The sequence below is a fragment of the Malaya genurostris genome, chromosome 1, assembly GCF_030247185.1.
Source record: "Malaya genurostris strain Urasoe2022 chromosome 1, Malgen_1.1, whole genome shotgun sequence".
NCBI classification, from domain to species: domain Eukaryota; kingdom Metazoa; phylum Arthropoda; class Insecta; order Diptera; family Culicidae; genus Malaya; species Malaya genurostris.
Genome location: NC_080570.1, coordinates 19,378,272 through 19,522,450, shown reverse-complemented (window position 1 = coordinate 19,522,450; position 144,179 = coordinate 19,378,272). Strand labels below are relative to the sequence as shown.

Below are 144,179 nucleotides of genomic sequence, written 5' to 3'. Positions count from 1 at the left end.
AAATTTCCAACTAAAATAATAAAAAAATATATGTCATAAAATTTCAAAGTTTTGATTTGATTTTTTTTTGCAAAATTTTCCCAATAATAGAAATTCTCTGTATTTGTACCAAATTTCTTGAGATTCTTTGAACGGATATATAATTTTGATCATCAATACATTGTTTCTGGTAATGATTCCAATACTCTGAATCAAAAAAATGTACATGTCATCGCTTTAATTTTTGAGTTATATACAAACATGTGAAAAAAAAAATGAAAAATTCATATATATTTATAAATCCATCGATTGTTTAATGTTTTCTTTTGATTGTGCAGGAATGGTAGTTGAGCGAAAATTGTAGCTGGTATCACTAGCAATCGAATGATGTATAAAAATATATAGGTCATCGCTTTGAATTTAGAGATATTTACGATCATTGTAAAAAGTCTCATCTTTTCTTAGGTCATCTATCTACAGTTTTCATTATAACTTTGGGTAGACAACCCTATTTTTAGTTTTTTTCAGTGCGTTTTATTTGTGGAAGTAGTACCTTTCCAATGGTGAACAAATTTTGAAGATCGGTTGACTAACAACAAAGTTATGACTCGGTAAAGTTGAAGTATTCAATATTTTCTATGCGACGTTTATGCCAAAGGAAAGAAAATTGGAAAGCAGATAGGGCATATTAGGCGCGTGAAAAAAACTTGGAACGGGAAAAATTAAATTTTCATTGGTTTTCCTTTGTCAATCGTCTGCTACAAAGTTTTGGAATCAATCTACGAACTTCACAAAATTCGAGGGTGAAAAATTTATTCAGATTCGTTGAAAAACAGCTGAGCTATGACAGCTCAAAGTTACCGTTCCAACTTTTTTTGAGGCTTGGTATTTGGAGTGTTAAACAGCTTTTAATAGTTTTTGGACATTTTCTGAAATAGTTCTTCCGAGCAGTTTTGTCGTGTTTAATTTTTAAGCAGTTTTTTCGAGTACTCCCATGTGATTTTTCAAGTAGTTTCTCGAACAGCTTTTTTTTCGAGCAGCTTTTCTTGTATTTTTTCACGAGTAACTCTTTTTATCTGTTTTTCAGTGGTCTCGCATTCTTTTCGATTGGTTCTGCAAGTTGAATTTTCAACTAGTTTTTAAAGTGATTTTTCGAGCAAATTTCTTTGAAAAGTTTTTTCGAGCAGTTTCTCACAGTTATTTCGAGCCGTTTTGTCATACTTGTTTCGAATAATTTTTCAAACAGTTTTTTTCGAACAGCCTATTACTTATTTTTTTAGCAGCCTTTTCTGGCATTTTTTTTTTCAAAAAGATTTTTGAGCAGTTTTGCTCGCACTTCTTACGAGCGGCGGTTCAAGCAGTTCGAGCAATTTTCCAAGCAATTTTTTCGAGCAGTTTTTTGAGTAATTATTTCAAACAGCTTTTACGAGCAAAATTTTAAAGCAGTTCAAGTTTTTTCGAGCAAGCTTCTTCGAAGTTTTTTCGAGCAGTTCCTCAAACAGTACTTTCGAGCAATTTTTCTCGTTTTTCTTTCGAATAATTTTTCAAGCAGTCTAGCGCAGTGTGTTTTTAGCAGTCAATTCGAGCAATTTTTCATTCAGTTTTTGAGTATTTTATTCAAGCTGTTTTTTTGGGTAGTTTTTCTCTTATATATTGAGAGCAGCTTTCGCGTATATTTTAGCAGTATATTAAATATTTTTCATGCATTTTTCGAAAAGTTTCTTGCATAGATTTTCACCTTTTTCTATCGAGATATTATTCAAGCAGTTTCTTCGAGTATTCTCGCACATTTTAGAGCAACTTTTCGAGTAGTAGCAGCTTGTTCAAGTAGCTTTTACGAGCAAAGTTTTCAAACAGTTTTTCAAGTAAGCTTCTTCGAATAGTTTTTTTCGAGCAGTTCTTCAAACAGTACTTTCGAGCAGTTTTTCTCGTTTTTCTTTCAAGTAAATTTTTCAAGCAGTCTAGCGTATTTTTTTAACAGTCAATTCGAGCAATTTTTCATTCAGTTTTCGAGTATGTTTTTCAAGTTATTTTTCGGGTAGTTTTTCTATTGTTTCTTTCAAGCAATTAAGCAATCAAGCAGTTCTCGCGTATATTTGAGCAGTCTATTCGAGTAATTTTGAATGCATTTTTTAGTATTTTCTGAGACAGATTTCATTCTATTTCTATCGAACGATTATTCAAGTAGGTTTTTCTAACAGTCTTGAATATTTTTCGAGTAGTTATTTTCAGTAGCCTATTCGAGTAAAAATTTTTTCTCGAGTATTTTCCTAAACAGTAGTTTCGAGTAATTTTTCTCATTTTTTCTTCTACTAAGTTCTTTTTTTCGAGTAGCTTTATTTCAAGCAGCTTTTTCGAGCAGTTTTCACGAACAAAATTTTCAGGTTTAAAATTCAATTTCTTTCGAGCAAGCTTCTTTGAATAGTTTTTTTAGCAGTTTCTCAAACATTACTTTCGAGCATATTTTTTATTAGTTATTTTTCGAGCAGTCTCGCGTATTTTTGAGCAGTCAAGTCGAGCAACTGTTTCTTCAGTTTTTGAGTAGTTTTTTCAAGCTTTTGCCGGGTAGTTTTTCTCTTTTTTCTTTAAAGTAGTTTTTGCGAATAATATTTCTATATTCGAAAATTTTTGATACAATTCTCGAGTAGTTTTTTTAAATAGATTTTTGCTTATTTCTATCGATGCATTTTTCAAGTAGTTTTTTCAAGCAGTCTCGCCCATTTTAGAGCAATTTTTCGAGTAGTTATTCCAAGTAGCTTATTAGAGTAGCTTTTACGAGCAAAATTGTCAAGCAGTTTTTATCGTTTTTCTTCCTAGCTATTTTTCAAGCAGTGTCGTGAATTTTTAGCAATCAAACAGTCGAGCAATTTTTCAAACAGTTTTTAAGAAACTTTATCAAACAGTTTTTCGCAAGGGTAGTTTTTCTCTTATTTCTTTAGAGCAGTTTTCGCATATATTTAGCAGTCTATTAGAGCAATTTTGAATGCATTTTTCGAGTAGTTTCTTGCATAGATTTTCACTTGTTTCTATCGAAAAGTTATTCAAGCAGTTTTTTTTTCGAGCAGTCTCGCACATTTTTAGAGCAATTTTTTGAGTAGTTATTTGAAGTAAGCTGCTTATTTGAGTAGCTTTTACGAGCAAAATTTTAAAGCAATTTTGATCGTTCATCTTCCTAGCTAATTTTCAAGCAGTGTCGTGAATCTTTTAGCAATCAAGCAGTCCAGCAATTTTTCATTCAGTTTTTAGGTAGCTTTATCTTATTTTTCTCGTTCTATTATACAAGCAGTTTTTACGTATGTTTGAGCAGTCTATTCGAGTAATTTTGATTGCATTTTTCGAATAATTTCTGTTTAAGTTTTCTCGAACAATCTTGAAAATTTTTTCAGTTGTAGATGTTTTAAGGAGCCTATTCGAGTAAAAATTTCAAGTATTTTTTTCGAGCAGTTTCTCAAACAGTACTTTCGAGCAGTTTTTGTCATTTTTCCTTCTACTAATTCTTCAAGTAGATTTTCGAACAGTTTTCGTGTTTTTTAGCTGGTTATTCGAACAATGTTTCGCTTATTTCTAATAAGAAATTATTTAAGCAATTTTTCGAACATTCTTGCACATTTGTAGAGACATTTTTGGAGTAGTTATTTCAAGCAGTTTTTTCGAGCTACTTCGATTAGTTTTTTCGAGTAGTTACTCAAATGGTACTTTCGATCAGTTTTTCTCGTTTTCCTTTCGAGCTATTTTTCAAGCAGGCTCGCATCATTTCGATCTAGTTTTCATGCTGCTTTTTAGCTTTTTAATGCTGGTTTTTCGATTAGTTTTCCTCTTATTTCTTCAGAGTAGTTTTCGCCCATATTTTAGTCTATTCGAGCAATTTTTAGCTGCTTTTTTAAGCAGTTTCTCAAACCGTTTCTCAAATCCGAGCAGTCTTCAATATTTTCCGAGTAATTATTTTAAGCAGCTTAGGCATTTTTTCGAGTAATATCTCAATCCGTACTTTTGAGTAGTTTTATTCATTTGTCCTTCTAGAAATTCTTCAAGCAGTTTTCTGAGCAGTTTCGCGCATTTTTAGCAGTAAATAATTCGAGCAATTGTCGCAAATTTTTCAGCAAATTAGTGCATTTTTCGAGTAGTTTCTCAAAACAAAATTTTTTTTTTTTTATTTCAAGAATTTATTGAAGCAGTTATTTTGAGTAGTTAATTTTTAGGCCGTAAAAATTTCAATCAGTTTTCTCGAACATTTTCTCAAACAATACTTTCGAGCAGTCTTGAATATTTTTCGAGTTGTAATTTCAAGCAGCTTATTCGAGTAAAAAATTTTAAGCAGTTTTTTCGAGTAATTTCTCAAACCGTACTTTTGAATAGTTTCACTCATTTATCCTGCTAGAATTTCTCCAAGCAGCTTTCCGAGCAGTTTCGCACATTCTTGGCGTAAATTATTCGAGCAATTTTTGCGTATTTTACATTTAATTTCGCAATTTAATGCATTTTTCGAGTAGTTTCTCAAACAGTTTTTCTCTTATTTATTTCGAGAAATTATTCAAGCAATTTTTTAGAGCAGTCTTGAATATTTTTTGAGTAGATATTTTTAGGCAGTAAAAATTTCAATCAGTTTTCTCGAGCAGTTTCTCGAACAATACTTGCGAGCAGTTTGACTAATTTTTTTCTTCTAGACATTGTTCAAGCAGTTTTTCGAGCACTTTCGCGCATTTCTGGCAGTCTGTTCGAGCAATTTTTCTTACAGTTTTTCGAGTAATTTTTTCAAGCCGTTTTTCGGGTAGTTTGATTGAGCCGATTTGCTTAAAGTAAGCGTTTTGCTTGAAGTCATTTCACCGAATGTCATTTTGTCGAAACTCTCGTGAGGGACCTTCCTCGTTTGATTTATGATTCTCGGAATGAAATTTCCAGAAGTTCAATGGTACTTCTCTTTTAACAAAGCGCAAGCAAATAGGAAACTGATCACTTTTACTTGTGTGCTGTCCGATCGCGCTTCTGCATGTTTGCACCGAACTAAGGTATGGAATTAGGAGGCGGTTTGACGATGTCAGACAGAAGAAAAATTTTACAGAACAATGCGATGAATAATAAAACGTTCAACCCACAAAACAAACAGTAAGTAAATGAACTGTTAGGGAACGGTGATACAACCAACAATTTTCTTCGATTCGTGCCGGTCCACTTTAGTGGCAAAATATAGACTTACGATAATGAGATTGCTGGTGGTTAAACTCCTTTCATACGTTCCGGATATAATTTTCTAATTAAAGATACAACTGCTATTTATGTAGATCGCAAATAATCACCAGCGCTTGGGTATTATATGCCACTTCCAGCTGCTTATAAATCTACTCGAAGCTCATCAGCCGTTCGATGGGGTTGGGGCGGGGGTCCTTGGTCGATAATCACCGACAGGTGCTGACATCTAACGGTTCACCGGACGCACCTCGATCGACGCAGAACTTCGCGATCCGAAATTCTAGTTCGATTGGTTGTACCACCCCGACAGCTTCATCAGCATAGAAAAGACCTATAATTTTCATTCGTCACACCTGTAAACATGCGGTTCACCTCGTCCCGGAGACGCACCGAGCGAGCGAATTCCTTTCCTTCGACGACCCACGATCATCAGAATGAACGACAACGACGGTAATAAAGACCACCGAGTCTGAGTCTGACTTAGAGTGGCGAGAGTGTATCGTGTTCGGTATGCGTTTGTTTACACTAATCAACGACTAAATCCCCCCCCCCCCCCCCTCCCCTCATCATCCGAGCGGCGGAACGACTCGATATCGATTAAGAAACCGGCCAGGGAAGAGGCCGAAGGCTCTCACCGCCAACGAGCTCCGGATCGCTACAAAGTTAAACAATAAATAATAATGGATCGATTAAAATAAATGGGATTAAGCGGCTTCGGACTGGGTGGTGTTGGCTTTTACAAATGGCGGCCGTTCTATCGGTGGGTCGATGGTGCGCGAAGAAGTGAAGACTTACTCTTTTTACGATCCACTTTGGTCGGCGCGGCTTCGAATGGCAGCTCAAGGCGGAAATGGAAATTATTTTTTTCGTAGGAAGAAACCGTGAGCAGAACTTCCCCGAACCTGAGACTATCCTGGGGGAAGAATCGTGGAAACGAACGCGTCCATGGGGTCTAATTACGATCGGCAAGCGTCGAACGGAAGCATCGAATGAATTGAATTTTCGCACTCATCTCTGGCCGCCACCGCCACCGCGGCAGCACTTCAATCCATTAGAGAAACTTAACGCAATTAGCAACCAATGAGCTTATTTTTCTCCAATTTCGGAAAACTCCTCGGAGCGGAGCGGTGGGCTGCCGGAACTAGAGGAAGCAAAAGAAGAGCCATTATTTCATTAATACACCCATAAGTGGGTGATCATCATCGTTCGGGCTTTACCGGATTTGTGTTTTTTCGGCTGCTGCTGCTGCCCGGCACCAATTTTTGCATATGGCGGACGGTCGACCCGGTCGGGTTGGCGGCGGCACGCGATGAGCCGACAAACGAAGAAGAGCGCGGCGGCACTTTCAAAATATATCGGACTAATTAATTTGAATTTTCGGCCTTTTTCTGCCGCAGGTTCGGTGCGGTGAAACTACAAAGTAGCAAATTCCCGCGCACTTTTACTGTGCAATAATTGATCCGGTACCTGCCGAACGGAGGGCCGTTTCGTGGTTCCTCCTCCCAGGGTGCGGTTTTCATGGGGAAATGTTTTGCAAATGTAATTCAATAAAGAGTGCTGCCGGCAAGCACCAAAATATGCAAAAGTATACTATTATGGAACAGTACTAATTCGCTACAAATTATGCTAATTATCGAATGCTCCCTTAGATTCCCTCTTCGCATTGATTTTTTTTCATACATGGAATCAATTTAAACAGATTGAAAGCATAAAATGTTCCCTCTAAGATGGAGGCTCGGAATGAGGAGAGAAAACTTCAACTTGGTAGCAAATCACTCAATCATTCATGGATGTTTGATTTTGTTTTTCGGTGGCAATCGCGTTGAGTGAGGATCAACTGTCAAACCGACCTCGATTAGTTGATGGGAAAAGCCGTTTAAATTCAGTTCTGTAGTTGTTTCAATTTGCTACCAAACCGGAAAAAAGGCCTGTTTAAGATAATTATGAGCATCAATCGCTCAAGGTTGTCATCTAAGTCCTTTTATTTTTAGTCAGTTGATGAAAAACCGCGTCGGTTCAGAACAAAAGGAACATATCTAACAAGCCAGGTGCCATTTGTTCGAGTTTCGATTTGGAAGGATTCCTAGTGACCGTAAAATCTAATATTGCAGACAACAATAGGACGCTTTCAAAATGAACAAAACCAATTCACTAAAGCCGACACTTTTTCCTCCTACACCAAATGTAATCTGCATTGATTCCAAGTGCTGTAAAATATAAAACGACACTAAGTCAGTGGAAACCACGAACCAAGAAAAGACAAAAAAAAAAAACAAACAAAAGTACTGTAACGAAGATTAACTATTTAATTATAAAATCACTTAAAATGTACGGTCACAAACCCTCGGCCGGCGCATCAGACGGTATATTGCACAGTTTAGTTTACAGTGTAATTTGATTTCTTTAGGCACTAGCTCTCGGTCAGATTTAGACGTCAAAATTTTACATCCTCGCTACCAGCTCCAGGTTGTTTTTCAGCCGTAACAAAAATGATTCGACAGTTCTGGTAAAAAAAGTGATTGCTAAAGAAAGAGGGCAGCAAACTTCGGAGTTTATTGAAAAGTCTTTTGTTTTAGCTAAAAATTAAACTTCTTCCTACTCTATAATGAAGACTGCTTAAAGGGTAAGAAATTGTATTATCAGGATGAATTATCGCGCTAGGATTGCTACCCTAAACCTTTAACTAATTGTTGCAGTTTGTGACCTAGAGTTTTGACTACTGAGCGAATTGCTGAATTGTTTGGAAGGACTGGCAACGATTAAAAGTAACAGAGGACATAGAATAGAAGAAATTTTTTTCGCTGGTACCTGCATGTAATGGTGAGTGTGTGTTGCGTATGGCTAGCCTTATTACACAAGGCTATTCCTTCTTACGTGACTACGTGGTCAAAACACGAGATGTGCTGGTTACTTACGAGAATCAGCTGGTTACGTGTCAATGCATGGCAAATAAACTGTTCACCATGGTTCCCATACACAGCTGAAACTAAGAAAAAGTCATTGAACCAAACACATGGAAAACATGGTCAGAACCGGCATATAGTGCAGAAGCAGTGCATCTACTCAAGCATCATCTGCAACCATTGTAAAATATGACAAACTCGCTATAATCAATAAAGTAGTACTAACGAGACAATATGCGCCGAAAAAATATATTCGACATAACCAAAAACAATAACAACTTCAACAACGACGACGGAAAAAGGACAAAAAAGTGATTTGGGAACCCTTCAATCCCCACTGCACAGTAATGAGAATGCTTCCTATGCAAGAAAAAGGGTAACAACGAAATCCAAAGAAAATTTTTGTTATCGATATACAATGTACGAGGTCTGTTCAAAAAGTTCCCGGAATTTTTTAATTGCGCGCGTCTGGAGAGTCCGGTGGTCAAAATTTTTTTTTATTGTGTTGGTACATATGTCCCTAATGTATGGTGAAATTTTCAGCTGTATTCATTGTTTACATTCTGTCTTGTTGCGGCTGGTGTAGACGTGTTTTTTTGAGCTCGGCGATTTTTGTTAGTTTAAACAATGGAAGAATTGAAGAGTCCAAGAATTTGTATTAAATTTTGCGTGAAAAATGAAATAAAGTGTAACCAAGTGTGCGAAATGTTACAGAGAGCCTACGGTGAGTCTGCTATTTTTCATAGCAGTGTTTTACGTGTGGTATAAGCGTTTCCAAGATGGCCGCGAAGACGTTGAAGACGACGAACGCTCCGGTCGACCCAGCACGTCAATAACCGATGAAAATGTGGGAAAAGTGGAAAAAATGATTATGGATGATCGCCGAATTACTATTAGAGAAGTTGCTGATGAAGTTGGCATATCAGTTGGCTCATGCCATCATATTTTTTCAAATGTTTTGGGCATGAAACGAGTGGCAGCAAAATTCGTTCCAAAACTGCTGAATTTTTTGGTGATTTTTTGGCTAAAAACAAGATTTTAATCAGGCCCCAACCTCCTTATTCACCAGATATCGCTCCGTGTGATTTTTTCCTGTTCCCAAAGTTAAAGAGACCCATGAAAGGACAGCGTTTTTCATCGATTGATGAGATAAAGGCAGAATCGCTGAGAGTGCTACAGAGCATTACAAAAAGTGACTACCAGGGGTGTTTCGAAGACTGGAAAAAACGCTGGCATAAGTGTATTATATCTAGGGGGGATTACTTTGAAGGGGACCATATAGATGTAGACGAATAAATAAATATATTTTTTTAGAAAAATGAGAATTCCGGGTATTTTTTGAACAGACCTCGTACACCTGGGTCTTCTCTTAAGCGGAAAGAACATGCTGCATAATCACATAAACAAATCGCATCACTTTGAAAAAAGGCAAGCAAAAAATTGGAAAATTCGCATTGTAACTATCGCACAACTCAGTCTTAAACATTTTTGATCTGGTGTTATCTCAAAAAATTCTCAGAGCGTCGACCTAAAAAAAATTTGTTTTTCAATATATTTTGAAATTTCACATCAAAACCAGCTTTATTCCATCGAGTGGTGTTATGATGCCTTTCTCATTAACATTTCTTTTGAAAAAGATGCAAGTTTGGCAATCTATTTCCAGAGCCGGTACTCGGAGGCCGTCACAGTCACGCAAAGCTTTTGCGGCCATCAAATAACCAGGCCTACAAATTCAAATAGTTATAAAATTTGCCTAGCAAATTTCGTACTTTGCTGAATTTAATGACGAATAGACATTTTGACTGATATATAATAATGCACTATTTCGATTGAATTTACTATAAGTAATTTTTTTCGAGCGGCATAATAAACAAGACTTGTGATAAGTTTTCGTTCAACCGTACACGCTGTACGAAATTGAACAAAGCACTCTGTGTGCTTCGTTCGCAAAGGCGGTAGTGTTTTCTTCTTCCGTCCCAGCACGTACCGATGTTTTGCATCGTCATTTTGTATGGCAGTTAGAATGTTTCGGCACTGATTGGTCTATAATTTTGCAAACAGAAGTCAGATCGGTATTTAATTTCACAATATCTTTTAAGACATTGAGAACTTTAATTTGAATCAAGATATGTGAAATTCGGTTTAATCGTTGCTGAGAAATCGAAGTGAGTTCTGTTTTCGGAATTTTCTGCACTATTATCGGTGCTTTCGGAAGCGGAAAGCGGGAACTAGTAATCCCAAAGTAGGTTTGTATATCCACAAACTAAAAAGATGAATTTACTAGAAGGTTTTATAAAAATGTATACCTCGTTTCATCATCACTTGTGAAAAAATACTCATGAACTTTTTTAGTTTATGAAAATCGGTTAAGAAATATCCGCGAATAAGTTCGAATTTTCTCATAAATTGGCACATATTAAGTTGTAATTCCGAAACCGGGAGTCGGATCAAGATGAAATTCAATAGCAGGGACCATAAGACCAGGGACAGTGAGGGCACGGTCTTGACGGGGCACAGTAAGGTAGTTGGCTTGAAATCACCTAATGACCAATTGTCCATTTCAAGCTCTCCCATTCAAACCCATTCCGCAATAGGTCCAGAGATAGAAAGCATTACAATTTCCCGTCACCAACAAGGGATCGATTCCGGTATTGTTTGACTGAGTCCCACTTCTTTACCTCACTGAATTGATAGAAATGAAATTTTGGTCCCGATTATTTTCCCTGAACTTCAAGCGGATCCAAATGGCGGTTCCAGAGTAACAGAGTGATATATATATATTAAAATTTTAATTTCGAGGGAATATTTTTACAAGTAACGATGTAAAAGCCAAACTTATTTCTTCCAATGTATAATGCTAATTCTTCTGGACCTTGTTAGTGTTCAAATAAACTTACTTTTACTATACCGGGCTTAGGTTTACGGCTCTCCGGAAGCTCCAGAAGTTGTGGTTTTAAAATAATTCGGGTTGGAAGTCACATTGATTTATCGGAGATGGCAGAGAGTCGATTTTCACAAAATCCAGATTCAAATGACAGGTCTTACAGTTTTTACCTTTTTTTATATATATAAAAAATAGGTATAGAATTCGCTCAAACTTTCGAAAAAATTTCCGAGGCCTGGAGGGCCGAATGTCATATACCAATTGATTCAGCTCGACGAACTGAGCAAATGTCCGTGTGTGTGTATGTGTGTTCCTGAATTATGTCTGTATGTGTGTTGTCAACTAAGAGGTCAAGATCTCAGAGATGGCTGGGCCGATTTTGATCAAACTAGTCGCAAATGAAAGGTCTCCCCGTCACCCAAAACGCTATTGAATTGTTTTGAGATCGGATGTTTACTTTTTGAGTTATACGAAGTTTTATGTCAAAATTTTCAGTTTTTTGACAGTATCTGTCACAATTGACCTTGAAAACAGAATATGTTTTCAGACTTAGATTCCGCACGGTAATAGCTATCCAACAAGCCATAGATTGTTAAAATCCGTCCATTTTTAACGGAGATATCGAATTTTTTGTGTTAGCGACTTTTCCCCCATATTCCAGCAGTAGAAGTTCTGAGCGCTGTATGGCAAAGAATGGCTTGGGAGCAACGTAAAACACAATTTTTTATACTGATAGATACAATAGTTTCTAAGTACCAAAAAGACTGTGAACAGCATTATTTTTCATGACATTTTGCCTCGGACCAATTTTAGCACGGTTCGTTTTTGGCAACATAATCGTACGAATATGACATATTGGAAAGATGGCAGTACTTCCGAATTCTGAACAATTTCATAATTATATTGATTTAAACTGCTTACAGCAATAAATGCTGGAAGAACAAAACACCCATATACCATTTGAATCAGTTCGTCGAGATCAGCAAATGCGTATGTGACAAATAATTTCACTCAATTTTTTACCTTATTTTCGAAGATGACGCAACCGTTTTCTACAAACTCAGATTCAAATGAAAATTCGTATGCTCCTAAACAAGGTTCCTGAATTATGTTTGGATCCGACTTCTGGTTCCGGAACTACAGGATGATATGTGAAACGAAATTAAAATTGTGTAACTTATTTTCCTCGTAGATGGCTGAACCGATTCAAATGATATCTAAGAATCATCTAAGATTTGCTGATTTGAATAGTCGACAACCAAATAAACTTATTTCAGTTTTAGTGGTATTCAGTTTTCGATTCGGAAGGCACCCAACAATTTAACTCGTACTACGATTTCTCAAAGATGTCTATACTAATTTTAAACATATTGAAACAAATGTAAACTAATCAGGTGAATTTGTTTGACTTCGGCTACACCGATTTTCGAATTCCGGCTCCAGTATCGAATCGTTTCTCAAAGCTCAATCGTTTTCTCAAATAAAGCCAAATCGAATTTCAGAAAAAATTCAAACTAAAATAAACTTATAGTCCCACACAAAATTAATTAATTTTATTCAATGCTGACTTCCGATTCTGGAATTACAGGAGGATGAATTTTTAAAATTCAAACCGATATAGAAGATGATAATCCCGAAAAGCTTGAAAGTTGGACTCAAAACTATTGCAATTCATTCGTCATATGGCCATACGAATCGGTTTGGTTTATGCTGGTTCCTGAATACCGGCTCTGGAAGTTCCTTAAATTACCGTGAATTCTAAAGTGGAACTCACTTTGACATATCATGAAAAGTTTAATCGATTGTAACCTTTTTAGATAGAGTAATGAGTGATTAAAATGTCAAATTGCAGCTTAAAACGACGGATTGATAAAAAAAAGGTATCATCTCACTGATAGGTGGATTAAGCACGTTTTTTTTTTTTGTTGCTATTGAATTTTATCTGGGACGATTTTCCAGGTGGACAGCGTGAAAGGTATCGACTATCCCATCACGCTGTACCTGTCTCCTGTTGATTGGATTTGATTTTATTGATGAAAAAAATAGAACACTCAAGAGCGGAAAAATCAACAGGTTTCGCTGATATAACAGTAGTAATTGAAATTTTCAAGCTTGAACCAAAAAAAAGTCAAGACAATTCGCTTACTTTGATCATCCTATTTTATCGCTTACTTTGATCAATTTTGAATTTAAGGTGCAAGGATAATGAATACTGTATGCTTTTTAAAAGTGTGTTTTCATATTAATTTAAGTTGTGACTACTAATTTTTCTAATAGTATTTAGGTCATTCTTTCAAACTTTGTTGAAATTGGTTCCACATATTTCCATATTTTCCAGATATTGATACTCAAATATGTAGTATTTTATAATTAATTTGCTCGAAAACTTTTTAGTTGGCGAACTTAAAAATATGCAACCTTTGACAAAAACATGTATTTTGATAGTTAAAATATAATTGTAAAACATCCGAAAATTCTAAAAATTCATTGAAAAAAGTTATAATGAAAAAACTTGATCTTGGACTGATTGACCAATGCATTTTGAAGTGTTCATGTCTTCGGCATGTTTTCTTGTTTCAATACGATCTACAACTTTTCCAAAGACATAAATACTCTATCTCGTATTGTATGCAAAATAATTTTTTTAACTCACTTGTAGGTGGTTTAATGACAACTTTGATTATATTAAAAGAAGAGGACTATTTCAAACAGAAATTCTTCTAAAGACATGAAAACCCAAAATTAACCTCTGAAACGCAAATAAAAAAACGCGTGTTTTGACATGTTTGGGACCACTGTGCCGATTTGTTTCGCTTAATAAGTTGTAATGTAGAGAAAGTGCTAGCGATACAGCTGAATGAAACGAACAGTTTAGTATTCATACAATTCTTTGTTCGACAAGGAAATTGTCTGGTAGGAGGTGATGATGGAGCAATATCAAAATGTAAAGCCATACCCATCGGCTGTAGGCTCGGGGTTTTACGACTCCATTAGCAAAGTCCACACTCATTACCAACTGTAACTGTTCATTACACGGTACCCATTGTGGTGAAAATAGGAAAACATATTACACACCCGAGCAGGTCTATTTGGAATTTAATGTCTAACGACGACGACGACCACCCGCTCGAACATGAAACCGAAACCCTGGGCTATGGGCGTTCTCCAAATATCCATCAACTAATTACACACCCGAACGCGTATCGGTGCGTGCGGAATTCTGTTAGCTTATTTATTTCCATTGAGGGGGGATACGAAACCAAAAAAAAAGAACTCCGCTTTGGCGCTCACAGCCCCAATCAACCGTTCATTACGAAAATGATACATTTATGCAAATTTCGTCAGCCGGTCCGACATCCGCCCACCGCTACTGCTATTACTAGTGTCAGCGTCGGGGCGAAGTTGGGGGCGGTTTCGGATATCATTCAAATCATGATGGCTTAATTTTTTAACTTGATGTAGAGTACAGATATACGCGCGATCTCGAAGGGGCGAAATGGCGCGCGTGTCTCGTGGGAACCCCGGGCATCCTGGCCAAGCCGAACGACGACGAGGTCCAAATAAATTGGTGCTGGTGGTGGTGACTCGCCAATATTTCGATTGCTTCGTTGGCTCAACTCACGCGCGCAGGAAATCGGTAAAAGGTTAATGAAACTGTTGATTTTTTTCCCAGCCGAGTTCTCACTTACCGGGACCGAGACTCTTGGCTTCGGAGGGCGCTCTAATCGAAAACGCTTCCAAGACGTTTCATTAGAGTAATTGATTTAATTCGTAAGGAGCCAGCCAGCCGCTATATGACTTTTATCGATAACGGTGTCACTTCCGTTCGGAATGTGTGGTGGCCACTTTGGCCACATTCGCCGGGACGAAGAACCTCGTCAATTTACGGCGTATTTCAACCATGAAAACTTCCTCCATTATTCTATAACCCGAATTGGAAACCCATTTTCAACGCTTAAAAAAACAAAATCTTTTATAAAAAGTTAAATAATCTTCGAAATCATTACATTTATTTCTAGCTTATTACCCGACAAGGATCTCCTCCGCATTGCCCGCAGCCCGTTCCGATGGCGGCATCCTTTCATCGTGGGCCGACGGGCTTTTTGTCAGATTGAAAGTCGATCCCTAATTGTTCCCTTGGCACAATCAATGAACCCCAGGCAGGTAGCTAATGGGCTCACAACGTTTTTTTTATTTTGACGGAAAAGTTTCTGTTTGGGATTTTCTGTGGGAGGTGTTCCTCAGCGGTTGGTGAAATTAAGCCCTCAGATAACCAACAACAATAGCAACAATAAGAAGAAAGAAAACAACAAAAAATACGACCGCAATAAAGGTTAAAAAAGTAGTAGTTTTCGAAGCCAGAAAAGGCGCATCCTGTTGTCCATTTATTTGAAGAAACACACTAATTAATTGACACCTTTAGGGGTCAATGGGATCGGGTGTCTTTTTCATCTATGTTAAAGTGGGAAGTTTCGTCTGTTTTGGTTTCGGTGCATCCGATCGTGTCAGATAAGTTCCGAACGGACACAACGAGTGTGAGTGCATAATTAAAATCATTCTTTTATCCACCTAATAGTGTATTAATTCCCATCCCATGAACGTTTTTTAGTAGAAATCGTCGTAACCGAAACCGGAAATAATGAACCATTATGACTGAAGTCAGTTTGATCTATCTTAAGTGATCTCACTTTTATGTATGTTTTTTCTTCGACTCACCAGTGCATTAGCAGTTCATGTGGAAATGCTAGTGTGATTTAGCAGTTCAACAAAAACCCTATAAGCAGAAGTAAAGTTCAACGCTACATGAATGACACTCGTTCGAATTGCACCGAAATGTGTGCTTCGGGGTTTCTGTTGAACTGCTAAGTCGCACTTGCAGTTCCTCATGAACTGCTAATACACTGGTGAGTTGAAGACGAATCGTAAATAAATAATATTTATAAAGACTGTACCAGAAAGTATGGACGCAACCAAAAACCGCTGCCATTTCGCAATGGTTCAGAATCTGTCAATTTTTATGGCTGCGTCCTGTTGTTTACAGTCTTCTCTAACCACTTGTGCAGTTGTTTATTCGTTTTCATTAGTTTGTTTCGAAATGCGTGGACTTTCAGCAGAACAACGTCGATAAATTGTGTACAAATGGTGCCCAGAACGCGGACTGTCACCGAGAAAGATAACAAAAATGGAAGGAGTAAGTGAAAAAAGCCGTGCGAAATGCAATCAGGAAGTTCGGTGAGGATAACACCTTTGAGGGTAAACCAAAAGAGGGTCGTAAAAAAAGTCCTGCTAACCCTCAGTTGGATAAACGTATACTGAAGGCGTTCGAGCAAAAAAAGGAGGTTTCAGTTCGGGATGTGCCAAAAAAGTGGGCACTACGAAGTCAAATGTTCTTCGTGCTAAAGAACGTTTGAATCTTCGAACCTATAAGAAGCAGAAACAACCAAAACGTAGTCCGAAACAAGAAGCATCGATCAGGCCGATGACTCGAATGCTGTACAATACGATTCTTGCTGGAAATTTGAGCTGCATAATCATGGACGACGAAACCTACGTGAAACTCGATTACAAATCCTTGCCGGGACCACAATATTATACGGTGCGAGAAGGGCAAGTGTTAAACCAGTCCGAGACATCGATTGAAGTCGAAAAATTTGGTAAGAAAGCTATGGTCTAGCAACCAATTTGTAGCTGCGGTAAGATTTTGAAACTCTTCATCACCACTGCTTCAATGAACCGCGAAATATACATCAAGGAATGTCTTCTGGCTAGATCTTGCTTCTTGCCACTACTCGAAATCAACGGTAGAATGGTATACTACCAAAAATGTCACTTTCGTTCCAAAAGACATGAATCCACCAAATTGCCCACAACTTTAACCAATTGGGGAATTTTGGGCATAAACGTAGGCACATCTTAGGAAACATGTTTCGGCAGCCGAAACCATTCAACAGTTCGAAAAAGATTGGAAAAAAGTGTCAAAACTTGTCACCAAGAAGTCTGTACGGAATGAGAAACGTTCGCAAGAAGGTGCGCCAGCTAGCCTACAATGGCTAGGTAGCAAATGTTGAGAATAATATCCTGTTGTTGTAGTCTAGTATATCGAATACAATTTGAATATCTATCACTTGTGAATTATTTACAGCGAAATCAAAGTGCTTCCATACTAGTCTTTATGCGCAAATCGTTGTTTTAACTAAATACCTCAACGAATCTACATGAATAGTTCAAAGGCCAGTTTTGAAAAGGCAGTTCGAGAAAAATGTATTACTCTTTAACTGTACACTCGATTTTTATTGCTTAAATGACTAGTAACTTCTCGATTTTCAAAAAAGCCACTAATCGAAGATGTTTTGAATGGTGGATTTAAAAAACGAATTTAAAAAAACAATATGGCAAAGAATAGAGTTGCGACTTTTAAATATAATTTTTGTTGTATTATTTCTCTGAATGTTGACAAATTACTCGATTATTTTTTGTTGAACGATGGTTTTTCAATTATATTATTTCGGTTTTATAATACATGACAAAGCAATCGATTTTTTTCCAGTGTATATTTGTTCAAGAGTGCACATTTGTTTTACTACAATGGCAAAACAAATGGTTTGCTGCTGTACTGAACGTATGTACAAAGTTGCATCCAAATTGGGATATTTTAGTTAATTTCTTTAGATAAGTTACCCGTTTTTGTAGTTGCTTATAATAAAATATATTACAACATGAACAATCGAGGGACCATCCAATACTAATTTATCATAAAATCCACATTTAAAGTAGGTACTTTTGCGTTGCTTTTTTGGGTTTTGTTCTCAAGTAACATACTTTTTTAGAATGAAAAAGATGTAGTGTGATTTTTTTTTTCATTGAACCAAATAAACGAGAGAAACTTAATTAATGGATGAGGTGGACACTTTATTCTGCTTATTAGCGAACACTGAGCTCATGTTAAAATAAGGCTAAAAGGCGCCGAAATGCTGTTTTTTTATTACTAAATGTGATGAACTATTACCTTCTCAGGAATAACAAGAATGTTTTTTTTCTTCCCCTCCGGTTTTGAAATTCGCACCCTTAATAAGAAAACAAAAACGTAGTCCTACGTCAACAAAAATCAGATCCACTAGCTTTTTTGTGAAAAAGAGTGTTGAGTTTTCATGAAAAAAAGGTAATAAAATAAAACAACACTTGATCGATGTATTCTTTTTCTTCACAGACTTTAAATTTTTACTAAACAGTGCCCCGAAGACACCAAATCAATCGAACAAACCGTCTCTGAAAGTAGAGGAGACCGGGGCGAAAAAGGCCACGCGCAATAATTCAATGCATAATTCGTGAGTTATTTTCGTTTATTATTGTACCATGTTTCAAGATTAAGCAACAGATAATACAAGGTGGATGGGAGTCAAGAATCGTTGATCAATTTTTTGTTTGATTTCGCTCAAATTTTTGCTCTATGACCAAAAAGAAAATTCGCAGTATCAGTTTTTAAACGTTAACTTTTTGCTAGTTTGTTCAATGTAACTCCCTTTTTCGGTCACTACACTTATTCCAGCTATTTTAAAACTTCTTGGTCCCATCTGAAAAGTAATTTTCCAGACTATCTGAATAATAATCCATCACGGTGTTGGTGATCTTTTAAGAGTTGGTTTTGTTAATAATTTAGGGGAACCAAATCGAACGAACAAGGTGGATGAAGAAACTATTGGAAATCCTAAACTGTTGAATTTTTTTGTTTGGCTCAAATTTTTGAGTAACTCTCTTCATGACCAACACTGACAATTTGCATAATCTATTCTCCATTTTGACATTTGGGAAGAGCAAAACAAATTCTTCAAATTTTAAAAGAATATATACATCAGAAACGGTTCGTCCTCTGTAATCGGAACAAAATAAATCGAGACAGTTGACAGTTCGTTGATAATTAGTTGCTAATAAGTTACGGTAGTATTGAATTTGTTGCTAAATTTTAATGTATTTTTTTTTGTATTTCGCTAAGTTTATATTTAGTTTATGAAGTACCTCTCCCAAATAAGCTTGAAAAGAAATCGAAACCCAATGGATAATTTGTTGTTAATCAGTTTTTAATTAGTTACAGTAATTTTGAATTTGCTGCACATTTTATTTTTGCAATCACGCGAACATCAAGCCTTCGCAATGGCGCCATATCACTGTTCTTTCTTTTTTTTTCTCCATCTTTCCTGCCGAAGTCATTCGGTGTTAGGCTTTTGGACCAATCCTACTTTTTCCAATCATCCACCGTCTGGCGGTGGATCTCCCGTCTTTTACGCAAACATAACTTAAAAGCGTACACACAAACACCATGACGCTGCTGCAGCATCCCAGTTCCTCACTGAATGTTTTCAGTCCAGGGTCCAATTCCGTCACCAACCAGCCACAGCCACAGCCTCTGCGCTGTCCCAGACCAATCACCTCTACTTGAGAGAGTAATTTATTTTTTTCACTTTTCCTACACCTCACGCCTCACCCGATCAGGGGGACCCGATGGAGACCTGCCCGAGGGCACTTTGTAACCGCTCTTCAAATTAGGTTTTAAGTCTCCCGAGTCGTCCGGTGAAGCGGCGTGATAAGCAGATCGTTTCCAGGGCCGATCGTCGGAGGAAGAGAAAAGCGACACGTGAACAGTCTCTTTACCCCGCCCTCCTCCTTTTCTGGGCCCACCAACTCCTGGAAGCCCGCATCCGCGCACACTCACGAGACATAGGGCTCAGTCCTGTTGGCGAAGGCCACCGCAGTCTTCTGGGAGAAAGAAGAGAGCCAACCGCGATATCCAACGCGACCGACGAGAGAATAGTGAAAACCACCCAAGTGTCGGCATTTTCCCTTTGATGTTATTGTTATGAGCAAAAATAAATACATCATCATATTAATATTATAATTTTCATTCTTCCCGAAGGAGTGCTGCGATCGTACCTCTTCCCAGCATCACCGTTCTCCGGTCGAACTGATGATGGTTACAGATGGATCCCTGAAGCTGGCCGGGAAGTGAACGGCTTTAGGATGGGTGAGTGTGTGTGTGTGCGAAGATTGTGTGGGGCCCTTTGGGGAGAACGATCCGGCAGAAGAAATCATTCGCGCAGATTTGATGTACGAGATAATGGATGAGATCTTGTAAAACAGGGAGGAGATGCGTCCTCCGCGTCCTCGCTCCGTTCCGTTCCGCTTTGTGCCCTGACGAGGGAGGTGAAGCGGAGACCGCAGGCTTTCAGGAGATCGCCACACACAGTCGCAGTCAGGGTCATTATCGTTAGGGACGGTTTGCGCTCAGCCAAAAAAGGAAGATCGGTTCATTTCTTGTCTTGGCAGGGAAATGTCACTTTGATTAATCAAAACTTTTTTTGTTTTGCTTTTAATTCGATTGCAGTGGCGCCAACTGGGTGTCGTTTTGAGGAACAACTGGAACGACATCATCCTCACCATCATCACGATTCAGCCTTCAATCAAACATATACGATCTTTTTTCGCAGTGATTTATCGTGTCATGTTCGGAAAGTGATCCATCTTCCGGTATCAAGGATGAAAAACGACACCTAGTCGAACGACCATAAATTATTCGATCGGTATCGATCATCGATCGCTTTCGGGTTTAAGTTATGGCTCAACCTGAATTAAAGCGCTGTTTGTGAATGGAGTTCAACGCATTTGGGTGGTCGTGGGAAAAGGAACAAAAAAAAAAAACGAAAGAAGATGATTCAATTTGGATGGTTGAAAATTGAGGATTTCGTTTTGACACGTGTCTTCGAGAGCGCTGTGGCGACATACACCCGACTGAAGCCGGACGGTTGGACGGTCAACCGGAATCGAAACAGAAGAAGACTCTTAAATCACCCAGAGAAAATTGGTATCGCAGATACACAGTAACATTTACCGATTTTTTTTTAGCCGAGCAGGAAACTGAAGTTGCGGCAAATTTTCTCTGTCAATCAGTAGATTTGACTTAAAGTGTGCTTTCAAGAATGATTACAAGCATTTTTTCCGGGTATCAAAGAAGATCAACAGTATAATGGCTTGATTTAACAAAACATTCTAATTGAAGAAATTCATCTTCAAAAAAAAAAAATTGAAAAAATGATAAACCATTCCGACAATGCTTTAAACATCCCTGATTCTTTTTTTTCAAATTTTTCGGCAGAGTGGTTAAATAAAAAATCGAATAAAATGAAAATCAGTAGAACTATCGAAACTCCATCAATACGGTAATTAAACTGTTTCTCTCTTTGGGGCAGATTCAACATGCCTACTTGGCTATAGCCGGTACAAAGTGGTTAATTGTCATTGATTATCAAAATTACAGAAGTTCAGCAACTATGTACATTAACTTAGCGATGTAATTATGAATTATAAACAGTAACTCGACGATGATAACTTAAATGAATCAATAATTTGCTGCAAATTAGTTACTAGTTAGTAAAGGTAATTTTGAACAAATCGAAACCCAGTGGATAGTTTGTTGATAACAAGTTGCTAATTAGTTACGGTAATTTTGAATTTGTTGCTCATTTTTTGTTTTTGAGTACTTTGCAAAGTTCATAACAGTTCGGGTGAAAAGTTCGTATCGTTTAATAGAAACACACATTTATTTGCCAAAATTCGTTTTTATTATTCAACATAATTGCCATCAGAGGCGATACAGCGATTATAGCGATCTTCCAACTTTTCGATACCATTTTTGTAGTACGATTTGTCCTTTGCCTCAAAATAGGCCTCAGTTTCAGCGATTACCTCTTCATTGCTTCTAAATTTTTTACCAGCGAGCATTCTCTTGAGGTCTGAGAACAGGAAAAAGTCACTGGGGGCCAAATCGAAGCCCAATTCGTTCAATTTCAGCATGGTTTTCATCGCCTTGTGACACGGTGCATTGTCTTGATGAAACAAAACTTTTTTCTTCTTCAAATGAGGCCATTTTTTTGAAATTTCGTCCTTCAAACGCTCTAATAACGCTATATAATAGTCATTGTTGATGGTTTTTCTCTTTTCAAGGTAGTCGATGAAAATTATACCATGCGAATCCCAAAATACAGACGCCATAACCTTACCGGCCGATTGTTGAGTCTTTCCACGCTTTGGGTTCGGTTCATCGCGTGCAGTCCACTCAGCTGACTGTCGATTGGACTCCGGAGTGAAGTGATGGAGCCATGTTTCGTCCATTGTTATATATCGACGAAAAAAATCGGTTTTATTTCGATATAACAGCTCCAAACACTGCTCAGGATCATCAATTCGTTGTTGTTTTTGATCGATTGTGAGCTCACGCGTCACCCATTTTGCACAAAGCTTTCTCATATCCAAATATTCGTGAATAATATGTCCAACACGTTCCTTCGATATCCTTAGGGTGTCAGCTATCTCGATCAACTTCACTTTACGGTCATTGAAAATCATTTTGTGGATTTTTTTTTCACGTTTTCATCGGTAACAGCCTCTTTTGCACGTCCACTGCGTTCATCGTCTTCGGTGCTCATATGACCAGTACGAAATTTTGCAAACCACTTACGAATTGTTGCTTCGCCCGGTGCAGAGTCTGGATAACACTCATCAAGCCATTTTTTGGTATCGGCGGCACTTTTTTTCATCAAAAAGTAGTGTTTCATCAACACACGAAATTCCTTTTTTTCCATTTTTTTCACAATAACAAAAGTAGCTTCACTCAAAATGCAATATCTCACAAACTAATAATCAGACAGCTGTCAAATTTATACACGTATCTTTTGAAGGTTGGTACTAACTGAAAATGCTATGGATTTAATTCTAGTGGCGCCCTCTCATAGAAACGATATGAACTTTTCAGCCGATCTGTTATGAAGTAAACGAAGCACCCCTCCTAAATAAGCTTGAAAACAAATCGAAACCCAGTGGATAGTTTGTTGAAACTGGGTTTCGATTTGCTTTCAAGCTTATTTGGGAGGGGTGCTTCTTAACACATGGATCAATAAGTCCCGAGACTAACAATGGAAACAACATTTTTTTTGCAAAATTTTTTTTTATTCATCAACATAATCACCTTTTAGGGTGATACAATGGTTTTAACGTTTTTCCAATTTTTCAATACCATGTTTATAAAAAAAATTTATCTTTCGCTTCAAAATAAGCTTCAGTTTCAGCGATGACCTCCTCATTTGAGCCAAATCTTTTTCCCTGGAGCACTTTTTTAAGATCAGCAAAGAGCCAGTAGTCACTGGGGGCTAAATCTGGCTAGTATGGGGGGGGGGGGGGGGGGTGGTGAAGCAGATCAAAGCCCAATTCGTTCAATTTCGCCATTGTTTTCATCGACTTGTGGCAGGGTGCATTTTGTTCCATCGAAAGCAATCGCGGCACCCACTTGGAAAAAAGCTTTTTCATGCTCAATTTTCCTTGAAGGATAGTAAATACACTTCCATATGATATCTGTGTCATCTCAGCAATCTCACGGAGCTTCACTTTACGATCTTTCATTATAATTTTTGTCACTTCACTCACATTTTCCGGTGTAACGGCTTCCACATATTAGCTGATGGCCATACAAACTTCCGGAAGTAGCGGTTAAAAATTCCAAAATGAAACTCACATCGAGTTCTCAGAGATGACTTCAGGTTTGGAAACAGATAATAGTTCGAGTAAGCCAAGTAAGGCTTCCCTTTCACAGCGATTTTGATCTTTAATCGCTTTATTAATGCCCGCTAATACTTGAATTGAGATAGTCCTCCAAAGGTATACTATGACAGTCCCAGAAAATGATTTTAAACCATTGTCGGGTAATCATTCTGTTTTCTGGCGTTTAAAATCTAGCCAAACATGTACTCGAAGTGCGCTTGCGTTCGTTTTTTCAGTTCTAAATAAGTATGTTGTTGGATCCAACGGTAGCATATCTTTCTCATCTGTAGAATCTTGCATAAATATGGCAAGCTCGTGAATTTTCTCTTTCCGGTCATACAGTACATTTTTTTTACCACAAAATTAGTCAAATTTTTAAATACAAATATTAGAAATTATGACTGGTGTTATGATCCTATCGACACAAGGAGTCCTTCCAGATCAAGGCTTGAACATACGACAATTGGCTTGTAAAATAAGCGTCCCATGCATTACCAACTGCCATCCCGAGACAATCATTCTGCTAATGAGGAACCCATTTCCCCATCATCTGAATCTTTCCAATGATGTGTCCCATGATCGAAGATGGCTTGGCGACTAACGCTTAACCACTCTGCTATTTGTTTTTGAGTTTGAGTATTGCCTTTGTTCAACAACCATTGCCATTCGGCATCTTCAAACATTTTAGATGCTTTGGTGTTTTGTCTGTCACACTGAAATCTCTAATTTTAAATAGTTGCGACCGATACAGCATATTTCTCGTAAATTGCAACAAGAATTCGATGGAATTCAGCGGCATTTTTTTCAAAACATGCACAGCAAAAAATATGAAATTCGCAGGGGACGTGAATTCGCCTATTACTCACTTCATAGGAACACTATGGCTCTGATCACATCACTAGGTGAATTAAGAAATGCTTTGACAAAATTTGAAATCAAGTGTCATTTCCGTAAAAAAAATTTCTTTCCTAAAATCATGCTAACAAGTATTTGAAAATATGTCTAAGTGATAGAGTATCTTTTTGGTAAACTGTGAAGTCGACCAAAATAGGAGCCTAAGAGTCTGTTCGGTTGCAGTTTCCTCCCCATTGTCCGTGATTCTTCCAACATTGTATTGTTTTTCTTAGAACTCGATCCAGGCCAGATTTTCTGAATATGATAGAAGCTTCATCAGAAAACAAAAACACTTAAAAGATCAGATGCTCTGGTATGAACACCACAGCGCAGCTGGACCTCCCCGGTTGCATTTCTAATGGAACCACGTTGATTATGGGTTGGCGTGAGTGTAGCTAATCTACCTCTGGTAGTCCGATCGCAATCTGATGTTCAAGCACGAGAATTGAATTTAAAAACACTCAAACGATGTGAAGTTAAAAGCAATAAAATTGTATTTATTGCGAAACACATTCCTGACAACTGTCAATTATTGCTATCACTTCCTAGAGAGCGCGGATATCAACGGAATTCATTGTTACGAGGAAGACCCCCGTAATTGTCCAGGTCCAGTCGGTAATGGCCCTGACAGTCAGCCGCCCGCTTCGAACGGAGTAGTATCATTTCCAACCTATCAGAACAGGGTAATAAATTAATTTTGAATAATTGATGGCAGTGTGTCGGGCCTCCCTCCCAGTCGAACAGCCCCGGCGTATTTCAGAGCTGAACCATTGTTTTCTAAATACACATAGCTCTTTTCATTTGATGATGTCGCTGGTTGGTGTTCTGTGTTATAGAAATATTCATGAACCGACCGACCGAGCGGGTTCAAATGTATCATTAAGTAGTCAAATAATGAAGCAATGGACGGTGGAAGTAGTATGGCGGCTTTTTTGCGGGATGTACGAAGGGCGGCTTATCGGTCCGTTCTAATCCGGTTCGGTGACGCGCCGCTCTTTTGTGTTTCGTTCATGCTAATTACTAGTTTGGGCCTCTAAATGGGACTATTAATTGTCTTACTGTGGGTTATAAATCATTTGAAATGGAAATTTTTCCGCTCGTAATTTCTTATTCAAAGAAGCTGGTTGTCGTACGAAAAACAACAAAAAAAAACAGCCGTAGAACCGACGCTGACCTCGCAGAAATCATCAACCAATCTGTCCAGCAGCAGTAGTAGTAGGTAGCCATTTTCCGTCCGCTATTGTTTGCCGCCTCTGCTCGAAAAGCAATTAATTTGTGCTCTGTCTTCTGTGCGGTGCGGTGCGGTGCGGTGCGGTACGTGGTAAGTGCAGCCCCCGGGGGCACTCTAATAATACGAGACCGAGGGCCACACCAAATTGAGCCGGGCTGGCCGTACACTAGAAAGAAAAACAACTTAATCATCAGTAGAAAATTATCCGACATTTCACGCAGCCTCGGTGGTCCACGGCTCTGGGAAGTACAAGCTCTCTCAATCTTTCCGTTTTTATTTTTGAGCCACCTTTCAAATCCTCCCTCCACCACAGAGCTGCATTGATTGCGACTCGAGGATATACTTCGGGTCGCAGTGTGTTGTAAGCTTCAACACCTTTCCAAAATAGATGCTTTGTGCTGCAGGCGAGAATCCTTTGAGCCCGAGCGACCCCGAAAGCGAAACAATGCACTATTCAACCTAATTCGATCTGGCTAATGATGGGCTTTGATGAAGCATTCTGGTGCCAGTCTCTCTCTTTCTTTCTCTCTGTGCCGAGTCGGAGTGGGTTTGTAGTTTCGGTTGTTACCTTTGTTTACTGGCAAATGACGACGACGACGACGATCGACCGACATTCTGTTGTTTATTTGAGATTTGTTAATTGGCAATACTTTTCAATACAACTTCAACCAAATTTAATAAAATTACAGCGCAACAAAAAAAAATAATGATTACAAAATTGTCAAAACGAAAACAAAAATATCCCTCACTGGCTACTATGGCCTTAAAGTAGGATCTACCAGGTTACATACATCCGACAACACAAGAAGCTAGGCTACGTAGCCTATTTGAACCTCAGCAAAGAAAACTACCCATCGTACTGGTTTCGTTGGTCTGTTTACGAAAAGTCTCTTTTGTATGTACCCAAAATCGTCCAGTAAAGCTTGCTTCATTTAGAATTGGAACAAACTTTTGCTCATATTGTGGCGCTCTTGGTGGACGGATTTAGAAGTTCTTGACGCCCACGTGTCGGTAATTTTGTCAGCTTCACGTATGATTTTTGACATTCAGCAGATCGATTGTACTTTTTTAACAATCAACATGGGAGCCGAAAGAAGGGAAAAAATTGTGCACAGTAATTTGGAAAATCCATTGTGGTCTGCATCTAGGCTAGCTAAACAGTTGAAATTGCTCAGAAATACCGTATAGCGCGTTATCAGACGGTATAAGAAAACATTGACGACGATTCGGAAGCTTCAAGCCAATCGTCGGAGTGGAACTGTCGACCGGAAACAGCGTGGTAAGATTTTGAAGACGATTAAGAGGAATCCTAATCTGTCGGACCGTGATTTGGCCAGAAAATTCGGTGAAAGGAATCAAGTCGTATCGAGCTAGCAAACAGCCAAATCGGACCATAAAACAGAATAGTGTGGTCAAAATTCGTGCTCGGAAACTATATGACCAGGTGCTGACCAAGTTCTACGGGTGTCTTCTGATGGACGATGAAACCTATGTCAAGGCTGACTTCGGACAAATCCCAGGTCAAAAATTTTACTTGGCAACGGCTCGGGGATATGTTGAAGCCAAATTTAAATTAGTTTTTGCCGACAAATTTGCAAGAAAATTTACGATTTGGCAAGGCATTTGCGGCTGTGGGCAAAAACGAAAGTTTTCGTTACAAATAAGACAATGACATCGTAACTATACCAAAAAGAGTGTTTCCAAAAACAAATTTTGCCGTTCATTCGATCCCACGAGCATCCCATAATGTTTTGGCCAGATTTGGCAAGCTGTCATTACAGCAAAGTCGTTCAAGAATGGTGTGCAGAGAAAGGGCTCCAGTTTGTTCCGAAAAACCTTAACCCACCCAACTGCCCCCAGCCCCGCCCTTTTGAGAAATACTGGGCAATCATGAATAGGAGACTCAAGGAAAAATTCGAGAATTCCTTCGAAACAGTGACGAATAATTTTATCCGTATTTTTTCATAAAAGTATGAAGAAAACGCTAAATTTGTATAAAAAAAGATCTTGAATTCGATAATAAATAACTTAAATACAGGCATTTGTCGTTGTTCCGATTCTATCTGAAGCAAGCTTTATAACGAACGTCAGGAAAATTTACGAGGTTCATTTGCTTTGAAACAATTACCACTATTTTTTATTTGTACGACACGAATCAACGCGTAAGTTCGGAAATCTGCGTAAAAAAGCCGCGTAAAAAAGCGCATAAAAAACCGCGTAAAAAAATACCTCAGTTTACCGTTTGATTCAGCGCATATTAAAGCTAAAAACACTCATCGAATATGATTTGTTCCGGGAAATACATTCTACAGCTCAAAAATTCTGGAACTAGAAAATTTTACTACATTTCCGTACTCACCTTCGTAGTTAATGTTCGAGTTCACGTGTTTAGCAGTTTAGTGTTCGAATTATTGCGCCCCATGGCCATTCTAGCCCCGGCCTCCCCTATATAAATATTCTACGCTTTTCTGGCTAGATTTAGCCTCGTACCATTGCTCGAAGCGTGTTTTCAAGTGGCACAAGTGCCAAAGGACTTCGATCTCCCGAAGGCACCAGAAATTGAGAAGTACTGAGCTATCATGAGCCAGGCGCTTCAGAAACATTCTCAAGAAGTAAAACCGGAGTAAGATATGAAGAAAAGTGGTTCATGTGCTTTGGAACAATGGTCACGATTGTTGATTTGTACAACACGAATCAAGGTCGTTTCAGAGTGAAATTTTTTGACGTGAATACGTCCTATTTTACTATGGGGCGCCTTTTCAGAGCTCTGATTTATGAATTCATCTTCACAATCCTGGAACAAAATTCTAGATATGAATTTTAGACCTCTGGATTCTGTTACAGCATTTTAGATCTGAACTCCGAACTTGAATTTTGGAACTGATTTCAGAACCAGAATTTTTTTCCTAAATTCTTTTCCTTGACTCATTTCCAGAGTTCGGGATTAGAATTCAGAACCTGTGGATGCTGTGAAACTAGATTCGGAACATGGATTCTGAGACTAGATTTTGGAACTGAATTCAGTTCCTTAATTCAGGTTCTGAGTTCTGCAAATAAATTCAATTTTTAAATTCTAGAGCTGATTTCATGAACTGATATCATGAATTTGACAACTAAATTCTGAGTCAGTCCCAGGTTCCGAATTTAGATCTTGAACTCAGTTCTAGTTCCTGAATTCTGGGTCAGAATTTAGATTTAGATTCTCAGGTTCATATAAATACTTATAAGCCGATGGAACCACTTTTTAATCATCAAAAAACTTATCTATAATTGAATCTCGATGTCACCCTTCGAGGAAAGGAGTTTTCATTCCCATCCGGCTCGGGTTGAGGGGCACTTTGTTTACGGCACCTTGTCTTGTCATCCATTGCATCGTCGTCCGTGGTATTGTTTGTTGTATATTGATTACTGTTGCTATCGTTATCGCAGTTTTTAGGACCATAGTTTTACCATAGTGAGCACATTGTTCACAGAACTGGCATGTAATCCGAATGCCAGGAAAGAAATTCCACCATACTTCCATTTCGTTGAAAAGAATCTCTGTGCTGTATTTTCGAAAGTAAGGCTCAGTGGTCGGTAAGGAAATCTCGTCTACACGTACACCGGCATTTTGTATTATCACATTCGACACTGTACACACCAGCGAATGATTTTGCATAACAAATTAACGTTTAAACTGGTTATATACCGAGCTACAAGTTTTGTTTAATTGTACCTCTACTACATTCTTAATGTTGCAATTTATTTGTTCCGTTTACAATTACATTTGCCGTTGGTGTAATTTTACAGCGTTTGAAAGCAATGCCGATTGAATTTACATTGAGGTCTTTTTTACGCGGTTTTTTATACGATTTTTTACGCGGATTTCTGAGTGCTTTTTTTAAGTGAACTCTGAAAGTTATGCAGTTTTGTTTTAGAAATGCACAAAGCATCGAGATCTAGTGTTTTCCTAAAACTTTGTTTGGAAAAAAATTGAATTTTTTCGAATAAATATTTTTTGAGATTACACCAGATCTCGATGTTTCATGAATTTTTCAATAGATTAGGGAACAAACTTTTTGTTCTATATTTTTGCGAAGCCAGAAACTTCGGTATTAATTTACCGGATTTGCTTTTTTTGTCGAAGTTATAAAATATACCTACACTGAACAAAAGAGTCGAAGTTTTTCAAGATGCAAAACATTGACCGAAAAAACAATGTCTTCAATTTTTTTCAAATAATTTTATTTTAAACTTACACATAAAATTTACATTTGATGTTCATCTGATATGTGTGAGACAAAAACTAAAGGAATTTTTTCCTGATTTAAGTTTCTGATGAAAACAAACATTAAAACCTATAAATATCCTGATAGTGATCTTTCTTCTAGAAAGAATACAAAGATTTTTTATAAACTCAGATCTTTAATGAATTGCGTCGTTTCAACAAGTCTACACATACAGGAAATGAATTGTAAAATACAATTACCTCTAACTAATTTATAGAAAAAAAACAAGTGAAACTTAAAGTTCAAAGTTCTTGAAAATGTGTTTCCAAGGTGTATATATATATTTATCGATTTATTAGAACTTTTTCTTCGACACCATTTTTGTACGAGTAGCAATTGTCTAGTTACATCGATGAGAACAAAAAGGATTCAGTTTCAACAAGAATTATAGCTCTTGTGCTAATATTTCGAGAACGGGTACAGCTAGGAGAAAGGTGACCTGTAAAATCAATTTTAGGTGAATAATTGGCTATTTTTCATCAAGAATTTGATTTCTTGAAAACAAATAAAAACTGTTTCGGCTGCTGAACCTAGTTAATTGTTCAAATTACTTTAAGCTGAAATTGGAGGCGGAGTTGCCATCAAAAGATACAACTATAGTTGATCTGCGAGGCGTTCGTGCACAGCTGAACATGCTCGGTTCTTCTGTTGAATTATGCTGTTTTTTCGTGTATGTAAAACACACAGGGTAGTTTAATTGGAAAAACTGTTTCCCCCGAAAAGGAGCTAGCTACGGGTTCGTGTCCCGTCTCTGCGGTAGCATTTCCGCGGTTTTAACTCCATAGTTGTATTCGCATGTCATTTTTGCCAATCTATTTTCCTCGCTAGATTCTGATAAACTTTAAAACTAGCACAAGGCGTGTAGATAGTACAATTGGCAGCTTCCTGCCAATGACACGATGAGGGAAATCCGAATTTTCAAAGCATGTGAGTTAAATTATGTTACATTGCTGGTATACTTCCGACTTTATTTTCGCAACAATTGCGAAACTACTACTGTCACTTAAACAATGTAAACATTACATATTAAACTAGATTCACTCAAAATTTAAATTGAAATTTGATTCCGTACACCCTTTAACCCATCCAAACTTGATCAATGACCTAATAATAGATTTTAAATTAACCTCAGTTCATCGAAATTCATTGAATCATCTCAGAGAAAATTTGGCCGATAAAAAATGCGGTTTGGCGGTTACGTCACTTTTACCATTATATCTCCGGAACAAAAGATGACTACCATTTAAACTTCAAACTTGAACAATGACTCGATAGTAGCTTTCGAACAAGTCTAGACTGGTTAAAATCGGTTCCGCAATCTCTGATCAAATGAAGCAGTGCAAAAACAACGCGTTTTGTCGTTTATGTCACTTATACCATTATACCGAGATTAATCAATGATCCGGCAGGAGCTTTCAAACGAGTCTAAGCTTGTTGAAATCAGTTCAGATCCGAGAAAACAGAGCGATTCTTTAAAAGGTTTACACACACATACACAAAAGGCACTTTCAGAAGTCGTCGAGCAGAGTCGAATGGTATACAACACTAGGGGGTCTCCGAGGATTCCTCCTATAGAGAAAGACAAAAACACAAATTTAACAATCGGCTCTCACTTTGACTCTAGATTCACTTTTCAGAAGGGCCTAAACAAAAATTCATTTCAATTTTTTAACAAGATTTATCTTTAAAACGGTTGGTCTGATTGATTGAGCCTTTTCGGAAATTTTACTGACGTTTCGAAGGTTTTTTATTTCATCTTCAGGGTAATTATAATTTTTTCATAAAAAAATTAGTCACAAATTATTTTCAAAAATCACAATATATAGAATCTGGAACTTTTTTTTTTAGTAGTTATTGGAGCTATATGAAAAAAGTGAGCTATGTAAAAAATGTTACTTTTTCTGGAATTGAAATTCTTTTAATTTTTTGATATTCTGTAGCTGACAATTGGCGAAGTTTGTCGCACTATTAGTCCAGATGAAGAAATGAAGGGTGAAAAAATTGTAGTCTTTCATAGCAAATTTGTTGAAATTGTTGGCATATAGATTGGCATATGCAATCACTGTGGAAATTGACTTTTGGACAGATCACATACTGCTCGACTCAGTTCGTCAATATCGTAAACGTAAATTTTCTCAGGAATGGTTGGACCGATTTTCAAAAGTTTAGATTTAAATAAAAGGTTTCGGAATTACAAAGTGATATTTGCAATATGTTACCAAAACTATACACTCAGTTTTTTCCGAAATGACCGAAGCGGTTTAAAACGAACTAAGTTCAAATGGAAGAGTTTTTTCTTAGTTTCATCTGAATTCAACCGCCGGTTCCACTAGAACTGGGTGACATGGGCAATATTTGCTCAGAAAAAACCTCTACCGATTTTCATAAGGCTCAAATGAAGAAACTTAGGATCCCATAGAATAGTGAAGATTTCGACTGAAAGAGTAAAATTTTTTCAATCACCATGTAAAGAACTGCAAATTCTTTGAAAAATGTTAAAAAAATTGCTAGCAGATGAGCCAATAATCTCATTTCCCGTCGCCAGTTTCCGGTTTCGGAAGTACCCGAAATAATGTGGTCAAATATGTTGAAATGGAGCTCGCTTCGATTTTTCAGAGATGGTGAGGCCAATTTTTACGAACATGGATTCAAAGTATGTACGTTCTAAATTTAATCTCGATCAGGGTTGCCATTTTGAAACATGTGTTTCAAATTGATAAATCGTTTTGAATCGGAAACGTTCTTAAAATCTGTCAGTTTAGCGAAATACTTCCTAAAATCTGTAGAAATAAGCAAATTTTAAAAAACGCTGTGATCTGTGGCGAAGAATTTGTTAATCAAAATAGATGTAAAAATTTGAATGAGCAGAACAAAATTTGACACCCCATAAGGGATGCCAAACAATCAGTTTAGGCCCTTTAATGTCAATACAGAATGGATTCATTCACTCCAGGAGGAACAATGAATACCTCTAACTATAGCTCTTAATCACATTAGGTAAGAAAAGATGAAATATCTTTTAATTTTTGCTCACCATACACAGAGTCAACCATGTATGGGGAATCAAAAAACCCGGATACGTAGTTGCGCCAATGCGGGACAGGCACATATAAGATGCTATGAAGTACGCAATCGCAATTACACAAACCAAAAACATAACCCTGCAATAGACATTTGAACATTTTCAGGTTCCATTCTGGTAATTGCCCTGAGCTGTTCATGAAGAATGCTTATGCAAAATTAGAACCGAAACTGTGACTATTGAATTCAAATGGAATCGCTACAAGTTTTCAATTTGAAGCAAAATCTTATCGTGCCTTCGGATTGTTCGGATTCATGTTCTCTCATGTCTGTTAAAACGTGATTTTTCCGGATTGGTTGATATGTAAGAAATTATGAAAGAACAATACCCAAAAACAAAAAAATCATCTCCAAGCTCAGTACGAAAAAAAAAAACAGTTTACAACATATCATTTGCAAGTATTTCGTTCATTTTGAAACTCGAATTCCAGGTCCTCTCCGGAGTAAAATGTCGATTTCCGTAGCAAACAACAATGTCACTAATTTCGCCCTTTCAATTACCGACAGTTCCACTTAGCTGCATGCATTATCCTTCGAAGGCCAATTTTCCGCGTTGTCAAACGGAAAAATTCTCGTTCAAAAGCCTTCCAGCCGAAGAATGTGCCCGATAATGATCGATTGTGTGCCGATCGTATAGAGGCTGGGTGATTGCCACCCAGAAAGGCTCCATTCCCACCATCATCATCATCATCATCATCATCAACATCGTTGCCATCGTCGTCGCCGCCGTCATCACCGCCGTAAGCATGAAGGTGGTGACGACAGAGGCGGCGCATCGTCGTCGCCTTTGGTGAGATCAATCGCACCTTCGTTTTTTTGTTTTTGTTTTTATGCGAACATTTCTACTAATATCTCGTCACATATTGGCTCCGTTGATGGGTGGCCACAAATAATTGCCGTTCCGCAAAGAATGATCAGTTTTTTGCCCGGTTCGGGAATGACGGTAATCTACGGTAAAGTAGTTTCAGTTGATGGTTCGGAACTTTTTTCTTTTTTTTTTGATGTCGGGTTCAATATTCGACTCGTTATTTGTGATAGGTTTTTTGTAATGAAGCCAAGACAGTTCATAATAACATCCATGATTATCAGCAGATGTCGATAACTTCAAAGGAGGATCAACGGAACTGAATGGCCTGGCCGAAAAGAATTGCTGATTAGGCAAGTAATTTGTACCTTCGGAAAAAATGAGAAATTATTTGGAGACTTTCAATCTATTTCAATCAAACTGGAGCAATCAATTGCGATCAGTTTCAATAGTCAACTAGAAAAAAGCGGCTACATTAGTGAGACCATATTTGCTAACTTAAAACGATAAATCTTCTCATTAAAGTGCCGTTCGGTGGCAACCACCTTCGCATCGTCAATAGCAGCGATGATGATGATGGTGGTGAACTCTGACAAATTATGAGAAATCGCACCTTGCAATGGAGAATTAAATTATCAAATGAGTAATAAAAGGCTGTTACTAACGCATGCGATCGCAATTACAATGATGGAAATAATTTGTGTGGTTGTTGCCCTGTGTGAGAATATTCAAATGGAACGATCGGCTGGGTGTCAACGGATAGTTTCCATCGCAAACGTTAATGGATACGACGCAGATGGCAACTGGGAAAAAATTACCACAGAGATGAATTTCTCATTTGGACTGACTAGTGACGGCCAAAAAGTCGTCAATCGTTTTCGTTGCCAGAGTTAGGACTGTGCACCTTCGATTTCTATTCCATAAAACTAAGATTTTCTGAAATTTGAAAATACTACTTCTCAGTACTTTCGGTAAGTCTGGTAAGTAGTTATTACATCATCGAAAAAAATAGATCAATAAGTACAAAATTGGGTGATCAAAAACTCAATTCGAAAAATCTTGAAAATCAGTTTTTTACAGTGTTGCGGGATAAATAAAAATCGAATACATTTGAACAAACGTTGAATAATCGACACATACTAGCAAATGGTTCATTAAATCCATAGTTTGTTCTAGTACGAGGGATTCTGAAGAAAGAGTTTAACCGCAAGATACGACGATGGATATTAAAGCTTAGCTGTAGAAGAAGATCCACACAATCAATTCGGGATTGAATCAAATCCGCAATTGAAACGACATTGAATTGATTGATTGATGGAACCCGTTCCAAGACCGCTATCGAAATAGAGTAGTCATACGTGATCGTATTTCGTTTGCGAGAGAAAGAGATGACGGAACATTTTGAGGCATTTAGTACCATCCTGTTAACGTTGCACCAGTGATAGAATACATCTAACTGAGTTTGTAAAAAAGCGGGATCTTCAGAATCCTTGATGAGATGGAATAATTTGAAATCATCGCCAAATGATAGCTTCATGTATTCCAACGAAAAATTCAAGTCGTTGAGGTACAATAAGAATAGGAACGGTCCCAGATAACTTCCTTGTGGAACTCCGGAACTCGCAATGAATGGTGAAGTAACGTTGTCTCCTATTTTCACAGTCATATTTCGACCTGTCAGATATTGAATCATATCTTGAGCCATCTCTATCTCCATTCTAGTATTTGTCTCTACTTCACTTCCCTATCTACTCTATTCTACTCCACTCTACTCTACTCTGATCTGATTTACTCTTATTTTACTCTACTCAACTTACTACTCTCACCTATTCTCTACTTTACTCCTTTTTTGCTATCTATTTCACTCTACTCTCTACTCTACTCATAATGCTAATTTAATTCTATTTTATTCTCCTTTATCTCAGTCTACTTTAATCTACTCTATTTCGCTCTACTCGAATTTATTCTACACTGAAGTGTTTTGACGTGAATACGTCTTACTTTACTCGGGGGCGCCTTTTCAAAATTTACCTTCTTCAAGAATTGGTAGAACTAAATCGTGAATTTCTCTTGTTGTACTTAACGTCGAAACATCGAAATCTGGTGTAATCTCAAAAATGTTTAAGTGTCAAAGAGAAGAAATCAGTTCAAATTTCAGTACATCACCAGATCTCGACACTTCGCGCCTGTTTTAAAACAATCAAGAAAACCACATAACTTTCGAAATTCACATAAAAAGCAATCACGTGATTTCGGAAATCCGGAAATCGAAAATTTCCGATTTCTTCTACACTCTGCTCCACTGTACTTTACTCTAGTCTCTATTTTACACTACATTTTTTTTTCTAGTCTCAATGTCACTCTACTCTCTACTTATCTCTACTCCCTATCTTACTCTACTCTCTATTCAACTTTACTTTTTATTTAACTCTGCTTTCTATTTTACTTTACTCTTTATATTACTATACTCTTTTTTTGACTGTACTGTCAACTCAGCCCACTTCACTTTACACTACTCTACTGTACTCTCATCTCTATGTTACTTCACTTTTTTTCTATTCTATTTTACTCTACTCTACTTTATTATAAGCAAAGTCCTGGCATTACATTCCTTTTGTGGAATTTGGAGTTTCTGTTTCATCGGACTTCGCAGACGATTCTTAGTGTACATAATCATTGAATGGCTAGTACTATGGATCCTACTTACACTAAGAATCCTTCCAGGTCGGGACTAGAACATACGACCACTGGCTTGTAAGACCAGCGTCTTATGCATTGAACCGCCAACCCGGGACTCTACTTTATTATACTATACTCTTTGTTTTATTGCACTTCCAATTTTTCTCTCTCTATTCTCAACTTTATTATCTACCCTACTGCACTTTTTACTCCACTCAATTCTATTCAACTTAGCTCTAAACTCTTTCTATTCACTACATTACTGAGCTCACTCGTTTCTACTCTACTTTATTTTACTCTACTCTGTTCCATTTTAATCTTCTCTATTTCACTCTACTCTTGTTTACTATACACTATTTGAAAACTCTGCTTGTTTACTCTGCTCTTTTCTCCTCTACCCTACTCTAGTATTTATTTTTATCTTACTCTCTATTTAATTCTACTCTGTACTCTCTACTTTTTTGCTCTCTGTTTTTAACTTTACTCTTAGATTCACTCTACTCTCTACTCATCCCCTCTTTACTTTACACTACTACACTACTTCAAGCACAGAGTAACTTTACTTTACTCTCTACTCTACTCTCTTCTCTTCTCTATCCTAATCTCTACTCTTCTCTGTTCTCTACTGTACTGCTTACTCAAATCTATTCTACTATAGCGTACTCCATTCTACTCGACATCACACTCTACTTTACCTGTCTTCCAACACTAATCACTCTCCTCTGTTCACTTCTTTTATTCCACCCACTCTTTTCTGCTCTACTTTATTTTATTCTACTCTGTTTTACTGTAATCTTCGCTATTTCATTCTACTCTACTCTACACTATTTGTAAACTACTTTAGTTTACTCTTCTCGTCTCTACTCTACTGTACTCTATTCTACTGAACTCTATTCTACTGAACTCTACTCTACTGAACTCTACTCAACTTTGCTTTACTCTATTCGCTATTTCACTTTACTCTTTATTTAACTCTGTATATAGACTCAACGCTCTATATTTTCTTCAAGTCCATATATTATTCTACTCTCTAATTTTATTGACTCTCTACTTTTCTCCACTCTCTATTTTACTTGACTATTCATTTTATTCTACTCCCTGTTTTACTCTACTGTCAACTCATCCCTTCTTTACCTTACACTACTTTACTCTGTGCTTTACTCTACTTACTCTCTACTCCACTCTCAACTCTACTCGACTAGTAGTTCTATTTTAGACATATTTGCAAACTAACTTCAGTGTCAATTCAAGACGGCAATTACATGGCTGGTGCTCCGATCCTGCTGACACTAAATATCTTTCCAAGTCGAGTTTCGATCGTGACAATGACAACTGGCTTGTGAAATTCGTGCTTTGAACAAAACTGATCAGAATAAAACAACACCAACAAAAGCATGGGCAGGACGTGCATACATCGAACATACTTTCAAAATTTTCACATTTATATACGGAGATCTTTTTTATGCGGTTTTTAAAACGGTTTGCAAAGTTACGCTTTTTTACGTGAATTGTATGGAAATTGCGCAACTTGTTCCGTTTAATTGAATAACTTGCACCTACTTCAAATCAAGCGGAATTTAATTTCTTTTTTTTTTTAAAACCTAAAACCCGATTAAATTATTTTTCTCAACTTAGACGTTCTCAACTTAGACGTTTCATCAGTTTTACATTTTGAACTGTTTTGCTATTTTATTTTGTACATGGACGACATTATCTCCATACTTAAATATGTACCGCGTAACATCGGAAATCGGTTAAAAAACCGCGTAACTTTGGAAATCCGCTTTACTTCGGAAAGCTGCTTAAAAAAACGCAAAATTAAAAACATTTTTTTATGCCAAATGTTTTATAAATACATGAAACGTCGAGTTCCGCAATTATCCCGAATATTTTGTTAAGTCAACTCTCTGACTCTTGAAATTTTCGATATTTTTCAAAAAAATATTTACCAGACGTTCGACGTTTCATGCATTTCTAAGACATTTGACATCAAAAAAAAATTCTTCATCTTTGCGTTTTTTAAGCGGATCCCCGCGCAAAAAAAGACCTTAGTGTATGGATGGACTCTTCTAGATATGAAGCGATGCAAGTTATTCAATTAAACAGAACAAGTTGCGTGATTTTCATACAATTCCCCAACAGCCACAAGCCACAGTGCTGGCCAACAGAGAACGATATTTTCTACAGTGTTGAACATGAAAATGCTATATAGAAGAGACTATTTTACTGTTTTGTTGCAACCGATACGAAATAGTGTAAAATTATTTGATTAGGTTTCTGACTTTACAAATAAGAAATGCTGGGATTTTACATTTTTTTCGAGGCGCTGTTGTATCAACCGTATTTGCTTTGAAATGAATCTCATTTTCAACTAGTTTCGTGCATTTTTCTTGAGATTTTGTTTAGCGATTTTCGTTTGATCATACCGCCGGCGAGTTGAGTTTTTTGTGCTTGAGTACAACTGAGATTTTTTTTGGTGGTAAACAATTTTAGAACCATTTTCGCATAACAACACGGAAGAAATGTGCTTCTTCACAGATGGTAACGGGTGTTTTTCTCTTTTAAACATGTGAATATTTTGGCTTACAGGGCCAGTTGTCAAGGAAATTTCGCTTTTGGGACTACATGAACAAATTGCCTGCCAAATATGAATTTTTTCTTTTGGAAATTTTTCCAATCATAATGAAGTTGTCGTGAATCTTCGTCAATGTTTCAACGTCATCAATTTTATTATGACTTCAGAGCAAACAAAACAACATCATAGCAAAAATGCTAGTCTCCGGTACTCAAACAGCGATAACAGTAGCCAACCGATTTTAATTCCACCGGGCAACTTTTCTGCACTCAGTGGCTTCCTCCCATGCCAGCTGGCAGCCGGTGCAAGGTAGATTAATTAAGAGTCGATTTGTTCGCAGCAAATTAAACACTTGCAGTTCTTCCCGCTAACATTATCTTCCGGTTGAAACAAAACGAAGCAAAAAAAAAACAGAACATGCACTGCTCCACAATTTTATCGATAATTTTGATCTTGATGTGCAGCCTTTGCTGGTTTGCGTGTGCGGCCATTCTATGATTGCAAACCCCAGAGATGCTTTTGGCCGATAAAACGAATTGACAGCTGTCAAAATGGCTGCCACCATTAGCAAGCCCGATTCATCACTGCCCACAGTCCCGCAGGCATTGGATGGATGGATGGGTGCTGGACTGAATTAAGGAAATTAATTCGATTATAATTACTATTCCGACGTGGATCATTTCCCCGCGATGTAGATTTACCGACTCGCAACGCGTCACACGTTATATGTGTTTACCAAACCCACCAAAAATTAATGGCATCTGTCAAAATATCGCGTGAAACGATCAGCTCGTAAATATGCTGCCGTGGTGGGCCACATTCGTAAACAAACACTCACACCTTCTTCAAGTGGATGTGGTTTTTGTTGTTCCGAGTATCGGCGGATAATTTTTACGACAGCCATTAAACAAACCATCGAAAAGTGCGTACCGCCTTGGCCCGCTCGGAATCTCACGGGGCGCGGAATTCGAAAACAAATAAAGAATATTCAAACCATCCATCCATCCATCGACGAAAGTCGGCAATCAAAATAAATATGTTTATAAAGTTATTATAAAGTAATTTCCTCTCGCTTTACTGCCCGAGAAAACCCAACAGTTCCCGGTATTTTCGAAGTTCGGGTTTCTATTCGGATAGCTGTAGTAAATTACCAGGCATTCTCACTTTGGGCTGTCCTCTCGTAGCGGGTTTTCAACAAAATTAGTCAATTCGAAATGTCAAAGTTTCCCTCACTCAGCTCCGATTAGTGGGCTTTTGCACGTTCCACAGAAATCATGAACACTAGTGTGGCGCGACTTAGAGAAGTGAGGGGAAAATAATTTGCACTGTATTGTGATCGATAGTTACTAGTTTTTCTTGTAGCTGGAAGTCGGATATACAAAAACAAACAAAACAAAATCTACAATTTTTTCCTTTGCTTTGGCCTAATGGTTTCGCACAGACGGCACTGTTTTCTTTGGAAGTCGAATTTCAGTTGTTATGATTCCAGCTCTACAGTCTGAGTAAAACAATAAATAAATAAAATTTACTCAACAGAACAATTTAATAATTCGTAAAAACAAATTCAATAATCGATAATCGTGTCAATGAAAAAAGACGGAATTAAATGATTTGTGGTACGAATTGGTTCACCACCCCCCCGTATTCTCCAGAACTGGCCCCCAGCGACTATTATGCATTTCCAAATCTGAAAAGGTTTCTCCAGGGAAAAAAATTTTCGTCGAATGCAGAGGTCATTGCAGAAACGGAATCCTATTTTGAATGCCTTGATAAATATTTATTTTAGTATATTGCATTGTAGTATTGAAGTACATTGATGAGCATGCAGTGTGCTTCATATGACGGTAGCGGAAATGCTGTTCAGTTTAATTTACGATTTGCATACACTGAGGTCTTTTACTACGCGGCTCTTATGTGATTTTTTTTGTAATTTTCAAAGCGGTTTTTTACGAGGATTTTTTTAAACGGGTCTACGAAGTAACGCGGTTTTATCACACGAACTTTTAAAGTTAGACGGTTTTTTATTTGTTTTGAATAAGAAATGCATGAAACGTCGAGACCTGGCGTTATCTCGATTTTTTTAAGGGGTGGGTAGGGTCTAACACTTTTGAAAAATCATTTTATTTTATTTGTATTTTATCATAGTAAAACATTTCGAAGAATATTCTGTGAAATTTTCAAGCCTATCGGAACAAAACTTAGCAAGTTATGGGACTTTATCCAATCTCATACTGCAAAGAAGTAAGAGCACGACACACTGGCTCAAGACTTCTGCTTCGATTGACTTAAAAACTTGACAAAACATTCTTGAAATGTTTCATTATAACGTACACTGAGGTCTTTTTTATGCGGTTTTTTACGCGACATTTTTATGCGAATCTTCAGAGTTATGCGGTTTTTTTTATGCGAAGTTTCAGAGTTATGCGGTTTTTTATGCGAATTTTCAGAGTTATGCGGTTTTTTCATGCGGTACGTAAATTCGCATAAAAAAGACTTCAGTGTATTATAAAAGAAAATAATGATTTTTTGAAAATATTAGACCTTACGGGCTCCCTTGAGTAATAAATTGTTTCCATTGATTTTATAAACAAGACACTTTAAACGCGTTTTTCTCGAAAGCAGGTTTTGAAAGTCCGTGTCCATCGTCATTCAAAAACTACTGAACCATTTTTTTTTTTTCAAATTTTGCACACACTTTCTACATATAAAAAACCAGACCCCAACGTTTTCCTTTTCGTTGTTTGTTACTTTGGGGAGGTTTTACAGCTACAAAATGGCGAATTTTTACGTGAAAAATCGCAGTCTCTCTAACCCCCCCCCCCCCCCCCCTCCCCCTTAGCCTAACTCTCTTGCACTAAGAAATTATTCAATTTTTTTTTTCAAAAATATATTTCTTTATATTACACCAAATCTGGACGTTTTATGCATTTCTAAGACATTTGATATCAAAAGAAAAAGTTGAGCAAGTGAGTATGTGTGTGTGTGTGTGTGTGTGTGTGTGTGTGTGTGTGTGTGTGTGTGTGTGTGTGTGTGTGTGTGTGTGTGTGTGTGTGTGTTTGTGTGTGTGTATATGTAACAAAAATATGCTCTCACTTTTTTCAAAGATGGTTGAACCGATTTTCACAAACCAAGATTCAAATAAAATTATGGCATTATGGTCCCATTGACTGTTTTGAATTTCATTTGGATCCGACTCCCGGTTACAGAGTTCCGTGATAATATGTGAAAATTAGAGAAAAAGTGTGCACTCAATTTTCTCTGAAACGGCTCAACCGATTTTCGCAATTTAAGATTCAAATGAAAAGTTTTATAGTTTCCTGAAAATCCGATTTTCACTAACCTTAATTTGAATTAAAGCTCATATTATCTTTAAAGCTGTGAAATTTCATCCGGACCCGACTTCCGGTTACATGGCAGGATGAGTGTCAAAGTTTTCAAACCGTCATATAGAATGACAATATGTACAACACCGGTAAGTACAACGTGGAAGAAGAAAACACAAAACGAACGATGCGTGCTTTGTTCAATTTCGTACACGCTATACGAAAAACGAAACGGTTACGGATGTCTGCTACTAGTGTGTGATATTGGTAGAAGACGATAAAAATTTTAGCTACTTTATGATAAGTGCGACCGAAACAATAAAAGAATGTAGCCGGGGTAAAATAAATGTAATAAAAAAAATCAAAGAATGTCAATGTCGTTTCATATTGGTTGCTGGCCAACGATCCAACTTCGGCTATTCCGGTCATCTGAATTCGGTTTCGAATGAACTTGAACTGGTGATTAAAAACTGCAAATCATCAAACTTTCTTCAAGATGACCAAATCGATCAAATTTATAGGTTCAAAGGAAAAGTCTTACAGTTTTATACGGAATTCCTAAATTTGTTGTGAATACTATTTCTGGTTCCGGAACCGCAGGGTAAACAGGATTTGTAGAGTTTGTTAGGTTAGATCCGAACAAACTTTCCTATTTCTGATGTTATGAGTAATATGAGAAAGGTATCATTACACCACTAGGTGGATTAAAACAGGTTTTTTTTCAGTATTTTTGCCGGCCTCATATAGAAAGGTCATGCAATCACTGTGAAAACCGACTTTTGAACCAAGGTCCGGAGGTCCGAGCGTCATATACCATTCGACTCAGTTCGTCGAGTACGCAAAATGTCTGTATGTGTGTATGTGTGCGTGTGTGTATGTATGTAACATTTTTTTGCCCTCACTTTTCTCGGAGATGGCTGAACCGATTTTAATGAACTAAGATGAAATGAAAGGTCTTGAACCCCACACAAAGTTTCTGAATTTTATTTCGATCCGACTTCCGGTTCCAGAGTTACAGGGTGATTAATGAAAATAATCTTATTTCAAATTACTTTTTCACTTTTCTCAGAGATGGCGTGATCGATTTCAACAAACTTGGACTCAAACGGAAGGTATCATAGTGCTATATAAAACTTCCAAATTTCATCCGGGTCCGACTTTCGGTTCCGGAATTATATGGTGAAATGTGGTAAAAATTGGATACCGTCACTTGAAGCGGGAAAACGAAACACGTAACAAAATTTCTTAGCTTGCCTAGAAACTACTCCAATCGGTAGCCATTGTCAATAGACAACCAAACAACCCGATTTTGGCTATGCTGGTTCTCGTTTTTTTTTATTTTGATTGATAAAAAGTAAAATAATGTTTGAACTTGTCTCAAAACTTTTCCAATCGGAAGTCATTGTCAGTAGACGGCCAGACATTATTTTGTCCTTGTTCTTGGGTTTTTGATGAATGACCGAAGATTGTAGCCACTTTTCTCGTGCCAACTTCGATTGTACCGGTTCCTAGATTTCGGTTTTGGAAGTACCTCTTTTCGTTTTCTCAGAGATGGCCTAACCGACCTAAATACTGTTTCACTCTATAGGTTATACTAGTTTTGTTTTTCAAGAATCAAAGGAAATTATTTTGAAGAATACCATACATTTATATATGAGAATTTGTAAGATATGAGAAAGGCGATTAAAACGGGTTTTATTTAAAACATTCGACTGATTTTGGTAAAATCACTAGTATAACACATTTAAGTAGGATTTATCATTTTCGACAATACCACTTTGAAAAAAAATCTCTCAACGTTAGTGGCGAAATAGTAAAGAATTTTAAATATAGTGGAATTAAATAGAAACATTTTTTTCTTTTTGTTTGATTTATTTCATTCCACTAACCGCTCAAAAACGTCATTTTTGAAAAAAAAAAATGGTCGCTGAACGCAATTTTTCGATAAAAAAGTGGATCTTCCTCCAACTTTGCCAGTGACCATTTGCAAGCGTTGTTTGTTAGTAAGTCGATTCATAAACTAATAAATTATCGACCAAACTGAACAAGTTTGACAGTTTGACACAAGCGCTATCAAAAACAGTGTTGCCAAAAGGATACCAGTAAAAAATCACCGTTTAGTTAAAGAAATTCTTATGGCAAATCTTTATTTCGTTTTTTAATTTTGCGATTATATTCTGGTATTTGTACAATACTGGCTCTCAGAAACTGATAAGAAATTTTCTGAAAACCACTCCGACACGTTTCCACACAAGATTGGATACGGCACTGCTTTTCCCCCCGAAGCGGACACGTGAAACCAAAACCATGATGCCATGACCGGTGAGAACCACAGGCACGGTTTTGAAGTCGTATTTCCGGTGATATCTCCGGTATCGCTGATGCCGGGCCAGGCCAGGCCAGGTCGAAAGAAGTGGATCCAATTGCGTTTGTGCCGGCTCCCGGTATCGCCTAGGATTAGCTCATTACCATCGCCCATCTCAATTTCTTTGTTTATCCATGAAAAATAGGTCAAAATTAACACCTAAACTCGAAATAAATTAAGTCATTAGACATGCTAAAACAGAGTGGAAATGTATATCGTATGGCAGCGGGAAAAGCAAAGTTGTTCAATTAGGGTACACTTTACGGTCGGTCTCGGAATTGCTACCGACGAAAACACAGCACAACGGCTTCTTAAAACAAGAGAGAGAGGACCCCGGTGGGAAATCGGTAGCCCAGTAGCCCTCTTAATTTGGACCGAGAACCGAGAAACATCAAACAAACAGCTACCGGCCGGCTGGCTGACTGGCTGGCTGGTAGGTGCGCTTTGTTGTTGTTTTGATCTGCTGGCCTGGCGGAGCACTTTTTATTGCCCTCATCCTTCTGCCTGTCGTCGTCGCCACCCTCGTCCACCCTCACTGCTTCCACGGCTATTCCGGTCTAATCCGAAATCAAAATAGGTACCCAGAAGATTGCGTCGGATGTTCGGAATTAGCGGCTTGCTTTGAACTTTCAGCGAAGGATCCATGATTTAGAACAACACCTCGAGAGTTCAGGAGAAAGGCCGCACACATTGCCACCACCCTCGATCGGTGTTTGTCGAAGCAATTTACAGCTCATTGCTACTGTTGAGAATCGTCGGTTGGTTTTTTGTTCGACAATCCGATTAAAACCATGATCCAGTATGGAACTGAATCGGCACTTAATTGTTTGCTTTTCACCGAGATTCAAGTATGATCACTGACGAACCCAAATTGAATTGAAATTGAAGCCAGTTTGAAAACCGTATCCAAGCACAAGGACAACTTCATCACACACGAACACAAAACTGACACAGCCAGGACCAAATTATCCATGCAGTTGGCAAAATCCATACGGGCTCGAAAACTGAGCGTGACCAATCGGGGCCAATCCGATGTAGTAATAGGGTCTTAATTAAGACGACATTCAATTCATATCATTTCAAGGCGAACAATAGGCTGACAAGAAAATGAAATGGGAGAAAATTCACGCTCACTCATCATCATTATTGGCCACCGAAAACCTGGCCCAGATGCTGGCAGTGGTCCCACAAAGTCAAACCATAATGATGGATGATGAGTCTCTGGCTGTGTTCGATGACACAATAAATACAAAATCATTACCCAGAGGCCCGTTTGTCGCGAGTGCAATTAATTTACAATCACCCTTCGAAAGTATTTCGGTTTTGTCAGGGGGCCTTTCATAACTATGGGCAACTACTGCTTTAGCTACTACTACTAAGCTAGAGCGAAAGCGAAAACACGTACGGTCGTCGAGGAGTGAAGTGATTTATGACGACTTGCGGTTGTCACAGCCATCTTGGAAGCGCTGACGTCGGCTTTTTCGGTTGAAATTATGCACAATTATTTCCACTGATGGATTGACTTACGTCAACCGGACAGAAGATGGTTGCGCCTGATTGACACCGACGAGTTTCAACGGGCGTGCGGATAGGAACTGATTAGAGGGTTGAGTGTGTGTGTGTGGTTTAGGGAACGGTATTTTGCTCGGTGGATCACAAGAGTTTGAAGTTAATTTGACGTGTCGGACTCCATTATTCGGTCAGTGCCATTGCACTGTAAATGAGTTATTTCACCGAATCATACATTAATGTTAGGATTATATTTAGTCTGATTTCAAGTCTGACAATTATTAAATTTGTTTTCCAAACCTGTGATTTTGTCTTAATCAGTAACAACCAGAGTACTATTCAATGAATATTCTATCACTCCTGTCTGTAGTCTCGTTATGGATTTTTACCAACTTATATAGTCGTTATTTAGGGGTTTTGACACCCCATGGTTACCGGTATGCGCTAAGTACGGTAAATGTTAAGCCACTAGGTGGCGTTGGTAGTTCAACATAAACTGGTAATGCACCGATGAGTCGAAGACGAAGAGAAGTAAATTTTTTTTACTGTTACTGTCGGATTCCGACACTGAACTTCAGTGCAAATTTTACAAGTTTTCTGCAAATGTTAAAATACTAAGTGGCATTACAGTCCTACACAAACTGTAAGGCGTTGACGAGTCGAAGATAAAGCGTGTAGAAAATTACAAACAGCTATGTGCCCTAAGCAAAAAAATTGCTCTATGTATGTGTCACAGTGACAAAAATGTGCACTGGATTTACTCAGAGATCTTTAAAAAAAACTTTAATTCACATGCAAGGTCCTTAGATCCAATAGCCGGCTAGAATCATAGAATCATAGAATCATAGAATCATAGAATCATAGAATCATAGAATCATAGAATCATAGAATCATAGAATCATAGAATCATAGAATCATAGAATCATAGAATCATAGAATCATAGAATCATAGAATCATAGAATCATAGAATCATAGAATCATAGAATCATAGAATCGTAGAATCATAGAATCATAGAACCATAGAATCATAGAATCATAGAATCATAGAATCATAGAATCATAGAATCATAGAATCATAGAATCATAGAATCATAGAATCATAGAATCATAGAATCATAGAATCATAGAATCATAGAATCATAGAATCATAGAATCATAGAATCATAGAATCATAGAATCATAGAATCATAGAATCATAGAATCATAGAATCATAGAATCATAGAATCATAGAATCATAAAATCATAGAATCATAGAATTATAGAATCATAGAATCATAGAACCATAGAATCATAGAATCATAGAATCATAGAATCATAGAATCATAGAATCATAGAATCATAGAATCATAGAATCATAGAATCATAGAATCATAGAATCATAGAATCATAGAATCATAGAATCATAGAATCATAGAATCATAGAATCATAGAATCATAGAATCATAGAATCATAGAATCATAGAATCATAGAATCATAGAATCATAGAATCATAGACTCATAGAATCATAGAATCATAGAATCATAGAATCATAGAATCATAGAATCATAGAATCATAGAATCATAGAATCATAGAATCATAGAATCATAGAATCATAGAATCATAGAATCATAGAATCATAGAATCATAGAATCATAGAATCATAGAATCATAGAATCATAGAATCATAAAATCATAGAATCATAGAATCATAGAATCATAGAATCATAGACTCATAGAATCATAGAATCATAAAATCATAGAATCATAGAACCATAATATCATAATATCATATCATAAAATCTTTAAAATCATAAAATCAAAAATTCATTATATCACAAAATCATTAAAATTATTCATACAAAAATCACAGAAATCATATAGGGTAACAGAGGTATTTTGGCCCGCTTTAGGATCGATTTTATTTTGGCCCACTGTGTAAAAATATCCACCAAATGTTTTAATATCTTTGAAAAATCCTTCCGCAATAGGTAATTTAATGTGATTAGCTTCAAACTGATGCAACATGGGTTATCTAAGATCGATTGAATCCATATAGTTTGGTAGGTGGGCCAAAATATATGAAGTGGCCAAAATACCTCTGTTACCCTAAATCATAAAAACCTGTTTTAATCCACCTAGTGGTGTAATGATGCCTTTCTCATAGCAATCATACTATCATATATAATACTGAGGTCTTCTTCAAAATAATTTTCCTCGATTCTTAAAAGAATAACCGAAATCGGTTTGTTTGACCGTCTACTGATAAAAACTATCAATTGGAAAAGATTTGAGGTCGATTTAGAATTTTTTTTAAGGTTTTCCCCCATTTTCAGTGATGGTATACCATTTTTAACCCACTATAGGGTAAAGTCCGGAAGTCGGATCCGCATGAAATTCAGGAATTACGTATGGGACCACAGGACCTTTCATTTGAACCTAAGTTTGTGAAAATCGATCGCGCCATCTACGAGAAAAGTTAGAACACATTTTATTTTTTTGCACATTTTATCCCATAACTCCCGAACCGGAAGTCGGATCCAAATAATATGCAGGAATTTTGTATGGGACTTTAAGACCTTTTATTTGAATCTAAGTTTGTGAAAATCGGTTCAGCCATCTCCGAGAAAAGTTAGTGCACTTATTGTCACAATTTTTTGCACATTTCACCCCATAATTCCGGAATCGGAAGTCGGATCCAAATGATATTCAGGAATTTTGTATGGGACCACACGACCTTTCATTTGAATCTAAGTTTGTGAAAATCGTTTCAGCCATCTCCGAGAAAAGTTAGTGCAAAAAAACGTTACATACACACATACACACACACAGACATTTTGCGTACTCGACGAACTGAGTCGAATGGTATGTGACACTCGGGCCTCGGTTCAAAAGTCGGTTTTCACAGTGATTGCATAACCTTTCTATATGAGAAAGGCAAAACATAAAAAACATAGAAATCAAAGGAATAATAGAAATCAGATATCATAGAATTCAGAGAAATCATAGAAATCATAGAAATCAGAGAAATCATAGAAATCATAGAAATCATAGAAATAATAGAAATCATAGAAATCATAGTAATCATAGAAATCATAGAAATCATAGAAATCATAGAAATCATAGAAATCATAGAAATCATAGAAATCATAGAAATCATAGAAATCATAGAAATCATAGACATCATAGAAATCATAAAAATAATAGAAATAGAAATCATAGAAATCATAGAAATCACAGAAATCATAGAAATAAAAGATATCATAAATATAGAAACCATAGCAATCATAAAAAATCATAGAAATCAAAGGAATAGAAATCAGATATCAGAGAATTAATAGAAATCATAGAAATCATAGAAATCATAGATATCATAGAAATCATAGAAATCATAGAAATCATAGAAATCATGGAAATCACAGAAATCATAGAAATCATAGAAATCATGGAGATCAAAGAAATTATAGAAATCATAGAAATCATAGAAATCATAGAAATCATAGAAATCACAGAAATCATAGAAATGAATGAATCATAGATATAGAAACCATAGAAATCATAAAAATCATGAAAAATCATAGAAATAATAGAAATCATAGAAATCATAGAAATCATAGATATCATAGAAATCATAGAAATCAAAGATATCATAGATATCATAGATATCATAGATATCATAGATATCATAGAAATCATAGAAATCATAGAAATCATAGAAATCATAGAAATCATAGAAATCATAGAAATCATAGAAATCATAGAAATCATAGAAATCATAGAAATCATAGAAATCATAGAAATCATAGAAATCATAGAAATCATAGAAATCATAGAAATCATAGAAATCATAGAAATCATAGAAATCATAGAAATCATAGAAATCATAGAAATCATAGAAATCATAGAAATCATAGAAATCATAGAAATCATAGAAATCATAGAAATCATAGAAATCATAGAAATCATAGAAATCATAGAAATCGTAGAAATCATAGAAATCATAGAAATCATAGAAATCATAGAAATCACAGAAATCATAGAAATCATAGATATCATAGAAATCATAGAAATCATAGAAATCATAGAAATCATAGAAATCATAGATATCATAGAAATCATAGAAATCATAGAAATCATAGAAATCATAGAAATCATAGAAATCATAGAAATCATAGAAATCATAGAAATCATAGAAATCATAGAAATCATAGAAATCATAGAAATCATAGTAATGATAGAAATCAGAGAAATAGAAATCATTGAAATCATAGAAATAATAGAAATAATAAAAATCATAGATATATGTAGAAATCATAAAAATCAAAAATTGCACAAATAATAAAATCATAATATTAAAAAAATAAAAATCAAAAAAACAGAAATCATAAAACTACTCCCTTGAAAGTGTTCGACATTGAAGTGAATTCAAAATCGGATCGAAATTATTCGCTCTGGACGGGCGATTATAGTTACAAATTTGAACATTTGGTTTACCATTCTCGTGAAGGAAAACTGGATATTCGATAAGTTTCGAATAGCTCCAGTTGACGTTTGCATTTAAATTGACGTTAGACCGGTTATGTCTGTGATATTACCCGCCATCTTTTTAAAAAAGTGAGTAATATTTGCATTCTGCATGCTCGTCATTGGCAAGGTGATAATTTCGCAGAAATAGGTTACTCTGCGAAGCAAGTTCCGTAGGAAAGTACTAACATTTGAGTTGACCAGAGCGTTTAAGGTTGATCAAAATGGTGGCTTATTTTTACAAGACTTTGAGGACACAGTTTCTGAAAACCCTAAATGATTATTCATTCAGAGGTTTTGATACTACACGGGTAAAAATCTATTGCCGGTACCATGATTTTTTAATCATGAAATCATGAACCATGTCTTCTCATGAAATTTCATGAGCAAAATGATTGATATCATGAAAATTTTCATGAATGATGTATTATTGTTCATGATATCAATAGTTTTGATCATGGAATCATGACTAATTTTTCATGATAGACATGATTAATGATTTCATGATTTTTAATCATGGTTCACGCAATAGATTTTTATCCGTGTACAGACTGTTTGATGCTTAGATGCACACAATCTTTCTTAACTTTGTCATGAATACGGCTTACTTTAATATGGGGCGCCTTTTCAAATGTTACCCTGTACAAGAATGGGCAGAACTTTATCGCGAATATTTCTTGATGTACTTAATCCAACAACATAACTTTTTTACAAGCTTTCGAAAATATGATCAGGAATTTGTGATGAAATTTTCAATAGTGTTCCATAAATAATTGAAAAACAACATTTTCTAAAAGTTTTGGAAAGAATGAGGAAAATTCATCACGCTTGCTTGCCTTTTTCGAACCCGTACGTCTGTTCCGAGTCCCGGATTTGCGGTTCAATGCATAGGACGCTGGTCTTACAAGCCAATTGTCGTATGTTCGAGCCCCGACCTGGAAGGGTTCTTAGTGTCAGTAGGATCCATAGTACTAGCCATGCAATGACTATGTACACTAAGAATCGGCTGCGAAGTCTGTTGAAACAGAAAGACCAAATTCCACAAAAGGAATGTAATGCCAAGACTTTGCTTTTCTGACTTTGCTTACGTCGGTTCCGATTATCTACTGGACGAATATGAAAGGGAAACTTTGATTGAAAATCGTTCATTTCTTCTAGTGCTTCAGACGGAACTGGATGTCGAGGTGAGATTCTCTCACCAAACATTTTCTGAATTTTACAAATTGATTCATTTTAGAACTATTAATATATTCCCAAAGAACTATACGAAGCTTTCCTACCGTGTAAATCTATCATTCCGGTTGGTTCAGGTCCAGGGCAATCAATTGCGGGACGTTCGCAGAACCAGTTGCAAAGAAGATCGATTGCGTCATCCTGCTGCTGGCCGTTTGTATTGGAGCAAAATACAACGAAAAGTGGACAACGATGGGGAACATTAGGCAAAATCAGCACTTCTAATGGATCCAAATCTAATCTAAAGTACTATGAAGATTGCTTCTTTGCAAATCGGAAATAAAAAACCATCGATGCAAATAAAGACTGTCCCAGAAAGTATGGACGAACTTTGATTTCGCTGTAAATAATTCACAAGTGTTATATATTCAAATTTTATTCGATATACTGATAATATTAGACTACATCAACAGAATATTCTTCTCAACATTTGCTACTTAGCCATTGTAGACTAGCTGGGGCACCTTCTTGCGAACGTTCCTCTTTAAATTCCGTACAGACTTCTTGACGACAAGCTTTGACACTTTTTACCAATATTTTTCGAACTGTTGAATAGTTTTGGCTGCCGAGACATGTTTCCTAAGATGTGCCTTCGTTAATGCCCAAAATTCCTCAATTGGTTGAAGTTGTTGGCAATTTGGTGGATTCGCATCTTTTGGGACAAAAGTGACATTTTTGGTAATATACCATTCTACCGTTGATTTCGAGTAGTGGCAAGAAGCAAGATCTGGCCAGAAGATAACCGGATCCTTGTGGCTTCGAATCATGGGTAGTAGTCGTTTTTGTAAACATTCCTATTCCTATGTATATTTCGCTGTTCATTGAAGCAGTGGTGATGAAGGGTTTCGAAATCTTACTGCAGCTACAAATTACTTGCCAGACCATAGCTTTCTTAACAAATTTTTCGACTTCAATCGATGTCTCGGACTGCTTTAACACTTGCCCTTCTCGCACCGTATAGTATTGTGGTCCCGGCAAGGATTTGTAATCGAGTTTCACGTAGGTTTCGTCGTCCATGATTATGCAGTTCAAATTTCCAACAATAATCGTATTGTACAGCATTCGACTCATCGGCCTGATCGATGCTTCTTGTTTCGGACTACGTTTTGGTTGTTTCTGCTTCTTATAGGTTCGAAGATTCAAACGTTCTTTAGCACGAAGAACATTTGACCTCGAAGTGCCCACTTTTTTGGCCACATTCCGAACGGAAACCTCCTTCTTTTGCTCGAACGCCTTCAGCATACGTTTGTCCCACTGAGGGTTAGCAGGACCTTTTTTTCGACCCGTTTTCGGTTTATCCTCAAAGGTGTTATCCTGACCGAACTTCCTGATTGCATTTCGCACGGCTTTTTCACTTACTCCTTCCATTTTGGCTACCTTTCTCAGAGACAGTCCGCGTTCTGTGTACCATTTGTAAACAATTTTTGGACGTTGTTCTGCTGAAAGTCCACGCATTTCGAAACAAACTAATGAAAACGAATAAACAACTGCACAAGTGGTTAGAGAAGAGTGTAAACAACAGGACGCAGCCATAAAAATTGACAGATTCTGAACCATTGCAAACATTGCATTCCATACTTACTGGGACAGTCTTTATAGGATAATTTAATTAACTTTGTGCAATTTTCGCGGAGCAAAATTCGCAACAGTGTTTTTTTTATTATCGTAAAGAATTATAGAATTTGATCCTTCTGAATGCCAGAAATTTATTCCGTACCGCGCTTTTTGACTTTCATTTGTTCCGCGGTAATTAATTTTGTGGTGGAAAATATTTTTCACCAATAAGTCAATTTTCAGTAAAAATGCAAATTCGCACCAATCAACTAATACGAACGATTATCATTTTTATTCGTATTCACGTCCTTCAGTAATGTCGGTGACATTATTCACCCGCCTTTTTATGTACGTTTCGTCTTTAAGTCATCCGTGCATTAGCAGTTCAATATTGAACTGCTGGTGCGCATAGCCGTTGAACATAAACCGCTAAGCGATTGACGTATTGCTACATGATTTGGTTTCGGCTGAGATTTCAAAACAGACGCAAATTTTTCAACTGTGGCACTAAAGTAGAGCAGCGATTTACGTCTGTGCTGAACGGTTACGTTCAATATGAACTGCTAATACACTGACAAATTGAAGACGAAACTTAAATGAAATGATTTCATATCAGTAAGAAAGCATAAAATTGCAGCCGTCGGGAAAATAATTTTTCTAACCAAACAAATTCACCAATCAAATCACATCAAATTTTCGGGATAACTGGAAGACTTCCCGACGGTTCGAGAACAGAATGTTTGTCAGAAGTTTCTGTCACTCGTCGAAGAAGACGAACCGTCACACCACCGGCCGGAGCAAACGTCGTCGACGTCGCGCGCGCTTACAAGCACGGAACGGTGCGGCTTTAATTCAATCGATCTAAATTACACGATAATTAATTAATACCTTTCACGCCGGAATTGCTTTTACGAATGTGTCGCGGGGGTCGGGTCGCCAAACGCGGGGTGGTTTTAAATTTAATTTCAATATATTACTGGGTACAGTCGATTTGAATGTGGGGAGGGTGACGGCGATGGTAGTGAGGGCGGCGGCGGCAAAAGGCGAGCATCCGACCGACGACGGCTCGCTCAACCATTGCTAATTCGTGTTCGTGTTTTAAAAGTGAGTGACACCCACCTTGATTTATATTAATGGCAAAGCCCTCTCGACCAGCCAACCTTCCGCCGCCGCCACCAGCTTCAATGGATGGATCATCAGAAAAAGAAAAGGAGCGATCGGGAGACGAGGTCCACTGACGAAGACGACGCACACTACTTTGGAGAAGGAAGACGGGACAGCAAAGAAAAAAAAACATGACTAGTGCACCACAGCCACGACCGCGGCAGCGAAATGTGCTAATGGAGAAACACGAACAGACGGCTCCGTCGGCAATAAATAATACATTTAACTCTAAATACTTTTACACTTAGCCTAACTATATGCGCTCAAAAGTCAATTAACTAACCTAACAAATTAGCCCTCTCGGGGAGAAGCGAACGACAAAAAAAAACGGAACACACTCGCACACAGCATCAAACGAACCACCGGTGCACTGGTGTTGGTGGCCCCCCGTCTTCTTCTCTCACTCTAGTAGTAGTAGTAGTAGTTTGATGACAGACAGGGGCCGACATTTTTGCCGTGGCGTAGTCTTTGAAGCTACCGCTGCCGCCACTGCCACGGTCGTATCCAAGCAACCGCGATTGGTTGAAAACCAGCTTTGGCTCCTCCCAGCTCTCGACTGGTTTTGCTTTTGCGCCCATCTTCCACCAACGCTGTACAACTGCGAGCTTGTTATTCTATGCTCACCAATACACGCACACACACACACACAACCACAGACCGGCAGCGGCAGCAGCAGAAGCAGAAGCCTAGCCCGAAAGAGGTTGCAGAGTAGGAGAGTTATCGAACCGCTGTCAGTTTGTCAGTGCCCGCCGTCTCTTCGTGTGCCGTGTGCGTGTTGTTATTCATTCGAGAGCGCAGTAAGCCTAGCCCCCCGAAAACGCTGTATTTTGCACCGCCGTAGAAGCATAGGATAGCCCGGTTTTCATCAACCTGCCGAGTCAAGTCAGAACAAACGAACGAACGGACGGATGGATGGTGTTTGCTGGCAGCAGCAGATCCATCGGTGCCAGCGAGTGAAGTTCGAGCGCGAGTGCGTGTTCGAGTGAAGAAGAGGTGGCCGACTTGCCATTAGCGGCTTGATTGATTGATTGATTTGAACACATACGCCGTCGCCGCCGTTGCCGTCGCCGTCATCGCCGCTGTCTGGGGTTGCGCCTTCGAGGGAGAAGGTTTCCAAGCACTTCAGTCACGCAGGTTGCGTTTGTTGGTGCGTTTCGTGTTGCATTTTTTTTCGGGCTCTCTTCGGTCAAACGAGTGCCGACAACAAGTAGAGTGTTTTTTTGAAACCAAAATGATGGAACAAGTTTGTATCCGGCCAAGGATTATGAGTAGTGTGTCGGTTTGTTGAACAGTGCGGCGGGAAGCAAACAAAAAAACAAACGTTGGATAGTTCCGTTTCCGCTTGAACCAGTGTACTTACGAGTGAACCGAAACCTGGCGTACGAAACGCTGAAACTGTGATTTAGTAGCAAGCTTGAAGTTGATAGGAAAATGTTGTGCAGGAGTCCACCGCCAGCGAGCCCGGCCGTATCGGAGATCTCCGTCGGATCGCCCAGTCCTCCTCCCGTCGTGGATCATCACCTGCAGCACCACCACCGGTTGCAGACCCATCACAGTCGAACCGATGACTACTTTAGCCCGCTGAAGCGGCTGCGAGGAGTCGAACACCACGGCAGCATAAGCCCACCGAAGGATGAACCCGTCACACCGCCACGGGAACGGCCAAGTCCACCGACGTCGGCTGCCTCGTCCGGCGCCACGGTGAAATCCTTCTCGATAGCGGACATCCTCGGCCGGGACACAGAAACACACAGCAATCGTGATAGTGCACTAGCCCTGCATCACCACCACAGTACGCTTCAGGCGGCCGCCACCAAAATCGTACGACCGTGGGATCACCTGCGGGGGCCGATTCCGGTGCGGCCGTTCCTACCACCTGCCCTGCTACACTACGAACACCGGCTAGCGTTGGACTATCACCAACAGTTGCAGGAACACTTCCGGGCACAGGCCCAGCTATTGCGGCACATGAGCATGGACATCATTCCCTCCGAAAGCGGCTCGGAACGGTCCAGTTCGGCGGCCAGCGGCGATTGCTGTTCGCCCGAGATCGGCCGAACGTCCGATCACCATCAGTCCTCGCAGTCGTCGTCCTCCGGTTCGAACAACAACAACAACAATGGCAGTGGTGGTGGTGGTGGTGGAGGAAGTGGTAAGATTTCCGGTGGTCAGAAAACCGGACCGAACGGGACTCCACTGGATGCACTGTTCCAGATGACCAACAAGAACTTTGATGAGGCGAATGAGGATGGAGGTGAGTTTTTTTTGTTTTGCTTGAAACCTAAGCTACATCCTCAGATACCTTGACAGTTCATCAGTTTCTGCAAAGTTATATCGAACCAAGAAGTTTAATTTAATGGTACAGATTGTTACGAATATCAATTAAATTTTTGAAACAATAGAGAGGTTCTCATGTAAACTACCACTTCGAATTCCGGGAAAAAAATGCTAACTTTTAACATGTCGATCGGAACTTTTGTTCTATAATTAAAAATCACTCAACCTTTACAACAGGTTTTTACAACAATTTTTAAATCAATCTGCTTGAATCATTTCAAGTTGTTTCACAATATTTTTCCAGAGACTTCGAGTGGCACTTTTTGAAATAAGTTTGCATAACAACCTTATTTTTCATTTCGTTTATGGCCAACCCAACTATCTACAGTACACACTTAAAAAAATCCCTGTGATTTTACATCTTATTAGATGCACATAAATGGAGTGTCGCAGTTCACGCAAATTTACGTGGAAGAACATTTGATAGTGTGTCTAAAACTCCATGACATGAAATTCGTTAAAATAGAAAAAGAATACTGATAGCGAGCGCCGCGACTTGAACCGAGAACCATTGGATCGCAAAGCACGTCTGTTAATCGACTGAGCCACAGAAGCACACAACTGCTTGGGTGGTAAAAGGTGCATTTAAATTCATACAGTCGCACCTGCTAACAGAATGCAAGTTACAGTCGAAACCAGTAAAATTCAAGCTAATTTAACATTGAGTCATTAAAAATTAAACTTTCCGTCAGTTGACGAATTAGGTCTTTATGAATTACATCGCCTGAGGAATTAAGTCACCTGTATTATTCAATTTTTTTTGGTGTGTACACACTTCGAAAAAAACCCTGTGATTTTACATTTACGCACATAAATGAAGCGTCGCAGTTCACGCAAATTTACGTGGAAGAATATTTATAATATTGTATCCAAAATTCCATAGCACGAAATTCATCGAAATAAAAAAAAATGAATACTACTGATAGCGAGCGCCGCGACTTGAACCGAGAACCATTGGATCGCAAAGCACGTCTGTTAATCGACTGAGCTACAGAAGCACACGACTGCTTGGGTGGTAAAAGGTGCATTTAAATTCATACAGTCGCACTTGCTAACAGAATGCAAGTTACAGTCGAAACCAGTAAAATTCAGGCTAATCTAACGTTAGGTCATTAAAAATGAAATTTTCCGTCATTTGACAAATTAGGTCTTTATGAATTACATCGTATTAGGGATTAAGTCACCTGTAAAATTCAGATTTTTTTGTTTGTAGTTTTGGTTTCCAAAGAGTTCTGAAAAAATTCTGGGATGTAAAAACTTTGTTTTTTCATATTTTAGACACTCACAGATTTTCATTATATTGAAGAAAGGATAAGAAATGCACTTCGGCTGATGATATTTTGGCTTTGACGTATGGAAACGAGTGACGTTGGCATTACTACTCTCTTTTGTTGAAGTAAATGACAAAGTTGTTCCGTTTCTCCTCGTTTACGTATGAGACAGTAAACAAACGAAGATGTGGTTGTTGGCAGAGCTTAAAATTGTCCCGCATTCTCAATGAAAGAAACCATTGCCACAACCCCATTTTCAATATTTTACTGTCTCATTCGTAAATGACCGACACCAGAACAAGCGAAGAGAGACGAAGCATTTTCGTTTCTCATTGAAAACATCACTCTCTTCTCTATGACAAGACGAAACCAAACTAACGTCTTCAGGGAGCATCAGCAGAATTTCAATTCTCATTCTTTCATCGATGTATTGAAAATCTGTGACGCTTGGCTATAAAGAGTGACTGAAATACGACAAATCAATGTAATTACATCCCAGAACCTCTTTGGAAACCAAAAATACCACAAAATTCGAGCACCAACAGGTAAAAGTCACTGTGAAACCTTTTTCTGTCATTTTCGATTCTCACAGCTTCGGTTGAATATCGACACTGCATACTATGGGATTTTCACTGAAAACTGCAAATGATTGAAAGGGCGAATGAAAGAAAAAACACAATTTTGAAACTACTGTTCCGCTTATGTCATTGACTGCACCTGGATTTCGTTCTCATAGTTTGCAAGCTAAGCTGAGAGTGACATTAATTTCTCGTCCTTTTTTGTCTATTTTGGGTCAATGAAAATGATTTTTTATTAGCTCTGGTTTGAACTAGTTCGACTTTGATGTGAACTCAGAATCGTATCGAAATTATTCGCTTTGGAATGCGATTTTAATTACAAATTTGAATATATGTCTTACCATTGTCGTGAAGGAAACCACTACGAGGGTTGTTAGCCTAAATTTCCATTAGAAATGAACCTCTTCCTTGGTTTAAAAAAAAATGATATTTGAAAAATAAACTTATTTCAATTCCTTTGATATTCGAAGATCTGTCTTGATTCCTCTAGGTTTGCTTCCAATGAACCTCAGGGAAATCAACTAGACCCTGATATTTTACTATTACATATTAACGCTATTCACGACACTTTTTACTCGTAAATAAAGATTTTCCACAAGCTTCTCTGCGCAGATGAGTTTCCGAGGCGATTTTTTTTTCTTTCAGAAGGTTATTTATACCCGGCTTTAACCTTCAATGGTCTTCCACCGGGGTATATCCAAAGCGAAATTTGATCATTCTTTATTTCTTTTTTGTAACCGACTACTTCACAATCGACTTTTGAGTGTACAGAACGATTGAATAGTCAGTGCTTCGATCCTACTAAAGCTAATTTTTCGTCCAGATCGGGAGTCGAAAATACGACCTATGGGGTTAAACTTTCATGTATTATAAACCTTTCAATATCTGATAGATCGTATATTAGTCGAAAATCAAAATCACGTTACTTTTTTTTACGTTTCGTCTTAGACTCATCAGTGCAGAGCAGTTCAATTTGATTAATAAAGTAAAGTAGCTTATTTTCAGTGTACATCCGGTTAAATCAACAAAACTTCTCTTTTCTTACTTTACATTGTTCTCATCTTCAATCCGTTTATCGTTTAAACTGACCAAGTGGGCAGGCTAGTTAAACTCTTAGAAAAAATTAAATTTACGCTTGACGTAAATTCAAACATGCCGTTATTTTCTACGGTGATGACACACAATATTACATCTACTAAAAATAAATTTTGCGTCTGTATCGATGTAAGCTTCAGCTAATTTAACTATTAAATTTATGATACGACTTATTTTCACATGCTTTGAATTGTGGATGTAAGTGAATCGTGACACTTCTTTTATGTGCATCTATAAAGATGTAAACTTTTCTAGGTGTGTAGGCTACCTTGCCCAGTTGCACACAGAAAACAAGGAACCCAATACCAGAGATTTTTGATCGAAAACAACATTTGTTTTCGTTGTAGTACATTTCTTTATCAATTATCATACGCCTAACAGAGAAGAAGTCGATTTTTTGCTGTGAAAACTTTTTTATTCTTCAGTATAATCTTCATCTAGAGCGATACACTTGATGCAGCGGTCCCCCAACATTTTGATTTGTCAATGCCTTCAAAATAGACATCCGTTCCCGTGCAATGACCTCAGCATTCGACGAAAATTTCTTTCCCAGGAGGAACCTTTCCCGGTTTGGCAATAGATAATAGTCGCTGGGGGTCAGGTCTGGAGAATACGGGAGATGGTGGACGAATCTGTACCGCAAATCATCCACCGTTCACCGTTGCTTTTATGCATGTAGTATGTGTTACTATTCCGTTCCGGTCTCAAAATCAGTCATGTTATTGTTTGTTGACGAAAGGAAGCAAAATTTTCTTTTGAAATATTATCGATGTAATTTTTACCGTCTATGTTCGAACATTGCTCAGATTCTTCAACATGTTTTCGGTTTTGTTCAACAGTGACCAAAGCCGATACCCTCTTTGAATAGAGCTGAAATGCTCACGCAATATAAAGCCAACACGATTTATTTGATATCTTTACGAGGTCAGTTAACTCACGCAACATCACTTTTCGATCATTTAAAACGATATTGTGGATTTTTTTTATGATTTCTGGTGTTTCTACGAACACGTTTGAAGTCAGCAAACCAACGTTTTATTGTTGTTTCTGGCGAAGCGGAACTCTATAACACTTTTGATGCCATTGCTTCGCTTGAACGGTATTTCTTCCCGCCAAGAAGCGTAAAGTGTAAAATTAAAACACGGAATTGTTTTGGATCCATTGTTCTGAAAACAATAACTCACAAAGTAATGAATGAAATTAAATCATGAAATTTTAACAACTATCTTTTAAAGGTTAGTATAAACTGAAAAAGGTGACTGCAATAAAACTAGTGCCATCTATATGTTAGGCCCGGGACTTTCAGCCCATGTGTTATGGTAGTGAAACCCCAGAATTAAAATCCGATAAAAAAGTCGTTTTTTCCAGAGAAAGGCCAAACAGAGAGAGAGAAAGAGAGCACAACAGAAAAAATGTACCGACGGTTAGTTTCATCCCGGGTAGAAGTGTTTTGCAAACCAATAACAAATTCTGGTATTAAAACCAAACGTCTCAATGGTAGAAATTAACATTATTTAGTTTGAAATAAGAGTTAAAATATCAAAAATCATAACAAAACTTGCATGAGAAAATAGCTACAAAATATTAAATTCTGTCATTGTAATATGAAACCAAGAACAAAATATTTATAGAAGACGAATTTCTCAATTATTTTATATTCTAGCATTCAGAATAGAGTAATATCATAAGTATTTCTCTTATCTGATTCTGATGCAGTTTATTCAATAGTATTTTATTTGAAGATAGAACTACTGGATCAATTTACTTAATGAAATTGGAATAGCTCATCAATAACGAAATAAGATATTATAACTAATTTTGATGTTAAACAGATATTGTATAATTTCTTGATTCCTTGGACGCAATATCATGAAAATATCAAGTATCGCTGTGATAACACAGAAACAGCAAGCCAAGATATGATGGTAAAAGTTGTTATTATTTTGATCTTTGTTTGCTATTTACACCTACCCGGGATCCCGTAGCTTCTGAGCTGGAATGTATTCAGCACATATCAAGGATAGCTCAATTACAGAGCAGTTCCACAAATTGGAGAAAATTCACAGGTTCTATAGTAGATTAATATTTCTAGGAAGTTTGTTGTGGAAAAAAATTTAAATCCATCGTAACTAATTAGCACCTAGTTATTCATGGGTCCCAATGCTAATTGCTAATTCGTTAAATTCATACAAACTTAGCGAAGCACTTGAAAAATTGGCAACAAATTCAAAAAGACCGTAACAACCAGAACTGCCATTTTGTTCCACCTACATCTACATCTTTGTCGTATCCCAAGTCACCTCTTCACTCTGTTCGGCAATTGAGTTGCAGTTAGGTGAATTAATGTCCTTTTCCAAGAAATCCACCCCGTTGTCTCGGTAGCCTAGTAGCACTTCTTCACTGTAGTGGCAGATTGCCAAATCAAGCTAAAATTAAACAGGTCCATTGTAAGTTTTAATATACGGATAAGCACGCTTTTCCGGTACACTTGAGAATCAATACTCTTGTTTGTCACGAAACTTTTAGGGTTTGTTCGCAACTGCAAATACCTTGCCATATCATTAGATTTTTACGAATTTATTTGCGAGCTCGAATTCAAACATGAAGAGGACATTATCTTGACCACTGACTATATAGAATTTATGTGCGAGAAGCTGTCCATAATCCATTTTTACTTGAGTTTCGTCGTCCACGAGGACGCAACTCTTCGTATTTCGTTTGAACCTCATTGCACAACTTCCGGGCGCGTCTTTTCTTGGTGATTAGATTCTGTTTCAGTGTCCTGTTTGGACTAGCCCTACTAGACGGAAATGGACCAAGTTCTTTTCGCGAACGAATGCTTCTGAACCGTTTTGCTGGCGTTAAACAACATAGCGATATTGTAATTCGGCAGCTCTGGGATTGTCCGAATCGTTTTCAACACCTTTAAAACCGATTCGTAGTTTCACTACGGGGCTTCCTAACACCCTACCTTCACAACAAACCTTATCGAATGAGTTTCGAAGTCGGGGTTTTGAATTACTGTAAAATTCCATTCAATCATGTGTTTTCCTTCAATGTGGCGTGCCGTGCGTTTGTCATGTAATATCTGGACACTCTGTTGTTTTAGTACTGCAGCGCTTCTAGTTGTGGAATTTGGAATATTCTGACAGCAGCTTGTTTAGAAATGTTTCCGGATTTATTTTGTTTCAAAGAAGTTCTACTTGATGGAAACTGCAAGTTGAAAAGGATTCGTTCGTCTGAAAGATTTCGCCATACTGAACAGAACACTGAAATATAATCTAGTGGCCAAAATACGTGCCCGGAAGTTTCCCAACCAGGTTCTTTCGAAATACGATGGATGCATCCTCATGGACGACAAAACGTACGAGAAGATACATTTTAGGCCGCTTTCCGTTAGCGATAGTTCAAGTTGATGTCCCTAGCAAATTCAAATGTTTAATTAACTCACAAAAAAGCTTCAGATTTAGCAAGGTATTTGCAGCTGCGGGCAAAACAAAAAAAACAGGTTTTCGCGACAAACATGACCATAGACTTCCAAATGTACAAGCAGAAGTGCCTGACAAAGCCTTTCCGTACATCAAACTTCACAATGGACCTGGAACATTTTGGCTTGATTTGGCAAGCTGTCACTACAACGGAGAAGAGCTTCAGTTCAGTTCGAGACAACGGGAAAAGCTCATCAATTCATCGAACTGCCCTCAATTCAGTCCAATCGGAGAATTATTGGACAGGAGAATGGTCGCCCGAGTCATACAAAAATAAAGAGTGGTATTCGAGGTGGAACTTTCAGATTTCATCTGAACCAAATCGAATTAATTTTCCCGCTATTCAAAGTACATCGAATGGCCGCCATTTTGAGTAGTCAAAATATTTTATTTCATTCACATGATTCTAAAAGAAATTCCTTATTTTCTTGCGTCGAGATATTGAATGAATCAAGCTTAAATATGTTGAAATAAAAGTTTTTTTTATGCCTAAGGTTTTGAGTATCAAAACAAAGATTGCTTTTAGTTTTTATAAGAACTTCTTTAGAGAGGCTCTACAATTTGAGGAGCCTTAGCAGAAGCACTACCATTTTAGAAAATTAGAGAACACAATTTCTTGGCATCTTACACCAAAGAACCCAGTCCCTGAAACTCAATCAACAAAAATTCAACAATTGATTTCTGAAATTTCAAAAACGAACTTTGACCGCCGGTCGGAAATTTTGCATAAGAACTTCGTTCGAGGTGCTGCGTTTTTTTTTTTTGTTAAATTATCTCTATTTTAGTGACACCCTAATGTGCAACCATAACCCCTAAATATCTACTATTCGTTGACGGCCAGAACGTCATCGCTCGTTTGTAAAGATGTTTCACTTCGATGTAAAACAACGTCTTGCAAATAGTATTAACTTTACTCCTGCTTGTCGATGTATGTTGAACTACGAGGTTGGTTAATAGTTCAACATAAATTGCTAATGCACTGATGAGTCGAAGACGAAACGAGCGATAAGCTGGTTTCCATCAGCAACCATAAACTCAAATGGTTAATTTTTAATCAAATATGCGGCTTTTTAATAAAAATAGTAAATCAAAAATTCCTACGGTGTTTGCTCTAGACTTTAGAATTTTTTTTAAATATCTTCAAGTTTTATGTTACAGATTTTTAAACGTCTACCACTTCAATTAATACGGGGAATGAGAAGTTCCGGATCTAACAAAGAAAAAGTCGATTTTTTACCATGAAAAGTTTTTTATTCTTCATCTAAAGAGCTACATTTGACTCATCGGCCCTCCAACATTTTGATGCCTTTTGAAAAAAAAAACAGATTTGTTAAGGCCTTCAAAATAGGCTTTCGTTTCTGCGATGACTTCAGTATTCGACAAAAATTTCTTTCCCTGGAGAAACCTCTTAAGGTTTGGAATTGGATAATAGTCGCTGGGGGCCAGGTCTGGAGACTACGGGGGTTGGTAGACTAATCCGCAAATCATTCAATTCCACCATTGATGTTTTATCAGGACATGAAACTCTTTTTTTTCCATAGCTTGATGGAAACTAGAACTCGTCCAACACGATCAGCTGTTATTCAAACACTAATAGATGGATTGTCATGAAATTTGATATTGGGCCATCGAGAGGTTTGTTCTCAACAAAAATATATACGCGGGTCGAAATTATTCACGCCTTTTCTGCGAGACGCCCGGGATTTTCGTGCGTCTATTTTGTATGCACCAATTGCCACATTTTCCTCTTCCGATAGCTCTTTTTCTGTATTCATGCTTGTATCGTTTTTTTAAATTATGTCTTTCAGCGAAAATTTTGAATTTCTTCCAGTGAAAGTATTAATGTGAGACGCCCCGTTTTTTTCTGAAACTGTCAAAATAAAAAAAATAGACGAACCAGTACCAACCAAATTTGATAAACATCGGTAATTCGAATTGACGACAAACGCAGAAAATCTGGTGCAGTTTTATGGAATAGGAAAAATGTTATCCTAATTTTTTTTCTCAATAAACTTTTTTTTCGTTTAAAATGCCCAACTTGAATTTTTGACTGTAGATAGGGAACACAATCACCTATCTTGTAACGAAATTTTATCCAAATCAAGTATGTTTTTTTTTGAAAATCGATTTTAAATTTTCAAAATCAATTTTTTTCAGTGTAGAAGTCGATCAGGAAATTTTTTCTATATTTTTGCCATTCCCATTGAAAAGGCTATTCAATCACTGTGAAAATCGCCCTTCTAACAAAGGCCCGGATGGCCGAATTTCATATACCATTCGACTCAGCTCGAGCAATTGAGCAAATGTCTGTGTGTGTATGTAACTAAAATATGCACTCACTTTTCTCGGAGATGGCAGAACTGTTTTTGACAAACTAGGATTCAAATGAAAGGTCTCATGGTCCCATAGCCTGCTATTGAATTTCATTCCGATCCGACTTCCGGTTCCGGAGATACAGGATGATATGCATTAAACAATGGAAAAAATATGCACTCACTTTTTTCAAAGACCGAAACCGATTTTCATGAACTTAAGATTCAAATAAAAGGTCTTATGGTCCCATAGCCTGCTATTCAATTTCAGTTGGATGCGACTTTCGGTTCCGGAGTTACATGTTAATCTGTGAAAATTAGAGAAAAAGTGTGCACTAAATTTTCTCTGAAACGGCTCAACCGATTTTCACAAGCTAAGAAAATCAAATGAAAGGTCTTATAGTTTCCTAAAAATCCGACTTCCGGTTCCGGAACTAAAGCGTGATAAATACCAATTTCATGAGTATTTTCTCACGAACGATGGCCAAAGACAGGCACAAATCCCATGAAACTGTCGGATAAATTGTTCTAGTTTGCAGAGCTTGTTAGTTTGTTGGCATAAAAACTTAATTCGGCTCCACGGGTCCCCCATTTTTTCTGTTCCGGAAGCACCGAAAGTGGCGAAGAAAAACTCCAAAGGTAGAATTCATTTCGATTTCTCTGTGATGCTTGAACCGATTTTCACTAACCTTGATGGGAATTAAAGCTCATATTATCTTTAAAGCTACTGTGAAATTTCATCCGGATCCGACTTCCGGTTACAGGGCAGGATGAGTGTCAAAGTTTTCAAACCGTCATATAGAATGACAATATGTACAACACCGGTACGTGCAACGTGGAAGAAGAAAACACAAAACGTACACGCTATACGGAAAACGAAACGGTTACGGATGTCTGCTACTAGTGTGTGATATTTGTGAAAGACGGTGCTGCGGTTGATAAAAATACTAGCTGTTTTATGATAAGTGCGACCGAAAGAATAAACGAATGTCAATGAATTGTTATTCATTTGGAAAAGTATGCAATTTTCACAGCCGGTAGTGCAGTAATAATAATAATAATAATCCTACTACATCTTTTATGCTGCTAATTCATGCTGTTTAGCTTGACTTACATAAGCAGAAGTAACAGAAACGCAGTTTCATTTCGTTTGTTAGATTTCGTTTAATTGATTTAATAAAAATAGAACATGAGATAGTTAGTCCAGGTTCAACTAGATTCAAAACTGTCCCAGTTTGGAGGTCATATTGGTTGCTGGCAAAACTAACCAACTTCGGCTATTCCGGTCATCTAAATCCGGTTCAGAATCGCCAAATCGATTTTTACAAACTTATAGGTTCAAATAGGAAAAGTCTTACAGTTTCATACGGAATTCGCAAATTTTTTGTGAATACTGCTTTCGGTTCCGGAACTTCAGGCTAAACAGGATTTGTAGAGTTTGTTTGATTAGGTCCGAACAAACTCTCCTATTTCTATTCTATTCAATATTCCACAGTAATATTTATGATGTTATGAGTAATATGAGAAAGGCATCATTACACCACTAGGTTGATTAGAATAAATTTTATTCAGAAACATGACTAACTTTGTGAAAATGAGTGGTTTTTTTACAATTTGTCATTTGTTGACGACAGCCACTTGAGAAAAAAATTAAAACACAAAGTTTGGCTCTTTTCAAAAGACAATCTAAGTCATTTTTGGAAAAACAAAGTATACAAAGTGTTTTTTTTGTGACAAAGTCTTCATGAACAGCAAATTTCATTGAAATTTGAGAGGGTGCTGCCAACTGTGAGTACGATTTAGCACCAAATTCGTCAATACAAGAATTTTTTTACAATAATTTTTTTTTGAACTGCTAAGCTGCACTAGTAGTTTAGTATCGCAATGCTAATGCATTGATTAGTCGACTGAATCGATATTCGTAATTTTGGTGAGCAACTTTGATGCCAGTTTTCATTAGAAGTAATCGCTAATTTCTTTGTTATCAGAAGTATCAGAAAAACAAAATGGTGACGCATTTCAAGTGCCCATTATCTCGTGGCGGCATGCAATGGAGATCACACCCTACGAGTCGTTTCCTACAACACTAACTTCCACACACACCTTATAAATCAGCCTAACCATAACCTCATTTGCGATCCTAGCACGCCACGTTACTTGGCCACTCCACGGTGATGGTCGAATGGCGTGTCCTAGCCGAGTAGTTTGGCAGCTCTGCGCTCTATGTCTCTATCTCTCTCTATCTATCTATCTAGTCATTGTCAGTCAGAGAACGAAGAAGAAGGTGGAACCTCCTTCGTTGTGGCAATTTATGGCGTACACTCATGCAATTTTAAGCGCGATAACGAACGAACGCTCGCCTGCACCCGACTGACTGACTGACTGACTGAATTTAAATGGGATTAGTGATTTACAAATGAGATATGATTAGGCCCCGTACGTACGGACAGGAAGGACGGAGTCACTGAAAAAAAAAACACGAATAATAATTAAAACCAGAAAACCAGCCAGCCAGCTCGTTTAAACTCGGCTGCTTTGGTGCTTTGTATTCGTCAGCCGCCCGATCCATGTCAGTGATAGTGAGATAACAGATTACGGAGCAAATCGGAGGCGGCACCAACGTGTGAGTTCGTTCTTCCGCGACGACCAAACTGAACACCGAGACTCGGAACAACTCGGATGACGGTGGTGGTGGTGGTCGTCTAGGCCAACAAAACTGCCGTAACGAGACTCTAGTTAAACTGATGTGTTTCTTCTTGAGTACGACGGGATATCAGAGATCTTGGTTAAGTCGAATGCGGCTCCACGCGATCTCTGATTTCATCGGACCGAAGAACAGCGTTTGCCACCACAGTCCTGGTCCTTGAGAGTGTCATTCTCGTCAACTGGTAATTTACCTTCCGTCTAGCGAGTCCATTAATCCTGGGCCTACCCTACGAGAGCGAAATGAAATCAGCTGCCGTTCGCAGACTGTCTCTTAATTAGCACGCACTCCCCGCAGATGTAAACAAAAAACAGTGACATTTTTTTGTTTGTTTGCGGTGGCCAATGCGACTAGTGCAGATAAAAGTGTGAGGCGATAAAATCTCTTTCACTTCATGTATGCTTCCTTCAGTTTTGCATACGAGCAACAACAGTCATAATTGTGCACCTCTTCGCCCATTGCCTGACCGAACAGCTACAGAGACGAAAGAAGAAGAAAAAAAAACCGCAACCGAGGGGTTCCACACTCAGCTTTCGGCACACGAGATAAACAACGAGACGAGCGTGTTTTTGATCACCTCTCGGTTCACCACGTGCGGCTTTTCTTTGAGTTCGTTTGTATGGCGTGCATAAATATGACTGCTTTAATAAGGTAATTACCGGGCGAGATCGTTTCAATGCAACCCCCCCCCCCCCGTCCTCACCTTCCACCGATTGGGGATACGATTGGTACGCGTCAAACTTAAAAAAATCTGAGGCACGAAGCTTGAGCTTACATGAATATTAACACCACCACCGAGAGTCCATGTGTTCCGTTTTTTATCTTTTTTTTCATTTCGGCAAACCGAATCCTTTTGATCTTTTGCGCCTTTTTTTCGAACCGCCATCTCGGCCGTTGTTCCGAAATTCGCCGATAAACATGACAGGCGTGACCGGTTGCGATGCGGTTGGTTCTTGCTTTCGGCGTGGGGATATTTGGTCCTCGGAATCGAAATAAGTTCCGACAGAACTCTGAACTGACCCAACAGAACAACAAGGTCGAACTGATTATCAGCCCGTCATGAGGCGGTGATCTTCGTCGCAATCTCTGTCGCTTCTGTCGCCTATTGGCGTGGTAATAAAATTACTCAATGATGCTGCTACTTTGGCAGGATGAGAAAAACAAAACAAAAATTCCTAGAGTTGAGACACAGTCTCACGAGGCATCAGGGAATGAACCAAGGCCGCTGGCCCTAATTGGCTTGCCACGGTGAGGTGCAATAAATCATCATAATTTCTGACTAATAATCCTCAGTTGGATGCAAACGCGGCTGCCGACTTCGGTCGTCCGATGTGAGTGTGAGTGTGTGTGTGTTAGCGGTCACTACTCTACCCTCTCTCACAGTGATTGTCTGTACCCTGGCCGATGTGTGAATCATCGTCGAGTGCTTGGTACACCTTTGATGAACAACGGGGAATTTGAGATTTAGATTTATATATTAGTTGATATATGGTTTCAACAAGACGGTGCCACATCCTACACGGCACGCGAAACAATCGCCAAATTGAGAGCCGCCTCCGGTGAACAGCTTATCTCACATTTTGGCCCCCTAGATTTAAATGAAAGGTGTCTTGGTCCTATAGCTTGCTACTGAACTCCATCTAAAGCTATGTCCATTTAGCATCCGGAATGATAAAATCATCTGTGCCTCGGTAACGAATTGACGTACAAATAGGGTAATTCACTGTACTTCAGGGAAAAAATATCAATACAAATTATTTCTTCATTTCTAATGAAAATTCACACTTTCTTCTTGATTCCTAGTATCAGACGCGGCAATCCTCCGAAGTCAACTTCCTTGGCACATTTGATCCACATTCTGGCCGTCTGAGTCGCGTTCCGAGCCGTTTTTCCACTTTTCTTAAGCTTCCGCTGCTGGCAGTGCGGTACCACTGGCTGACTTCTCGGTTGTAGTGGCAACTCGCCAAATCTTGTCAAAGCATCACGGATTTTACCTTTATGGGCTCTAATTAAAGGTGGCACGCGGTTTTAAGGCATTCTTCCTTGTACAGCATCGAGTCCATGGTCGTATTCGTCACGACCACTTTGGTCTTTGCTCCGCAGCTGCATATCCCTTGCCAAACCATCAGTTTTTTTGGCAAATTTGTCCAGAAAAGCAAGTTTAAACTTTGCAGGAACATCTCCTCGTTCCAAACCCATGTAGAATGTTTGGCCAGGAAGCTGTCCGAAATCCATCTTGACGTGACGATTCATCGTTGATGAGTGCATGTCACATGTGCGAATCGCTTGCCAAACTAACATAAATTTCTATTATTTTTACGATTTTTAATACACAAAGTCTATGCAATCACTGTGAAAGCTGACTTTTTAAGCGCAGCCCGAAGAACCCAGTGTCATATACTATTCGACTCAGGCTTCATCGAATACGTCAAATGTCTGTGTGAATAAAGGTAAATGGGGACATGAAGCCGGCTGAAGATCGTAAGTGACGAGCGATTTACACGGAATTCTTGTGCTCTGACCGAAGCCATCTAAGATTTCTGCAAATATTGCCTGTCGGTTCAAACAAACAAATGAAACAAAGATAAAAAAATTGCCAAGAAACATTTTTCACTACTAACTAAATATTCATTCAGTATCCTTTACCTTACTTCCCCACAAAATTTCTTCACTACACTAAAGAAATAATGACTTAACTACATTTATAATGCTCGATTGTCTGTATACCCCTTCTTCTGAGCGCTCCAATCGTCCACCGATCGCCCGAGATATGTTGGCTACGATAGCACTTGCTAGATCCTCTCATTCTTGTCACCGGGCTGGTAAAATCCATATTAGTATCCATAATTCCATCCTCACTGGACTTTAAAACCTCAACGCAGCAATTAAACCAATATTTTTGTACTTATTACCATGCTGCCAGGCTGTCACACAACAATTGAAACCCGTTCGGATGACGCTGGAATAAGCAATGAACCATAGAAAAATTTTCAAAACAAATCTGAGTGAAAACCTTGATCGAAACTGCTTGCAAGAAGTGTTCGACAAAACTGCTCGAAAAAATATTTTAAAATTGAACTGGTGGAAAAAAACAGCTTCTAAAAACTGAACCAACAGAGCTGATCGAAAAAAATCTCAGGAAACACAGCTTGAAAAACTCTAAATTACTTGAAAAAGGTCTGGAAAACTGATAGAACGAAACGGCTCGAAATAAAATGCTAAAAACTACAAGAAAAAACATCTAATATAAAAAAAAACTATAAACAACTACTAAAAATAATTTAAAAATTGCTTGAATAAATCTGCTTGAAAAAACTACTCGAAAAAAATCGTTCGTATAAAAACTACTTGAAATACTTCGAAAAAAAACAGCTAGAAAAACCCACTAAAAACTGCTCGACCAAACTGCATGACAAATCAAACAAACTTGATCGAAAAAAAACTACTCGGAAAAACTGTTGAAAAAAAGGCTCATAAAACACTACTCGATGAAAAACTAGTGAATGAATAAAGACTACTCGAAAAATGAAAATCTCGACTGAAATGCTTGTGAAATACAACTCAAATAAAACTACTCCGAAAATCTGCTCGAAAAAGACTTCTTAAAAAACTACTTCAGAAAAAAATGCTTGAAAAAAATTCCGCCCGAACAAAAATTCCCCAACAAAACTGGTCTGATATAAAACTGCTCGAAAAATATTGCCACAAATAAAATTACTTCAAAAAGTTGCTCGAATAAAATTTCTCGTAGAAACGGTTCTGAATAAACTGCTGAGAAAAAAACCTGGAAAACAGCTCGAAGAAAACGGCCCGGAAACAATCGTCTATAAACCTCTTGAATAAAACTGCCAGTAAAAACTGAACGAAAAAACTACTCGAAAAAAATCGTTCGTCTGAAAACTACTCGAAAAAAAACCTCACGGAAAACTGCCAAAAATTGTTACACAAAAACTACTCGAACAAAGTACTAAAAAATTGTTCGAAAAAACAGTTGAAAACACTGCTCGAAAAATATCTGCTTGAAAAAAAAAATTGTTCAATGTGAACTGCTAAAAAAATGCATGAATAAATCTGTTCGAATAGAAACTGCTCAAAATATGAACAGCTCAACAGAAATGCTCGAAAAACATGCTCAAAAATATCGATATAATCTGTTCTAAAATACCATTCGAACATAACTAGAAATCTTCTTACTTGGTTGCTTTTTTTTGCTCTAACCTCTCCGATCCCTTTAAAAAACTGTTTTGCATATTGCAAAGTTTATTGATCTGTAGTATTTTTTTTTGTTCCACAGCTGCATATCCCTCGCCAAATCATCAGTTTTTATGGCAAATTTGTCCATATAAACAATCTTAAATTTCGCAGGAACATCTTCTCGTGCCGGCGCCATGTAGAAACTGTCAGAAATCCATTTTGACGTAGGTTTCATCGTCGATGAATACTTCGTCAAAATTTGCTGGTACAATTTTCGAGTTCGAGTTTTGGTGACTAACACAATAAGTGATTTCGGATTCTAACTGGCCAGAATTTTACATCCGACTACCGCTTTCGGAGTAACGGGATAAAACGATTTTCTCAGAAACAGCCCAACCAATTTTCACAAACTTAGGTTCAAATGAAAGGTTTTACAGTCCCATAGAACCCTACCGAATTTCATCCGAATACGATTTCCGTGACACTAGAAAAAAAAACAAGCCAAATACATTAAACTAGCCGTAAAATCTTCAATTGAACAGCTTTGGTCAGTTGATGACCAAATATATTAATTTTGGGTACTCTTGGATCTTCGTTTCGGGCTCCGGAAGTACCGGAAAAGGTGATCGTGTATTCCAAACTGAAAACCACTCCATTTCCTTGAAAACAGCCGAACCATTTTTTCAACAAACTTAGATTCAAATGAAAAGTATTATGCTCTTATAAGTCAGTATAGAATTTTGTCCGTTTCCGGAAATACAGGATAGATAGTGCATGAAAATAAAACCCTTCATTCAGAGTGATAATGCAAAAAACGGAAAATTTCTTCATAATTTGACTCCAAATTCCTAGTTCCCGATTTCGGAAGTACCGGAAAAAGTGGTCACTAGGCTCAAAAACGGAAGTCTTTCTTTTTTCTCCAAGACGGCGGAGTCGATTTTCACAAACTTAGACTAAAACTGAAGATTTTACGGTAGTCTCATAGACTGCTGACTTCTTTTTTTTGATCCGATTTCCGGTTCCGAAAAATCAGATTGAAGTGATCTTGAAATTTCAAGCCGTCCTTTAGAGAAAAAATGTAAAAAAAACGAAGAATTCCCATAAGCTTGACTCAAAACTGTTCATAAATTGAAAAGGTTACGCTAGAATATGTCCAAAAAACAACTTTCAAAATTCAAGAATTTTGATTGCATACCACATGCACGATTTGCTTGCCAAACTAACATATTTTTTATTATTTTTGTTTTACTCTTATTAGAAAGGCTATGTAAAAAAACAAACTTTTCGAATCAATTTGCACTCAATTTTCTCAAAGATAACGAAATCAAATTTCACAAACTTAAAATCATGGAAAACGACTTTCCCATAAAACGCCGGTAAATTTTTTTTATTATCAAGATGATACAGCCACTTTTGTTGTAATTTACAGAAAGAAAAAAGTGTCAAAGTATTGCTTTGTAAAATACACTGAGTTTTGTTTTATGCGGGAAATTATCGAGCAGCTTTAGAATTGATCAGATTTTTGTAACAGGCATCATAAGTAACAATATCTTCTTTAAACAAAAATCATACTTTCCAATAAAATTTATTTTTGAAAAATATGGGTGGGTAATGTCAGAGACGAAACCGGCCTAACGTGAGTACAATTTGGAGTAGTATTTTAAGGATTTCTATGCCAAATAATGTCAATCAGTCGATCCAATGACCCTAGTCATTCAGGGGTCATCACCCAGCAAGACGTACACGAATTACATGTCTAGTTCAAAGTGTTTTGAAAACACTTTGTAATTTCGGAACCGGAAGTCGTGTCCAAATTAAAGCGATTTTTCAAAGTTATCCGATTTTTTCGTGTTGTCTTAGAAATGCATGAAACGTCGAGGTTTATTCTTATGTCAACTTTCTGACACTTGGAAAATTTTCGATTTTTTCGAAAAAATATTTTTCGAGATTACGCCAGATCTTAACGTTTCGTGCAGTTCTAAGACATTTGGCACCAAAACAAATTTTCGATTTCAGGAATCCCAAAGTCGATCTTTTTTCAAAAAAAAATTTCTTCATTTTGCGATTTTTTTCTAAGCGGATTTCCGAAGTTACGCGAATTTTCGAAGCTAGGCGGTTTTTTATGCGGTACGTATCCCCGCGTAAAAAAGACTTCAGTGTATTTATTTTGCGTTAAATGTCAACGTTTCGGAGGAATATCCTTTCATCTTCAGGGTTAAACCGAAAATTTCCCCATTTTTCAATGAATGATTAAATTTTATCCAGACCCTACTTCCTGTGTCGGAGTTGCAGGGCAATGTGTGCAAAAAGAAATGCAGAGATGACTGAACCGATCTTAACAAACTTAAATTCAAATGGTATGTCTTGCAATCCCATAGAACTCCACTGGATTTAATTTGGACAGGACTTCCGGTTCAGGAAATTACAGAGTGATACATAGCAAAAAATTAAACTCATAAGCGTGTTTTCAAAATCCTTTGAACTAGACATGTAATTCGTGTACGTCGTCGACTGATTGACATTATTTGGCATAGAAATCCTTAAAATACTACTTCAAATTGTACTCACGTTAGACCGGTTTCGTCTCTGACATTACCCACACACATTTTTCAAAATTAAATATTATTGCAAAGTATGATTTTTGTTTAAAGAAGAGATTATTACTAATGATTTCTGTTATAAAAATCTAATCACTTCTAAAGCTGCTCGATAATTTCCCCAATTGTCTTAGTTGTTCAGTTAGCCTTTTGCACGTCGAACAGACCTTTTCACTTCAAACTGGATACCTCAGACGAAAGGTAATTTTCTTAGACAATGTTGCATTTTCTTGCGGCTTATCGTCGTGCCGAAACCAATCCAGTCTACAATCCCTTTGGGACTTTGAGAATCGGTAATCGACAAGGTTCACACCCTTCCCAACACCCGCACCAGGGACACCACCATTAGCATCAGCAGCGGTGTAATGGAAAACGTAAACAAGCCGTCCAATTCGGTTGGACGGCCATCAATCTCGTTCACCGACCTAATGAGAATCTCGTCCAGACCGATCCGATTTCAAGCTCCGTTCGTTCGTTCGTTCGTTGCGCCGAACAACCGAAACACAGAAAACCAGAAGCGAAATCACGTACCAACAAGAATCATTATTATCGAAGTAGGCTGCTTGCTTGCCGGTGTTGCCTTGGCTACACCGCAGTCTTTTAATCGAGATTAAATTTCCACTTTCAGAAGCCGATGGAAAATTTACCAATTTTTGCACCCCCTGCTGGGAAATTTTCCCCGGGACAACCCGGCGGCGGCGGCGACGAACGGCGGTGGTAGCCGCAGCACAGGGCACAGCGAGAGGTAATAAATCAAAATCCAATTACCGAAAATATGATTCTGCTCCTCCTGGGTTGTGATCCTGGGCAAGGTCGAAGATTTTGATATCAGACCGAGCAAAGGCTAACCGCATGATTGCAAATTGGTGGCGTCTCCGAAGAAGTGGCTGTGGTTTGCCGGCCAGTAAGCCAGCGCGTGAGAAATGCAGTGTCCGAACGCATAAATTTGCGATTGCTGCCAAACGCGGAGTAACCGACTTTGACAGCCGACGCTGCCGCCACCGCAGCAGCAGCAGCAGCAGCAACAGCTAATCCGGTAAGTTATAGACCGGTGCATAAATCTAACGCACCGAATTCCTTCCTAACCGGCATCGGTCCGGCGGTGGCGGCGGCGGAAGCAGCCCACAAAGAGAGAACGAGAAAAATAACACGTTATAGCCGATTTGATACACCCGATTTAGATTGATCCAACAATTATGGTATTGTCGGTTTCGGTCGGTTGTTCCCTGGTTTCACCTTCAGCCTGTTCCTGACACTCATTGAGTCTCGGGATCGGACGAACGAACGAATCTGTGACGAATGCAACGATGCAGCATTTTGTTGCAGCACCTTGGTGCAGGTTACGAAAATCAACTTGCACCTTGGCGTGGTGAATCGTATCGAATCGAATCGAATCGAACGCACAGCAACTGGCAGCCCTGCTGTCAGTGGGCCAGTCCAGTCAGTCGTTTCGCGCGGATACCTTCAAATTAGCATGTTACGCACGTCACCGCAGCCGTCCGACCGACCGACAGATCTTTCAAACTGCTCCGTCTAATGAGCGCATCACTGACACTAATGTCGGATCAGGTTTTCTGCGGCCTTCCAGAGATTGTTTCAATTGTTTTTATTTCATTTCCCGCTCCGTTTTGGTGCAGTGTTTAAATTTGCAACGCTTCAACAACCGACAACGGACAGCCTGCTGTGATCGGTGGCGCGGTCAGCAACGACGCGAAAACATGGCGACGTGCCGCTTTCCGTGCCGCGGGGTTAATTAGTCACATTCAGTCTGTTAAGTGGCTTCGTTTTATACTTCGCTATTGGCGATGCACAAGCTGGGCTTTCGAACGGGCCAAAGCTTGTCAAGCTACGATCACACTAGCCGTGACAGATTTTTCCGCGATGAGACACAAATTGAATATTTTTGTGTCTACCGTGTCTGTCCGTCCGTTCGTCCAAGTGTTGGTGCAACGACCGGATCGAGTTGTTCCGCAGTGCCGTTTCGGGGGCTTTTTTTCTGGTTCCTTTCGCATACGGTTCTCGTCGGGCCGGCGGGCAAATCTAACCCCGGGCATAATCAACCGGTACTAAAGTGATTAAGTTAATCAATGAAGAATTGATGATCTGTCGGTAAGGCTCTTTGATGTGCTCCTGTGTTCCGTTCCCATCGGTCGATTCTGCCTGCCGCTAATAAGCCTTGATAGGGTTGTAAATTCACTCCACTTCCACTTGGATTCCTGCCCGATCCCGCACCGAACGTATCCCGATCGGATAAATTATGACGATATATTTTAATATTTTTTTGTTTCGTCGTTTCGTCTAACACCTCTCCGAGGAGGGCCATTTCTGAAGTCCAGGGACAAACCGCAATCCTATCACTTTCCAATTTCCGAGAGCTCGGTCAGTTCGCGAACAAAGCCTCCTGGGCTCCCGGTTGGCATTCGTGAGCGCGTCAGCGAAAATGAGCCCCCTAATTGGTTACAATTGAAAGGCGCGTTGCAATTTTCCTCGGTTTCACGCTCGGAGCTTTTGTATGACGGTTCGAAAATCGACGCGTCTCGCTTCAGGTGTAGCCGCGACAAACGGTTTCGTTCCAGGCCACTTTCGTTGTGCCGCTGTGTAAACAAACAAAAGCCAGATGATGCTGCGTCGTCGTCGTTTTCGTCACCACGTTCGTTCGGTTCGGAAGCATTTCTCTATTAGAACCTGGGAGCTTCCGACCGAGAATCCCACCCCCGAAATTCCCGAAAATGTAACTTCTCATTTTTTTCGGCGATTGCAGAATCTTCAACAACAGAAAAAAAACTAATTAGCGCTAGCAACAAATTAGATTTGAAAGCGGCCCACCACTACTCGGGATCCGCGGTTCGACCCACGGATGGGTCAAATGGGTTTATAATTTGCCCGCACAGTGGGACCACCCCGTAGTCGGACGTGGCAAACCCGAGGCCACTCCATTCCCTCTCCACTACACGGCAGGTACTTGCGTTCTCTTCAAATCAGGAAATTAATTGATATCGGATGGTTAGGTGACCGAAAAAATATGCCCGGTCACCACTCCGGACTCCGGTTAAGGCTCACTGTAGAGCACCCCTCGGTATGGTTTTTCGGCCTCCGAATGAAGAAACCGGTGCGATAGAGTTATTACACTTCTGCATTGATCTTCAACCTGAGCACCGCGCTTGCTGATGATGAAAAGGCAGAAAAAGAGGCTCACACTCTCTCTCTCTCACTCGAACCTGCTGAACGATGATGATGCTGAAGAAGAACTCGATTCGATCTGCAACAACTGTCAATGAAGACAAGGAAGAAGACGAAGAGAATATGAGGCCCCGAGAATGAGGCTCGTTTTGCGTTATACGGTGTGGCGGTCTCTTTTGATCTCCTTCCAATTAGCTCAGCCGACACCTTAGGCTCGGGCGGCATTGGCCTTTGATCAGTCGCTCTCTCTCTCTGTCTCGTGGCTGAACGCGGTGGTACCGATGAAAACACGAACACACATACGCACGTACACTGCGGGCTGGACCACACTCGGAGACTGCTCATTTTTGTGGAGACCCATTCGAGACGCTTTTGCAACTCCGCTTTGGGCTTTCAATCATAATACTCTCTTCCTGGAGCGGGAACTGGCGACCCCGCGCAAGATCGGATAGGTGTAACCGGCAGCCGCGCAGCCGATAATCATCAAACCGAACCGAAATCCTTTTCTCCGCGCTTGCACTGCGCTTCCCAGGGCCTCTCTCTCTCCTCCCCGGACGACGACGACTTCGGGCGGCTCTTTGTAATGCTATTATGACGTTTATTGTTGGTGTCTAATAGCTGGATGAGTTATTGGAAAGGGGGGCGCTATCTCTCTCTTCGCTCTGCCTAGACGACGACGACGACGGCCACGGTTCGGGGTTAAGGGGTTTGTCCACCTACCACCGAAAAAAAAACCCACATAAACGGATGAGTTCCATCTAGGGAAGCAAATTTTTCTCTTCGCGCTTTCTAGCGGTCGTGATCAGCCTCAATATCCGAGCCTCGGACGGACACACACCAGAAAAGAGGCGATGATTTAGATTTCAATGGAATTATCAATGGGCTAATAGCTATTAACAGGTTTTGCGTCTGCCCCCTCCCCGCTTCCCCTGGCTTTGTTAGATCGTTTCACGCGACCGTATCCCGCTGCTTGGAAGTTTTTTTCTCTGGATCGGCTTTTCTCCCTGATCGTCGAGCCTACCTAAATTAGTTAATGTGAATGTAAATTCGTTAATTGTAGTGCTAAAAAAGCGTTGAATTGGCGGCGGGCTTTTGAGGATTTGGGTTTCTCTCTCTCTCTCTCTCTCTCTCTCTCTCTCTTTTTAACTGGTCGGTTAGTCGGCTAGTTTGATATGGCGAGGAGGAACGGGTTTGGAGGTGGTGGTGGTTGGCAAGCAATTTCCGGCAAAAATGGGTTTGATCGTGATGAGCCGACCTATTGGATGGGTTGTTTAAATTTGTTACGATTCGAACTGTTCAATATTCTTCAGCTTAGAAAATGGGTTGTCTTTTATCCGACTAATTTTCCACTTTTTTCAATATCTTTAGCAACACTCTGTTTACTTTAAGCTCTTTTCATTTTTTTTTCAACTACGAAGACCCGGAACAAGACTACTTTGACTTAGATAAACCGTCTTCCAAATACTGGTGAGGTTTAAGTGGTTTTTTAAATTGCCTCATTGCAAGATTCTCGAGTAGCTCAATGATAGAGCAGTCCCACAGATAGCTTTAGGTCAAAATTTGCCCTAAACCAGACTCTTTATACTCCAACCACCGGCTCAGGTAACTAACAATCGATGACACTAGGAATCCAAGGCTCCACAGTCGCAGACACCAGCAATCCAAAATTCGACAGTACAAGGCTTGAACGGTAAAATTTTTCAATAATCAATAACACTAGTAATCCAAGACTCTAAGACTCTAACAATCTAAAACTCCGCCGTCTAAGACACCATAGTCAAAACTCCAATAGTCTATGACTTCAATAATCTACGATCTGGACAGTCCAAGACTCCAGCAGTTCAAGACTTCAATAGTGATACTTCAATAATCTTGGATCTGAGAAGCCAAGACTCCAACAGTTATACACTCCAATAGACTTGAATAATATAGAATTTGGATATCCAATACTCCAGCAGTTCCAGACTCCAAAAATCTAAGAATTCAATAAACTAGAACTAGGACAGCTCAAGAATCCAGCATTTCAAGACTCTAACAGTTCAACACTCCAATAGCCTATGACTTGAATAATTTAGGATATAGATAACCAAGACTTCAGCAGTCCAAGACTCCAGCAGTCCAAGAACTCAGCAGTTCAAGACTCCAACAATTCAAGATTCCAACGATTCAAGACACCAAGAGTCTATGCATTCACTAATCATGGATCTGGACAGCCCTAGGCTCCAGCAGTTCAAGTCTCCAATAGTCTATGACTTCAATGTTCTTGGATCTGGCCAGCCAGAGACTCTAGCATTTCAAGACTCCAATAGTCTATGACTTCAATAATCTAGGATCTGGACAGCCCAATACTCCAGCAGTCCAAGACTCCAGCAGTTCAAGACTCCAACAGATCAAGACTCCAAATGTCTATTACTTCAATGAACTAGAACTTGGACATTCCCAGACTCCAGCAGTTCAAGACTCCAAATGTATATTACTTCAATGAACTAGAACTTGGACAGTCCAAGACTCCAGCAGTTCAAGACTCCAGCAGTTCCAGACTACAACAGTTCAAGACTCCAAATGTCTATTACTTCAATGAACTAGAACTTGGACAGTCCAAGACTCCATCAGTTCAAGAGTCCAACAGTTCAAGATTCCAAAGATTCAAGACACCAATAGTCTATTACTTCAATGAACTAGAACTTGGACAGTCCAAGACTCCAGCAGTTCAAGACTCCAACAGTTCAAGACTCCAACGATTCAAGACACAAACAGTCTATGACTTCAATAATCTTGGATCTGAACAGCCCTAGACTCCAGCAGTTCAAGACTCCAGCAGTACAAGACTCCAACAGTTCAAGACTCCAAATGTCTATTACTTCAATGAACTAGAACTTGGACAGCCCAAGACTCCATCAGTTCAAGAGTCCAACAGTTCAAGATTCCAAAGATTCAAGACACCAATAGTCTATTACTTAAATGAATTAGAACTTGGACAGTCCAAGACTCCAGCAGTTCAAGACTCCAACAGTTAGGGACTCCAACGATTCAAGACACAAACAGTCTATGACTTCAATAATCTTGGATCTGAACAGCCCTAGACTCCAGCAGTTCAAGACTCCAGCAGTTCAAGACTCCAGCAGTTCAAGACTCCAACAGATCAAGACTACAAATGTCTATTACTTCAATGAACTAGAACTTGGACATTTCCAGACTCCAGCAGTTCAAGACTCCAAATGTATATTACTTCAATGAACTAGAACTTGGACAGTCCAAGACTCCATCAGTTCAAGAGTCCAACAGTTCAAGATTCCAAAGATTCAAGACATCAATAGTCTATTACTTCAATGAACTAGAACTTGGACAGTCCAAGACTCCAGCAGTTCAAGACTCCAACAGTTCAAGACTCCAACGATTCAAGACACAAACAGTCTATGACTTCAATAATCTTGGATCTGAACAGCCCTAGACTCCAGCAGTTCAAGACTCCAGCAGTTCAAGACTCCAACAGTTCAAGACTCCAAATGTCTATTACTTCAATGAACTAGAACTTGGACAGTCCAAGACTCCATCAGTTCAAGAGTACAACAGTTCAAGATTCCAAAGATTCAAGACACCAATAGTCTATTACTTCAATGAACTAGAACTTTGACAGTCCAAGACTCCATCAGTTCAAGACTCCAGCAGTTCAAGACTCCAAATGTCTATGACTTCTGAAATCTTGGATCTGAATACCCCTAGACTCCAGCAGTTCAATTCTCCAATAGTCTATGACTTCAATAATCATGGATCTGGACAGTTCAAGACTCCAATAGTCTATGACTTCATTAATCTAGGATCTGGACAGCCCAAGACTCCATCAGTTCAAGACTCCAACAGTTCAAGACTCCAACGATTCAAGACACCAATAGTCTATTACTTCAATGAACTAGAACTTGGACAGCCCAAGACTCCAGCAGTCCAAGACTCCAGCAGTTCAAGACTCCAACAGTTCAAGACTCCAATAGTCTATTACTTAAATGAACTAGAACTTGGACAGCCCAAGACTCCAGCAGTTCAAGACTCCAGCAGTTCAAGACTCCAACAGTTCAAGACTCCAACAGTTCAAGACTCCAATAGATTATGACTTGAATAATATAGGATCTGGATAGCCAAGTTTCCAACAGTCCAAGGATTTAGCAGTTCAAGACACCAACAATTCAAGACTCCAGTAGTCCATGACTTCAATAATCTGGGATCTGAACAGCCCAAGATTCCAACAGTCCATAATCCTAACAGTTCAAGCCACCAACAGTTCAAGACTCCAATAGTCTTTGTTTTCAATAATCTAGGATCTGGACAGCTCAAGACTCCAGCAGTTCAAGACTCCAACAGTTCAGGACTCCAGGAGTCCAAGACTACTGCAATCCAAGATTCCAGCAGTCCACGATTCCACAGTCTAAAACAATCAATAGTTCAAGATTACTACATCCCAAATGAACATGAACAGTTCGAGATTTGAACAATCAAACAGCACAACACTTCAACAATCCAAGATTGCAGCAGTCGAAAATTCGAGCAGTATAAGGCCCTAAAAGTCAATATTACTGTAGTCTAAGCTTGCACTGTAAAACACTTCACCAGTCTACTCGAACAGTATAAGACTAAAAAAGATTCCTAAAGCTCAAGATTTCACAAACAAAGATTTGAATAGTACTGGAATCCAACAATCCAATTCTTCAAAAGTCTACTACAGCAGTCCCAAACGCCCACAACTCAAGACTCCAACAGTCTATGATTTCAGCAAACTACAATAGGATCATTATATTGTTCTCAAATAATTCTTATATTGAATTTGAAGCAACACAAAAACACGTACTGCTAGAAAAATAGCGACAGAAAAAACAGTCGATCATGAAAATAATTCGCAGATACACAGCTGCTCTAGATCGATCCGATAATCAGCTTTCTGGCAACTCTATTGTAGTGTTGGAATGCGCGTTAAAACCTAGACGCTATACTGTTATTATTTTCTTCTGGAACTGTAACAATCTCCAGGGAAGTCTACTAGGACCAATTGTATTTTAATTTTTCATCAACGATGAAGAGCCGTTATACAATCATCTCAAGCGGAAGAGTTTTGATTGAGCTCCACTGGCAATAACATAGCTCTAAAGTCGCTTTCAAAGATAAATGACTTATAAGCAAACAAATTTGTAGCGTACAGAATCATTACATGGCTAGTACTACGACCCTATTGACACAAAGATTCCTTCCAAACCAGGGCTTGAACATACGACAACTGGTTTGTAGGACCAAAGCCCTACGCATTGAACCGCCAGTCCAGATGATTTCTTACAACTCGTGAAACTCGTTATTGTGTTCTAGACAATTAGGAGATGTTAAAATGAAATTAGAATATCGAAAAGTAGTAGCCATAAACACATCTTTCACTTGGAGAAACTTTTTAGCTGTACGTGACTAATGAAATATTGTAAAAATCCAATAAACATTACGAATGCGATAATGGCTCATTTCTCAACAAACGATTACTCGCATTCTCCGGAAATAAGTTCTCGCCTCAGCTATTCAAAGCAATTTAAATTCTAATCATAGATCACCGAATGAGTCGTAAAACCTCTCTAGCAGCACCGTGGCCAATAAATTTCCGGGAAAACCAACCACAAAAATTCCAATAACTTCGAAACATGATTACAATGAGCATCGTTGACAGACATGTGTGAGTTCTAACATCGGCGCATCGTACAAGAAAAAAAAACAAAAACAACCAAAACGAGCAGATAACAGCACCACCAGTTCATAACCCACATCCATCAACAGGTTCTCATCGTAGGCAAAATCCCGTCCGCACCTCAAGGAAGGTTCCAAAGAGACCACATTCTCTCCCGGGGCCCTTACATTGTTGCATGCCGCAACCCGCCAGCCATCACACAGTCGGTGTAGAAATCGTTTAGCACTCACTTAATCTGTCATCGGACACTCATTCGGCTGCGAGGGATTCGACACCACGATGTCTCGCGCTCACTTACAATTTCCCAGGAGAGTCATTTTACTGTTTACTAGCTCGAACTGTCAAACAGCGGAACATTAAACATGAGAAAAAAAACCATCGCGGCATAAGTTACTACGACAACAAACAAACACCATTGACACCAACGAAGTGACCTGTGCCTACTACGATCTGAACCGGTGGGCGGCGGAAGTAGCAGGACGGTGGATGGACTTGTCCGAATCCGGATTTGTTTACCTCTTGTACGCGGGCGGCTACCGTCGTTTGTAGTGACTTATCCGCGCGAAACAACATCAATAAAGTGCATGCATTGTTGTTCGGCTGTGTGTGTGGAGCTTATTTGCATAACAATGCTAATGGTAAGTGCTCATAAATAAACATAATTACGGTTCGGGTTCTTTCTTCTGCTTGATCCATTCACCAAACACGACGCTGACGACGACGAGGAGTGGGTCGAGATGGAAAACAAAAACCGAAGTGAGCGGCGGTAAACCGGAAGAAAAAAAAAAACGCAAAAGCGTTCAATTGTTAATTTCCGATCGAGTTTGGCAGAACAGAGAGAAAAAGCGATGCAAAATTTTCGGGTTACGCAAATTGCTCTAATTTGCCGAAAATAAGGACCAGCGCGGCACATCGTAGGCTTCAATTATCGTCATAAACGTCAACACGGGTTAGGTTAGGACCGCCGGACAGAGTCGGTTCTAGGGGGCCCAGGGCTCTCACCAGGTTTACTCACCACAGGAAGCCGCCATTCCCATTGAGGGAAGTGGCCACACGGCGTAATTAGCGTGTTATTTAATTTGGAGAGCCTCTACTCGGGCCGGGGTCCCCCGCCGGTGCCTGCTTCCTTCGGTGGTGTTAGAATACAACCCGCGGCCGGCCCCGTTAATTATAGGCCGCCAGTGAGCCGCTATCGCATTAAATGGATTTATAACAATCTTTGCAACACCCGAAAAATGGTCGGAGGAAGATGAAGTGAGGCACGAGAGAGAAAGAGATTGTGTCGGGAAGAAGCGCCGCTCATATTTTCCATCAGGGAGAGATTCGATTCTTTCTTTCTTTTATTTTTGTATTTTTTTTCCAAAGAGGAATCATAAACGCATATCATTACACGATCGCCGCCGAGGCTGTGGTCAATCTCGGCCCGCGAAGAAGATCAAAGAAGGCCGCGCGATTTGCCTCTTTCTTTTCATCTCTCTGTCTTTGGAAAACCAAACTGTTCCTCCACAATCGGACCCGGGAGTGGTGATAATAATGATACTTTAGGTCCAGTTCCTCCGTTCTTCCCCGGGTGTTCTTTTACTTAGGATTGCTTCTACAAGAACTGAAAGAAAAAAAATTACTCGGGAAAGAGGCTCTCAGACCGATCAGGGCTGCCAATTGAATGTGCGAAGAAAGAAATCAATTAACAAATCAATAATTGATGTTCATTCATGAGTGAGTGGAGCGGTCCTCGGGGTGGTTGGTGAAATCACGTGTGAGAAACAACAGCCCTCCGCGTTACCACCGATCGAGGAAGAGTGGGTTCGCGGTCCGGATAACTGATTTCGATAAGATTAATATGCAGGGTGGTTTTAAAAGCAACGGGAGGTGGCGCGATACAGCGAAGATTACAAGGCTACGAACCGCGCACTCGGCTCTCTAATGAGAGGTTGATGTGCGGAGGTGGTGAGAAAAAAAACGCTGTGACCACTCCGCTCGGTCCCGGACAACCGTCGCTGTTGACGGGGTGGACGGGAGGGAAGAAGGAAAGAAAAGGTGGAGAGCATTACAAAACTGACAACTGCCAACGACTGGTGTTCAGGTGACAGGTGAGTGGTGTATCGTAATCTTGTTAAAGTGTGAATACCTGGCTGAGTCCGTCGCGTCGGTCCGTTTGGTTTGTTTGTCTCTCTTCTTGTATCATTCCGGGATTCTCGGCACAGCGTGAGTTGACTGAAGTGGTGAACTGTTGTGACTGGATGTTGTCAGCTGAAGTGGACTGACAAACAAGGACTGACGGCGGGTTGAGTATGGACTTGAGGTGGTCGCGCCAAGCTGGAACTCACTCGATTTGGGGATACAACTGACAGTAGTCGGCACTATTCGGTGTGACGATAATGGCACTTGACACTGCAAAGTGGATTGTTGATTGTCAGTTATGTCATCGAAAGTCGCTTAACGATCGAATCACTTTCGGAAATAAAGTCTGCAGAATAAACACATGATAGTTCAAGAAGAATGCATCCCTCGAGGGGTCCGCTGGTGTGCTATTTTATTCCAGACTACCGGCAGATGTCACTTCAGGACTTCCACAGCTCCGACCGACTCCATAGGGTTCACAGGTGCGGCGATCTGGAACCTGGAACCAAAATGTAACCGTTTTGTAGAACTATCACCATTTCCTCAGGTACAAAAACCAGTGAGGTCCGGCTTTCACGGATGAGTACGGCTCAAACCATCGCTGATGCAGGCTTCTGTCGCCCAGTGGTCTTCAGAACGTCGGCATAGATTCGTGACCAAACTCTGTCATTCTACGGTGAAGAGAGTCTCGTCGGTAGACCCAATATTCTCGAACCTTCCATCCACATTCCTCTTCAGTAGCGCCTTTCCTCTTTCTAGCGGTTATTATTTCTACCTCACCGGAAGGTCTTAAACTTTCTTCTGGTTTGGTCTAAAATTTATACTCCAGGATCTGACGGAGATCCTCGAACTGATACGTTACAATGCCACCTTAGTGGTACTACGTCGAAGTTTTGCTTGCAAGCCTCATCTAGACGATTTTCACCAAGACCACAGTAGCTCGACATCCACTGCTTTTTACTCATGAAGACTACTCTATTGATTAAATTGTTCAGATTGTTTCACGATCATCAGAACGGAATTTCCAAGAAAACACGTTGGTTTTATTAGCTACTAAGCATCAAAGCAATTGTTAACTGTGTTCAAATGAAAAAATATCTGAAATGAAATGAAATACGTGTGCTGTCCGACCTCGCTTTCGCTCCTTTGAATCTTACTATGAGAAAGAAACGGTGCTTAGAGTAGACCGGGCAAACAAGGCGTTCAACATTCCATCGGCTCAGGACGCCACAGCCCAAGCAAAAGAAATTAAGCTGTTTACGTCTTGGACAGTGGAATCTTGGGCTGTTGGCGTCTTGATTTGGAACCTTAGACTGTTCAAATCTTCGGCTGTTGGTAACATAGACTATTTCTGTTTCTATTATTGTTTATTTTTTTTTTAATGTGTTCGCGTCTTAGATTTGTTAGAATTTTTGGCAGGTAGGAACTATTGATTTTTTGGGCTGTGGAATCGTAGTCTGCCGGAGTCTTGGACTGTTGGAGTTTTGGACTGCTGGGGTCTTGGGCTGTCCAGATCCAAGAATCCTAGCTAACCAGTTTGTCTTAATAAAAGATGTGTTACTTGTGAAAATGACGATGCTGCCGAAAATAACTATGTTGGTACATTTCGATATTCTAATTTCATTGTAATATCTCCTAGTTGTGTAGAACACAATAACAAATTTTCTGAATTGACGGCTCAATGCGTAGGGCTTTGGTCTTACAAACCAGTTGTCGTATGTTCGAACCCCGGTTCGGAAGAATTCTTTGTGTCAATAACATCGTAGTACTAGCCATGGAATAATTCCGTACGCTATGAATCAACTGCGAAGTCTGTTGAAACAGAAAGGCCAAATTACACAAACACACTCACGGTACTATTACAGCTTATTCTCTACTCTAGTGGCAAGTAGCCAATTTCTACCAAAATTTCACGGACACTTGCGTGCTTCGTGGTATGATAGAATCTATTTTTTGGAGAGCTCTTCTACGCAATGCTACGCGTTCATAGACAGATTGGAAATGAAAATACGAGTTTTTTTTTCTACGCAACTGCAAATCGCTTGCCTTATCAGAAATTTTCTGGTCAACTTATCGACAAAACGGAATTTTCACGAACTTTCCAATTTACAGAGCTCTCTTCGTATGAAACCTTGTAAAAAAAAAACCAACTGATCTCCGAATGAATTTTCCTGTTCGGACAAGCAACCATAAAGTATCACTCCATCACAGCCGAGCTACCCGAACCAACCAACGAGAGGTCAGCCTGGAAACAACCATCCAAAACAATCATAATTATAACAACCATTTATGAGCGAGCCTGTTCCTTCCGAGCTCGGAAGTCGCAGAACGCAAAACGATGCCGCTTCTAAGACCCTCTCCTCCGCCTTTCGCCGCAGTAACTTCGACCGACTTGGACTTTACGATCGATCCTCTGAACGGGTGGGCCACGGTTCCATCCATCATTTCATTTTGCCGAAGAGTTTAACCGGCGTTCGGGATTCTGCGGCCACGGTAGCGACGGCACGTCACGTAAAATTACCGCGGCTGGTTCGAATCGTGAAAGCGAACAACAACAACAACAACAAAGCGACTGTTCTTCATGAAATGCGCGCCAACTATTAATAAACACGCGTGAGTTTTTTTTTTGTTGTACTCTTTCTTTCATTTCTTACGAGTGCGAACTCATTCATCAATTTCGGAATCCCGGGCAGTCGGATGCTTATTTACTACTTCGAAATGGGTTTTTTCGCACAGTTCGAACGAGATCCGTAACTAAAATTTCGTAATCGAAGAAGATGCCGCGGCCTACACCAAAACGAGCCGAATGTGGCCAACATGTGCTCTACCGGACCGATCGGTAGCGTAATCGATATTGGATAATTAGTGCCGGTTCGAGCTTGCGCGGTGGTGATGGCCTCCAGGCGGCAAAACATAGAGCTCTCGCCTCAATCATCGGCAACCTTCATAAACAAGTTTTCCGAGGTGGAGCGGCATATCGTCATATTAGAACGCAAAAATGGGTAATAAATGCAAACTGTTTCGATCGATTGTTTGTTGTCAGTTGAAACCCGTAAACTGACTTCCCGTTAGGAAAACCGCTGCGTTCAGGATTTCAACCGCAACCGTTCACAGTTCGTAAACTCGACCGGCAGAATGATTACTGGCAACAAAATTTTATTGGTCCCACAACAGCAACAACCGAATGTCAACGAGCTACGAGCGAACGAAGAATAATCACCACCGACATAAATCACCCCGCCCCGGGCGGCTGCGGGCGCTTCTGCTTTCTCCTGGGTTGACGTCGTCTCGAACGCGGGAGGGGTCCAACTCTAAGCCGTGCTCGGTGACGCTTGAAATTGATTGCTTCTAGTTGTTTTCCCCATACTATTACACGTTGTGTGTCATGTTTACATTGGGGATTTATTAAATGGAAACAAATACGCGACAATACAAACACAAACACCGACGATTTTTCCGCCTAACAGACAAATTTTGGGAAGTTTTCGGTGAGGGGAACACCGGGAGGGTGAAAACAATGATTTATGGTTCTCTCATTCGTTACTTGATGGAGCTACCCAGAAGGCAAACCGGGATCGATTACCGGTCCTGTTACTGCTGGTTGGTTGAAGGCAGTGATGGTGCAAAACAGACAGTTGGGGATACACGAAATTAATTGGCCAATAATCGAACAGCTATTAATTTATTGACTTCATGTTGGGTGAACTGAGGAGGAGGGGGGGAGTAAATGTAAATAAATTACTCAACTCCAGAGATGCCAGTTCATTTGTCCGCAACTGCAAATCGCTAGCCAAATCAGAACTTTTTTTAAATAAACTAATCAGCAAAAACGAATTGAGAACATCTCTTTGTAAAATTTTTACCTAAAAATCAATGTAAAGAAATTAAGAAATTTGTGTATTAAAATTATTGAAACACTAGAAAAGTTTTGACGTCATTACGTCTAACTTTACTATGAGGCGCTTTTTCAAAATTCGCCCTGTCAAAGAATGTTTTCTCCAGGTTATCAGAAATATGATCATTAATCGTAAATAACTCAAAAAAAATAAGTTATCTCACACTTTTGGATACAATGAAGAAAATTCAACACGATTGCTTGCCCTTTTTCGAACTCGAACGACGGTTTTGAGGTAATCAGACTCATATCAGTCCCGATTTTCACCTGGCCGAAGTATAAAAGGTGGTCGAAAAACGATCACAAGACAAATAGTTTTTTCAAAAGGTTTCATCAGCAGTTCTTCGAGCAGTTTTTTTATCGGCTTGCATTTTTTGATCAATTCTTAGTTTTCAAGCAATTTTTCGTGTGATTTTTTTTTCAGTTAATTTTTTCAAACAATTTTCGAGCAGTTTTTCGAGACATTTTCACGTAGTTGGTTCTACGAACAATCTCCCAGCACTTTCTCGAGCGATTTCTTCAAGCAGTTTTTCGAACAGTTTTCAAGCAGTTTTTTAAGTGATGTTTTCAAGCAGTTTTTTTTTTCGGCGGTTTTTAACAGCCATTTTGTGAAAGGCTTTTATAGCAGATTTTCGATCAGTTCTTCGAGTAGTTTCCAAGCAGTTTCTCGAGCGTAACCGTTTTCCCCAACAGTGTTTTATCAAGCAGTTTTTCGAATTAGTTTCAAACAGTGTTTCGAGTAATTTTTAGCAGTTTAGTCGAGCGGCTGGCTTGTTCAAACAGTTTTTTCGATCCCAGTTCTCCGAGCAATTTTCAAGCAGATTTCGAGCGGTTTTCTATTTTTTTCGTGCAGTTTTATTTCAAGCAGTTTTTTCGAGCAAATTTTCAAGCTGTTAGTTCGAGCAGTTTTTCGGGCAGTTTCGTTTGTTGTTCGAAGTTGAAAATTTAGTCCTTTACAGATTTTGAAGTTCGGCTTTTCAATCTTAGATCACGATTCTTACGTTGAATTTTGAATTTTGTGGTTTGAATATTGGATTTTGTATTGGCCGCTTTGGATTTTAAATACTTAAATTTTGAGTTAGGACTCAGCGAGTTTGAATTGAGTTTCAAATTCGAAAAAGGGAAGTTTGCATTTTGGTTTCGGAGTGTTGAGTAAAAGGTTAGCAGTTTAAAGTTTGTGGTCCATTTTTTACAGTTGGAACTTTGAAGTTGGAAGCTTAGAATTAACAGTACGAACTTCAGAGTTTAGAGTGAGCTTATAATATAGAAATCGTAGAAATGTGTTTAGAGTTTTGGGATTTAATCTTGAAATTGAAATTTGGAAAAGGTTTTAAAGTTGAAGAATGCAGTTTTTTCTATTCTTTGATTAATAATTGTCATGCCCGTATCTCAAGTTTCGGGCTACACAACACAGATCTAAAATACTCAGACATCCCAGTACATTGTACTGCGAATCACATCGACTCTGTCAACTGTATTGTGAACTCAATTTCCAGGGCCAAGTTCAACAGAACAAATCAATACAACCTCTTGTGCGCTGGACGGAACTGGGAACTGTCGTGGTGAGCAACAAAAACGAACCTTTTGTGTTGTGTAAAGTCTCATTTGGATTGGATTCGGAAACTGAAACTGAATTTTGGAACTGAATTCAGCACATGGATTCTAAACTTAATTTCAGGTTTAGAATTAAGTTTCAGAATTCAAAAATAGACTGGAACTGAATCCTTATTCTGGATCCAGGAATTAGATTTTTGGAACTGTTTTCTAGATAAGATTTTGAAAATAAGTTTCAGCCTTTAGGAATTTTGGAGCAACATTCAAGACATGAATTTTAAATCTGGATTCTGGACCTGAATTTCGGAACTGAATTCTGAACCAGATTATAATTCTGAAATCAGTTTCAGAATTTAATTCCTAAATTCAGTTCCAGAATTCAGCTCCAGAATTCAGAAACTGCATGCAGGAAATTAATTCGGAACTTGGGTTCTAGAACTAGATTTTGGAACTGAATTCCGTTCCATAATTCAAGTCTGGAATTCAAGTTAAGAGTTCAGTTCTAGAACTCAATTTCAGAATTCTAGAACTAGATTGAAGAACTGAATGCTTGGATCCCGAATTTGAATTTTTCAACTGACTGCTGAGCCCCGAGTCCCTGGTTCTGAATTTAGTTCCAGTTCCTGAATGCTGCTTCAGAATTTAGGTTCTGTGGTAGATAAACAAACTATGGCTAAAAGCATGCAACAGTTGAAAATATAAAATAGCATCAAACAATCGCTTCTTTTAAGAACCATTAAATGATCTCCTATTGCACTAATAGTCATCTCATCAGTAGAGTCGCCACGTTATTTCGCTGATTATTCGACTTTCAATCAACGAATTGTGATAAAATTGTATACAATAACACATGGGCTGAAAAGTTCCGGGCCTAGATTTTTTTAGTTCAAAATTATCTTTATTCCTCAACGTAATCTACATCAAGAGCAACGCAATTATACCAGCGCCGCCCTAACATTTCAATATCACTTTTGTAGAATGATTTATCTTTTGCCTCAAAACAGGCCTCAGTTTCATTCGTGCGAAATTTCTTACCGGCGAGCATTTTTTTTCCGGTCTGCGAACAGCCAGTAGTCGCTGGGAGCCAAATCTGGCGAATATGGTGGATATGGGAGTAATTCGTAGTTCAATTCATGTAATTTTGCCGTTGTTTTGATTGACTTGTGACACGCTACAATAATGCTATATAATTTAACGGTCCTTCCTTTCACTGTTAACGGTCCTTCCTTTTTGTAGATAGTCGATAAATATTACACCACACACATCCCAAAATACCATAATGCCATAACCTTTCCAGCCAATTGTTGTGCTTTCGGACGCTTTGCAAGAGGTTCACCAATTGGTGTCCACTCAGATGACGATCGTTTTGATTCCGAAGTGAAGTGATGAATCCATGTTTCATCCATTGTCACATATCTCTGTCATTGTCGTCAGAAAGTCAAACTTTAGTATAGATTCACCGTTACAATTCTGGAAGCAAAGCAGTAAAAGTTACAACACTCATTCCGAAGTGTGAAAGAAGCACAATGTCTCTGACATTACCAACCCGCCGTTTTAAGTTCCGTATTCTAATTATTAGTGCATTAGCAGTTTTAGTTGAACTAACAATGCCACTGATGAGTTTAGTGCATTGCAATAAAAGTGAATCACAATGTCTTTGACATTACCAACCCGCCGTTTTAAGTTCCGTTTTCTAATTATTAGTGCATTGGCAGTTTTAGTTGAACTAACAATGCCACTGATGAGATTAGTGTATTGAAATAAAAGTGAATCTTCGTACTTCGCACGAGTGATCTTGTCAAAATTGAAACAAAACTGGATAATGTAAATCGGTAACTTGGCAACGTGGCTCAACTCACGCTACATGAAAACATGATCGAAGCTGGCTGAAAAAAATCTTCCAGCAAAACCGGTTAACAATGGCGGTGACAGTTTCGTCCGCACCGGAAAAGAAGACAAATTTTCGTTTACTCTTTACTCCGGTGCGGTGTCATTTTACCTGGGACTGGGACGACACTGTGGCGTGACAGACAGTGCCAGTAGCGGTAGCCATCATCATCATTCAGCGAATGTGTATGAATGGGGAGAGAAAAACAAATAAATGCCATTAATAAAATTAACGAAAAGTAAATCGCTCTGGCTGCGACGATTGGCACCAAGAAACCAAGATGGCGCTCCCCGACGAGGACGAGGAGAGGGGGGAGAGATCTTGCGATGCGTGTCGAGAACGGTACACCTTGGCCATCGGATGGTGGAACGCAAAATACGACCACACACACTCGCCCAGCTTCGATTGAGCGGAAAATAAGCTCCGTTAGCAGGTTAGCTGTCTCGTTTAGTACACTGATTGAAATTTCCAGCACTGTAATTAATTGCTACGCATGTGAAAGCAATAATTGAATTGAATCAGTGTTGGTAACACCCTGCGGTAGGTCCGGTTCAGTTTTATTCGTTACGAAAACTAGATCCCTCCGGCGGCCGGAAACAATTTCGCGGTTTGTTCTATTTTTGTTTTGGGGTGACCTTCACTTGCATCCGTTGGAGGACCACCGTCGGAACTGACACCACATGCAAATCGGTTCTCGCGAAGAACCTCGTTCGTTCGTTGCGTTTGCTCATTCATCGCCACAATTCCTTTTGCTACGCCGTCTGCTCTTATTAATTCTGATCGGTTCGGCTCGGTTCCACTGCCTTCTAACCGGGGAAGCAAACGAACGAATAATAGTAATTTTTTTTACTACCGCGCGGTATTGAACATCAATTTGCTATCGTTTAAAAGCCATAAAATTAATAAAAAGAAAAAAAATATCTTCACTCGAGGCCGAACTCTCGGCTGTTCGTTCGCCGGAGAAAGAAGGTAATTACTCATAAGTGGTTCGCCTGCCGGATTGAGGCCCAGGATTTATCTGCTTGGCCAAAGTTTCTTCCGTACTTCGTTCCTCCGTCCGACCCCAGAAGTAGCGTTATCAACTGAATTGGTATGTGAAATATGTTTATTCGGTTGCCGCATTATTTGCCGTTTGGCATTATTTCCACTTAGCATCCGGACCACGTGCCGATTGTCACGAAGGGATTCAGGCCTTTCAACTTTCTTACCCCCCCTAACCAGCAAAGCGCACTCCGACGCACCCAACCTAAGTAACGCCCGCTTCGCTTAAGATACTACCGCGCCGATAAGCAGCTGTAATTATGATATTTCCAACGCATAAACATTGGTTTAGTTTTTCATCGGTATGCGGCTCTGCTGCCTAAGGGCTTCAAGTACCTGGACTCTTGACTTAACTTGAGCTCGCTCGGACTGACTGACTGACTGACTGGCAGGTTTTACATGGTGCACTACAGCCGTTAGAGTCTTTCCAGGTGGCGGTGCGTGTCCAAGTCCATGCCCGTTCCGGGCCCAGGAAATTGTGATTAATTTTCTCTTCCCTCGCTAGAACCGTGCAGCGTCGCGTCGCTTCTTCTTTTTTTTCGACAAATAACAATCACTTTTGTCGGTCATTATTACACCGGATCGCTTCACTAAAAACGGGGGAAAAAAGAGGTTTATTAATTTAAAAATCATTTACTTTGAACAAAAACTCACTGCTGCCTGTCTCTCCGTGGCTGTGGTCGAAGCGAAGCTCCGTGCTACTACTCTCTTGAAGAATTGATGATTATGATGATGATGATGATGATGATCAAGCTTTTATAGATGAGCTGCTCGTTCATTATTGTTATTATGATGATTATACGATGATAATGACGCATCAACCTTTCGGATTCGCGCAGATCCAGCTCTCGTCCAGGTCGATGGGATATATTAACTTTCAATTTTAAGGATGAACAACCTTTGAAGTATACCGACAGTGCAAGTCTCTCTCTCTCTCTCAGTGTGCGTGTTGGAAACGTGCAAAACAAGCCCAAGTTCGGCCTACTTCGATGCGATTCGGTGTTTTGGACCTCGCGCTCACAAAAGGGTGCAAGTTTTCCGCTTGTCAGTCATCTCGTTTTCTAGAGGATAATCGGCTCGGCTCATAGATTCCTGGTAGACAGGTGACTGACGAAATACGAACAAGAACAGCGGCGGCGGCGGCGCCATCTGTCCCCTGATAATCATCCTCAGCACCATAATCAATTAGACCAAATTGTAGCACTTCAGTTCACCCGATAAGACAGCAGCAGCGATGTTTTGGAAAACAAACAGTAAAAAGTGCCGCCTTGAATCAGTTCTGAAAAACCCAAACGGACCCAGAACAAACTCACACACGGTCGAGTCGATGTTGGTTGATAATTTATTGCTTTCATTTCTTTTTTTTTCTCTCCAAATTATGTTAATAGCTTTCCGCATGAGATCTCAAGTGTCCTAACAGTGGGACTGCATGTGGAAATTGCTGCCATATGTGCACCCTCTACTTCACTTTACGGACCTCGAGGAGTTCGATTACAGTTGTGTGCGCAATAATGTTCGACAAAATATTGTGACATCAGGGCCGAAGAAATCAGATCACGGACCTCCTCGAGGCAAGCGATGGAAGATAAATTTCTCCGACCACCAATATCGGATGACCACCCACCAACCAGTTGGTCTGGGTAAAGTGACCTTTTCCAAATTGCTCCCGAACACGAAGTGCACCAACAAAATCAGCAAGTCTCAGCGGGACGCTCGCCGGGTTCGAAAGCATTTGCTGGGTGGTTTCAGCGTAGTTATATATATTTACACTAATAATTACGGTTAACGAGATTTCGCTTTGTTGTCCAATGCCTTTTACCGTGAGTACGTACGTACAGGGCACTAGCACAAGTGGTTCAAAGCTCTTCACGGTGAGAAACGCCTACCCGAGTTTAAAGGTTGCGTGCGTTCGTGCCAGTAACTTCAATGAGTTTTGATTGATAATGCTGATACAGGTGTTGGTGGATTTTATGGGCTTTTGAAGTGAATTTTGCTTAAACCGATAAAAGCATTAGAATCCTGAGTTAAAACGATCAACAGCTATTTCCATGTGATGTGATATTAACACTACGAGACATATTTTCGTAACCGGAACTCCTTCCTTTTGTCGCCTTTTAGTTTTGGGGTGCACGCTTCCTGTGTAAAGTCAAACCGAAATCCAACAGTTTCAATTTTACAGATCGTCCAGTGAAAATGATGTTTTACAATTCATAACCTAAAAAGAAACTTCGAAACAGAGTAATTTGGTGTGTTTACGAGTCACCTCAGCAATTCCACAAAGTTCTCATCTAGGCCCTCTCTCATTCGTTTTATTTGTGAACGATATAACTCTTGTTCCGTAACACATAACAGTTTCAATATATGCCGATGACATCAAGCTCTTAAACTAGAGATAAAAACTGAAGTAGATGAGAAGATTTGCTTTCTCATATAGAAAGACTATGAAATCACTGTGAAAATCGACTACAATTCGTTGAGATCACAAAAAGTCTGTGTGTATGTGACAAAAAAGGTCACTCAATTTTCTGAGAAATGGTTGAACCTATCTTCAATAACTTAGATTCAAATGAAAGGTCTCATGGTTCCATAGCTTGTTATTGAATTTTATCTTATCTTTTTGCAAATCGACACAGATAGCATTTTGTGAATTCACATCTATTCTCATGCACATATTTGGAACAAGCAATTGAACATAAATTTACTTTCAAGTTTTGTACATTTCAATACAAATTAATCGCTAAACTAAGCGTTAGTTGGAAGGTACACTTCTATTCATTGAAAACTCAATGGAATCCAATTTAGTTTTGCATCGGTGATGGTTTTAAATAACACTTTAGACTCAACACATGTCTTCTCCTCGGCACTATTGACTGTGTATGAGAAAATGCGCACTCAATTTTATCGGAAATTTCTTAACCGATTTTCACAAACTAAGATGCAAATAAAAGGTTTTGAAATTCTTTAAAAAGTCCCCCCAAAATTTGATCCGGAACCGACTTCCGGTTCTGATATTACCGCGCGATAAATGAAAAATTTTTGATTTCCTGAGCACTAAATTTTTGACCAAAAGCGGTGGTGAAATGAGGAGCAAATTTTTATAAAACTTACCAGTAAATTCATCTAGTTGCAGATCTGGTTTGTACATGGATGTATCCTACTTTGGGACTACTAGTTCCTGGTTTTCGCTTCCGACATCACCAATAATAGTGAAGAAAAGCTCCAACCCGATTTTTACAATTCATGATTCAAATTAAAACTCTCTTTGTCCTAAACTATACTGTGCATTTTCATCCAGATCTAACTTAACTTAACAGAACTTAAGAAAACACCACCGCCTTTCCGAACGAAGCACACAACGTGTTTTGTTTAATTTTGTATAGTGTGCAGGGTTGCCATATTTAAATCAATTTTTTTTTCAGAAGAAAAATCTAGAAAATTTAGCAAATTGACTAGTGAAAATTTATCCGGAAAGCAGTGTCCTATACAATTCGACACAGCTAATTAGATTAGGTTAAACACATTTTGAAATAAGAAATTGAAATACGCTTTCTAAATGCTTACTTTTGGTGATATTTTGATGGTTTTAAAAGTCAATCAACAGTTTTATCACGCATCTTACCGAAAAAGAAAAGAAAAGTCATTATTAGAAATTTCTAATTTTTTAATATCACAATAATTCTATGATATTCTAGAGAACATAAACCAGAATAAAATATCTGCATTAAAGCTCACTACTCAGAGTCAGAAAATGGAGCATGCCATGTTTCATGATCCACCTTCAACCGTTCATTCACAACCATTTATTTATAGTTAGCATAATCCTAGGCTCATTTCACCCAATGCCGTTTCTTGGCATGGGTGTGCAATTGGCTCTTCGCCACTGCCTCTAACTGCTACTCAACTGTCAGAGTTTCTCCCCCTTTCACACGATAACCATTTAGTTGTTCTTTTGTTTTTTTTTTCTTTGCGCTTCTAACCCTTTCTAGACCCGTTTAGCCAACTACTTTTGTCGGACTATATTTTCCATTATTATTGAAAATTTGCGGCATATTATCTCGCCTTCTAGTCAGGCCGAACCAGCATTACTGCAGCAGGAAAACTGGAACACACACACACGCACACACATTCAACCGAAACCGAGGAAAGCTCGTTAAACATGCCAGTCACGACGCTGACTGACTATACGATCTGGGCTAACGTAAAGTACACAAAAAAACGCCTTCCTTTTGAGTTTATTTTTAAAATCGATCAACTTGACGGAACTGTGTAGTCGCACCTGCCACGGGAGCCCTGGTCACGCAAAGACGACGACGACGGCCTGCTTGGATCCGATCGAAAATGCTCATGTAAGAGGCTCTGCACTGTCGCCTGAGTGCAACGAATTTTCCAGTTCAAACCAAACGGTTCTCGTAACACGCAAATGTAATCGTCGTAATGAACGGGGTGAAGACGAAAATGAGCTTTTTCGTGCGTCGTAAAAATAATTACTCACTTTTGACATCGGTTTCGCTGCTCGTTGTAGGTAAACATCATTTTAATTACGGTGTTAATTGATCATTGTGTGTCGTGGACAAACTATGGATCTTGTACGGTTGGACAGATAAAAGTCACGTTCGCGATATGATAAACCATCACTGGGAATCGACCTTCTCACAATTCGGGTGGGCTATGTTACGTAATGAAAAGCCGTCGGTAAAACAGAATATAGGCTCGTTGCAACACCCACTGTTGGTATGAATACAAAATGAAATAATGATCATCGATTCCATCAGGCACGTCGAGGCTATTTGCTGATTGAAGCAGACGAGGCTGTCAGACTTGTCAGCGTTTTGTTAGAGGTTGGTGATCAATAGAATCAGTCTTTCCACACTCACACACACAGTACCGTATTTGCTAGATCAAAACTACCCTACTAATGAGCCTGTCAACTTCATCAATCATTGCACCAACTGCAGGACTTTAATGATGTTTGGTTAATCATTTATTCTGATACGAACGGCAACCACCCAACCATTTTGTTCAGTATAAATTACGCAACGTGACAGTAATTACCAGTCGTGCCTACTGTCTAATTACATGCCAAGATCCGAGGCGTTATAAATAACACTAGTACTGCCATCAACCGATCCGCTTCGGCAAGTTTGTGTGCGCATAACAAACCAGAAAACGCAAAATTATTGCTGATTTAATTCCATTCAATTAATTCGCCTCCCACACTCGTACCGGTCCGGAAGGGTCCGGTCACGAAATGCGCCTCTGCTGGATCTGCTATCTGGTTTAACCCTTTACTGACTTGCTTTCGTGAACGTGCGATAAGCAAAAAAAGTAAAAATAACCGAAACCGAAGCGCCATCTCGCGGGGGGCGTGGCTGATACGGATACCCCACGCGCATGCAACGAATACACACTAGCGCGACAGCGACGATCGGACCAGATCAAAGCCATCGCCCCGGACAGTCCCCTTTTCCCCAGAGCTCAATTCATCACCGACGATGGCCTCGGTTCTGCTTTCTACGATGTTTACATTGCCACTGTAGCGGCGGAAGCTCACGAATACACTGACGATTCCATCGCATAAGCATGGGGAACTGGAAATCTTTTTCTTGAGCAGCTAAATAGAAGCGTTTGGCAGATATTTTTTAAAGAAATGCATGACAGTTTTTGTTTCATAAAATATGTCCAACAGAAACAAGAAGTTAATAAAATGGAGACTTTCATAAGCTTTTCGGTTTTGCCTGGCCCACATTAACCACCACCACGACCGTGACCGACGTCGACAACCGCTCAGTTGTAAAACTTAATAATTCCGTAATTTTCAAAACTAATTATCACACTCATAAAGTACGGTCCCCACCGAATGTCCGCGGCTACTTCAGAAACGTGAAATCAAAACGACCGCGAAGCGACAGACGATTCTAGAAGCTAATTAGAAGGATCATCGAGAAAAACTACAAACAAAACAAAAATAAGAAACTCTCGTAAAACCTTAAAGTGCAGTGCAGCCAATACCGAACTATCGGGCGCGCCAAACGCTATGACTGGCAGCCAGTGCCGGTTGTCATCAAAGCATTTGACAGATCAAAGCACTCTTCGCTATCGCAGGCGGCTGCAGTTATTCGTCTCATTTAATCCCCGGCTGCAATCGGTCCGTATACCCACTCGCCCATACACACAGTCTCTCTTACCGTTCGAATGAAGTTCCAAGAAGTGACGATTTCGACTGCTGGGCTAATTAGCCGCCTCGCACTACTGCGGCCAATTTGCGCTAAGGCAGATTAAAAACTTTTTTCCGACGGTTGGCCGAAAAATTTGCAGCAGTTCTGAAAACAGTTTTATTGTACATTTGCATAAATAGTACCGGCGGCGTCGGGTGGTGCGGACGACGAGCGGCTACTTCTGATCTGTCAATTGCCTTTTCCCTTGGCGGCGAATTTCGCCGCATTCGATTCAGGAAGAATTCATTTTTATTTTAATAATTTTATGACTTCTTTGAGGACGCCAAAAAATAACAGAAGGATGCCGCACCGCAGACAGAGGCTTACCGAGAAAGAAAACAAGGAAAAATCTAATATATTATCATTTAATTTAATATTTTCCTTGGTCGGGCTTCTTTCAAGCCGTTCGTTGAGAGAGTTAATTAGTTTCCTTTTGTCACGACTGCCCCCCCGACCGATCCGAAAGGCTTTTGATAGAAGCCGCACCCGGTCCCCCAGTTTAATGATAACGCTAACGAGTGTGACAACCGGGGCAGATGCAAGAGACAGGTAATTTCGCGATTGTTGCTAATGAGATTACACCTGAACACGATATTTGTGCTGCTGGTGTCCAACCGGATCCAGCCGAACAATGGCGCCTGGCATGGATGGCGCACATCACTGTCAGAACCGTGAAAAATTGGACAACACGACAATTAAAATACAAATGAGCTCTGCACTTTTCTTACAGCGGTATCAATTATGGAAGCAATAGTTGCACCGTTGTTTACCGACGGTGGATTCGTTTTGACGAGGCGAAAATATTAAATTAAATTAAATGAGCTAAATTTACGGCGCGCTCATAAATTGTTTAATTTTATGAAAATTTATCGCCGCTCGGTTCCGAAAGTTAAAATTTTGATCAGTTTTTTTTTCTCACATCGCGCCCAAGCTACCATCTAAACAGACTCTACTTAGTGTAGCGCACATAAAAAAAGCTACAGCTAACTGATTTCTAACAAAACCATGTTCATCAGTGAAAAATGTGAATTAGTGTTAATTTATCCGTTGGGGCGGTTGGACTACTCTTTCCCGGCGGAATACAGTTTTATGACTTCCCGAGCCACACAATCGACCCGCTCGCTACAAACCAGTAGTGGGCCTCCTGTAGGTGTTCAATTTGAGCTTTTAAAATAAGAAAATTAAATCGCTATAAAACTTTATGATTTTACGACAACGGCAAGATGGTGCGGCTTTAGGGCAACATAAAAAGAAACAACTAATGAAATCTCTTTGTATGAGCTCTCACAACATTATTAAACAAACGATCATAACTCGGTACGTTTTTTTTCTGTTTACAGAGCAATCGCATTTGAACCTATTCGCCAATCGGCCACAACCAAAGAAGAAAAGGAAATCGCGGACAGCATTCACCAACCATCAGATCTTCGAGCTGGAAAAGAGGTTCCTGTACCAAAAATACCTTTCCCCTTCGGATCGGGACGAAATTGCAGCCGCCCTCGGACTGTCCAATGCACAGGTAATGAATTGTTACTTACGTTGTTGTTTTCGTTTTTTCTTCTTTCAAATTCCATTTCATTTCTGCGCCCAGTTTGAAGCATTTTCTTTCAAATTCCATTTCATTTTCATGCCCGATTTGAGATGTTTTTCTTTCCAATTACATTTCCATTTTCATCATGCGGATCATACATTTACTTGTTTGCACTTGCCGTTTAGTATCAAAAGCCAAGGTCCGTGCTCGAGTATGTCTGAAAGAAAAAAAAAAGTGGTTAGCATTCCTTACACAATTCACTATCATTTTTTTCTCACCCATCGAAGCATATCATGCATAAACAGTAAATCTTTTTTTTTCTTTTGGGGCATCATCTTTGATGTCCGTGTTGGAAAGCAACCTAACCGGCTACATTAGTGAAATGAAATTTTCCGCCCCGCATATTATTTCACCTTCAAAAACCTTTCTCCATTGCCCGTTCCAGGTCATCACCTGGTTCCAGAATCGCCGGGCGAAGCAGAAGCGCGATGTGGAGGAACTGACTAAGTACCAATGTTCGTAGTGTTGTCTGTCAGGCGCACACAAACACAAACAACCGTAGACTGACAGTAGACTGTCAACTACGTGAGATTTGAACTTATCAAGTAAGACTTTTTTTTCTGAATTTCACTACATATATTAGATTACATAGGGCAAGATAAGGAATTCAACAAACAAAAAACATCCTCCACGGGCGTTTCGCTGTCGGAATTCAATTACTCCTGACCTTTTTGGCTCTAATCTAAAAATATTTCCCTTTGTTTAACACAAACGAGATGCAAGTACGCATTTGGGCTTTCACGTGCGGAGCATTGATTTTCACTTAGATTTGAATCTTTACTACCCTTGTTATCAGTTCGTTGCCCTATCGCTAACAGATCAATCAAAACTAAATCGTTTTTCTTCTCTCGCCTTTCCGCAGGTGATCACCTGGTTCCAGAACCGCCGGGCCAAGCTGAAGCGCGACATGGAGGAACTGAAGAAGGACGTCGAAACGGTCAAGATCATGTCCGCCCAGAAGACGTTCCTCGAGAGCGTCAACGACATGAACATCCTGAAGAAGAAGATCGCCCACGACGACAACGGTGGCAGTCCGCATAAATAATATTGGGCACCGGGTGCCTCCGTTGTCAGCACCTTCGCCGACAGCAACCTGAGCGCCGTAATCGGGCCGTGTCCGAAGACGCCGGCCGAGCAACAGGCGGCCACCAAAACCTTGATCAATCTCACCACCTACGGCAGACTGCTACAGACGATTGCCGCCGATAAGACTTGATTTGAGCGAGTAGTGCGCGAGCGTGTGAAGGAGAGCGAGAGTGTTTCATTTGTGTGACTGGTCCAGGTAGATAAACAGAGCGCGAAAGGAGTGATATCAGTGTTTCCTATTGTTTTAATGTTATTTTGAAGTTTAATCAAATAGATAATTTATTCGATTCGAGGACGTTCGTCTCATCCGGTCTCATCCACCTTTATAAAAACGTAAGTCAATCCAGGTCGAACTCTGTATGTAGATGTGATTTCCTTCTCCCTTGCAATGTAAGAACCTTGTAATCTATGTAAAATATAAACTAAAAAACACGAATCGAGAGACTAATTATACTGAAGCGTTGATGCTTGTTAAGTTCCCTTATCTGTAAATAGTTGCCGTTGAAAAACCGAAGGAAAAAATCTTTGAAAAACCCCACTCCGATAGTAGCTAATCCTCTCATGTATTTCGGCAAAACAAAAACAAACAAAAAAACTTAGCTAAAGATGGCAGCACAAGCGAAATCTTAATTAACGCGATGACATCGTGCAGGCAAAATGCCGAGATGATGATGGAAAACAATAACAAAGCAAGCAAGGTTGCGCGCTCGACGCGAACGCGAAAGACAGAGACGCAAAGCATGGCAATATTTGATTTAATTAACGGGGGCCCCCCGTCGAGGGCAGAAGTAACTGTTGTAAATAAGAGTTAATAAATTAGTTGGTTTGCCCAGCGCTTGCGAAATTTGTCCCTCCGGGTCCGTTTTACCCACTTGACCCACTTCGGTCGGTAGTCGGAATTCTGTGAATCCGTGAAAGGGGCGACACGACTGCCGGCAAGTGTAATATTTCTTTCTGTTCTGCCAAATCTCTACCACCACCACCTCCCTCCCCCGCGTTCACTGCCTCCGTGCGGTTTGAGGTTATGTGAATCTTGGTGCGCTGAGAGACAGCAACCAGAAGCTGCTTCTCAATCGCTGCCCCAGGCCCCGCGTCTCCCACAGTGGAACGGCAATAAAGAAAAGAGTATTAATTGAAAAATGAAATGTTAAATAATGTTTCCTATAGTGTAATTAAAAGAGCAACGCGCAAAAGTGTAGTTTAATTAACAGTGATTACTTCTGCGCGGTCTGTGAAAATCATGCTTTGTGAAATGAATGAACGGATGAATGGGGGAGCCGCGTTTAGCGGTCGGGGTCGGACAGAGAAGATGCGCGACGGTAGACGGAAAGTATCGGGAATTAATATCGAAACTCTTGAAGCAGCTGAAGAATTGTAAATATATATTTGGATTGAAAAAAATTATTAAAATTAAATCCTCCTCATCCCCTCATTCGCTGTGAAGGCAGCGGCAAAGTATGACTTAACACTAGCAAAGTACTATACAAATTTAATTAAGTGGACAGAATTAAGCTACTGTCATTGTACTAACTCTAGGCAGACAGCAACGAAAATGTACTGTACTAAAAGGAAAGTATCAAACAAACTCGAGTGAAGCATCACTCATAAGATGAAAAAATATAAAGCTTATAAATCAAATGAAAACACTGAGTTATTGTTCGGAAGAAAATTTGAGAAATTCTTGTCATTCTTGTTTCGTTCGAAACAACCAGGCCCAGGAGGATTATGTCCTCCAGTTATGTCTCTGACATTACCCACCCATCTTTTTGCCTTTCTCTATAGAATTGCTGGAAAAAACTGACTTTCGAACGGAGCTTCAGAGACCCGTAGAGTTATATACCATTCGATGGCTTAATCGATTTCAGCAAGCTTAGACTCGTTTGGAACCAACTATTGAATTATGGATCAAGTTAGAAAATTAAATGGCTGTGAGTTCTGGGTCCGGAGATATGATGGTATAAGTGACGTAACCGACAGAATGCGTTGTTTTTTTATCGCTCAATTTTCACAAAGATGACTCAGTCTCACGTAAATAGTTTATATTTTTTATGGAGAACAAGCCTCTAGATGGCCAAATTTCGTAACAATCTATCCAGTAGTGTTTGAATCAGCTGATCGTATCAGACGAGTTCTAGTTCTCATTAAGCTATGGAAAAAGACGAGTTTCGTGTCCTGATGAAACATTCCACGTAAAATTGAATGATTTGCGGTACGATTGAATGATTCACCATCCTCCGTATTCTCCAGACCTGGCCCCCAGCAACTATTATCTATTTCCAAACCTGAAAAGGTTTCTTCAGTGAAAGAAATTTTTCGTCGAGTGCGGAAGCCTATTTTGCAGGGCTTGGCAAATTGTTTTTTTTTGTCGTGAATACAACTTACTTTACTATGGGGTGCCTTTCCAAAATTTACCCTCTGTGAGAGTGATAAGTTTTTGATCCTGAATATCTCTTGTTTTATCCAACGAATCAACATAATTTTTGCTACATGCCATCGGAAATATGATCACAATTTTATGATAGAATTTTCAGTTGTGTGACATAATCTCAAACAGTTCAAAATGAAACTTTCATAGCTCAGTGATCTGTGGAAGGATTTATATAATCTAACTACCAATAGAATCAAAATTTTTCAACTCAATCGTGTATAGCAAAAGCATTGAAGTATTTTAATAGTACACCATTGAAAAACCTGTCTCATTTGACCCATGTCAACACCAGCCAATCAGAACGCGTTCTGAGGAAGAGAAAAAAATATCTTCTGCTGTACAACAAATCGATCGAGAAAAATGTTCCGAAAAGTGGTGAATATCGTAGTGAGTTTCTCAATTTGGTCCTTCTGAATGCTAGAAACGAATCCCTACAGCATATTGATAGTTTCTTTCAATAAATTATGCCAATCCGAAATAAAATAATCGACATTAAAATTCTGTAGGCGGCTATTTTTATAGCCGTTAGGACCGCCCATTGGTGAAAAAGCTACAAACGAAATCAGGTAAAAACAAACCTCAACAAAAAATTGGATTAGTTTGGATACTATCGCCACTGCGAGCAGATGTATTTTGTGTCGTTTGCAAAGAGTTATTTCTCCCCCATCTGTTAATCTCAAGCTATTATTTTGATTTTTTTTAACAGTTCGTGGCATATTCAAGCAAAAATGGCGATCTTACGCTGAATTTTCCGCCAATTCTGAGGTGAAACACTACACCAAGAAGGTTTAAAGTTTGAAAAGAATCGGTTCAGTAGATTTTGCTTCATCGTGTTCATGAACCTCGAAAAATTGGGTTTCAGAAAAACGCGTTTAAATTTTTTTCTCTAGAAGTCAGGCACAATTCAGGCCGTGTTAAACCATAAGAAAATGTAAGAAAAACGATTTCCAAAACTTCTTATCCCTTAGACCATCCCCTCCCTCCCCCTTCAATGTTTAACGTAGGACTACGTCTTTCTCTTCACCTGAGTGCACTTTCAAAATCTCACTACACGAAAGTTGGACGAAATTACTTCAGATTTGATTTCCTTATAACTTTTTCGCTGTTTGAGTATTTTCTCGTATTCTTCCACAAAACGAATGGAAAAAGGTGTAGGATTATTGCCAATATAACGTTTATCTCGTAAACATTTTTTAAATAGTGAAAAAATCTATAAGTAGATCCAGTTGCACGTTAGCTAACTTCAGTCTAAGATAATCCATGAACGAACACACATCGAGTGCGCAGACCGCCATCTACATGAAGACAGTGGAACTACACTCGGCATTATTCAACTGATGCTTATGTCAATGACGAATATGAGGCTCCGTTCTTCAAACCTAAACACAGAAAAGCAACTAGTTCTTTTTTAAGCAGATCTGCTTCGAAGTGTGAGTTTCGCTTCAAACAAGAGAGATTGCGTCATCCTGCTGCTGTTCGTTTGCATTGGAGAAAAAAACGAAAAGTTTACAACGACGGGGAGCATTCTACAAAAAATCAACCCTTCTGATGGCTCTAAATGTTATCTAAAGAACTATTAAGATTACTTCTTTGCAAGTCTAATGTAAAAATCATCAGCTTATTGCAAATCTAGAATAATTTGATAAGCCTTGTGCACTTTTCGCTGTGCAAAATTCGCACCAAATAAGCGTAAATAAATCTAACTTTTGGCTGCATCGCGTTCGAGAAAAATGTTCGGAACAGTGTTTAATATCGTAAGAATTCCGCAATTTGGCTCTTCTGAAAGCCAGAAATGTATCCAATGCAGCATTTTACTAGTTTCTTGCACTGAAATTTGGAAATCCGAAATGAAATAATCGACATCAAAATTCAATATGTTGCTATTTTTTGTGACCGTTGGGACCACCCATTTGTGAAAAAGCTACAAACGAAATCAAGTAAAAAGAAAGCTCACCTCACCAAAATTGATTCAGTTTGGAATCAACCGGCACTGTGAGCAGTTCTGAGAGCTTTGCGCACTGTGCAAAAATTGCACCAAACGAGTGCAAATAATGCCAGCATTTGGCTGCTTCGCATCCAAGAAACATGCTCCGAACTGAATGCTGTCGTAGAAAATACCACCCTCTTGAAACCATGAAATGGATACTGCGATTAAATCATTCAGCCGCTGATCGTTTGCGTACGAGTAAATTTCTCCGAAAAGTGAACGGAGCAGAAACAATACATTTAGTCACTCGAAAAATAAAAAATGATAACCCGAAATGATGGACGGACGAAAAAACCTTCTGCACCAGGGAAAAACGATTTTGATATTTTGATCTGCTAAGTTTATAGTTCGCTCCGTTCGCAGTGCGATTTCGCTTCAAACAAGTGCGCAAAATTCATCAATCTTATTCAACACAACGGCGAGAATACATAAACAAATCGACAGTTCTAAGGGCCATAAATGATGGTGTTATAATCTGCAATTACGGTCAAATCATTTAGTTCCTAAAATACCGTTTCGGAACGTTAGCGCTGTAGGGAAGGGCACACAAGCAAGTGGCAGATTTACTTTGTGCGCCGTTTGCCAAACGAGCGGCAACCGATTTGTTCGGGATTTTGCTCGTGGAAATAATTATCAACTGTGTTTAAATTAGTAGAAATGGAAATGAGATTTCAGTTGAGATGGATGATTTATTAGTAGAATAATGTGCCAACATGTCAGTCTTATGTCAAACTTGCAGTTATGTCTCTAACATTAACACATGGGCTGAGAAATCCCGGGCTTAACAAAGAGAAAACGATTTTTTTTGTTCAAAATTAACTTTATTCATCAACTTAATCTCCATCAAAAGCAACACAATCATTCCAGCGCCGCTCCAACATTTCAATACCACTTTCGTAGAACGATTCTTTTACATCAAAGGACACCCCAGGCCTATATGTAGCTGTTAGGTAGGTAGAACGATTTAACTTTTACCTCAAAATAGGCTTCAGCTTCCGCGATAACCGCTTCATTCGTGCGAACCTTCTTACCGGCGAGCATTTTTTTCAGGTCTGCGAACAGTCAGTTGTCGCTGAGGGCCAAATCTGGTGAATACGGTGAATGTGGGAGTAAGTCTAAGTTCAATTTATGTAGTTTTGCCATTGTTCTGATTGATTTGTGACACGGCGAGTTGTCTTGATTTTTATCGCTACCATACGCCGTCATTTCTTCGCAATTTCAGCCTTCAATAACTCTATGTAATATGTACTGTTAATGGTATTTTCTATCTCAAGATAGTCGATAAATAGTACACCACGCACATACAAAAATCCTTTCCACCCGATTGTTGTGCTGTCGGACGCCTTGGACGAGGTTCACCCGTTGCTGTCCACTCAGAAGTAAAGTGATGAATCCATGTTTCATCCATTGTCACATATCGACGCAAACAATCCGGTTTGTTACGTTCAAACATGGCCAAACACTGCCTAAAATCATCGACGTTCTCGTTTGTGGTCAACAGTGAACAAACGCAGCACCCACATTGAGCAGAGCTTTCATATAGTCAAATGCTCATGTAATATAAAGTCAACACATTCTTTTGATATCTGTACGATGTCAGCTTACTAACTCAACTTCACTTTTCGATCATTCAAAACGATTTTTTGGATTTTTTTTTATAATCTATGGTGGTACGCTGTTTCACAGAAAAATACAAGACATATTTTTTATCTTATAACATATATGTTTTATGTACTAAACGTCTCTAAACTAATTTATCTAGACTTTTTCAAGGTAGATTTATGATATTAGCCTTAAAAGTCGCGCTACTCTATGAAAAGCTCATCGGTAAGAAAAAATACAATTTTGAATGAAAGAAAAATTCCGGGTCCACAATTTTCCAATAGAGAACGATTCTATCAAATATTTCATGATTCTGAGAGTTCTCATGGTATTGCTGTAGGTATAAACGTATTTCAATAAAACGGTTACGAGCATCACAGGTACTGGTACTTAGCTTGCATCGTGCAAAGTGGAAATTGCGCAATAGATGTTAATATACAATCAAACTGTTGGATCGCATTCTGCATCGATCGAAACAAGTGACGTGACAATGACGAATATCGCACCTATTCGGGACTATAGAGTATAGTTTTTTGAACCAGAATTTTCGTTCCTAAACATGTGGCCAAACATTGTCGTGATAGAAAATTGCAACAAGTTTATGCAGAGTGCAGTTACATTATCACAGTGATTTAAATTAAGTAATTTGATATTTTTTACATGCGAAATCCTACGGATGAGACTCAATACATTTGAACTAAAAATTCGTTTTGAAATAATTACCTTTATTGTAGACATTAAATCTTCACACTACCGTTGGTTTGGTTTTTTTTGGCGAACCCACTGTTAACCAATTACCACAAACCTACCTTGCCATTATTGTGAGGAAGAATTTCCTATTTCTGCATTCATTTGTGAGAAGGCACTGCTACTCGATACAAAAACTCCTCATACCCATAGAGTAATCGTTTGCCAGGACATGTTCCTTGGTTTGGAATAGAAAAATATCGATTTACTAATTGGAATTGAATATGCAAATAGAACCGATAGCTTGCTTATAGCACCAACCAATTCCGTTTCCTTCTCTATCATTACCCATTCCACCGGGGGCACAGCCATGCCACACGACTCATGTTCTTCTTGAAGTCTTGAAGCTTCTGTTTTGCGAAAAAAAGCATACACGCCACTTCCCCCACCCGTTCTCAGCGTTCCCGCTTCTCCGGCTTCGTGAGTATCGTATGAATAAACATCAAATTAATACCGATATCCCATGTATTCAGCCAATATTTTACATATTTAACGAAGCTTGTGTGTGTACTTAGGTTTCACCGGGAAACCGTAGGGGCCTTTGAATCGAAAAGAAAGCTTAATGATTGTTTACTTACCTGACTTCCCATTTCCAGCCGAAGGTGGACGCTCTAATAAGGTTCTCCTACCCCACCCCGGTGAAACAACGTTCGTTCGTTCCTCCTTCGTGACGTTGCCGATAAACGTGAGCGAATGGAAATCGACGTCCACCAGACGATGATGGATTCCCGCCGGAGCCCTGTTATGGCGATGCTTTTGATGCTTAGTCTAATTACCATTGCCCACCATGGAAGCTCGGGCCGACTTTCGCGTGAGTGTCGCGTCGTGAGTGTTGAGTTAGAGCTTGTTGTCACGAAGCGCGGTTGCCTATTAATTGACGCTGGCTGGCGGTCCATTCCATCTTCGATTGTACCATGGCATAACGTGTTTGTTTGTCTTCTTATTATGAATTTCATAAAATATTATCCTGTTCATTTCTCAAATTCAACTCAAACACTGATAAAGATCTTCGAGATTTGAAAGAGTAACGACCAAAATACGGTACCGTAATTTTTCATCATGACAATGCTCGGGCGCATGTAGTGGATTGAAAATTCTGCGTCATTCTCTGTACAGTCCAGAATTTTTTGGTCACTTTCCATTTGTGCCGTTTCCTACACTTCCTTTCTGTCGAGTGTGAGAAAATGGCTAGATTTTGTCTCCTATAACAACGCGGTTATCAGACAAAAGACATTATCACAGACAGTCTCAGTCGTATTTCGATACACTTGGCATCGAAAATTCGTTTTACAATTAGTATTCAACTAATTAGAACTAGTCTATCTCAGAGGAAATTTAGCGGTAAAAATCATTGCGTTTTGTCGGTTATGGTTACTTATACCATTATATCTCCGGAACCAGAAATTCAATTTGACAGCCATTTGATCTTCGAACTTAATCAATGGTTAAATAGTAACTTTCAATCGAACCCAACCTTGTTGTTTAGCCAGCTCTGAGAAAAATGCGCAGTGGAAAAAAAACGTTAAAAAGTGCACACACATTTTCCGTTTTCGTCGAGCTGAGTCGAATGGTATATAACACTATGGGTCTTCGAGGTATCGTTTGAAAGACGGGTTTTTCAGCAGTTCTATTACGTTTCTATAGAGAAAGGCAAAAAAATGATTTAAAAAAAAAGCCTGCGTGCTCGAACGGTCGGATTCCTTCCCTTTTCTCTACCTCTACCTCAACTTGAAATGGTCGGGTAAGAAAATTCTGAAACCCGAAGCCGACCCGTACCCGATCGAAAATAAAAAACTTTTATCGGAAACCGAGAATATTTTTCTTCCAAACCCGAATTCGATCCGTATCCGATAAAAAAACTTTTATCCGAAAATCCGACCAAACTCGAACTTGACCCGTACCCGTTCAAAGTAAAAAAAAATCGTCATCCGTACCCGACCCGAACCTAACAAATATATTTTTTTTTTGAACCTATACCCGACCACTCATTCGGCTTCAGGTCGGGTCGGGTAAGCAATTTCTAAACCCCGAACCTAACAAATATATTTTCGGGGGACGGGTATAGCGTGATGGGTAAATCGATGCCCTTCACGCAGCCCACTTGGGTTCGATTCCCAAACTCGAACAGCTTTTCTGGTCCGAACAGGCGAATGACCTTAATCGGAACAAAAAAAAAATTTTTTTTCTGAATCCATACCCGACTACCAATTCGGCTTCCGGTCGGGTCGAATAAGTAATTTCTGGAACCCGAACCCAACCCGTACCTGACCCGAGCCCGAAAATAATTTTTCTTCCAAACCCGAACCCGATCCGTATGCGATGAAAATTAAAAATTTTTACCCGATTCAAACAAATTGTTGAACCTGAACCTTCACTCGTATCCGACCCGAAGCCAACAAACACATTTTTTTTCTGAACCCATACTCGACCACCCGGGTTCGGGTCGGGTCGGTTAAGTAATTTCTTAAACCCGAACCCGAACCGTTCCCGATTGAAAGTAAAAATCTTTCACCCGTACCCGACCCGAGCCTGACAATAATTTTTCTTCCAAATAAATATCTTCAACCGAAATTCGAACAAATTTTTGAACCCGGATCCGACCCGTACCCTTTCAAGATGAAAACAAATTGTCGCCCGTACCCGACCCGAACCGCCCATTTGGGTTCGGGTCGGATAAGCAATTTATAAACCTAACCAGTACTAGATCGAAAGTAAAAAACTTTCAGTCGTACCAGACCCGAGCCCTACATTTTTTTTCCAAACCCGAGCCCAACCCGTATCCGAAAAAAAAAATCTTCACTCGAAATCCGACCAAATTTTTGAAACCGAAATCGTTCAAAATGAAAAAATCTTAACCCGTATCCGACCTGAACCCGACAAATATATTTTTGCATGAACCTGTACCCGACGACCCGGGTTCGGGTTCGGGCCGGGTACAAATACCCGAAACTCGATCATTTCTACTCAGTACCAATTCTGTATCATTTCTAGTAGTATTTTCAAGCAATTTAAAGGGAAAAAATAAGATTTTTTTTTAAATTTTTCCGTGGAACCTAGTCTCAGGGTAATTTTAAATTTTACTGAGAATTACTTACAATTTCGAGGAATATGTTGTCTTTCAAGTACGCTTTGTCTATGAGAAATTACCTTAAACTAAATTCAATTGAACGTATCTAGTGATCCCTGGAACCTGGAGTTTCTGTAATATAAGCCTCTGTAATCGAAATCACTTTCAATCAAACTACCGTGATCAACAAGCTAACTTTGACGAACTCTTTTGTTGCATCTGGTTCAATAACTTATCGTGACAATAATAACTGATTCACGATTGAAGTCGGATTCGTAATAACTAGCCGCGTTCGTAATTAGGCGAAAAATAGTTACGTAAGGCAGTCGGCTGCCGTGAGTAAAAAAAGTATGATGGGGTCAACTGGTGACAATATAATTCAAAATTGACTGTTGTTCGAAACGGATCTGCTCGACTGTAGAGAGATGAAAATATTCGGTAGGTTGAATTTATTTATTTTAAATTAAATTTTAATCCATTTTCAAGTATTTTCTCAAACAGAAAAAAAATTAATTGATCGCAGAACTTCAGGCCTGTTTGAAACAATGGATTAAATAGTGATTTAAATTCACAGCTGTATTAGGCATTTTTAGCATATTTTTTATTGGAAGCGCAAATACTTAATTCAATTAGCATTTTCAATGAATCGAATATAACCATCAGAGCACCTAATAGAAGCGTACTGGGTAGAGAGAGTGGAAATGCTTGCCTATTCTTGGCAATCAACGACTCGTGAATACAGCAGGGTAGCAAGTGAATTGCCGATTTCAATTTCTCGGTTTTTTCCCGGTTCGCGAGATAAAAATTTCCGGTTTTCTAGAATCGCCTCTGTTTTGTTTTTTTTTACACTCGAGCTTTTCATAGCTCAGCTATTTTCCAATGAATCTATGAAAATTTGATTTTTCACGTTCCAGGTTTTTTTCACGCGCACAATATGCCCTATTTGCTTCCCTATTTTCTTTCTTTTGGCCAACGTCGCATATAGAATATTAGGAATTTCAACTTTACCGAGTCATTGCATTGTTGTTAGTCAACCGATTTTCAAAATTTGTTCGCTATTGGAAAGGTACTATTTCCAGAAACAAGATTCACTGAAACAAACGAAAAATAGGGTTGTCTACCCAAAATTATAATGAAAACTGTAGATAGATAACTTCAGGAAAGAGACTTTTTACAATGGTCGTAAATATCTCGAAATTCAAAGCGATGACCTATATATATATATTTACACATAAAGAGTGTATCGAAAAGTAACAGTTCGGCTGAAAAGTTCGTATCGTTTAATAGAAACACACATTTTTTTGCCAAAACTCGTTTTTATTATTCAACATAATTGCCATCAGAGGCGATACAGCGATTATAGCGATCTTCCAACTTTTCGATACCATTTTTGTAGTACGATTTGCCCTTTGCCTCAAAATAGGCCTCAGTTTCAGCGATTACCTCTTCATTGCTTCTAAATTTTTTACCAGTGAGCATTATCTTGAGGTCTGAGAACAGGAAAAAATCACTGGGGGCCTAATCTGGACAATACGGTGGATGAGGGAGCAATTCGAAGCCCAATTCGTTCAATTTCAGCATGGTTTTCATCGACTTGTGACACGGTGCATTGTCTTGATCAAACAAAACTTTTTTCTTCTTCAAATGAGGCCATTTTTTTTAAATTTCGTCCTTCAAACGCTCTAATAACGCTATATAATAGTCACTGTTGATGGTTTTTCCCGTTTCAAGGTAGTCGATGAAAATTATACCATGCGAATCCCAAAATACAGACGCCATAACCTTACCGGCCGATTGTTGAGTCTTTCCACGCTTTGGGTTCGGTTCATCGCGTGCAGTCCACTCAGCTGACTGTCGATTGGACTCCGGAGTGAAGTGATGGAGCCATGTTTCGTCCATTGTTATATATCGACGAAAAAAATCGGTTTTATTTCGATATAACAGCTTCAAACACTGCTCAGAATCATCAATTCGTTGTTGTTTTTGATCGATTGTGAGCTCACGGGGCACCCATTTTGCACAAAGCTTTCTCATATCCAAATATTCGTGAATAATATGTCCAACACGTTCCTTTGATATCTTTAGGGTGTCAGCTATCTCGATCAACTTCACTTTACGGTCATTGAAAATCATTTTGTGGATTTTTTCACGTTTTCATCGGTAACAGCCTCTTTTGGACGTCCACTGCGTTCATCGTCTTCGGTGCTCATATGACCAGTACGAAATTTTGCAAACCACTTACGAATTGATTGGTTCGTCCGGTGCAGAGTCTGGATAACACTCATCAAGTCATTTTTTGGTATCGGCGGCACTTTTTTTCATCAAAAAGTAGTGTTTCATCAACACACGAAATTCCCTTTTTTCCATTTTTTTCACAATAACAAAAGTAGCTTCACTCAAAATGCAATATCTCACAAACTAATAATCAGACAGCTGTCAAATTTATACACGTATCTTTTGAAGGTTGGTACTAACTGAAAATAGTATGGATTTAATTCTAGTGGCGCCCTCTCATAGAATCGATACGAACTTTTCAGCCGATCTGTTAGTTAGCAACATTGATTATTGAATAAAAAAGCAAAAAAAGGTAAAAAAACATATTTTGACATCAGTTTTCGATATATTGCAGAAAAATTACATTTTGATGCATTTTTTAAGTGGACTGAAGCCAAATCCGGCCAGAAGAGAGGAGGAGCCTTATGCATTCTGTACAGTGGCAGCATTCTCTTTTTCAAACATTCTTCCTCGTACACCTTGGCGTTAATTGTGCCCTTCGTGAAGGAAATCGACGACCGCAAACCACAGGTAAAAATTGCTTGCCAGACCAACGCCTTCTGCCCAAACTTTTCCATCGCCACCGTGGTGTCAGCGTCAGCGTCGTCCAGGTCCTGGTAGACCGATTTCGTATAATATTGCGGTCCGGGCAGCGCTCGAAAGTCTTCCTTGGCGTAGGTTTCGTCGTCGATCAGGATGCATCCGTCTTTGTTCTGTAGAATCCGGTTATACAGTTTTCGCGCTCTTGTTTTGGCCAGAATTTGCTGTACCAGGGACTTTTTCGGCACCTTCTGTTTCTTGTACGTTTTCAGGGAGTTCCGAACTTTGATCCGTTGAGTCATCCCGATGCTGGTGTTGAACTGCTTGGCCAAATCCCGCGTCGACGCCGATGGGTTTTTCCTGATGTACTTAACCACAAAATCACGCAAAAACTTTCAAATTTCATATGTTTATTCATTATTCTAAATCTTTTTCTTAATCAGAAAGTACGAGTTGTTCATGATTAACTCTCCGCTGGTTTTAAGCCAGTTTTATTTCCAAATAGCCCAACTAATTTATTCCCGGTTTTTTCCGAATTTTTCACAGTAAACCCAAATTCCCGACTTTTTCCCAGTCACTTGCCACTCTGATACAGGGAGATTGTTTTCTTTTCTATTCAAGATTCTGAAATGAAGCCGTTATCCGTGAGACCGACTTATAGACTGGTTACAGAACTCTTTCTTGGATCGTTCGGGTGAAGTGCCATTGAGCTACTCAACTCCTTCTGGGCCTTCACATACAGCGCGTAGTTGGTTAAGTTCAGTGAGTAATGATAAACTCGCAGTGTGAGGGTGGACGATGGAATTGAAACAGTCTAATACGTGGGAAGCAGCTTTAATCACATAAATGACAACAAAAGCGTTTTTTCCCTTCATTCGGTTAACATGTACCACCTAAATTAATGTCCGTTTCACATAACAAACAATCGAAGCAAAATTGTATGCCCATAACAATTTTGATTAAGATGTGCAGCCGAACCCTTTTCGAAGGCAATGAACAAAAAAAAACAGTGAGAACAGAATGTGTAACGAATCGTTATTAAATTTGATAATTTTTGGTTCCGCACCGGGCGAACGAAAAGAGCCGAGTGTGAAAGTCCAGGTCAGCCGGCTGTTGTTGTGTTGTTTTTTTTTGTTGTTTCGTGACTGTCTGGGAGTGGCACGATGCGTTGCCACCCGTAGAATCTCCGGGTGTTTGTTGTGTGGTCCAATTTGATTAAAACACAGTTGGACTTCTCAACCCTCTCGCCGGGTCGTCTCCTGCTAGCTCAGATGTGCCGCCACCAACCAGATGGAGCAATCATTACCCCAGGGACCAGTACCTAGCCAGATCATGTCCGGTGTCTCTGGGATGAATTATATGGTTATCCACACGTCATTCAGTGTTTCGGAGGGTCGATGTGGGCCCCTCACTCCACGCAAACCGTTCGGATTGGTTCAATTGGTTTTTCACTGATGAACTCGTTCTGAAGCTCTCACGAGCCAATTGGAGACGGTGGCATGTCGTCGTCAGCTGACTAAAGGCCGCCACCCGAAGGGGGGTGGTCGATGTTTTTTTTGTTTTGCTGTCTAAATGTTTCGATTATTTGCCTAATTTGAGAAGCTTCGGGATGAGCGAGTCCGTTGAAAGAGTTGTTGTTTACTGTTGGCAGGAAAGTTGGCGTGAAATTTGAGCGAGTAGAATGAAATGATATTTATATGAATTTTACAGCTCAATAAAAGCGGTTTCATTATTTATCTTGTTGGTGTTAGGAATCTTTTTCATGAAGCTTTGGGAAATATCTAATTTTTGTAGTCATTAATCTTTTTTTATGGATGTATTTTTGACAGGAGTGTTTTAACGTCGTAGTTAAGTTTAGAGTCCTTGTAACATACGAGAGCCAACAGGCAAACTGTCAGAAATGATTTGCTAAGAAAACAAAACAATTCACTGTCAAAACAAATCCTGCTGGCTCCCATGCATAGCAATTACTAAACGTTTGTTTTACGTTTCGTCTTCGACTCATGTGCGCATTGGCAGTTTATGTTGAATTGATTCATCGCTAATTTCCTCATTACTTTTCTTACAGTAAGTATGCAAATGGATACTGACAAATGAGAATCTAATTTTTTTCTGTAATATTAATTTCTCAATACTTTGTTCAAAACATTGAAAATTCAATAATAACACATCACTGCATAAGTAAGAAGTGTGACTAACTTAGAAGAACACAATTTTTTTTGCATAAAACCGATCTAATTCATCAAAGTAATACTCTTCAAGCGCAATACAACGCTCCTCTAATTTCTCGATGCCGTTGTTGAAGAACAATTGCTTCCTCATTTGAGTTGAATTTATTACAGGCGAGAATTTTTTTTGTAATTAGTAAATAACAACTGAGGGACAGATCTGGACTATACGATGGACGAGCCAGCTGTTCGAAGTGTTATTCGTTACATTTAATTTTGGTGAAACAGCAGTTGTTTTTTTGTTTCGAAATATGAGATCGTTTTTCGTCGAGTTTTGCACTCAAACCATCTAACAACGCTATGTAGTAATCGCTATTGATTACTTTTCCTTTATCAAAATAGTTGATGAAGATTTTACCATGTGCATTCTAAAATACAGAGGCCTTCCCTGCTAATTGTGGTATCTATTTGGATGCTTCGGATGTGGTTCACCGACTGCAATTCACTCAGATAACAATCGTTTTGGTTCCGGAGAGAAATGATGGATCCATGTTTCATCCATTGTCACATAACGCGGAAAAAATCTGTTTTTTACTAGCAAACATGGCCAAATACTGCTCTGCAGAATCAACGCGTGTTTAAGCTGACACGTTTTCAGTTTCTGGTATGTCTAGTCCAGGCTTCCGAAACATTTGCTCTAGCACTGAAGTTTGAAATCATAGTGCATAATTTAGGACGCAGATCCCAGACCATAACTCAGCCGAATTTCGATTTAAAAATATATTCACGTAGAATTTGAAAACATTGGTTTTCAAATTTTGAAAACAGATTTTGGTACCTCGAGGGTAACCAGTTTATGCCAAGTGCACATGACATTTTAATATTTTTATGTTACGTCTTCGACTCATCAGTGCATTTGCAGTTTATGCTGAGCTACCCAAGCCATCTCGCCGTTCAACATAAACCGCTAATCACATCAGAAAAGACATTAAAATTGTAAATTGTTTTGTAAATAACGCTAACTTTACGTTTACTTGGCGATTTATGATGAACCGCGAGATAGCATTAGCAGCTCAATATAAACTGCTAATGCATTAATTAATCGAAGACGGATTATTAATATCAGTATTATCTAGAGATGGGCAATTCGCTCCTGAGCTGTTCCAGCGAATCGAATCATTGAAGTGAGCTGACAGCTCACAGCTCTTTTCAAAAGAACCGCAGCTCATCAGCTCACTCATTTGCTACCCAGTTCACTGCATTATGAGGAAGGGAACATGCTACGAGCTGATCGGATCTTCGGCTCTTTAAGAGATTCAATTTAGTCGACATCAATTAAAGATAAACTAACGCATTGCATTCATTGCATCATTGCAAATCAATGATTCAATTTCGATCATGCATATGAAAGAAAACCGGTGCATAAGAAAAACGGCGCACAAAATGAACCTTAAGTTCAAACTAAAAGAGCTGATGAGCTGATACATCGAATCGATTCACTTTGGTGAGCTGATCGGTTCGGAGCTGTTCACCAAAATGAGCTGTTTTGCACGCCTCTAGTATTATCACGATGCAAAAATCTAGAAATAAACCTATTCCTAATCCACCTAGTGGTGTAAAAAATGACCATTCTCTTGTCATTCAAATAGTCTCATCAAAACAGGACTCTTCTCGTTAGGATAGTTTCTGACACGAATTTGGGCTAATTTTTACCACAGCCTGTAGAAATCGCTCTAAGCTCTAAGTAAATCGAAGACGGTTCATTAATCTCCAAGAAAATTGCACGAAGAGAAAAAAAAGCGTTTTGTCGGTTGCGTCACTTATACCAATATACTACAAAGAAATAAGAAGTCGCGGGACTAATAAAGAAAAATTCGATTTTTCACCCTGAAAACTTTTCCATTCGTCAGTATAATTTCCATCTAGAGCGATACACTTGACCGATGGGTACTGCAACATTTCGATGCCCTTTGAAAAAAAAAAGATTTGTCAAGACTTTCAAAATAAGCTTTCGTTTCGGCAATGACCTCAGCATTCGACGAAAATTTCTTTTCCTTGGAGAAACCTTTTCAGGTTTGGGAATAGATAATAGTCGCTGGGGGCCAGATCTGGAGAATACGGGGGATGGTGGACCAATCCGTACCGCAAATAATTCCAATTCACCGTTGTTGTTTTAGCAAAGCAAAGTCTTGCCATTACATTCCTTTTGTAGAATTTGGCCTTTCTGTTTCAACAGACTTCGCAGTCGATTCATACCGTACAGGATCATTGCATGGCTAGTACTACGATTCTACTGTCACTAAGAATTCTTTCAGGTCGGGGTTCAAACATAAGTTGTAAGAACAGTGCCCTATGAATTGAACCGCCAACCCGGGACCCCGGTTGTTGTTTTATCAGGACACGAAACTCGTCTGGGCTGACACGTTCTGCTGTTATTTGAGCTATTTGATCTTCGAACTTAATTCACAATCCAAACAACAGCTTTCAAACGAGCCTAAGTTTGATGAAGTCGGTTGAGACATTTACGAGAATATTGGGTGGGAAGAAGAGTGCACACACAAGGACATTTTCCGATCTCGTCGAGCCTAGTCGAATAGTATATAATAAATTCTATGAACGGTAATATTTAGAAAGGCAAAGAAAAATGTTTGTTTTTGCATCTAAGCGAGATGAAGGTGGAAGACAATCAATTAACTTAAGCATATAATTCGATATCTATACAGTTTCAGTATGAGCACGATGCAGAAATCTAGGGAGAAAATCCTGAAAATTGATGTGTTTGGAGACTAACAAAGACGAGTGTCAACAATGAAATTTCATTCTTGTTTGCGTTGTTCTTTTACTAGTAAACGATTGGCAGCTGAAAATAATAAGTGAAATTAGTTGCCGTTCAATTAAACATGAAATAGATAACTTTCGTCCTATAAACAATTACTTTTTGATTTATCTTTTTTGCATAAGCTGTTTCCTTTGCATAAGCTGTTTCCTAGACCTTAATCACTCTCTTATCTTCCAACTAGTGACACATGGGCTGAAAAGTTCCGGGCCTAACAAAGAGAACATGATTTTTTTTTGTTCAAAATTAACTTTATACAACGTAATTTCCATCAATCATTCCAACGCAACGCAATCATTCCAGTGCCGCTCTAACATTCAATAACAGTTTTGTAGAACGATTTATCTTTTGCCTCAAAATAGGCCTCAGTCTCAGCGATAACTTCTTCTGCGAACAGCCAGTAGTCGCTGGGAGTCAAATCTGGCGAATACGGTGGATATGGGAGCAATTAGAAGTTCAATTCATGTAGTTTTGCCAATGTTTCGATTGATTTGTGACACGGTACGTTGTATTAAATAAACGAAATCTTTTCTTTGCCATATGCGGTAGTTTCTTTGAAATTTCAGCCTTCAAACGCTCCAATAACACTATATTATATTCAATGTTAACAGAACCTTTCCAGCCGATTGTTGGGCTTTCGGGCGCTTTGTAGGAGGTTCACCAGTTGCTGCCCACTCAGATGACGATCGTTTTGATTCCGGACTGAAGTGATGAATCCATGTTTCATCCATTGTCACATATCGACGCACAAATTCCGGTTTGTTACGTTCAAACATGGCCAAACACTGCTGACAATCATCAACACGTTCTCGTTTTTGGACAACAGTGAGCAAACGCGGCACCCAGCTTTCTCATAGTCAAATACTCATGCAATATAAAGCCAACACGTTCCGTTTGTAGCTTTACGATGTCAGCTAACTCACGCAACTTCGCTTTCCGATCATTCTAAACGATTTTATGGATTTTTACATCATCTGTGTTTCTAGAACCACGTTTGAAGCAAACCAACGTTTTATGATTGTTTCTGCCATTGAAATAAAACTAGCGCCATCTATGTGTTAGGCCTGGGACTTTTCAGCCCATGTGTTATTTATTTCTAACCTAATCGCTTACTAATGATTTGGAAAACGCTAGGTGAATGAGTCTCAATTTCAGTTGATTGCCACCCTTGGATGGTGTATCTCACTCAAAACGCGATCGATTACATAGACGAATGTCACACTGAGAACGCTTCCAGCTGCCACCGATTCCCGAGAAACCCAATCATGTTTTGGCCATTTGATTAATTTATAATCGTTTCTCATTTTCCACACTTCTCTAATTTTCCTCGCTCTATGATCGATCCAAATTGGAAAAGGGTGTAGGAACATTCGATCCTTTCGCCGGCGGTCGGCCGATGGCTAAAACTCAGTCTGCGGGCTGTTGTTTGTTTATCGCGGAACGAAACGGAAATAAATAACAAAAAATTAAGCATAATTTGAAGCATTTTAGACCCATCCTTTTCCTTCCCACCGCAGCATGATGCTGGCGAGTGAAAAGCCCTGTCATTAGGGGGAAGTGTTTTATATATCAAACATCCATTCAGTGACCATTTTCTAACCACAGAAAGTTAATCGTTCCTCCGCGTTCGCCAGCATTCCATATGTTGATTTAGGATATGAGACTTAAAAAATGTCAAGATGGTGAACTCTACAATTATGAGTGTTGTCGTTTGCTCGGATGACTCTTTTATGCTGGAGAAAATTATTATTCGTACTTTGGAGTTCCGCCTACCTGACAGAGCTGACAACAGATGGTATAGCTCTATTATTCCTTTATAAGTTATGATGACAACATTATCACAATTGCATCAAATGTTCCCCATCGTCATCCTCACGTGACGTGCGATGGCAGGACGGATGATTCACTGCAAAAGTATTTATTCCAATTCCGATTTGTAATCCTTTTAATTACGAGTCGACAAATCAATATAAATTTGCCTTCATTGCCCACCTGGGTCCCGGAACGCTCCCACCGGACCGGAATCGGTCGTAAATCTCCCGTGACTAAGAACATTTCAGCAGTCCCATTTGTCTCCGAGTCCGATGTATTTGCATTGAGCAGAGTAAAGTAAGACGGATGGCGTTCGATAGATATTTATGGGACCGGCGTGGCGGTTCCCGGTGACATCACCGGCAGGACACAAATTGATACGAATCGGTAGCATCTGAGTATGGATCCGACTGTTTAGGGGGCCACCAATTATTACCGATCTCACGACGACCAAAACACGTGTGCCTACTGACTCTGACATTAACCAAAGTTTTCTCCGTTTGCCAACAACAGCTTAATTAAATTCCTTGAAGGCAAACAATCGGAACCGCGATAAACATCCGTAACATCCGAGGGGTAACACAACGGATAATGGATAAGAGGGGAAGTGATTTCCAGCCGACTTCATTAAAAGTCAAACTCTTTGGAACATTGGAAGCTAACAGAATAAATCACTTCTCGCATGTCCCAAAACCAATAAATGATACTGTTACGAATGTGATTAGTTTCGAATGCCGACTGCCGACTGCCGGGGAAGAAGACGAAGCAGGCAGACAATCAAACCCTAATCACGCCTCGAGTAGGACGACTGAGAGGTGCCAAAACTAGGAACGGCTTTGTGTCCGAAGAACTGTTTTTTTTTCCTGTTCTTCGAATAGTACAAGTGTCCGTGACCAATCGAATTGGAACTGGTTCGGCCCTGTTTCGGATTGATTGTTCGGTACGGACTCACACACGAGAGATAGAAAAAGGAAACCAAGGCTGCCGTGGGCCGTGAGGAAGTTGTTCGGTGCCAGGAGATAAGCAATCTGTTTTATCAGTTTGTTTGCGGTGTTTTTTTTCTGCCTAGTCTCGGAGAACACTTGCTCTCGAAATTGTTAGATTTCACGCTCACGAATCTGGGGCGAAAGGATTCCGCTTTCTGGTGCTGCAACCAGTTAATTTTGAGCTATCATTAATTTATTGGCAAGTTGTAAGCAAGTGAAAAACACTTGACAACTGGAGAATTTTACGGAAACATAAACGAATCGAATCAATCATCATTAATTTTAGGATGTGAAATGATCATTTATATTACAGCATTTTTCGTTTCATCGCGAGAGTGGAAAAATCATGAAGTGCAGTAACATACCAAGCATATATTTTTCACACTAATAAAAAAAACCAATGAAATTTAAAACCGGAAAAAATAATAAGTAAATAGAAATAGACTATATCCTAATAAATAAAATTAGTATGTGTTCTGAGGTAATACATTAGAAAGTAAAACACAAAAAAATCAAGACATAATATTAAATTTGAAAGTCAATACCACAATGACAGAAAATAGAAAAAAAAACAAACAAACTGAGGCGGTAACTTAGTAAAAATATAACGAGCCAAGGATCAAATACTGATAATAAAATAGAAAAAGTAATCTAACAAAAATAATAATCAGAATAATAAAACATGAACCAAAATTCAGTTTACAAGAAGATAAATCAAGCAAGATGCAACTGGAAACAAGTGTCAAATTTGAAACATGGAAGAAAATAAAAATAAGAACTAGAATTCTGAAGAAAAAAAACCGAAAATCAACATAAGTTAATAAAATAAAACAGTAAATAACCAAAAATAATAAACAAAAATGAACCATGAACCGAAAAATACGAGACTAGTGTAATCAAGAAACTAGAAACAAAAAAAATCAAAATGATGAAACAAGAACCAGAAGTCAGTTGAAAAGAAGCGAAATTCAAGCCAGAATTAGCTGAAAACAGATAACAAGTTAGAAACATAAGAGAAGAAAATAAAAATAAGAGCCAAAGGTCAGGAAAAACAGAAACGAAAACAAGCAAATGTAAAAAACAGTAAATAACAAAAACAATTGAAACAAGAACTATACGAGACTTGAAAAACACGAAATGCTTGGTTGAAAAATATCAAACATAAAGTTAACACAGTTCTGATTCCAGCTGCGACCATGAGTTCAACCAATAGCTAAATTAGAATAGAAATTATGTAATAAGACAAACAAACTCGAAATACTTTATGAAATTATCAACAAAATGTCTGAAAATAACAGCTTATTTTATAATTTATAGAAGTTAATCGTTTGGTTCAAATAATATTTCCGAGTAGATTTCATAATTAATGGCGAATTACCTAAGATGATATTTAAGTAATAAGAGGAATATGTTTTAATAAATTTAAATCGTTGTGACTATTTTAGAATTATATTAGGATAAGAATTTTATGTAAAAGTGATGCTACGGCGAAGAAAAACTTATGTAAACTGCCTTAAGAAATAAACGTATTTAGGGGAAAAAAAGTTAACACAAACAAATTATCAGAAAGATTTTTATAGAAGTGATGAGAATTGAGAATATTCCTATAAACGAAATACATAAGTTTATAAAATAAAACAGGAGAGAATTAAAAATTGGAAACAAAAAACAAAATGAACCGAAAAATATGAGAACAGTAAAATCAGGAAACTAAAAAGGCCAAAAACAAGATACAAAACACACGAGTAATTATGAAACAAGAACCAAAATTCAGTTGAAAAAAAAAGAGAAATCAAGAAAGATACAGCTTAAAACAAGTATCGAGTTTGAAACACGAGAAGAAAATGAAAATGAGCCATGAACCGAAAAATACGGAACTAGTATAATCAGGAAACTAGAAACAAAAAAAAGCGAAATGCAAAATTATATCAAAATAATGAAACAAGAACAAGTCCGTTTAAAAAGAAAGAAAAATCAAGCTAGAAGCAACTGAAAACAGATAACAAGATTGAAACATAAAAGAAGAAAATAAATAGAAGAGCCAGAAGTCAGGAAAAAAGAAACGAAAATCAACAAATATGAATTGAATAAAACATACACATATGAGGAACGAAATATGCCACGTTTCTCTGCGCAACCCTGTATTAGTGGTAGGGAACTGGGGATGCGCAATAAGTTATGAAGAATAAAAAATGAGAGAGAGAGAGAGAGAGAGAGAGAGATACAAAAAATAAATATATGGTTAAATCAGAAACGGAAAATAAATTAGGATAATTTGGATGAGGAAATGAAACACTTGGAATGCTTTGGTTAAACAAAAAACAAACATGAAATTACTGCAAACAAATTATCAGAAAGAGTTTCATTGAAGTGAAGAAAATTGAGAAAATGCCTAGAAGTGAAAAACTGAAGTCTATAACAAAACAGAAAAGAATAAAAAAATAGAAATAAGAAACATGAACCGAAAAAATATGAGACTAGGTAAAAAGACAAAAAACGAAACACACGAGTAATCAGAATAATGAAACAAGAACCGGAATTCAGTTAAAAATGAGCAAGGTGCAACTGGAAGCAAGTATCAAATTTTAAACATGAAAATAAAATAAAAATAAGAACCAGAATTCTGGAAAAAAAGAGACAAAAATGTAAAATCAGGAAACTAGAAACAATACAACAAGAAACACAGAAGTATTCAGAATAATGAAACAAGGACCAAAATTCAGTTAAAACAAAAGAAATCAATCGATGACGGGTATAGCATGATAAGATAGTCTATGCCTTTCATTCAGCCCACCTGTGTTCGATTCCTAATCCCGCACATAGTATCAGAACGTTTTTGGATCGAAGAGGCGAAAGACCATAAGGTTAAAACCTCCATAGTTGAAGTAAAAAAAGAGAAATCAAACAATCTGCAACTAGTACACAGAAAGAAAATAAACGAAAATCAACAAATGTGAATTGAATAAAACGTAAATTACAGAAATTTAAAACAAGAATTGTACACCGAAAAGTACGAGACTAGTAAAATCAGAAAACTAGAAACAAAAATAAAGAAACAAAATACACAAGTAATCATAATAATGAAACAAGAACCAAAAGTCAGTTAAGAAGAAGCCATAATCAAGCCAGAATCAACCGACAACAGGTAACAAATTTGAAATATGAGAGAATAAATAAAAAATAAGAAACACAAGGCAAAAATCAAGAAATTAGAAAACAAAGATTATAACAAGAAATTACGGAACAAAGATCAAATAACCCACATAACAATCAAATAAGCAAAACGCAATGAAAACAAAAGAGTAACCACCTATCGATAAGCAAACAGTTTCATAGAAACAAGGAACATATAACAAGTGAAAAAAAATCAAAACGAAATGTTAAAACTAGACTAACAAAAGGCTGGAAAACAAATGAAGTTAATATCACTATGACAAAATATTGAATGTTGAAATAAAACAAACAAAAAGAAGCTAACACTTAGTACAAGTATAACGAGCCAAGAATCAAATACACTGAGGTCTCTTTTAACGCGGGAGACACGTACCGCGTAAAAAACCGCGCAGAAAAAAACCGTGAAACTTCGGAAATTCGCGAAAAAAAACCTCCAAACTAAAGAAAGTAAATGTTTTCAACCCGATTATCATAGAAATGCATGAAACGTCCAGGTCTGGTGTAATCTAAATTTTTTTTTGTGAAAATCGACTTTGGCACATGGAAAACTTTTGAGATTTCCAAAATCGAAAAAAATATTTTGATGCCGAGAAAAAATCGCGTAACTTGGGAAATCCGCGTAAAAAAACCGCTTAACTTCGGAAATCCGCATAAAAAAACCGCTTAACTAAGGAAATCCGCGTAAAAAAACGCGTTTGAAGAAACCGCATAAAATTCATTTGAACCTAAGTTTGTGATAATCGGTCGCGCCATCTATGAGAAAAGTTAGAACACAAATTTTCATTTTTTTTGCACATTTTACCTCATAACTCCGGAATCGGAAGTCGGATCCAAATAATATGGGACCAAAAGACTAATCAAAATAATGAAACAAAAACCAGAAGCCAGTTGGAAGGAAGCGAAATTAAAGCCGGAAGCAGCTGAAAACAGGTTACAAGTTTGAAACATAAAAGAATATAATAAAAATAAGAGCCAGAAGTCAAGAAAAAAATTAAACAGTAAATAACAAAACATTGGAAACAAGAATCGTGAACCGAAAAATACGAGACTTGTAAAATCAGGAAACTAGAAACAAAACACACAAGAATAATAAAAAAGAACCAAAAGTCAGTTCGAAAGAAGTGATAATCAAGCCAGAAGCAACTGAAAATAGGTACAAGTTTGAAAAATGAAAAAGTGAAAAATATACGAACCAAGACTAGAATCAAGAAATAAATTTCGGAACAAGAAGCCAGGAATCCTCATAAATTAATAAGCAAAAAAAGCCCTTTTTAACAGTTATGTCAAGTTTTTTGCTTCCGTACCAGCACGTACCGGTGTATACCGATTTAGCATCACTTTGTATGACAAAGTTGAAAGTATGAAAGAATGAAAGTTTGGATATTCATTACCCTATAATTTCGGAACCGGAAATCGCATCTTGATGAAATTGCACAGTATGTTTTAAGACGATGGGAGCTTTAATTTGAAACATGGTTTGTGGAAATCGGTTTACCCGTTGCTGAGAAATCGAAGTCAGTTCCGGTTTTGGAGCTTTGCTTCACGGAAGCGAAAAACCGTGTACTAGTAGTCCCAAAGTAGATTTATATATCCACCAACTAACAAGGTCTGCCAACTAGATGAATTTACCAATAAATTTTATAAAAATGTACACCATCGCTGGTGAAAAAATACTGATGAAATTTAAATTTTTTTCTAATCGCACTATAATACCGGAATGGGTAGTCAAGTCTGGATTAACTTTTTAGGGACTTTTCAAAGAATTCCAAGACCTTTCATTTGCATCTTAGATTGTAAAAATTGGATGAGAACTTTCCTAGGAAATTGATTGCGCATTTTCACATAGAAACGCACATATTGCCTTCTTAATCCGGAACCGGAAGTCGGATCGGGATAAAATTCAATAGCGATCAATGGGACCGTAAGACCTTTCATTTGTATCTGAGATTGTGAAGATCAGTTCAGCCATCTCTGAGAAAATCAAGTGACGTTATTTGTCACATACACATACATATACTCACAGACATTTACTCAGTTCGTCGAGATGAGTCGAATGGTCTATGACATACGGTCTTCCGGGCCTCGGTTCAAAAGTCGGTATTCACAGTGATTGTGTAACCTGTTTATATGAGAAAGGCAACAAGTTTTTTTGTTTAGAATAGAAACATATTTCATTTTTTGTAATCGAATATTACAACAAAATTTGGATCGTTGGAATTTAGAACCGAAGAAGCCTACAGATAAAAGCAAAGTCCTGGCATTACATTCCTTTTGTGGAATTTGGCCTTTTTGTTTCAACAGACTTCGCAGCCGATTCTTATGCCGTTTTTCATTGAAAAACACTGGTGGCGTGGATTGCTCTGATTTTGCACTTTCGAGCAGAAATGCAATATTTTGACGGTGTTTCATTGCCATTTCTGCTCGAAAGTGCAAAACCAGAGCAATCCACGCCACCAGTGTTTCTCAATGAAAAACGCCATTAGTGTACAGAATCATTGCATGGTTAGTACTATGGATCCTACTGACACTAAGAATCTTTCCAGGTCGGGGCTCGAAAATACGACAACTGGCTTGTAAGACCAGCGTCTTATGCATTGAACTGCCAACACGGGGTAAGCCTACAGATGGTAGATTAATTTACCCAGTAGCATGATTTCATGCAACTAAAAGACAGAGCAGAAAGCAAATCCTATTCGAATAATGATAACCGTATATTGCTGAAGATTTGTATGTATCGTCTTCCACTTTTCTGTGCACAGCTACTTAAGTTAAATTATAAGAGCAACTTGGCAGTTCATTTGCGATTCTAACAATCGTCTTTTCCGAAGATTCGGACAGCCAAATCTGTTAGGTTTCACAGGTAATCTAATTAGAACTGCTATGCAATCGACGAATCGAAGACGAAATTCAATTTGGCGGAATTTTACTTGGAGAATTGGCCTTCGTCAAGAACAAAAAAAAAACATCAACGAATCTCCAAGCCAGCTCAGTTTCAGCTCAGAACGGATGTTTGTCCAACGAATTCAAACAGAACGAAAAACGCCGGCAAAAAATACAACCGGGAGCCGACGGTTGGCCAAATAAACGGATGATTTTTTCTTTATTCTAAGCGCTCGATTGCAACAGAGGACCGTACCGCCTCCCTTCCCGGGTTGATGTTATTTTGCAGATTTAGGTGACACCAACTCGCTCCTGTCGGTTTCGCTTTGGCGCCAGCAGCGGCACTTTGGTTGTTTGTTGTTTACTTGGTAGGTTGGTAGCAAAACAAATTCAAAAAGGTGACACCGATTTTGGTGCTGGCTCCGGGAAACATAAAACACTGCCAGGCAGAGTAGCAGATTTATATGGATAACACATCGTTGTTGGTGAACTAAAAAATCACGAAACGTTTCGGGAGGGGTGAACTCCGTGCCAAGGATGCAGCAGGATAGAACTGGAGCCGTAAAAAGGTGTGTGCGCGCCATTGCAAGGATGTTTTATGTTATTTTTGTGCAACCAAGCGGCTGCTGATATACAGAGAGCAAAATGAACAGAAAGGAATAGAAAAAAAATAAATCGGAGAGGAGAGCGAATTCTACCTCCAGTGTTAGCAAAACATAGTTGAAGCAATAAATTAAAGCGACAAAAGCGCCACCAATGAGTGAAAATGCCGGGCCCGAGTGTCTCCCGGACTACTGCGATCGCGTTTTCTAGGGGGTTTGTTTTGCTTTGTGACTGGTGTCGTATTTCATCGAATTCAGGTGCAACCGTGCGTGTTGCTTTGATTTGGAATTTGCTAGCTTACCCAGAAACCGGCTGCTTTGTTGGGAACGACGACAACTAAGCGATAATTTGTTTATTTTTAATTTAGCTTAACGACGACGATTGCTGAACGGAATCGTGACAGGAATTTTTTTTTATTCGTCCGTTACTATATTTAGGAAATATCATTAGATGGAAGTATTTCGATTTTAATTGCGATTGTCATCGGACGTGAAGAAGCACCGGGTTTGAGTGGTTTTCTACTAGACGAACTCAGCATCTGCTGCCCCCAACGATTACCGTCGCTTCTTTTTTTTTTGTTTTTGGTTTCGTTCGATCGTCTGTCTGCAAACCACATTTATGATTAATGAGAAAAATATCACAACCATTGCCTTCTGTTTCCTCTTACTTTGAAGATAAAACCCTACAGTTTTCCTATAAATTTCAAGAGTAAAGCCCGATTAGCTTGGGTCGAAATTCCGCAGTCCTACCGCAGCTGCTTCTACCGTAATGCTTAATCATACTCCGGTACAAGTTGCTTCCTGGCGTTGGTTTTACCGAGAGCGGAACGGTAAAAAAAAACAACTCAAAACGGATTTTCTCCCCCATTTTCGAGCAAACGTTAATTAACGATTTTTATCTTAATTATTTGTTTATGATGGCCGCCTCTCTCGGTTCGTTTGAAGCTCGAACCGATTGTGCGTTCCGTCGGGGGGGGGGGGAGTCTCGCATCATTTTCGCACAGCCTACTACTGCCAGAGAGACGAACGGCCACAAAACTAGCCTGCTGCGCACACATCCTAATTACTTCACCCGCCCAACACTGTGACATCGGAAAAGCAAAAAGCCGAATCATTGCAACAACGCCGGACCAAACAAATGTACGTGGAAAAAAACGGAATCCCATTTGCCACGGTGCACGAAATTGGAATTAATTGAAAAGTATAAATCACGACCCGTTCTGCTCCGCTTCTGAACAGTATTTTTGTATTGTTGCAATGCTGGAGCCCGGGTGCATGGATGTCATTATCAGTGTCGTCATCAGTCGGTCGGTCGACTTGCTTCGACTGCGGCTGGTTCCGTTGATTTCCGTTACCGGTTTACGGTAAGTGTGACATGACGGCCGCGAGATAGAACAGAATGGGATGAGTCGGTGAAAAATTGTCATCGCCGTGAGGGCGTGACGAGAAATTTGTCGGGTTTCAATGATTCGAAGGCGTCATCAACGTTTACTAATAAATGTTCATCCGTAACATCGAAAAGAGCATTACACTCTTCAAGAGTTACTTTAGTAGAAACAAAAAAATGCTAACTGTGATAAGCAGTTTAAGTGTAACTTCTTAGAGGCATTGGTAGTTCAATTTGAACTGCTAATGCACTGATGAGTTGAAGTCGAAACGTGCACAAATGCCGTGCACTTGTCAAATGACTATTCGTACAAAATTTTATCGGAACCGGTAAAATTTTGTAATCTTCACTCGGCTACCAAATGCATGAGCACGAACTTAGCGAGGCACCTTTCGCCGTTGATAACGCAAATAGGTGAATAATTTGTCGCTTACGGTAATTTTGAATTTGTTGCTCGAATTATTCAAATTTTTTTGAGTACTTTGCTAAGTTCATATGAAGTTAGCGATGCCCTGCTTCCAAATATACTTCAAAACAAATCGAAGCCCAGTGAATAATTTGTTGCTGACTTGTTGCTAGTTAGTTACGGTAATTTTGAATTTGTTGCTCGAATTTTCAAATTTTTTTCGAGTACTTTGCTAAGTTTATATGAAGTTAGCGAAGCCCCCTTCCAAATATGTTGCTTCCAAACAAATCAAAGCCCAATGAATAATTTGTTGCTGACTTGTTCCAGGTAGTTACGGTAATTTTGAATTTGTTTCTCGATTTTTTTAAATTTTTTTGAGTACTTTGCTAAGTTTATATGAAGTTCGCGAAGCTCCCATCCAGATACGCTTCAGAACAAATCGAAGCCCAGTGAATAATTTGTTGCTGACTTGTTGCTAATTAATTACGATAATTTTGAATTTGTTGCTCAATTTTTTTTAAGTTCATATGAAGTTAGCAAAGCCCTCTTCCAAATATGTTGCTTCCAAACAAATCAAAGCCCAATGAATAATTTGTTGCTGACTTGTTGCTAGTTAGTAACGGTAATTTTGAATTTGTTGCTCAAATTTTCAAATTTTTTTTGAGTACTTTGCTAAGTTTATATGAAGTTAGCAAAGCCCCCTTCCAAATATGCTTCAGAACAAATTGAAGCCCAGTGAATAATTTGTTGCTGATTTGTTGTTAATTAGTTACCGTAATTTTGAATTTGTTGCTCGAATTTTCAAATTTTTTTGAGTACTTTGCTAAGTTTATATGAAGTTAGCGAAGCCCCCTTCCAAATATGTTGCTTCCAAACAAATCAAAGCCCAATGAATAATTTGTTGCTGACTTGTTGCTAGTTAGTAACGGTAATTTTGAATTTGTTGCTCAAATTTTCAAATTTTTTTGAGTACTTTGCTAAGTTTATATGAAGTTAGCAAAGCCCCCTTCCAAATATGCTTCAGAACAAATTGAAGCCCAGTGAATAATTTGTTGCTGATTTGTTGTTAATTAGTTACGGTAATTTTGAATTTGTTGCTCAAATTTTTTTGAGTACTTTGCTAAGTTCATATGAAGTTAGCAAAGCCTTCTTCCAAATATGTTGCTTCAAAACAAATCGAAGCCCAATGAATAATTTTTTGCTGACTTGTTGCTAGTTAGTTACGGTAATTTTGAATTTGTTGCTCGAAATTTTTTTAAACTTTTTTTTAGAACTTCGCTAAGTTTATATGAAGTAAGCGAAGCCCCCATCCAAATACGCTTCAAAACAAATCGAACCCAGTGAATAATTTGTTGCTTATTAGTTGCTTATTAGTTACGGTGGTTTTGAAATGGTTGCTTTTACTTTCGAATACTTCGTTAACTAATAAGCGAAATACTCGAAAAAATTCGAGCAACGAATACAAAACTATCGTAACTAATTAGCAACTAATAAGCAACTGGGTTTCGATTTGTTTTCAAGCTTATTCAGGAGGGGTGCTTCGTTAACTTCATCAAGAACTTAACGAAGTAACTCAAAATAATAATAAAAATTGAGCAACAAATTCAAAGCTACCGTAACTAATTAACAACAACTTTGCGTTATCATCGGCGATGTTCATTTTTTCGATGAAGAACGATTGTGATACCAAATGTTATCAGTTTCTGAAAAGTCGTATACCTTTTTCGAAAAAAATAGCATTGGAATCAAACTAATAAGCCAAATTATTCACTGGGTTTCGATTCGTTTTCATTTCTTTTAGAAGGGGTACTTCATTAACTTTATAAGAACTTAGTTCATAACCTCATAAGAACATACCGATGTACTTAAAAAAATAGAAACAAATTATTCACTGGGTTTTGAGTTGTTTTCATGCTTATTTAAGAGGGCTGCTTGGTTAACTTCATGTTAACTTAACGAAGTATACGAAAAAATTAAATAAAATTGAGCTACAAATTCAAAACCACCGTAACTTATTAGTAACTAATGAGCAACAAATTATTCACTGAGTTTCGATTTGTTCTCAAGCTTAGACGTAGAGCCGCTTTGAGCTAATTTGAAATTTGATCAGTATCTAAATAGGAAAATAGATTGGAAAATCGAAATGCGAATACAATTATGCAATGAAACCGGTATAAAAGATACCACAGAGACTAGATTCGAATCACTAGCTAGCTCGTATCTGAGGACAATCGTTTTGGCAATTGAACTATCCTGCTTGAGAAACACACGTAGAAACGTAGCCTAATTAAACAAAATGATCAAGCATGTTCAGCTGTGCTTTCCCAAATAGAACTGCAATTTCAATAAAGGAATACATTCATTAATGATCTAATGGTTATGAGCAATTTGCACAAATTTGAGATAACGCCTAAATGGCTACAACCTGCATGGTCAGAACACCGAAACGTCCGAGACGTCAGGTTAGTCATTGTACTTCAGTGCAAAGCAAAAAGTGTTTCGAAAAAGAGCTTTAACTTTACGACTGCTTAACGGTTAATTTTGAACTGCTAAGCTGCGCTAGCAGTTCAACATGAACAGCTAGCGTACTGAGAATTCGAAGACGAAACGTTCGAATTGAATCATGACTTTTGCAAATTTTGGCGAACACTAAATCGGACCAATCCACAACTCGATCCGGTTCGTACACACGCTTTTGAATCAATGAATCATGTAACCAAATTCCCAAGCTATCATCATCAGTTCATCAAAAGGTCGATTGGGTGAGGTACGACCGTTGCCTTTCAGCCTCCTGCTAACCGAACCGAGCGCAGACAAAAGCCCGTCGATCGGTGATAAAAAGCACTCTACCTGCCCGAATTGAAAAAAGCTCCAACACGTGAGCCTTTTCTTCCCCGCGCCCCCAATAGTCCCAATAGCGCTCGGAAAAACCAGCGACCTTTTGCAAAAAAAAAATCCGTTGAAGCCAAAAGCACACATTCAGCAAACACACACACACGTGAGCCGACTTCGATCCGATCCGGCAATGAAGGAGGAGAAAAAAAAGCGATCACCACCCGAGTGGAATCGAGATCGCACGATGATTGTGTACGGGGCCCTTACAAAAGGGGGAAGAAAACGATCAAATTAAAGCCCAGCGAGACCCAACCAGAGGCTCTTCGCGCCTCGGCCAGTTTCCGCCATCCAGCCAGCCAGTGCCTACCGCGGACAGTAATATGACTTCGCCTTCGGAGAGGTCCGGTTGGTCGGTGGTTTTAAGTGGTCAAAAGAAGCCGCGGCCTTAGGTGTCGGTTAAGCTAATTGGTCGGAAGATCAAAGGCGCCGCGCCGATATGTTTAAGACGCAAGTATGTATGGGTGTATCGGGGGGTCCCTCGAACTGGCCCCCCGGTTGGTGAAAAAAGGCTTTCTTCTCGCCGCCGCCACCACCGTCACCCAAGAGATTGGGTGGAAAATATTGGCTCGCGGAAATCAATGCTTGTAATAACTCTATCCTCAATATGGGTGAGCTTGAAGATTCATGGAGAGTTAGAAGAGCTCCTAGAAGCAGCAAACGAAAGCATGAGCCACGAGGAGGAGGTCCCATTGGGGGTGCAGGGTCAATTGATGGCCGTTAAGTTATGAACCACGAGACGGACCTGTTGAGTTGTGGACAGTGACGGCCAACGAAGGAGTCATTTTCAGTAAATAAAAACCTTTTTTTGCTATGATTTTCCTGGCTACGTTCTAAGAACTGAACTTTATTGGAAAACACACGTCAGAAGTTTTTCGCTTCTGCTCGGTCGACTAATTCGTCCTTCACTGTAGTATTTTTTTCCTAGTTGGAGAAGTGTACGATAAACCAAGAACCTGAATCGTTCTCAGTCCGATTCGCATAATGAAAAATTCAAGTCCAGGAAGGGGTAAAATATCGTAGCACGCAGTAACTCGCCTTGGAGGTGAAAAATCGATTTGGTTTGAAACCTACCACAAAAATCTTCATCCACGTGCAAGAATCGAGTGTTTGTTTTGCGTTCTTCTAAAAATACCGTACCACACACACGTGTGCGTTCCTCGACTAGATTTCACGGGGTCATGTTACTTCACCGCTGCAGAACCAATTAAGCGCTCTCTCGCTGGGCTTACGTGATTACGCACTGAGATGAAAAAAATAATTGCCGATGGAATGGATCTTAGCATCCTTCGTTTACGAAGTTGGGAAACAAAATTGATTTTTCAAATATACGCATAACCTAATGAGATGTTATTAATGAAGCAAAGTTTAATAAGTCGGATCTTTGGATCATTGCATATCAACTAGGACCGATTTAGAAAACATGATGCTCAGAATTGGCAGAAAGTACGAAAGTGAATCATCAAATATTTGCACTGGTTTGGGTAAATAATAATTCAATGTACAGCAAAAAACTAGTATTAACTGAAATGTCTCATGCCTAAAAGGCAGTTAGTCAAATCTTACTAAAATTTTACTGGACCTTTGAGTTCTCTGATGAGTAATACAATCCACGTTTTCAGGCATTCTTATATATAAAACTTCAAATTTAAATTTTATAAGAAAAACTAAATTGTTGCCATCCACAGCTGCAAAACGCTTACCAAATCAAGAATTTTCTAGCAATCTTATCACCAATGCTCATTTTTTTTTAAAAAATTCGAATACTTCGCTAAGTTCATATGAAGTTAACGAAGCACCTGTCCTAAATAACCTTGAAGGTAAATCGAAACCCAGTGGATAGTTTGTTGCTAATAAGTTGCTAATTAGTTACGTTGCTTTTGAGTTTGTTGCTCAACTTTTCATTCGAGTACTACGATAACTTCATTCAAGTTCATAAGCGAAGCACTGAGAAAAAACAAGCAACAAACGCTAATCTACCATAACTAATTAACAACTAATAAGCAACAAATTATCCACTGGGTTTCGATTTCTTTTCAAGCATATTTAGGAGGGGCTTAACTTAACTTAAATATTAACTTTTACCATTCCGTATTCAATTCGTACGGTGCAACTGAAGTGTAACTCATGCCTGAAAGGCAGCAGTTAGTCAAATCTCAAATCAAAGTTTTCTGATTAGTGATACAATGCGAGTTTTCAGACACTCTTCCATGTACAACTTCGAATTCAAATTTCATAAGAAAAACTAAACTGTTGCCATCCACAGCTACAAAACTCTTGCCAAATCATAAATTTTTAAGCGATCTAATCAACAAACATTAATTTCTTTGATCTTTCTGCGTAGAATCTCCGTGAGCAGTGGAACGATATGGAACTTATTCCCTTGAAACAGTTTGTGTGTAGGATGGAGTATGGCCAGCGGTTCTAAACCGCATGAGTAGCAGAATTGTTATCCGTCAATAACAGTCGTACTGACGGTTTGTGATTATGGCGCAATAAAGGCCGTTTTCCACACTCGAATCTATTCGACAACGATTGAACAATATTTAGCAGCCGAAGGTACGCATTCTATCTTGTTCAACATGGGACCAATTCATAGTTCTTCAGAATGAAAAAATCGATCCCAAAGAAACCGTTTGACATTTTCCACTTGCGAAACAAGACTATCCTTGAGAAAAATCTGTTTGTTGTAGTTGGATGCGTTAGCCCAACCTTATTGACTGCAAACCTGCAAAGACGCACTTATTTAAATAGAGGATGTTTTTTTGCTGCACTATTTTTGACACATCACGCGTGAACCGTGTCCTGTGTCTTCACTGATTATATTGAAGGAAATCTTAGTTTCTGTGAAACGCTCGCACTTTGGACTTGACATTCTTCATTAAATTCTGCACGGTAACTTTTGTGACTTTCCTGGTGGCAGCTGTCCTGTTTTTTTTTAACTCCTGCATGTTTTCGGACACTGTACCTTCCTTCCGAAAGTGCCGCTTGACAATTGCCCAGTACCTTTCAATTGGCCGAAGATCCGGGCAGCTCGGTGGGTTGATGTCCTTTTCCACGAATTGTACATTATTTTTTGACAACCACTGTAGAACGGAGTTGGCGTAGTGGGCTGAAGCCAAATCCGGCCAGAACAGAGGAGGAGCCTTATGCTTTCTGTACAGTGGCAGCATTCTCTTCTTCAAACATTCTTTCTCGTGCACCTTGGCGTTAATTGTGCCCTTCGTGAAGAAAATCGACGACCGCAAACCACAGGTACAAATTGCTTGCCAGACCAACACCTCCTGCCCAAACTTTTCCATCGCCACCGTGGTGTCAGCATCGTCCTGGTACACCGATTTCGTATAATATTGCGGTCCGGGCAGCGCTCGAGAGTCTTCCTTGGCGTAGGTTTCGTCGTCGATCAGGATGCATCCGTCTTTATTCTGTAGAATCCGGTTACACAGTTTTCTCGCTTTTGTTTTGGCCTGAACTTGCTGTACCAGGGACTTTTTCGGCATCTTCTGTTTCTTGTACGTTTCCAGGGAGTTCCGAACTTTGATTCGTTGAATCATCCCGATGCTGGTGTTGAACTGCTCGGCCAAATCCCGCTTCGACGCCGATGGGTTTTTCCTGATGTACTCAATCACTTTTAAGTCCCGGCCGGGCTGGCTGGGACCCGTTTTCCTACCGGATCGGGGCAAATCCTTCATGGAAAGGGTCTTACCGAACTTCTCGATAATATTATTGACACTGGTGTGGTGCACTTTCACCCGTTTTGCAATTTCGTTGTACGTGACACCACTTTCTGAGCACCAAGTGTGCAGAATTTATTTTTTCGCGTTTCCGGATCAATTCGACTCATCATTGAAACGATAAACCGTACCGAAATCAATCGATTGCGCAGCTGTTATTGACATGTAAACAAACATGTAACCGCAAAACACGCTGCAAAAAATTAAGCTATTTCCGAGTAATAACTGTTTTGCTAACTACTTATCGATACACTCCTTATGCTGCGTTCATTTGTTGACTTCTGATTAGTCTGCGCTGAGATACAGTGGACACCGCAAATCAAGATTTTTAAGAAGCGTCCTCAAAAGGTAGGGAAGAGGTATTCTTCACCGACTTATTTCTCAATATTTTTCCACGAAAAAAATACAAAATGTTGTTCGAATGATGCTTTTTATCATGCCAAACATTTGAATTTATTTTGTTGTACGATAATTCTGGAAAAAATCGTAAAAATGATGATTTTTTTCATCGTTTAGACCCCACACCTCCCCCCCCCCTGGCTTGAAAAAAAAACCTTCTTAATCCTAATGGTGTGGTAATACCTTTCGCTTTCTTCAAAATAATCTCATGATGTTTTTATCTTTTTATAAAAAAATTTGTGACCCTAATTTCGGCTCATTTTTAATTTTGTTTTGTGACCTTGAGAAGAGTGATGCTAATCTAAAAAACCCTTCTTATTCCACTTGGTGAAATTTTCATAGATCTTGAAAAATCACCATGAAATTTCCGAAATCGAAAAATTTTTTATGATGCCAAAAGTCTTAGAATTGCATGAAACGTCGAAATTTAGTGTCATCCAGAAAATTCTTTTTTTTTCGAAAAATCGACCTTCTGGGACGAAAAAAATCTCAAAATTCAAGTCCCAGAAAGTCGATATTAAAAAAAAAAAATTTTTTTTTATGACACTAAATCTCGACATTTCATGCAATTTTAAGACGTTTGATATAAAATAAACCTGTTTTAATGCACCTAGTGGTGTAATGATGCCTTTTTCATATCAATCATACTATCGTATATAACACTGTGGTATTCTTCAAAATAATTTGCTTCGATTATTATTTTCACATTTTTGGTGCATAGCACCCTGTAGCTCCGGAGCCGGAAGTCGGATCCAAATGAAATTCAGGAACTTTGTATGGGGCTATGAGACCTTTCATTTGAATCTAAGTTTGTGAAAATCGGTTACGCCATCTCCGAGAAAAGTGAGTGACAATATTTGTCACACACACACACACACCTCAGTTCAAAAGTCGGTTTTTAGCAGTGATTATATAGCCTTTCTATATGAGAGAGGCAAAAACATTTTTTTTAATTTCGGAAATCTCCCCCCTCTGGTAATTGTTCAAGATCGAAAACTTTCAAACACATATCTCCGGAACCAAAATTCACAGCCATTTGATCTTCGAACTTGATCAATGGCTCGACAGTAGCTTTCAAATGAGCCTAAGTTTGTTAAAATCGATCCAGCCATCTCTGAGAAAATCGAGCGGTAAAATTATCTTCGAAAAGTGCACACTCACACGCATACATTTTCCCATCTCGTCGAACTGAGTCGAATGGTATATAACACTATGGGTCTCCAAAGATCCGTTCGAAAGTCGGGTTTTCCAGCAATTCTAATACCTTTCAAAGGCAAAAATTTCAGACAGAGAAAAAGTTGAAAAATATTCATAACAGCTACAGCTTGATTCCATGAATATGATTCATGATCATTGAGTTTGACGATTTCATGGATTGGCTTACGAGTTATATTATAATTAAATAGATGTTGAGCGAAGGGTAAGCAAAAACTCTAATTACTACCCGAAAACAAACCCCCAAAAATGAAGTTTAATTTTTTATTGATTCAGACAACAGTTTTCTTTTTTTCGCTCGCTCTTCACATCCAGAAACACAAACCAAGCGGGACACGCCGGTGTGTCTTCTCACGGAAATAAACAGCAAATGCAGGCTGCTGTCACTGCGCTGGCAGCCATAATTAACGATCCGTAATGAGTTGTCGTCGTCGTTGTCGTCGTCGCAGGTAGGGTCGCAGGCTTTTGGATGCCCTGATGACGAAGAAGAAGACGAAAACCACGAAGCAAAACGCCCGGACCATTACCGCGTAAATAATATGAGAACAAACGACAGCCAATTCATTGTGCGGGCTCAAGGACAATTTAGCCGACGCTTTGGGACCCGCTGGTCGGATCTGATCGGTCCGATAAAACCTTCTCTCTCGTGGCGGCTGGAGTCCGAGACACTTTAGGACACGCAAGGGGTTGACAGGTGATTTGAACAGCACGGGAAAAACAACTGAAGCGCGAGTGGAATTAAAACCCCATATTGACATAGGTAACTATGGAGGTTAGCATTCGATCCGCGCGGCGTTCCCCGATTAAAGTTTCTTCGATGACCAACCTTCGCCGCACCACGCAGTTAAATTGAATTACTGTTATTAAGATCCATTAGGAGACGTGACGCGCCTTTCTCATGGCTAGCCACGGGACTAAACTGCACTAAAATGGTGCTGATTACTATCATCTAGTGGGGTAATGGCTTGCAATTCTACATGTTAAGAGGTTAAGTGAGATCTAGTTTTTGTTTTGCAGTTGGTGCTCGGATTGTTGGAAGCAAAACAAAAAAAATACCACAGTCCAGACCACGTCACCAGACGGTTGCTTCGATCGAGTTGGCTATGACAAAATCTGCAACCATCAAAATTACAATCTTAAACAATTACACTTTCTTGAGCAAGAAAAAAACATAAAAAAACGGGAGAATCCAGTCAATTAACGCCGAAAGGCTGACCGGCACCAACGGAACAAATGACGGGGCCAGAAGCTTGGTTTCTCTCTCCGACCGGACCAGCACACGCACACAGCATAAATAGATAATTAAAGAGCGGCTTGCGATGCGTGTGATTAGTTTTTTCGCAACTTGCGGTGATTTAATGAAAGGCCAATACACACCAGAGATCATAATTTGAAGTGGCGGTGCGGTGGCGGACCCCGGGCGAAGAAAGCAATGGAGGAACGAAAGAAAAGGAGGAGGCTAAATAAACACACGGACTGAGAACGGAGGCCACTGAAGCGTGGGTGAAAATAGCGCAAATCAATTCCGCTGATTGGCGTTGATTTTTCCTAAGGAATGTCTGCATTTGTATGTGTGTGTGTGTGTGTGTGTGCCGACAGTACAAGAAAGATAAAACCAGCAAACCGGTCGGTAATTTTCCCCTTCAGAAGAGCCGCCGTGCTATTTTCTTCCACCACAAATTTTATCACCTAAATCCAATTTTCCTCTTAGCGTTAGTGACAATCAATTTCCAGCATGACAAACATCCCCGTGCCGAGTCGACGAGGGTGGCGACACGAAAGTGTCAAATCATCACTCGATTTAATGACACTCGACACTCCTCGGGTGACAGGCGAAGGAGAAAAGTACTACACAGTCAGTGCGGGCCGACTCGTAAAACCATCGATCGCCCGGGAAAGCCGTAAAGCAGTAGTAGGCCTAGAAATTGTTGGCTGACTGGTGAAAAATGGTGTGTGTGTGCGTCCTAAATGTAACAGAAAGTTACTCACTCGGAAAATCAACTTTTGGTTTGGCTTTGGTCGGCAAGGGATTTCAGGAGTAGGAGGAGGAGGATGAGGATGTTGGCTGTAGCCCTGCAGCAATAACAGCAAGTAGAAAGGAACATTGCCAAACATTCCACCGCAATCGAAGGGTGGTACTGCTGTTTATGTTTGTGTTTGTAAGTGTGTGTGTGTGTGTGTTTACGGTCGTAAGTTTTGCACCCGAGAACCGGAGAACCGGATGGGTAAGCAGACATAATTTCGGAGATTGATAAATTCCTTCCTTTTTCTAATGCTCTAATGCAGGCTCAGTTGGACCGAGATTCGAGGAAGTGTGAAACGACATAGGGACTAGTAGTAGTAGAGTCCTTGTCATTCGAGTTAATGGCGGAAGAGCTATCTCGAATGATGCCTTTTGGGCTGTGTCGGTCCGGCGGACAGCAGGGCAGGATGTAAATGGGATTCTGCTTTGTTCGCTGCTGATGGGATATGAGGATTCAATGGTAATGCTGGTAATGTTCCACCGAGTGGTTGTGGTCGAATCCTCTAGAATAGAGAATACTACTCGAATCTAATACCACATAAAACTTGAACGCCGACCATAGATTTAGGATAGTATTTATTAGATCTAGAAGCTAGCTTAATTTGTTCTGCAACAATCGAAACAAGCGGCAGTCGGATGGCGCCGCGTCTGGACTACAAAGTGAATGGGGTAAAATTTGGGGCAGCAGAGACCATGTCCAAGGGCTTGACGACCCCTCCCCAGGCCACAGTGAGTTTTAGGGCTCATCTAGGATGTGGTGGGGTACCTCCATAGGTTCGGCCACGTGGCATCTCCTGCTTGCTCTGGCTGCCCAAATGAGCTTGAGACGGCAGAGCACGTCCTGTTTGCCTGGCCCCGCTTCGCTACACAAATGAATGGTCTACTGGATGTATGTGGCAGAGAAACTACACCAGAGAACCTAGTCCAGAGGATGTGCCACAGCGAGGAGAACTGGAACGCAGTGTCGACCGCGACCTCCTGGATCGGCAGACGCGACCGCTGGCCGCTAAAGAGGGATCATCGAACAAGCGTCGGTTCGTGAGTTTTTTTTTCCGTTGTCGGGGAACTCTCCGTCGGTGTAGTCAAATCCTTCGCCGAAGATTAGACGAGTAGATTGCGACGTAGCTCCGGTATGGATCGTCGGGGCACCAGTAAACCGGAATCATTAGAGTGACTCAGGCATCCTGCCGATCGATCCGTTCACGGGTATCGGAAGCGACGGTTACGGGTAGAACTTGCATCACCGGGAAACTCTCTGTCGGTGTAGGCTAAATCCTTCGCCGGGGACTAGCCGAGTAGAAGCCACAGCATCGAAGTTGAGTCGTCAAGGCGCCAGTGAACCGGAAGCCACGCTTCAACCGGAATCACAGGATCGACCTCGGCACTCATTCGATTGTCCCGTGTGGCAAAACATGAGATTCGGTGTCGGGGAGCTTTCC

At 39.1% G+C, this 144,179-nt stretch overlaps 1 protein-coding gene across 2 annotated transcripts; it reads left to right on the top strand.

Annotated features, from left to right (window-relative positions):
- Positions 1 to 55,466: 55,466 nt before the first annotated feature.
- On the top strand, positions 55,467 to 105,225 carry LOC131434296 (homeobox protein B-H1-like). 2 transcript variants are annotated; one of them, XR_009230316.1, is made up of 4 exons: positions 55,467 to 56,975; positions 102,245 to 102,423; positions 102,881 to 103,040; positions 103,358 to 103,493. XR_009230316.1 is itself a non-coding variant. In XM_058600963.1 (3 exons), exons 1-3 carry the CDS (start codon positions 56,153 to 56,155, stop codon positions 103,538 to 103,540), a joined length of 1,185 nt encoding a protein of 394 aa, XP_058456946.1. In that variant the 5' UTR covers positions 55,467 to 56,152; the 3' UTR covers positions 103,541 to 105,225. The 2 variants fall into 2 exon arrangements, 1 of the variants encoding a protein (XP_058456946.1); XM_058600963.1 differs by lacking the exon at positions 102,881 to 103,040 and having other exon boundaries at positions 103,358 to 105,225.
- Positions 105,226 to 144,179: the final 38,954 nt, after the last annotated feature.

Bases quoted from the DNA above. Each gene is read 5' to 3' on its own strand.
- LOC131434296 (XM_058600963.1), top strand. From the start codon at position 56,153: ATGTTGTGCAGGAGTCCACCGCCAGCGAGCCCGGCCGTATCGGAGATC. The intron at 56,976-102,244 runs GTGAGTTTTTTT...TTCTGTTTACAG, and splicing joins TGAGGCGAATGAGGATGGAG to AGCAATCGCATTTGAACCTA. The intron at 102,424-103,357 runs GTAATGAATTGT...GCCTTTCCGCAG, and splicing joins TCGGACTGTCCAATGCACAG to GTGATCACCTGGTTCCAGAA.